The sequence below is a fragment of the Sminthopsis crassicaudata genome, chromosome 6 (assembly GCF_048593235.1).
Source record: "Sminthopsis crassicaudata isolate SCR6 chromosome 6, ASM4859323v1, whole genome shotgun sequence".
NCBI classification, from domain to species: Eukaryota; Metazoa; Chordata; class Mammalia; order Dasyuromorphia; family Dasyuridae; genus Sminthopsis; species Sminthopsis crassicaudata.
In genome coordinates, this window is record NC_133622.1 from 222,187,546 (window position 1) to 222,331,724 (window position 144,179).

The 144,179-nt window shown below is 39.6% G+C and overlaps 2 protein-coding genes across 8 annotated transcripts; one reads left to right on the top strand and one right to left on the bottom strand.

The window, feature by feature from the left end:
- The first annotated feature begins 200 nt into the window (after positions 1-200).
- Positions 201-35,552, top strand: TCP11L1 (t-complex 11 like 1). 7 transcript variants are annotated; one of them, XM_074276753.1, is made up of 11 exons: positions 627-759; positions 1,594-1,761; positions 10,327-10,491; positions 19,126-19,258; positions 22,877-22,997; positions 23,822-24,042; positions 27,349-27,485; positions 28,689-28,885; positions 31,512-31,693; positions 32,379-32,551; positions 35,189-35,552. In XM_074276753.1, the coding sequence occupies exons 3-11, from the start codon at positions 10,350-10,352 to the stop codon at positions 35,413-35,415; spliced, it is 1,533 nt and encodes a 510-aa protein (XP_074132854.1). In that variant the 5' UTR covers positions 627-759; positions 1,594-1,761; positions 10,327-10,349; the 3' UTR covers positions 35,416-35,552. The 7 variants fall into 7 exon arrangements, with proteins under 7 accessions (XP_074132853.1, XP_074132851.1, XP_074132856.1 ...); XM_074276752.1 differs by lacking the exons at positions 627-759; positions 1,594-1,761 and adding an exon at positions 201-319; XM_074276750.1 differs by lacking the exon at positions 1,594-1,761 and having other exon boundaries at positions 523-759.
- Positions 35,553-41,829: 6,277 nt separating this feature from the next.
- Positions 41,830-119,295, bottom strand: CSTF3 (cleavage stimulation factor subunit 3). Its single transcript, XM_074276749.1, has 21 exons — positions 118,932-119,295; positions 101,111-101,212; positions 100,895-100,990; positions 62,100-62,132; positions 61,707-61,804; positions 56,719-56,785; positions 56,597-56,631; positions 56,385-56,511; positions 54,850-54,927; positions 53,728-53,890; positions 53,406-53,515; positions 52,793-52,909; positions 52,342-52,416; positions 51,630-51,773; positions 51,294-51,396; positions 49,115-49,184; positions 47,416-47,611; positions 43,908-44,061; positions 43,146-43,240; positions 42,976-43,036; positions 41,830-42,541 (listed from the first exon to the last, which is right to left on the bottom strand). Exons 1-21 carry the CDS (start codon positions 118,956-118,958, stop codon positions 42,339-42,341), a joined length of 2,154 nt encoding a protein of 717 aa, XP_074132850.1. The 5' UTR covers positions 118,959-119,295; the 3' UTR covers positions 41,830-42,338.
- Positions 119,296-144,179: the final 24,884 nt, after the last annotated feature.

The window sequence follows — 144,179 nt, forward strand, 5'->3', positions numbered from 1 at the left end:
CACACATGTTAAATATGGTAAAGTCTGTTAACTGAAATTCTTAACCATGAAATTGAGGATGTTGGTGTTTGGCTCCGAGGTGCTTCCCAGCACCAAAAGGTCAGCCGACTGCTCTTCTCCACGTCCCCCCCCCCATCCGAGGGGAGACCAAAGGGAGGCTCCGCCGAGAACACGTGGGAGCCCGAAGCTGCCGTCGCGCTACCCGCTCCCGAAGGGACAAAGAGGAGCCCGAGGGCGGGGAGCTCCCAGTGCAGAAGGCTGGGGCAGCCTCCGCTCCGCCTGCGCTGACGTCATGCACATGCGAGCGATGCTAAGCGAGGTTTGTGGTATTCGTGGTCCAGGTTTTAGCTTCAATTAATGACTGTGATTTAAAGGAAGGGCAGTGGCTGCATGGGGGCCGGAGGACTGCCGAGGCCTTAGTCCCCGAGCCGGCTAAAGGGAGCTCGGGGCGGGGCGGGGCGGGGCGGGGCGGGGCGGGGCGGGGCTAGCGGCTTCAGGTTCCTGCGCGTGCGCCTCCCTCCTGCTTCCGTACAACAAGATGGCGGCTCCCTGCGCACTGCCGCCGGCGGCGCCATGCTCCCGCGCTCCCCGCCCCCCCACCCTCCGAGGACCGCTGGGCGGCTTCCCAGCGAGAGGCGCACGGGGTTCGGCTGCTCTAGGCCCGCCCTCTGCCCGCTGCCGCCCCTGCTCCCGCTCCAGCGTCCGCCTGAGTCACGGTGGTGCTTGTTGCTGAGCCTCTGGGCCCCGGCGCGGCTCGCGGTAAGCTGAGGGGACCGGGGGTGGGGGCGGGGAGGCGCCGGTCCCGAGGCGGAGCTCGCGGCCTCCAGAGAGCATCCTTGGGCTGAGGAGCCGCCCGGACATTTTCCTGGCTGTGACCGCGGGGCCGCGCCGAGAGGGCCTACCTTGGGGGGAGAGCGCGGGTGCTAGGGCTGCAAAGACAAAGGGCGACGTCACCCCCGCTCCCGCCGGGCTCTCTGCCAAGCCCTTTTCTTCCGTCCTGTCATTGTGTCCCCACACCTTCCGAGGGAACTGCTGTCTGATCCCCCATTTTACAGACGGGGACACTGAGGCAGGCAGTGACTCAGCCATAGGATATGAACTCGGATTTGAACTCAGCTCTTCCCGTTACTCTGCACTGTGGAGCCCCCTACGGGCCCCTTCATTCCTTACTGGTGTTCTCCCTTTGCCCCCTGGGGTTCCAGCCCATCCCACCAACGCGCCCCCCAGCGCTAACTAGAGCGGAAGTGCCCCCGCCCTCCAGTACTGTTAGCCAGATCTGAAGATGCTAATGAGTGAGAGACCCTGCGGTCAGGGAGCCCCCGGCCAGTTAGGAGAAGAGAGGGTGACTGACCGCCGGGTCCTTTGTCCTTCATTCTCAGAGGACCGTGACATGGGGGGAGGGGCTGGGCATGCTAGTGAATGCACCTAAGTGAGGGGGGCTGGGCAGTCTCCAGCATCGGCTCCCTGCAGGCCTCAGTTTGACCCGGGCAACACCCATCGGCCATCCTGGCCCGGTGAGAACAGGCGGGGAAGGGCTTCTCTTACCTACTCAAAAAACCCGAATAATTGTTATTTACATTCATCTTGAGCCAGTCGGAGCCCGAACAATGGACAACGACTTGGCCCGGCACCTCCTGTGGGTCAGTCCTCGAGAGCCAGCGTGGTTTGTGTTTAAGGCACAGGCCTTAAGCAGGAAATCCAGCCGGTAACCCCCGGGGAGCTCGGAAGTTTCAGCACCTTCTTTCGGGCAGAGACCAACAGGTATCAGTATGATACCCTATGCGGATAGAGGGAAGGAAGGGAAAAAAGAAAGAAAACGGAAAAGTTTTGTTGCCCCACTGGCCGGTTACGGTGGCTCCCCAGTGGGCAGCTCCTGGTACTACTCCCAGAGGTCGCGGTTTATTCTTTGTTCTCGAAGAGGACCATGACATCAGGGAGGGGATGCATGACATGCAAGCGGGGGAGGGCGGGACAAAGGCTCCAGCCTCCCTGTCTCCTGGAGCCTCAGGATGATTCCAGACGGTCCATTGGATGTGGATTTTATAAATGCCAGTAACTAGAACCAATCAGAACTTTAGGAATCCAGAGGGGTGAGGCTCCAAAGAGAGATGGGACTTGAATTTGGGCCACAATCAAATATGAAATTAAAAGCTGGCATCAGATCGGCCACGAATGAAGAAATGAATGGGAAAGGGCATTTATTAAGCTGCTGGGAATACAAATAGAAGAGTCTCTGCTGTCAGAGAGCTCACTCTTTCATTGGAAGAATGGGCACCTCAGGGACAGCCGACCCCCAGAGCTGACTGAGAGTCCGGGAAATTCTAAGGATGGCAAGGTCCCAGCTGTTTGAGTATGGAGCGAAAGGGGACAAAGGGGCTCCTGGGGCCTAGAAATGGGGTAATTGCTGCAAGGATGGGAAAAGTTTAAGGCCCGTGAAAGCATCAGGTGATGATGAGCTAAAAGCCAGACACAGCAGTGTCTATGTTCTATATAGACTTGAGTTCCTCTGCTTGAGTTCTATATGTTGATAATTTTGTATAGCCTGAGAATGAAGTTATAAATATCCAAATGGCCCTTGGCAGAAAAGCTGTCCCCCGTCCTTCTGTACAGGATCTCAGGAGAAGGCAGTGGGCAGATGATAAGGAAACAGCTATCCAGCAGCCCAGGCTCTGAGGGAGGAAGGAGAGGCCTGTGGTGCATCCCAAATAGATGGGGAGGTATGAGATGGTGAACTTTAGGGCCACAGAAACTTTTCACTAAATTAAAAAAAAAAAAACAAACCCAAAACTTTGCAAACTTAATGACTCAGCAAATACAATCTGCTGTACAAAGTAATGAATTAATTTTTTACAAAACTCTTGACATCTAATATAGTAGAACCAAATAAATAACAAATAGACCAAAGAAATTTTTTGTGTATTTAGTGTCCTTTTCTATGCCTGCTAGAAATCCTGCTGCTTCTGATTTTATCTTATTTCTTTTCCTTTCTTCTTCTTTTTTTAAATTATAACTTTTTATTGACAGAACATATGCATGGGTAATTTTTTTACAACATTATTAATCCCTTGCATTCACTTCTGTTCCAACTTTTCCCTTCCCTCCCTCCACTTCCTCCCCTAGATGGCAGGCAGTCTTATACATGTTAAATATGTTACAGTATATCCTAGATACAATATATGTGTTCAGAACCGAACAGTTCTTTTGTTGCATAGGAAGAATTGGATTCAGAAGGCAAAAATAACCTGGGAAGAAAAACAAAAGGCAAACAGTTTACACTCATTTCCCAGTGTTCCTTCTCTGGGTGTAGCTTATTCTGTCCATCATTGATCAATTGGATCAATTAGGTCTTCTCTTTGTTGAAGATAACCACTTCCATCAGAATACATCCTCATATAGTATTGTTGTTGAAGTGTAGAATGATCTCCTGAGTCTGCTCATTTCACTCAGCATCACTTCATGTACCTTCTTTTTTTAAAATCTGGTTGTTAACATATAAATAGTTCTGGGTCTTCTGCTCTCAGTTTTCATTATTTCTTTGTAGGTCTTCTCACATTTTCTTCTTTGCTTCATATTTGTCATTTTATGGTACCACAGTATTCTATTACATTAATATCTTAGGGACACAAAGGGGTATAGTTTTGGACGTAGGATTTCATTAGTGTAAACCAGGGGTTCTCAAAGTATGGCCCAATGCGGCCCTCTGAGGACCTTTATGCGGCCCGCTGGGTTATGGCAAATGGCCTGAGGGGCGGAGACAGAGTTTTTGTTTTTACTATAGGCCTGTCCTCCAACAGTCTGAGGGACAATGAACTGGCCCCTTATTTTAAAAGTTTGAGGACCACTGGTGTAAACTATCTTCATTGATACAGTAACTTAAGATATTGTAGGGTTGCTTGGGGTACTTTATAGGAACGTATATTTAGAACTGGAATGTAGTAATCCAACCCTCGCATTTTACAGATGAGGAAACACACTCAGGATTTTGTCCAAGGTCATACAGGTTTGTTCCTGAGCATGAAGTGGAAATATGTCAGAGTGGGACAACTCTCAGGTCTTCTTAATTCTAAAGTTGGCATTCTGTTCAAAACGTTTTACTATTTCTCATCATTCATTTAGTGAATCCCAAATTGTTGGATGGATAATTTGTTTCAGCTATATGTGTGTATATCTGTATGTATGTATGAATTTACAGAGAAAAGGGAGAGAGAGAGAGAAGGAGGGGCTGACACAGTGTAGCTATGGATATTATTATACAAAAAAAGCTCCTTTCCCCCTCTTTCGTGTTTTACAATAAAGTCCCAACAATAGAATCCCCTGGGTCTAGTGTCAAAACTCTTGAGTGCATATTGCCTTCCCAAAATATTTATGCTAGTCCACCAACAATGTATATAAATGCTTATTTCCCAACAGCCGCACCAATGTGGAGTTTTGTAAACATATGAGAGGCAGTGCTGCAGAAATAGGAAGAGCTGGGTTCATCTCTGACATATACTAATTTAATTTAATTTTTTAATCTTCATGTCTATAAAATGTGGATCTGAATTGCTAGAGGAAGTTTCCTCATCTGAGAGTTCCCTATACCAGTGAAATTACTAGAACTATCCAGACCTTGTCTGTTTATTTTTCTTTCTCCCTTTCTTCCTCTCTCCTTTCCTTCCTTCCTTCCTTCCTTCCTTCCTTCCTTCCTTCCTTCCTTCCTTCCTTCCTTCCTTCCTTCCTTCCTTCCTTCCTTCCTTCCTTCCTTCCTCTTTTGTTCTTTCTTTCTTTCTTTCTTTCTTTCTTTCTTTCTTTCTTTCTTTCTTTCTTTCTTTCTTTCTTTCTTTCTTTCTGGCCTTCATATCTGTGACTTCTGCAAAACTCCCCAAAATTTCCATTTAATTTCTTATGCTGGCCTTCATATCTGTGACTTCTGCAAAACTCCCCAAAATTTCCATTTAATTTCTTATGCTGACTCTGCAATATACTGACACCTTGATGGGGAAAGTTGAAATATGGAAGGGATAATGAATATATAGAATATTATATATGTATATGATGTATATACATACAGATACATATGTAACACTAATATATGTTTACATATACATACAGAAAGAGATATAAAATGTTTTCTAGTTACCACTCTAGTCACTGTCAGATAGACACAGCATCTATTGAATGCCTTCCCCTTAAAGATGATCTTCTATCCTATATGATCTGTATATCTATTTATATATGCATTGTTTCCCCATTAGAATGGAAGTCCCTCAGTTCTCTTGTGATGGAAAGTGTCGTCCACATCTAGAGAGAGAACTATGGAGACTGAATGTGGATTATAGTATTTTCATCTTTTTTGTTTGTTTGCTTTTTCTTTCTCATGTTTTTTTTCCCTTTTGGTCTTATTTTTCTTGCACAATATGACAAATATGGAAATCTGTTTAAAAGGATTGCACAGATTTAACCTATATCAGATTACTTGCTGTCTTGAGGTAAAGGAGAGAGGGAGAAGAATTTGGAACACAAACTCTTTCAAAAATGTATGTTGATGGGTCTGCATCACAAAGAAATCTTTAAAAAAAGGGGAAAAGAGGAAAAAGACATGTGCAAAAAACATTTGTAGCAGTCCCCCTTTTTTAGGAACAGAATTTTTTATCAAAGCTTTTTAATTTTCAAAACACATGCATAGATAATTTTCAACATTCATAATTGCAAAAACTTGTGTTACAAATTGTTTTCTTTCCTTCCCCTCTCCCTTGACGGCAAGTATTCCAACATATGTTTTTTTTCTTTTTGGTCTGATTTTTCTTGTGTAGCATGATAAATGTGGAAAAGTGGAAAAATAGATATTGAAAACTGTATTTGTATTTGGAAAAATTAAATATTATTGAGGGGGAAAAAAGGAAAAAAGAGAAAAGAGAATAAAAGCTCCCTGAGAATAAAGACAATTTGTTTTTGCTTTTTGTATGTGTCTTCAGCTTTTAGTACAGTGCTTAGCACACAGTAATGGCTTAATAAGTATTTATTGGCTGATTGACTATGAGATATTTTCATAGAGTTGTGACTAGCAAAATCACAGATCCTTGAAGCCAAGATCTTAGATGAGAAGAAGAAACCTCTGTTTCTGACTGTGTAGAATAGTGCTGTCAAAGATTGCCAAGGGGGTCCCCTTGTCTTTTGCTGGTGGACAGAGTGCTGGAGTTTGGAATCAGGAGCCACTAAGTACCTCAGTCCCTTGATCTCTACAACCGTCAAATGAGGGTTGCTCTCAGCGATCCCTTAGTCTGGGCTCTGGATGTCTCAATCATCTGTTTTCGTTTTCTCACACCAAACAGCTCGGGAATACCAGCCATCTTCGCCTAGGGTCTGAGAACTGATCTTTTAACTTCAGTGACTGTTTCAACATAATTGCTTTCTTTTGTAATCCTGTGCATTTTGTTTTATGCACCCAAAATCATTTTTAAAAGGGTCCTCCGGCTTCACCAGATCGCAGTAACATTACTTAAAAGGTCCCGGGCACTAAAAAGGTTAAAGATGGATGTAGTGATGGAACCTTGACCAAAACACCAACTGCCAAACGTGGGCATTTCCAGTCCTGTTTAGAGTCGGGCACTGGAGGAGGGAGGAGGCATCCAAGAATCTCAGTACCTTTTTCCCCTCCAAGAGAGAAAGGGGGAAAGATGCAGGTCTGAGAAATTCCAGCTCCATCACCAGCCCCCCATTCCCTTGCCTGGAGTTCCTCTTCCAGATCTCAGACGAATATGATCTGGGCTCCTTCTCTTTGCTCCACCCCCCACCCAGCATGACTGCCAAGGAGCTTCCCCAAAGCACTGGCATATTCTTTGATCATCTTCCAGGTGGGGGGGGATGGAGTCTAATTAGTGTTTATGGAGTTGCTCTTTGTTATTCCCAGACTTCAGACAGTCCAGGTGCTGATTATTTTCAGTGATGGACATCCCTGTTGAAAAATACATGGCGTCCTTTTCCCCACACAGCTCCCTCTCAGTTGTGGTTATTAACATCCCAGGAACACAAAAGATCTGGAGAAAAACCAGACTTCACAAGAACTCTTCCAATCCCCTAGAACTCCTGGGACTCCTTAATCCCAACAAGAGGGCCCTCTCAGGTCAGACTCAGGTCCCCGAGCCCCAGCCATCTCCTATTCCCCCTGAGTCAGTCTCCCACTTCACTCGGGCCCCTCCGGCCCCTTGTCCTAGAGGAGAGACTGGGATTCATCTTTAATGTATTTGTTTCCTGAGCATTATTATTATTAATCATAATCATCCACAAAAACAAAATGATCCCTTGTACAACCGTAAGGACCAAAATAGTGTGTTTTCTGATTATGTGAAGTAACAAAATAAAGTGATATCCTTCTTGCCTCCATGGCTGATGTTTTTTCATTCTGTTGTTTCCCCCTTGGATTTCGTTGTTGCTCATTAATGAGGACGCTGTTTTTACATGGTAGTCAATGTGTGGATGATGGTCATTGATCTGCTGCCTGTCCTCTGCCTGACTTAGGTCTGACTTTCACACGTTAAGACTTAGAAGGCACCTCAGAGGCCTTTTGGTTTAGTCTTCCTATTTTACAGGTGAGGGAACTGAGGTCCAGGCAGAGTGGCTCAGGGAGAAGGTGGCCAAGATGGTAACACAGGCCTCTGACTCTAAATTCATCTCCTTGGCTGGTTCCCCTTACCTGTCTTCTCATGTCCTTGTAAAGACTTACCAGAATTGGGGTTTGCTGCCATTCAGCAGCCGTTTCTCCAGTCACACTTAGGAGGAAGGGCAGCCCTGCCCTCTTGAAGCTCATGGTCTAAGGGGCATTGGAACCAACACACCAGTCACTGGGATTAGAAATCGTGAGGAGGCGAGGGCAGCCAGATAGATTGCTTTCAGGGGGGTGGACCTGCTCTTTGGAAAGGGTTCCAGGTCCTGCTCTTGTTCCACAGGGCTCAGTCAGTGCGCTCACCACTCCTGCTTTGTGTCCATTTCTCTGCAGATCACTCACAGATCTGTTTGCTCAGCCCCAATCTTTCCTCCAACTCTCTTCTCATCTTCCATTGTCTATTAGATATCTCTAATAGGATGTCCCGCAGCCATCCTAAACTTGACATGGCCAAAACTGAGCTTGTCCCCCCCCCCCCAACCCTTCCCTCTTCCTAACTTCCCCATTATTGTCAAGAGTCCTATCATGCTCCCTCTCGCCCCCCCACCATAGCCCATCCACTGTCAAGATTTTTCTGTACCCTTCTCTCCTCCGACATTTCCATCCTTGCATATAGCAGCCGCCCATCCTCCGTTCACCTGCCAAAGTGCTTCTCTTCGAGCACATGTCTGATCATGTCCCTCTCCCCCATTCAACTCCAGTGGCTCCTTATTATCTCTAATAAAGGGCTTTTAGATCCTCTCTTTAGCTTTTAAAGCCCTTCAGAGCCCAGCCTCTTCCTCCCTTTCCTGTCTCCTTACACCTTACTGCCCTTCCCATTCTCTGTGATCCTGGGATGTGGCCCCCGACCCCAAGCTGTTACCCAAAACATCTCCCCCTCCCAGTGTTCCTGCCTTCCTTCAGATCCTAGCCAAGGTCTAGCTTCTTCTACAAGGAGTATCCATTTCTGGCCTTGCCCAGTCTTAGTGCTTTCCCTCTGGGACCCTGCCTAGGTTATTTACCTTTCTTTTATCCCCCATGTCTGGCACATAGTAGGTGCTTAAATAGCGTTAGTGGGTTGACTGATTGGCTGGCTTCATAGAGGAGGCGGCGGCATCTAAATTGGGTCTGCCAGAGAATGATTTCAGTAAGAACTCTGCCCCAGGTTCTGGACTCAGCCCTCTGTACATAGGATCTCATTAAAATCTCTGCTATTAACTGGGGCCATAGGATTCTAGAGCCCAGCGCCCTCACAAGAGGCAGAGGTAAATGGGAAGTAATTCCAAGCATGAGTGATGGTGTGGACAAAGGCACCGAGATGGGAGAAGGCAAGGCCAGAGAAATGGGAACAGTCTATTTGGGCTGAAATGTAGACTGTGTGGAAGAATCAAATGAGTCAGGGCCAGAGGATAAGGGCCCAGGGACCAGAGCACAGCATCTGGAATCAGGAAGACCTGAATTCAAATCCCACCTCAGACACTTCCTAGATATGTAATCTGAGCAAGTCAGCCTCTATCTGCCTTAGTATCCTCATCTGCATAATGGGATAATAACAGCACCTACCTCCCAGGATTGTTGTAATGTAAATTAATAGAGGGTGTCCCAGAAATCTTGTGCCGACTTTTGGGATGCTTTGTATTAATTCATTTATTTGATCCTTAGACACTAAGACTTTTGGGATGACCTATATAATAAAAAAGCACTTTGCAGACCTTCAAATCCCTTCTCCCCCCTCCCCACTTCAATGACATTTTATCATTTTTCCAGTTATATGTAAAGATAGCTTTCAACATTCATTTTTGTAAGATTTGGGGTTCCAAATTTTGCTCTCTCCCCTTCCATGCCCCTTCACCAAGACAGCAAGCAGTCTGATTTAAACCTTGAAACTCTTTAGAAGTATCAGGAGTTGTGATGGAAGGTGGAGCAAGAGCATGGGAGGCCTTGAAGGTCAGCAGTACAGAGTTAGCCAATGCATCGAGGATTTGAGGAGGGAACTGACCCGATTGGAGCCAGGCTTTAAGAAGATTTCTGACCTGTCTCAGCTTAGAATATCTACAGCTGGAAAGAGACTGGGGGTATTGTAGGCCCAGCTTCTTAAATTATGGATCTCGTCACTGAACAGGCCACAGGATGGTGATTGATTATCAGTGTTTGATTTGTATTGCTGTTTTGTACACTGTTTTGTACACCTATATCTGTTTTGTACACCTATATCCGAGGCCACATAAACATTTCTCAGGCAAAAGGGGGTCACGAGTAGAAAAAGTTTAAGAAGCCATGCTCTAGGTGAGAAAGGACAAGGAAGGGCCTACCTTGGGTGGTCCTAAGCCTACTTAAACCTGCAGGGGCATGAAGACCCAGCTTAGTTCTTCCACTGGCTAAGGCTGTTTATTTGACTTGCCCAAGTTTTAATACACAGTCGTGGGCAATTTTGGGATCAGAACTGGGGTCCTTTGGTTCCAACTTCAGATCTTTGCTCTGCCCTTCTGGAGGTTCTTATTCTTTGAGGGTGGCTCAGGGTGTCCCAGCCTGGGGCCTTTTAGAACATTTGCTCACACAGAAGCTGCCGCTGTTTATGGGGAACATCAGGCAATGGCCTGATTTTACCTTGCAGGAAACTGAAGCTTGGAGCAGGAAGGGACTGGCCCTGAGTCCCAGGAACAGAACAGTGACTCCTTTCTTATGGTCCTTTCACCCTTTCCTAGGAAATTGGATAAACCCACTGAGGATGTCCGAGAACCACGACGATAAGCCTCACCCAAGCGATTCAGAGCGAGCCCTAGAAGATGGTATAGAGGGGGCTGACGAGTCCGTCCGGAAGCGAATCCGGCAGAGTACTCCCAGCCCTCAGAGACTGCCCAGACCTCAGTGTAAGTGCCTGGGAGCCCCCCAGTGTCTCATCATCAGCCCCTCTGGGGGGCTGGCCCCCCTCTTTGCTGCATGTGATTTAAGGGTGCATAGGTGGCCAGTAATTAACATCGAAGAAAAGTGCCTTGTCCAGCAGGACTTGGCCCGTTGCCTCAGCAGGGTGAGACCCGCCGGGTTTCGCTTACATAGGAAATGAATATTTTAGAGTGATCAGGTGGGCCTTCCTTCTTGTGTCCTCCTGGGCAGTGCCGCTTCTCTGGGTATCATTAGAACTGGACAAAAATGATAACTTACATTTGTACGCTTCTATGCCCTCCCCAATTGATATCCCATTTATTTTTAAAACATTGAAGCACAGGGTCATAGATTTAGAGCTGCAGAGTTTCTCAGGCCATCAACCCCTTCATGTTATGGAGGAGGACACTGAGGTCCAGAATAGTTAAACTATGTGGCTTGGTACCAAGCTTTAAAAGTAGGGTTTGGGCCCAGATCCTTTGACTCCAAAGCCAAAGCTTTCCCAGCTGGACCTCATTACTTTCTAATGTACTTAATCATATTCCAATGTGTACTTTAATTATTTAGTGTCTTTGTGTTTTTTGGTTTTTTGTTTTTTTAAATCAGTCATGTCTTGATGTACTTTTTCATTTGCTTCCATTGAACTCTCTGCTTTGGTAAATAAGAAATTTAACAAAATCAACACCTAACAACCTGTCTAGCAGTTAGTGCCCATTATTCTTTACCAGTACTGAGGAGAAGACAGTGGACATTTATTTAGTTCTTTAAATACATTATTGTTTGATCCACACAACAGCGTTTCAGTGTAACTCCTACTTGTACTGTTGCCATTTTGTGGGTAGACAAACTGAGACTCGGAGGTTAACTGTCTTGTCTGTGGTTATGTAACAAATAGGTTTCAGAGGTGGGATTTGAACTCGGGTTTCTCCTGGTACCAAGTCGAATGCTCTAATTTTTTTTTTTTTAACTCTTTACATAATGCTTTCCATGTATCATCTTCCTTCATTCTCACAGCAGCTCTTTCAAGGAAGAACCTTGTGTATGATTCTCCCTATTTCACAGAAGAGAAAACTAGATGTGTAAAATGTGCCTTTCTCATTGAGCCAAAAAGGGGATTGAGAGGCCTGACTTTTTTGTTTCCCTCTAGGGCTGAACAGGTGAAAATGGATGTTGGTTTGGGCATGTCTGTGAATTTAGTGCATGCTCACTCCAGTGCCCGAGGGCTCGGTTCCCATGAGTTTGAAAGGACTTTGAATCTCCCAGAATTAGTGCTGAGAATGGGCAGATCAAAGGGTGGTTTCATGTGACCTCCTAGAAGCTGCCCCAACCTGCAGTTTTTGGTGGGTTTTTTGCAGACTGCTAAACCAATTGGCAAATGTTCCAAAATGAAGGTGGTTTGAGGCATTTTTCGGAGCACTGTCATAGCTGAGGAATGTCAGAGCGATGATATCTCTCTAAAGTGGAGTGGCTGGAGAGCTGGAATAAGTACAGACATTTCCGACTCTTGTGATGCTCTTATGAACTGTTCAGAATGCTTCCCAGGCAATTATTTCACTCTTCCTCCAGGCATCCCTTTGGTGAATAGAGGAGGGCCCGCATAATGTGGTTCATCTTTGAATTAATGAAGGTATTCACTCTTTCCTCATTCCTTATTATGACTGATGCTCATATGCCCCCGGGGCACCCAGAGACCAACTTTGGATTTATCTCTTAATCCATTTCTTCTCCCAGGAGAATGAAAGCCTCTGAGGTCAGGGGCCGATTTTTTGTAGCCTTTGTAGGCTCCGGAGCTGGTACAAAAATGGGCTGCTCCAATGCGGGCCTGGTTCTCCTGCGGATCAGAGTGAGTGGCACTGGACATTCCTGTCCTTTTCTAGTCTGCTCACCCTGGGATGGAGGCTCAGAGCATCTAGCCTGGAGAAGGCTGGGGGAACCAGGAGGCTCTGTGTGACTTACTTGGGGTGCTGGGTGAAAGCAGAATCAGACTAACTCCCCCAAGAGGTAAAATGAGGAAGAAGGTGCAGACACGGGATCTCTCTTGACATCAGGAAATCCCCACTAAAAATGAGAATTTTTCCTAGGTAGATGGGGGCGGCCTCTGGAAGAAACAAGTCTCCCTTTCTCCGAGTAGTTGTTGAGCAAAGGTCTGGCCCCCCGTGTTTGGCTTGGGGTGCTGCAACCACAGAGATCCTCCCAGTTTGTGAGTCTGTGACAATTGATTGGTGACTGCAAGCTTTTATTAAAATGGAATGCTTTTCTTGGTGACTGACATTCTTTGGCCTGTTGCTGGCTGCCCTTGGCCTTGCCAGGGAATCCAGACTCCCTTCATCTGTTCCCTTTTCTCTTTGTGGGGTAGTTCATCGTGTGTGTCTAGGGCTGAGAGCTGAAGGGATGCTTTGTTGTGCCACAGTTCTCTTTTAATTATTCTGTTTCCCTAAATTATCCTGACTCAGTTTCCCTAATTGTTCTGCCTCAGTTTATAATTATTCTGCTCAGTTCTGCAAAACCACCCCTCCCTTTTAAGCAGAATATTTGATAAGGATAAAAGATCTTATGTTTTAGAACATCAGAATGCCTCTCTCCATCCCAAGCTATCAGAATATCAGATACTGTCTTATCAAGATGCCTCTCCCCATCTCCAGGGTGCCTCCCCACATTATGTCATCCCCATCTCTGGTGGCTTTCAGCACCCTGACTCAGTCCCTGCCTCAGTCTACCCCCTGAGTCTGTGTCTTTGAGAACTCTCATTGTTTGCTGGATTCTTGGAGATGATAGTTTCATTCCATTTGGTCCCAGTAAATCTCTCCCTTTCAAATAACATATTAAATACTCTCTAATCTCTACCTTGCCTTAGTTTCTCCGGTGTTACAGCTTGAGAGTCCAGCAGGCTCCCCCTTGGCTCTCCTGGCTGCTGGGAGGCACATCGAGGCTGAGCGTCCCGCCTCCCTTCCTTTGCCCAGCCCTGCCTCTCCCTGGTCCCCAAAACTCTCCTTTTGGCTTCCTCAGCTGCACTTGTCTCCTTCCTTCCTAAGTAAACCCCAGGGGTCACATTCCAGCCTTAGTCTGACCACGGAGGTCAGGAAGTAGGAGCTCCCTCTGAGTCAGGGATTACAAAAAGCACAGATGGGATGAGCCATGGCCCGGAACCTTCCCAGAAGGAGCCAGCTTTAGGCTAGAGATTGTAGAAGTCATGCAGCCGAACTTAAGGGACTTGAGGTAGCTGAAGCTCAGGGGAGAGAGGGCCAGTCTGGCATCAAGAATTCCCGAGTTCAAATTTAGCCTGACAACTACTCCCCATGGGACCCCAGCCAAGTTACTGGAGCTGCATTTGCCTCAGTCTCCTTATCTGTAAAATGGGGATCAGAGTGGTACTTACCCCCCAGGACTGATGTGAAGATCAATTGAGATGCTGATGTTAATGTGCTTAGCACATGGCCTGGTTCACAACAGGTGTTTCATATAAATCTCAGGGAGCCTCCAACTCAAAAAGTAACTCCTGAAAGAGAAACCACCACTGGGAGCGTGCAACGTGAGGAAGGGTTGTAGGGACGAGAAGTGACCGACAAGGGGTTTTGAAAACCAGAGTCTCACAGCACTTCCAGCAGCGGTTTCCTAGGCAGAACTCTGCCTGGAATGCTGAAGAGCGGTTTCCCAGAGGCAGCATCTTAGAACAGAGGAAAAGAAGTCTGGATGCGTTCTAATCCTGCTGCTCCCACTGACCCGGCCCAGTGAGCTGGGCCTCTGTGCCCTGGCTTCCTCACCCATAGAATGGGGCAAGCATCCCTGCCCCACAGCAACCACAGAAAGCCCTTTAGGAAGCTCAGCAGGCTTGCTCCGACTCCCCCCTCATGGCGGCCTTTGTTCTTGTTTTGTGCTCTCCAGGCCAACTTTTGGCCTATTATCTGTGTGCCTGGACCTTCCTCAGCAGCAGCCTGGCAGAGGCCTTGGAGGGCCCCGAATCTGCCAGCCCCAACACCTTGGTCTTCCCTACATAGATGACAAGGGATACATCTCTCAGGTGGCTCTCCTGAGGCCAGGTCATAATCCCCATTTTAAAACCAGTCTCTTATTCATTTGGTTAGCAAAGAAGATTGGCCACTGCCCCTCCTTAGGGGCCTTTTATGTGGCCTAGAATATGATAGATGTTGGTGCTGGTCTCCCCAATAACCCAAGCAGTTGATTGGGTTTCCAGCTCCCAGGCTTTGGGGCAGCACACAGCTCACTGATCTCTGTGCAGGGGTGAAGCCCCGGCCTCTGCCTCTGGTTCCAGCTCCGGTTCCCTAAGAAGCTGGAGTGAAATCTTGTGCTGCTGCCTCTGTGAGTTCCAGCATTCTTAGATGGCAGCATCTGGAGGCTGGCCTGTCCCCAGGAAGTCCCCTGGACCCTGCCCAGCCAGCCTTCCCCTGAGAGAGAGAGGGCCTCTGGGACAGCTCCAGGTGCTGAACCAGAGAGGGGCAGGCAGCTTCCTGTCCTGCCTCCCACCCGGCTGGGGATTCATTTAAAACCTCAGCCCTGCTGGAAAGCTCCTTAGGATTAGAAGCTACTAACAGCTGCATTAGGAAAGGATATTTCCTAATCATGTATTTAATTTTTTTTTTTTTTAATTCACTTATTACGGGCAGCTAGATGGTGCATTGGATAGAACATCAACCTGAAGTCAGACGGACCTGAGTTCAAATCTGGCCTCAGACATTTAACACTTCCTTCTGTGGGACCCTGGGTAGATCACTTAACCTCAATTTTCTCAGCAAAAACAAAAACAAAAACAAAAACAAAAACAAAAACAAAAAACAACTTAATAGTTTTCAACATTTACTTTTACAATATTTTGTTTCCATTTTTTCTCTCTCCCTTCCACCCTCTTCACTCTCTTCCCCATGATAGTAATCAATCTGATAAAGGTTATAAAATATATTTTATTTTGTTTGTTTGTTGTAGGGGTTGGTGAGACAATTGGGGTTAAGTGATGTGCCCAGAGTCACCCAGCAATGTTAAAAGTTGGAGATCCCCCTGATCCATTGCGCCACCTAGCTGCCCTATAAAATACATTTTAAATTGAAAAGAACACCCTCACCCCCATTATCCACTGAATAATAAAAGAAAATGAAACTATTCTAGGTGGATTTTTCTCTAGTAAAGAGCCAAACATCAAAAGGAAGCTATATTTGTGGGCTCTGGTTTTCAAAATTTGATAATTATAACAACAATAACCACATGTATATGGTACTTTGGGTTTGTAGAGTGCTTTACGGTTCAGGATCTGATCCTTTGCAAATTCAGTTTTATTAGCTTACCCAGGGCTAATGATTCACTAACCAAATTAACAAGACACTGATTTATAAACCAGAATGAGAATTCTTCCTTTAGAAAGGGAGAGCCATTTAGTAGGCGATATACTTGGGGAATGAATTCTCTCTACAGTGAAATCAGAGGTTTCAGCCTCTCCCCCCCAAAAAAAAAGGAAGAAAATCTATTTGATTAAGAGCCTTGACTCTTAGGGTCAGAGAAAGCACAGTGGGCCTACTCAGGAGATCTGTCCAGGTTCAGGTTCTGGTTCTGACTGACCTCCATTTTCCGGAAGCATGAAGGCTAGCTGGTGAGGGTACTTGACCCAGCCAGCTGCCAGGAGGTGTTATTTCCACCCCCTCGTCCCCACACGCAAGGTCAGCTCCTCCTCTTCCCTCCCCTTCATGGGTGGCCTCCCCAGGAGTAACTTCTAAGTTTCCCACCTGTGCATCCTTCCCCCATCTAATCCCTACAGGGTCACGATCTATGTCCCTTCTGCCATGATGGTTTGAAAGTACATTTGGGATTTCTTTTTTTTTCCACTTTTCATGATTTTCCCATATATGCTTCTCAAAGTGGCCAGCTATAGTACAATCAGTATCCTGTTTCTCTTTGATACAGATAAATTCAATGTTTTGAGACATTTTGCAGACTTATATTATGGCAAAATCTAGACACTCCAATGTTTCTGACCCTTGAGAAATTTTCAAGAATTAACTCCCAAAGAACTTTAGTCATTCCTGCTGTTTGGGGTTGTAGCCATTGCCCCGATAAAGCCTTCCTCCTTATTTCCCTAGTTCTTGAAGTCTGTGCCAGACCTTAGTGGGTCCTGCCAGGCTGGAAAGCCTTTGAGTTTGAGCTGGTTATGGGCAGCACCTTGGCAGCTTCCTTGCGTCCAAGGAGCACTTGCCAGTTTGAAGCATTCACTCCTACATTTGCCATCAAGGAGCAGAATTTTTTTTTCATGCATTAGCATCTCATAAATTAGTTTATTAAACCACAGCTGAACCATAGGTCCTTCAGCATAAACGTAGCTGTTATGGGTGAATCACAACATTTGTGGGACTGAGTCTCCTTGCTGTAATGCAGGAGGCGGGCAGGGTTATCTCGGTCACTGTGTATGGGAGACTTTGATCATTTCCTCCTTGCTGCTACCTGAAAATACCATCCGATGTTTAGTTAATCAAATAAATGTTTAAATCAGACTGGTTCCTTTTGTATGAGTGTAAGGGAGGAGGGAAGGTGAAGGGCAAAAAAAGACTGGGAAATCACCTTTGACCAGAAGAGCCAAACCTTTAAAAATCATTCTAGCCTTGGACAAAATAGCATGCAGGCTAATGGCCTGATTTTTATTACCTGGATTTTATCATTTACCTATGAGATAAGGTTCAGAAACCTCCGGTTTTACAGGACTTTTCCTCCTCTGGACCTGCCATTCTCACCCTCCTCCCTCACTCCCCTTTGTTTTTCTGTTCCTAAGACCTGGGGAGTTACTGACCCAGAGACTTACCTGCTCGGGAAATAGGGAATGAACAAGTTACTGGCATTCTGGAATGTCTGTCCTGGCCCCAGCCCTGAAAGTCCAACCTTCTCCCTCTGCCCCAGTGGCTGCTGGTCTTCTTGCCAGCCCAAGAGGAGGAATGGGTACAGAGACTCAGAAGCTGAGGATTTTAGAGCTGGGAAGGGCTGTGGGCCCAGACGTTCTTGTTCAGACCCTTCGTTTTACAGCTGAGGGAACTGAGGCCCAGAGAAGTTGGAGGCTTGTTCCAGATCCCAGGTCTGTGCCGGTGCTTGGTTCCTGATTGGTTATTTGCTTTGAATGCCAGAGAACATGGAATTTCCCTGAGAAACAAACTTCCCGGAGGAGCCTTCTTTGTGGTGGTGTTTGGATACCGTCCATCTCTGGGCTTCCTGGGGCTCTGTTTCAGGGGCCCTGATTTGTCTAATTGTTCTCTCTGTGTGACTTAGTGTCCTTCTCCCACCTTCCAAATGCGGATGCTCCTCCATCTTCAGACTGTGAGCTCTTCTCTGAATGGTCTGCCCCTGGATTTTTCTGTTTTCAGGCTTTGAGTTATTAAGTATTATTATATATTGGGTTATTATTCTGCCATTCATGTACGGTCTAGCATTAGCCCGGTCTCCAGCCTTATCTCATACTATTCCCCTTCATGAACTCCATGTTCTCCCAGTTCCGGTTCTCATCCTGCCTGCTCTCTGCTCTTGGTTCATGTCATTCCTTGTGCTTTCATCTTTCTGCTAACATCCTTTCTTCAGTGCCCGGCTTAGCTACCAGCTCCCCTTTGAAGTCTTCTCTGACTTGTCCAGGTGAGAGTTATTTACATTTTTCATGACTAACGTGAAAATATTTAGTATGACTTTACATGCATAACAAGTATCATATTGTTAGACTTCTCACTGGGTGAGAAAGGGAGAGAACTCAGAACTGAAAATAGAAAATTTTACAAGTTCCCCACATCGATTTTTTCATTATATATATCTAGACTTTCCTTTTCTCTCACTTGCCCTTATGTTGTACCAACATCCTTCCATCCCCTCCAATTATAATTTCTTCCCAGAAATCTGTGTTATGTGAATCTTTTAGTCTCAGGATCTTGCCATAGGGATCATATTCTTTTTGCATCTTTTTTTTTTTTGGATAATTTTTTGGTGGAGTGGAACAGGTCAGGATTCACCCATCTTTCAGTGAGTTGATCCCTCCTTTATGCATTTATTTGATTCTTCCTGGTACCAAAGACCAATTTGTACTTGGTATTCTGTTTGGTTGTTTATCTGTTATGTCCTGCACTGCATGGGAAGCCTTCCACAGAGGACACTACGGCTCATCTTCTTTGGGTTGTGGACAGCTCTTGACACAAGGCTTTGTCTATGATCAGGAAGAAGCTTTAAATGTGTTTGTGAAGTTGACTTTGGCTCAGGGTTGGAGATGAAGGGGGGAAAAAAGAGGCTCCTCAGTCTGGTGCTGGTGAACACAAAGGAGAAGCCATCTGGAATGGGATTTTCAGATTTGTGAAAGAGAGAAGAATTCTCTGTCTTTGTATTTCAGTTTTGGGACCCAGTTTGTCATAATTGGTGCCTTTTTGGTTTGACTCAGAAGAAACCATCGTTTTGAATAACATACTTTTTTGCTTAGAAGAATAAATAACAATAAAATAGGAGTCTGCTTAAAAGATTAAAGATGAAAAAATGAGTGAGAAATTCAAGGCTATAATTAGTTTTAGATTGTCAGGAAAGATGGTATTCGATTGTGTATAAGGATTATTTTTTTATTATTTTGTAGAAAGGCTGACCTGGCTTACAGTGGATTTTTGTTACAGCTAGTCCTCCTCGATTTGTGTCAGTGGATGAACTCATGGAGACGGTCAAAGGAGTTACTAATATGGCATTGGCCCATGAAATTGTAGTGAATGGGGACTTCCAGATAAAACCAACAGCACTGCCAGAAGACAGGTAAAAAAGTTATGGAATCACGGGTTTGTTTGGTTTTTATTTCTTATCAAAAGCATTTCAGTTTCTTCCATTTCTGGAAAGGCCATTTATATCTAATTAATTAATTTATGTCCATTTGTAACATTAATCAGTATTTTCCTTTTTCTGTTGCCTTTTTGGATTTGTGTGTGAGAGAGAAAGATGATTTGCATTTTTTTCCTGTGCTATTAGAACATTTCTAAATTCGAGTTCATTGGAGTTTGAAAATGGTTCTGGGAAATAGCGAGAGAGAGAGAGAGAGAGAGAGAGAGAGAGAGAGAGAGAGAGAGAAGAGAGAGAGAGAGAGAGAGAGAGAGAGAGAGAGAGAGAGAGAGAGAGAGAGAGAGAGAGAGAGAGAGAGCGCGCAAGGGAGCAGGCTGGCTCAATTACTAACACCATTCATTATCTTTCTCTTTGTTCTTTAGGCAAAGATACTAATTAAGTGCCCACTTGTGCCTTCATTAGAGGGATATTAGTTAATAAAGGAAAATGAGTTTCATAAGTATGTTTGCATTTAACATATCTTGCATTTTTTTTTGCAAGGATCACACCCTAGCCAGGGTAAACAACACAGGCACAGAATATTAATTAACAAATGAACATTTAATTTTTTTCAGTGAAAAGTTGAAAAGGAAAATAAATCATGAACTAGCTCAAAGTCTTTGGACCGAAAGCTATTCTCAGTCCGGGATGTCTTGAGACAGTTTGTGCTCTGGGCCCAAGGGCAGATCCCAGAATGTCTTTGCCCTGCTTATTATGCTGCCGCCTGGATCAGCAGCTGTTGCCAAGCTGTTGGAAGGCTAGTCTTCCCCAGTGTTGTAGGTTTTGATGCCTTGGGGGATCCATGATCTGCCTCTAGCCCACCCATGACCCACACAAGTCCTGAGAACATCAAAATGAACTTAGAAATAGTAGTAAATAAAAACACTGGAAAGCAGAGGTAATGTTATTACATGGCTTTCTAAGTCTACACTAGGAGGCATCCCATTTTGGCTTCATGGTCCTGATTCCAAAGGAATTTGCCCTCCTGGCCTGGAGCGTGGCTCACTACCTCCTTATCCTGGAGGATTCCTGACCATGCCCTCTGGCAAAGGGTCCCCTGATGCCGGAGGATTTCTTCTGGCTGTGCTTGGGCCGACTACCACCTAGAATACTTGGCTGGCTGGCCGGCCGGCCGGCTTCCTGTTTCAGATCTTGCATTTCCCAGGTGGTATCACTAATATTACTTGTGATGTGTTGGATGTCATTCTTAATCCTCTGCAGCTTGTTTAAATTCACTTTGTCTCCCGCCATTTTTCTTTGGATCGCCTTCAGTAGAGATTCATCAAACATTGAGATGTTCTATGATTTGCAATTATGTAGCATCCTTGGAAGAATTTCATTCTTAAAAAATTCATTTTGTGTCCGGGAGCACTTATGATCTTTGAAAGCATTGGTTTCCAGAATGCTGCATGGCTATCCCTCTTTGCCTTATTCCATTCTGAGAACAGTGCATTGTCCATCTATAAATGTCTTTTGCCAGATAGGTAAATAAATAAGGGAATAATCCAATGGACAACTCATCCAGCTGCGTATTCCAGGTAGATTTTATCTTATATTTTGTCTTATAGTTTTTTCTGTGTGGATTTTTAGTTTTGCTAGTTTAAGTATTTTTTGACAGAGGCAATTTCTATTCTCCTAGTATTAATTGTTTTTATAAGAGCTATACTTTGTTAGGTTGGTCTCTTATGAGTGCTTATGGATCTCATCAAGGAGTCCTGTACTCTTCTGAAGTTTACAATCCTCAAAATTTCACCCACAAATACGAATATCTAGAAAATCTTCCCCATCTATAAAAATAGATGCTGAGAGGTCATCTCACAAGGCGGCGGCGGATAGCTGAGCTCACATCCATGATCTTGCTTTATGCCTTGCTCAGTGCAGAGGACATACTTTGTGAGAGGAAATCCTTTAAGGCTGACTTTTCCTCAAAATCTGTGAATCTTTGAACCTACTGAGTCAAGTATCTTTTTTCATAATCAAGAGACATTAAGCACATTGAGCTCTTGTATTGATCCTAAGAATGAAATCTGCCATAGAAACTAAGTTGTGATAGGATGTCTGGGCTCTGCTCACATTTCCATCACGTTTACCCTTGTTGTATATACAATATATAAATATATTGTATATTGTATATAAATTATATTTAAGACCTCCTATATAGAGGAAATAGCCATATGGCTTGGTAGTTCATGATTTTTCCTTTTGGTTGCCTTTTTTTGAATATTCAAATGACTGTCATTTTTTTCAATGACTCTTTATCTTCCCCCTCATTCATAGTTTTCAAATCCTTCAGTGCTTTTCAAAATTGAATCACTCTTGGAATAGAGTTTGTCCATCTACTTGGTCTGATACTGCTGCTATTCGAGTCTCTTCTTTGGGGTCTCATCTCTAATAGTACTTCAGGGACTTTGGTGGTAAGTGCCTAGAGCCACCCACAGGAGTTCAGTAAGTACTTTACTTGACTGTTTCCAGTCTAGACATCGTTGAAGTGATCCATTATTGAAAATAGTCTATTATAGAAATGCTAACAGATATGTTCCATTTTTTGTGTGTGTGTCCTCATTCGAGTTCATTCTATAAATATTCTTTTTGTGTGTGGATTTATTTGGGACTCATTCCAAATTTGTGAGGCCTTATTTACCTTACACTGTGCTTCACTGCTTTGTGGAACAATATTCCTTGTAATCTTACACCTCTATAAACTTTTTAAAAATGAGTCTGATTTTAAGCCAACATTGCCCTGGGCCTCTGCTTGATAAAGAGCTCAAGTTTTTCCTGGCTGAGACTCTTTCTGTCCTCTTTTAGTCTCCTAGTAATTGTTTTGTTTAAACTAAACTTCTGCGAGAATGATATTCGTATCTTTTCCTTTATCCACTTCCCATTTGGGGGCCATCACCAACTTCTTTGAATAGGTCTGGTTGGAAGAGTTGTAATTGAACATTGTGTCCTCCTATCTTAATTTCTTTCTACTAAAGTGTGTTGATTTTGATCTTTCTACTGACATGAGTTGAGAAATGCCCATAATCAGCTGATTCTGAAAGGACTTGTACATTGTTAGCTAGTCATTTCCTATCAAAATAGAGCCAGATTTTTATGGTGGTTGTGCTGTTATATGCTTGCTTTCCATCTGTCTTCTGCAAAATAATAGTCATGATATAGAAGGGTGAAGCTTCTGGGTAGCTCATAAATTTGTAGCCTCTCTTTTCTTATTTTTGAATAATACTTTACAGCATATATTTTACCATTCTCCCCCCATGTTGGTCCCTTTATTTGAAACTTTCCCAACTTGGTCAGACAAGAGTTTAAGGTCACATCCATGATAAAACATCAGAAAAGATTGTTACTGGAGGACAGAGAAAATTATCTCTATCATTGGTCTAGTTATGTCTAGAATTGGCCTATTTTATCCTGAACTTGTCCAGTTTTTCCCACTTTCACATTTGATAAATTATTTAGCTCTCTTAGTTCACTAATTCAGGATTCTTGAAACCCAAATGATTTCTGTTCTTCAATCTCTGATTTACAGTTCAGCTTTTTGCATTTTGTATTTGTTCACAGCTTGGAGAAGAGAGTCAGGGAGATTGTCCACAAAGCCTTTTGGGATTGCTTGAGTGTCCAACTAAGTGAAGATCCACCAACTTATGACCATGCTATCAAGCTTGTTGGGGAAATCAAAGAGGTAAGGAAGAAGTCCATTCACAACTCATCAGTGGTCGAATGTTGTGTTTTCCCATTGGGTTAACCTTCTCTGAAGTCCTAGACCAAAGGTTTTATTTTGCCCATTTTTCAGCTAAAAAGACAAAAGGACCATGTGGAAAATTTACTCTATTGGACTGTGATAGAAACATTTGCGAAGGCCATCACTGTGACAGCAAACTAAGAAAAGCATTAGTGTGAAAGTAACTAAAATGCATTTTTTAAAATTTTATTACAGTTATTTATAATTTGGGTAATTTACAGAGTATCCTAGCAGTAATTCAGCAAGAGTAAACATCCTCAACTCCTGGCTTTGGGATGATTGAAAGAATGGGACTATTTCTTGCTCTACTTTTCACCACAAATACCATGAAGAACATTTTTTATTACAGAATCTCAGTGTAAGAAGAAGCCTCGGTGGTTATTTAGGTCCAATCTTCATAGATTTAAGAGGTGGAGATTTAATCCAATTCCTACATTTTATAAATGTGTAAACTGAGGTTCAGAGAGTTGTGATTTGGTCTAACAAGTAGAGGCAAGATTCAGACTTGAGGCTCCCTGTCCAGTGTCCTTTCTGTATTGGCTGGAGTTTTTAAAGTTGAGCAGATGAAATCTGATCTCATCCATTGCTCCCCAAAGTGCTTTGTCCATTCCTGTGTGGATTTGGGAGTTAAATAGCAAAGCATTTCACAATCTAGCTCTCAGTTAGTCATCATGGGTATCACAGTGCAATTCCTCTGTGGGGCTGTGTCCAGTGTGTTGCCTGAGAAATGCTGATTAAGTCTCCCTCCCTCTGCTTTCTTTTAGACCCTCTTATCTTTCTTGCTGCCTGGTCACAGTAGATTGAGAAACCAGATCAGCGAAGTCCTCGATCTGGACCTGATAAAGCAGGAGGCAGAGAATGGAGCCCTGGACATTTCCAGGCTGGCTGAATTCATCATTGGGATGATGGGAACACTCTGTGCACCAGCTAGAGATGAGGAGATTAAGAAATTGAAGGACATTAAGGAAATAGTTCCCCTTTTCAGGTACAAAAAATTGCCTTAATGGGAAGATGTTGTGAGCTATGGATCCTGTCTTTCAAGCTAAACTTGGAGAAGAGAGAAGAGATTCCTCTTTCCCTTTGCAGAGTGGGTACACCATCCGATTCCCTCCGAGCCCTTTGGGGGAGCGCTCTAAATCTCTTCTTCCATCTTCAAGTGGAACAAAAGCTCCTGTAGCACAGGAAGGATTTTAGCATTTTGTCTGTGTATTTCCAGAGCCTAGCACAGCGTCTTGCTCCTAAGTGCTTAATAATTGCTCATTGAATTAGTTTGATTTGGGCTGAGCAGATGAAATCATCCTGTAAGGCTTTTTGCTCCCCCGACCACTCATTTCTGAACACTAACCTTTGCTCACTTTCTATTTCCTACTTTCTCATCTCTCTGTCTGTCAGGAGAGATAGCAGTCCATGAGTTATCTGTCCCTCCAGCATGTGGGTGGAGATCTCAATCGCCACCTTTTCATCCTGTGTCAGTCCTCCATATTTATATAATACCGTTTTTTAAATTTCAGTTGATAATTAATAATAACTATATAGGTATGATGATGATACCACATTTATGTATACTTTAAAGTTTGTGGAGGCTGTTAACATATATTATTGTATTTCAGTCTCTCAGCAATCCTATAAAAAGGGTCTTAAAAGTCTTATCATGCCCATTTGATGAGGAAACTGAGATTAAGGGGCATTCCCCTAGGTCACACAGCTCACACAACAAATTTATCAGAGTGGGATTTAGAGCCTTTTATCCTTAACTGATGCAGACTTGTTCCTCCTCCTTAAGGAGCTACTTCTCCAAATGGTGAGGTCTCTGGGCAAGGAGGGAATTTCTCAGTGGAGATTCCTCTGGGAAAATGCAGGTCAGCGTCTGGTTCCTTGGAAGGGGGCTGGGGGATGTTCTGGGGGGATGTTCACATTCTGTGGGGCGGTGGGCTTTTCCAGATGACTGTGGGGAGTAGGTGTTACAGCTGTATAGCTGTTATAATTAGCCCCACTTTCTAGTTGAAGAAAAAGAGGTTTAGGGAGGTTAATTGATTTGCCCACCGGGGTCACTCAACTTAAAAGGATCAAGGACGGATTTGGACCCGGGACTCTCCCGATTGCCTGGACGTGAGTTATGGGGATGGTGTATTACAGCACAGGCTGCTGGGTCTGTTTATGTTTTGATGAAAACCTTGAAGTGGTGACCTGCCAGTTACAAAAATAAACAGTTTCTTGGTAGAACATTAAACATTTGTGCCAGTCCCATAGGAAACCCTCCCCCATGTCCCCCCTGAGAGCCAGGCCACAAGGGCACCAAAGGCCTTCCGGGTCCAGAGGTGTTTGGCTCCTTCCTAGTCCGCCAGAGGAATAGTGGACTGGTTTGGGAACCCGGGGTCCCCTGTGCCTGGTGTGGGGAACGAAGCACAGAGGGGGCAGGGAAAGAACAGGATTCCTAAAGCCTTGTATCTCCTGGAGCTCTTTGTAGTGTGGGAGGGAGAATCTGGGCCAGTGACCTCACATCCACAGTCCCAGGACTTGACGGGGCTCTCCTTCCCCCGGGCAGGGCCGTGCTTAGTTAAACCCCTCCTGCTGTTCCCGAGCTCCTCAGGGGTGCTTCAGGGGCTCTAGGCTTGGAGCCGGCGGTGGAGGCTTTCCAGGCCACTATGTTCCTCAGTCATCGGGCTGCCGTCCTTCCCCAAGGCTCAGAAGTGTTCTCAGAGCGGACAGGAACTAGTTGTGGCTAATTGTGGTGGGGGCTTCCTCCCGGGGGCTTAGATCCCAGCCAGAGCTGAGGTTTGGAGGCAGTTGTCTCCATTTCTCTGCGTAGGGCTGTAGACAGGTCTGTCTCAGCCCTCCTGAGAGCCGGTGCCATTCAGCGGGTACTGGGGAGAACCGAGGCCCTACAGAAGACACCTCATCCGGCGCTGTCCCGGGACCGGTGGTCTCCCCTCTGAGAAGGCAGTCGTCCCTCTGAGCGGTTACAGACCTGAAGGGGATGGGGCCCTCAGGCGAGGCTCCAGGAACCTCATTTTTCCAATATGTTGATTACTATATTTCAGGATAATTTTTTTGTTTTCTGTATTCACAAGCCTTATTCTGAGAATGTTCCATGGGCTTTCCCAGACCGTGCAAGGCCCATAGGTGCACCTCTGACCCAGAACAGGTGAAGAATCCCATGTCTGGAGGTCACCTGGTCATTGTGCGCATCCTAGAGAAGGGAGGGGCTGGAACAGGAGCGGGCCCCCAAGCACCAGCTCCGAGCCCCCTTTGCTGCCCTGGCCTGACCTCCCATATGCAAACCCCTGATCAGTGAGCTACCCACCCCCAAGGGGCCGACAGACCGAGGGGCGCCATGTGGTGTGGAACGCATGAATGTAGGGGGGAGGCAGAACAGAGCAACACTCTCAGAACCTGAATGAAAACTCCTCCCAAGGAGGCTGTACTGGGAGCTATCAAAAAGCTTTGGAGGCCCATGGTCACGGGGAGGCCCACAGCCACGGGGAGGCCCACGGCCACGGGGAGGCCCACGGCCACGGGGAGGCCCACGGCCACGGGGAGGTCCATGGTCACGGGGAGGCCCACGGTCACGGGGAGGCCCATGGTTGTGAAGACCAAGTTAGCTCCGTGGATATCTTAGAATCACCCGGAGTCAGGATAAGCAAAAATCCTTGGTCTTTATTCTTGGTCTTTAGGGGTAGAAGTGAAGGGGATGATGCAGGATCTCTGCCACTTCTCCTCTTCATCTTCTGCCCAGAAGAGACTCTGGTTTGTCTTACTCCACCCCTTACTCCCTCCTACAATTCTCTGTATTCACCAAACAATTGAGCCAGCACAGAATAGTGGGAAGGGCCATTTTTCAAGCATAAACTAATAGAATATTGTCCAATGGGTAAATAGCCTTAAGTGCTCAGTTGTTTGACCTCAGTGCATTAACTCAAGAGTTTCAGTCCTTTATACATGGTCCCAGAGAGGCCCATGGCCCGGGGGGTAGTCATGGGAAGGCCCATGGTCACAGGGAGACTCACAGTCACAGGGAGGCCCACAGCCACGGGGAGGACCATAGTTATGGAAAGGCCCACAGTTTCCGTCTCGCTTCAGATGTTTCTTGTCCAATTGTCTCTTTGTTGAAGGAGGTATTTAACCTGGGGCTGGGAGGGGAAAGGTTCCCCCCAGAAACGGCCATGAGGGTCAGGCAGACTCTCCAGAGGAGGGCGTCTCCAGGAAGCCGAGCAGCCAGGGGCCCACGGCCAGCCCGCGCCCTCACTGCTATGGCGTAGCACTAAAATAGTCTTTTCCTTCTGCCTTGCAGGGCACTGTTTTCCGTGCTAGACCTAATGAAGGTAGACATGGCTAACTTTGCTGTCAGTAGCATTAGGCCGCATCTCATGCACCAGTCAGTTGAATATGAAAGGAAGAAGTTTCAAGAATTTTTCGAGAAACAACCAAGTACGTTTCCGCTTTCCGTGGTGTTCTTGCGCTTTCTCGATCTTGGTTGGAGTCCTCTCCCCTCCCCTGTCCCTTTGACCATCTCCTTTTCGCTTGGCCCTCGAGCCCCTCCCAGGCAGGCTGCGGGCCCTCTGTCTCCCGAGTCCCCGGCCTCTTTAGAGGTTCAGCTCATGGAGCCTTATGTGGGAGCAAGCCTTCCCACCCCCCCACCCCAGCCTCCACCCCCCTTCGTGTTCCCTCTGCCGAAGCTCCTCACGGACATGCTGTCTACCTGTAGAGTGTAAGTTCCCCGAGGGCGGGCCTGGCTGTTTTTAGCCTTATATCTATCCTTGGTACCTGAAAGAGACTTTCAGGGGAAAATGTGAACATTTAAAAGAGAATTGTGTCTCTCTTGAGAAGAGGAAATTGTATTTTTTTTCTGCCTTGTGGAGGGCGTTCTGTGCTGCAAGAACCCCACAAACGTCTGGGAAACTAAAATGGAAGAAACTCTGGACATACTAAAAAGGGTCGGACCTGCTCCCCAATGCCAGCCCATTCAGCTTTCCTTTTTTATTATTATTATTCTCAGAATAGTCCATAAGTGCATTTTAAACCTCTGTTTGAATCGTCTCACCCAGGGACAGTTGTAGCAGCCACGGTCATCCGACCCAGCGAACATTTAATAGACGCCTGCCATGAGCAGAGGAATGGGGATAAAAGCAATAATGAAATCGTTCCTGCCCTCAGGGAGCTTATGTTCTGTTTTGGGATATAAAAGCACACCGAGGGATAAATACAAAAATATTTGCAGAGGTGTCCCGTGAGGGAAAGAGCAGAATTAAGATGGGCTTCCTGTAGGAGGCAGCCCCTGAGCTGTGCTTCGAGAGAAGGTAGGGATGCTCAGGAGGTGGATGAGGGCCTGTGTTCTGGCCGGTGCAGAGGCAGGGTGGCAGGGCTGGGGGTGCCGTGGGGCTCCCCCCGGCCAGGAGGCTCAGCCACCCTCCCACAGGCCCAGGATGCCCCGATCCGGCTTTATGGAAATGGGGGAGCTAGAGAGGAGGGACAAGCCAGCATATCAGCCGAGGGGCACGGCCTCCCCCGGAGCTGTGTCTGCTTTCCTTCTGTGGGAGTGCTTTGGCCAGGGAGGCTGTCCTGAGAAGGGGGCCCAAAGGCCCGCCGCAGCCCCCAGAGATGCCCCCACTGACTCTGCCTTCTCCTTCACAGATGCCCTGGACCTGGTCACCCAGTGGCTGCAAGAGGCCTCAGAAGACCTCATTAACCAGAGGAACCGGAACTCCCTGATGGCTGGGGAGGGGGCCGTGGGCTCTGAGGGGACGGCCGCACTGTGCCCGCTGACTGTCCAGAACCACGCCTACATGAAGCTGCTGAAGTGGGAGCACATGCACCGGCCCTTCCCTGAAGTACGTTCGGGGTGGGGGGGCAGCCCTAGGAGGTGGGGGCAGCCTTAGCTGGCCCCTGTCTCTGTCCATAGCCTTGAGCAAGCCTGACGGCTGATTTTCCAGCCACAGCTGTCCCCGTGGTGAGGCCTTTTAGACCACCAGTGTTCTCTCAGAAGCTTCCCTTCCTCACCGCCGTTGCATTTTTCATTAGTTAGGGATCCCCTGTTGGCCAGGCAAATGCCTTGTGGGTGTAGGGGGAACCCCGGCCTCCTTGTCTCCAGCGTCAGCCCGCCAGGACATCTGTGAAAGCTGCGGGAACGAGGCCCCCAGAAGGGCACGGGCTGGAGGGGAGCAGGACCACCGCAGAGCTTGTTTTCTTGTTCTTTAACAATAGCTTTTTATTTTCCAAAAATGCACGCAGGAATAGTCTTCAGCAAAACCCCGTGTTCCAAACCCATCTGCCTCCCCCCCCGCTGCCCCCTCCCCAGACAGTAAGCAATCCAACATAGATCAGATGTGCAGTTCTTCTAAAGATATTTTCACATTATCAGGCTGCACAAGAAAAATCGGATCAGAAAGGAAAAAATGAGAAAGAAATCAAACAACAACAAAGGGTGAAAACCCCATGCTTTGATCCACATTCAGTCCCCATAACCCTCTCTGGGTGCAGACGGCTCTCTCTATCACCATCAGAACTGATGCTCAGACAGTATTGTTGTTGTCGTGTACAATGATCTCCTGGTCCTGCTCACTTCCCTCAGCATCAGTTCCTGTGAGTCTCTCCAGGCCCCTCTGGTTGTTTCTTACAGAACAACAGTATTCCATAGCATCCACGTACCCTCGCTCAGCCGTCCCCGGCTGACGGGCGGCCTCTCAGCTTCCAGTTCTCGTGCAAGGGCTCGCTTACTCCTCTGTGTGGGGTTGTGACAGCTGTGGGGAAGGTGGGGGGCATCTGCTTTGGGGAGGGAGCAATTCCCCCTTCAAAGTCATTGCTACCTAGCTTGAAGATGGTGCCATTTCCAGTTCCCAGAAAAGATGAGGGTTTTGTCCTTCAGTAAGCATAAAATCAAGAGATGAGAAGGAACCCTGCCCCCCAACTTAAACATCTCACTGGGCCCTTCAGGAGCAGGGGCTCCCGCCTCTCTAATGTGCTTCTTGGGGAGGGGTTCCAGCGCCATCTTGGAGCTGCAGGCTTGGCAGAGGCTTTGGGGGTGTTTGGGAACCTCAGAACCAGGAGGAAGCTGTCAGAGCTGGGAGAGGTCCCGGGCCCCCAAAGAAGCAGACCCTCCGAGCTTGGGAGCAGGGTCCAGACCAGCCCCAAGCACTTCTGGCTTTGAGTCTTGCTGGTCCTTGTGCTGTCCCTCCCGATCCAGGGTCCGCTGCTTCTACCTTCATATCCCTTAGGCTTCTTTTCTCCTCCGAGCTGGACAGACCTGCCGGGGTGTCCCCCTGCTCCCCGGGCTCTCTCCCCCTTCAGGCCATCCTTCATTCAGCTGTCAGAGTGATCGGCCTAAAGTACAGCTCCGACCTTATCTCCCCCTCCACCTTCATCGGCTCCATGGCTCCTCATGGTCTCCAGGAGAAATATAAAGTCCGTGGGCTCGTTAAAGCCACTCTCCCTTGCCAGTCTTCTAACACCTTCCCCCACTCCACATGCTCTTCTGCGCCTCGCATGTCTGCAACACTCTCCTTCCTCATCCCTCTCTCCCAGCTCCTCTGGCTGGCTTCAGTTCCCTTGGAAAATCTCATCTTTTCCAGGAAATCTTTCCCAGTCTTCCCCAATCTTAGGAGCTTTTCTCTAGTTTATCCAGTCTGTATCTTCAGAGCTAGCATGGAGCCTGGTACACCAGAGGTACTTAATAAATGCTTGATGCCTTAAGCTCTTACAACCTGGCTCTGAGGTTCAGAGCCTCAAGTGGACCATATGGAGCATCATAAGGAAACTCACTGACCTCTGTATTCAGAATGACCCAGAATATTAATTATGAATCCCCTTTTTTTCCCTTTAGGACTTATATTCATTAAAAAATAAAATGACTAGTATTTATATAGAGACTTGTGGATGTGGTACAAGTGTCATTTGCCCCTTACGATGGTCTTGTTGGGTGGGTGCTAGTCTCATTTTACAAATGAAGCAGAGCTTGTCCAGCCTCACACAGGGAGGCCTTGATCCCGGGCCTCCTGACTCAGGCACCGACTCATCAGGGTTATTGTGCTCCCCCGTTGTGTCCGGGACACTTCAGCAGGTACAAAGGGCAAAGTTAACTGGCTTTTCTCCTGCTTTAAAGCCTGCCAAGCCCTTCCTCCTCGTGCTCCCGGGAGCCAGATCGTGCCGGTCACATCGTTTCCCCTTCACAGATGAAGAAATCGAGCCCTTTCTGGGTGCCGGGGGTGCTTTGCCCAGAATCACACAGCCAGGAGATGGACCTTGGGCTCCTCGGCCTCTCAGGCTTTCTCTCCCCATCTGGGAGTTCCAGCCTCTATCTCTCCCACCCTCTGCTGACCAGCCCCAGGTCGGGGCTGATGGTCGCCATGTTCTGTTGCAGACCGCCCTGATGGACCAGCCCTGGGTCAGAGCATTGATGACCACCTTGTTGGGGAACCAGCTCCAGCCCGGGGTGTTGATGGCTGCCCTGTTGTGTTGCAGACCGTCCTGATGGACCAGCCCCGTTTCCAGGAGATGCAGCAGGAGCTTGAGAGGCTCAGTGTGGTGGGGGCGACCTTGCTGGTCACTTACAGCGCCTCTGCTCCAGGGGTGTCCAGCCTAGCCGGCTTTGCCGAGAAGCTCAAGATGGTCGTCCAGGTCCTGCTGACAGACATGCATCTGCCGTAAGTGACCGGGGAGCTGAGGGTGCACTGGGGACAGCCCAGCCTGCGTAACGAGGTCCTCTGCTTAGGGAGCTGACCCCTGGGAATCGGGGGCACTCATCTGCTTAAGAGTGCGGGTACCTTGGTCTCCCCCTCTCCTTTCCCCCCTCTTCTTCCCACCAGAACATCGGGCACACGACTTAACCCATGTCCGCAAGGAGACCTTCTTCCAGCTTCGTGGTTGGTTGTGTTCCATGGGCTTTGGGCTCTTAGAGAGCCACAGGACTCCTTAAAAGGCTCGTAGCTGCGCGTTTAGCTGCTGCAGGGGATGCAGTGGGGTCTTTGGGGAACAGCTCTTTCCTCTGAACGACCTGCCCTCCCTCCCCAGACCCCCGCTAGCAGAAGCCAGGCTCAGTGTGGAGCTGGACACCTAGAGAGAACAGAGCTTTTAGTCCCACGTGGAAGCAGGCTTAACGGCAGAGATCCCAGGAAGGGCCACTGTGTGGCTGGGGGCCGTCACAGCCAGGCCCTCCCCTCCCTCCTGACTGTGGGAAGAAGAGCAGGACAGTTCCCGGGGCTCCTGGCTTCCTCGGAGAGCACATGCCATGTACATCAGGTGACCCCACGCCTTCAGAGCCACAGGCCGCTTGGCTTGGGCCTGTTCTCTCCCCGCCCCCCACTGATGCTTTCTCACCCGTTTCTTTAGTTCCTTTAATCTGAACGAAGCCCTTGCCACCGTCGGGGAGAAAGTGTGCGTGGAGGTGGCTGGCTGCCTGGCCCAGTGCGGATTCACCCCTCTCAGCGCCGACAAGGAGATCGCCCTCAAAGGACAGATCCAAGCGATTGCCAGCCCCGATGACCCCATCCGCAGGCTTGTGGGTAGGTTGGGAGGGTCCTGACAGCAACTGTGGGTTTGCTGATAGATGGGAGCGTGGTTGTGGTGAATGGGGGGGAAGCACAGGGCTCTCATTCTGTAGTATCGTGGGACTTAGAACTGGCAGACCATCCAGAACAAGGGATTTTATTTTTCCAAATATAAGTAAAAAGTTAGTTTTCAGTTTTCATTTTTGTAAAACTTTGTGTTCTAGATTTTTCTTTCTCGGGGCAGCTAGGTGGCGCAGTGGATAGAGCACCAGCCCTGAATTCAGGAGGACCGAGTTCAAATCCGGTCTCAGACACTTAACACTTCCTAGCTGTGTGACCCTGGGCAAGTCACTTAACCCCAGCCTCAGGAAAAATAAATAAATAAATAAATGATTTAGATTTTTCTTTCTCCCTCCCTTATCTCCTCCTCTCTCCAAGACAGCAAACAATTTGATATAGTTTAAATATGTGCAATTCTTTTAAACATATTTTCATATTTGTCACATTATGTAAGAAAAATCAGTTCAAAAGGCAAAAAACCACAAATAAGGGGGAAAAGCGAGTAAGTAAACAAACAACAACAAAAAGAGAAAATACTCCGCTTTGATCCCCCTGTGGTCTCCATAGTTCTCTCTCTGGACCCAGACGGCATTTTCCATCTCAAGTCCATTGGAATTCAGGCCCAGGAGTCTTTCTCTTTTTTGTGTCATGGCTCCTTCCTACCGGGACGCCTATTCATAGAAGGGACCCTTCCACTCATAATGTTTTTAAAAGAAAGGAATAAAATATAAAGAATTACAAAAGAAACCAATTATATGGAAAATGAGTAGATGCCCATCAATCGAGGAATGGCTAAACAAGTTAGGGTATATGAACGTAATGGAATATTATTTTATTAACAAATGATGAACAAGCTGATTTTAGAAAAGGCCTGGAGAAATTTACATGAACTGATGCTGAGCGAAACCAGTAGAACCAGGAGTACATTGGAGACAGGAACAGCGGGATTGTGCGATGATCCACTCTGACGGACTTGTTCAGCGATCCCAGGCAATCCCCATAAACTCTGGGTGGAAAACGCCATCCGCATCGTGTAAATCCACAACGTGCTGGGTTCACTTGTTTTTCTGGTGGTTTCCCCGGTTTTTGCTTTTTCTCTCCCAACATGTTTCCTATGGGAATATGTAAAAAGTGAATGTACGTGTGTAACCAAAAATAACTCAATACAATTATATTGAAAAACAGCGATCAAATGTTGTTTTAAGTTCGTGGATTCCATGTTAAGGATCCCTACATTAGGCCCAAGCCCCCATTTACTGATGAGGAAACTGAGGGGCCGGGAGGGGCAGTGAGCTGTCTGGGAGGAGCCAGGCTGTGACCCTGGGACCTTGTCCTCTTGGAAGTCAAACTCTTTGTCCTCTTTGCCCTCCACGGGGCTCATTTTCTGGCATCCTGCCCTGAGCCTGGGGGAAGAACAACAAAGGACAAACCCTTTTCCCTGGCGTGGTATTTGGAGGATTTAATCCTCTGGTTAATTGAGAGTTTCCAATTTTCCGAGGATCGTAATCTGACCCAAACATGCTCATCCAGGAAGTTTGATGACTCGGAAGGCCCTTCCTTCAGGACGGAAGGCCTGGGAAAGCCTGTAGGATTCAGAACCTTTATTGGCCTTTGGTGGCCAAGGGCAGCCATGACAGTCCGCCATTTCCAACAATTGGCGGGGCTGCCGGGAGGCTGTTGACCATCCTTATTTTGAATGGTAATCACGGGGTCATTTAGAGTGGGGTCATTCAGTAAACCTGGCCCAAAGCCTGGGCCGATGACAGTGTCTCCTGTTCAAGGTCAAAGAGAACGACCTCAGAAGACCACGAATAAACAGAACATAGGTTACCAAGGGGGCCCTGCGCCTCGGGAGGCTCTTGTCATTGAACTACGAGTTGTGGGTCAGAGGAGCTGAATTCAAATCCTGTTTGTGTGACTTGGGGCGGGTCCCTGAATGTTGTGGGCCTCTAAACCAAGGAGTCTTGGTGACTTTGGCGGCGTCTTCAGTCTAGGAAGGTCATGATGGTGGTCTCGCGGGCCTTCCAGCCTGGCGAGGGGCCACGTCACTGGTCCCAGGACACTGCACAGCCGTGATTTCTCATGGGGCAGTGACCTCCACGGGTCCTTCATATGCCTTGCCTTTCTTCGGGTGTTCGGGGTGTCAGGCTTCCCCACACTGGGCCAGAGGGCGGTGAACCATGGGAGCGCTTTTTTAGCATCCTCCCACTTGCTTGCCATGCAGATCCACCAACAATGTATCAGCGTGCCTGCCCTCCTCCAGTGTCTAACACAGGCCCTTACGTTAATCTCTCATCTGCCCCAAGGTGGAGTCTCAAGAATCCCCGTCCTCCCCATTTCCCTCCTTCTTTGGGTCCTGACCCTTTGGGACATAAGACGAAGCTGTTTCTGTTGGGCTCCTGCCTGGAGGCCCGTTCTCCTTGCCTGTAGGGCAGCATTGAGGGCTGATAGGTCCATAAGAGTGTGTTGCCATGTGACTCTGAGGGGGGCCACCAGGGCGGCACCCAGGAGTGGGTGGGCGCTTGGCCCCTGTGGACGGCAGTTCCTACGGCCTCCGTGTCACGACCTCCTCTCCCTTTTGTTTCTTCTCAGATGCCAGAATCCAGGCCTTCTTGGAGGCTCACCTGGCCTCTGGCCTCCAGAAGTCTCTCCCTGCCATTCCGGGGGGCCTGGGCCCCGTCCAGAAGGAGCTGGAGGAGGTGGCCGTCAAGTTTGTGCGCCTGGTCAACTACAACAGGATGGTTTTCAGCCCCTACTACGACGCCATCCTCAGTAAGATATTGGGGCCGGAGGGTCCCCGGGGGTCGGTGAGCTCGTAGAGGCCCCCCGCCAGCAGCAGCCGCAGCGCAGTGTTCTTTAGTTGGCTACCAACCCCTGTTCTCTCCCGTATTGTTGCTTTGGAAAATGGCTTTCTCTCTAATACATTCCTTTCTCAGCATTGACTCTAAAAGGGAAACCGTGTCACCATAAAACCAAGCTGGATGCACGCTGGATCCTGCTCCGGGGGGCCGTGCGGGTTTACGAGGGGGCATTACAGGCGGAAGGAACTCCCGCTTCCTGCGTTCTCAGGAGAACACGGCTCCAGAGAAGCCGAGCTGACCCTGGGCCTCCGCTCGGGGCCAGGGGGCTCAGCTTCCGGACACTTGGGGGTGTAGGCAGGAAAAGGTCAAGCAAGCTCACCCCAGAGAGCCTGGTGTGGAGCCGGAAAATGACCTCTGGCCTTGCCGCCTCTCTGGCTCTCCCCCGGGTATGGCTCCTGCCAAGCCCAAGAGGCCTCTGGGCGCTCAGAGCAGGCTCGTTTTTCTAGAGGATTTTTTCTGGTTATCGGGAATTCACTCTTTGTTGTTGAATGAACCTGAGCCTGTGTTCAGGGCCTGGAGAAAGAGAGTTCTGACTTTTTTGAGTGTTTGGAATTGGGGGGAATCTGTTTTTTTTGGGGGGAAGATGTCACTTTGAATGCTCAGAAGGTCCCTTGAGGCGTAGATGGAGGAGATCTTGCTTTCTGGTGGTAGACAGGATGGCAGGGAGGAGTTGGGGGGTGAGTGCCCTTCATTCTCACAGGTGAGCTTACGTGGCGCCCATGGTTTCCAAGCCAGCTTCGACCAGGTCCCTCTCTGATTTTGGAGGCTGCCCTTTGAACCTGCCCCCTGGGCAGCGGGGCAGCGGCTGGGCCCTTGCTTGGGATCCTGCCCCTCCTCAGGGTCTCGCCAGTTTGAATACTGGCATTTCATAGCCCAGCACCTCCCACCTCCCTGCTTGAAACCTTGGGCTGCGCCGGCCTCCCTGGCCCTTCTGTGGAGGGTATGATGGTGGAATGGGCACAGTTCTGCAGTTCCTTCTGTGTCTAGGGTTCGCTCAGGCCTTGCCCAAAGCGGGTAACTGCAAGAACAAGGGTAGTACTGGGGCGTCCTGTGAATCCAAACTCCCCTGAACTGCTCAGGTCAGAAGGCAGGCCCCCGAGATCCCATTGGAGGCAACTTTTAGATCCCTTGTGTAATCATCGGGGAAAATAAGTCTGAATAGGATTTGGGGCTCAGTCAGCCCATGGGTAGCGTAGGCTTGCTTTGGAAAGGAGCTCTGGGAAAGACTCAGAAATGGCCTCAGGAAGGTGTGGGTGAGCGGCTGGAGCCAGCCAGAGAGGAGCCAGTTTGGCTCTGGGAGGAGGGAGTACAGGAGGGTGCTGGGAGGGAAGCAGGTCCTCAGGGGCTGACGCTCAAGCCACAGGACCCGCCTAAACCCCAGTCCTCGCATGCGGAGATGTCTGCACAAAGGCCCAGGAGGAAGCGGACAAAGGGAGCGGGAGCTTTAGCACAGGACGCTCCAACGTGGGCATCTTAGACTTGGAGAGTGGGGGGGGGGGGTGAGGGACTGGGAGAGGGCGCTGGATTACCAGTGCAACAAGGCGACCCTTCCTCGCCCTCCCCCAGCCTCGGAGTGCTTGCGGTCCCAGGCACCCTTTCTGGTAGAGCGGGAGACCTTTAGCCGGTGGGGCCCGGGGCCCCAATACCAAAAAGGAAGCTAAGTACAAATGCCACCGAGCCATTTATTTTAAAATCTAGAGCTGAAGGCCCGGGTGGAGCCTCTGGGCCGCCCCACTGGGTGACAGAATGGGAGCCGCCTGCAGGCGGGGGTGGGAGGGGGTCTACAGGGAAAGGGGGTCCTGGGAAATCCTGACTCAGGCCCACCAGACTGCGGAGGCTCGAGGAGAGACAGAACCAGGCCCTGGGTGGGAAGTGATGGGTCCAGGGTCAGAGGGTCATTGGCAGCAGAGCCCGAGGGCCAGCCGAGTGCGGTCATCCCAGATCCAACTTGTTTTCTGGGGAGCTCCCCAGGAGAAATGCCCACGTGATAAAATGGCCCCAGGGCCAGGCGCCCACCTCTGACAGTGTGGCCTGGGGGGCACAGACGGAGGGAGCTGGCAGAAAGAGGGCAGGGGGCTTTTCTGTCCCTGGAGGGGGGCTCCTCCTCCTGATGGATAGGACTCTCCTCTTCCCCCAAAAAAGTCATAGAGCCACCGGGAATGCCAGTGACCTTTCCCCGGAGGTTCCAGTTGAGGTTAAGGGCAAGAAAAATTCTTTACTTTCCTAAAGTATCCTGGGTCCTGGCTCCGGGCCATTGATCTTCCAAGGGAGATGTGGGGTGCTTGGGAGTGTTGATGGGGGAGGTGACAGGAAGGTGGGGGGGCGAGGTGTCAGGCGCGTGGTTGGGGCTTGGAGCGTAGAGCTGAGGCCGACCAGACCGATGGTCACTGGTCCGAGGGCCGCCCCGAGGATCCATGGGTATTCTTGGGGGGGAGGGGAGGTCCCAGGGTTCTGCACCAAGATCTGTAGTTCGTTTTCTCCCATGGAGACCCTGCAGGCCCATCCGAAGAAAAGCCTCGTTTGGAGGTGCTGGGTCATGGCCTGGGGAGGCACTGCCTTAGCAGGGGAGTGGGGGCGGAGGAGGCCGGCCCCCTTCGGCTCGTGACCAGAGCCGGTGGTGCGGAGCCGGGACGCCCCTGCTCTGGGACCTGCGGGCGTGGGCGCGGGGCGGGCCTCGCCGGGGAAGGGCCAGGCAGCCTCAGCCTGGGCCCCCTCGCTGCAGCTCCGCCCGTCCCCGCCGCCCTGCGGCCTCCTGGAGTGGCCGTTCCAGTACTCCTGCCTCCGGGACTCTGCGGAGAAAACGGGCTCAGGAAGGGAGAAATGGCCGGGCCGTGGCCTCCTGCCTCCTGACTCCGCCGGGCTCGCTGTGGACTCGTGCTAGTCGCCTACAATCTCGCTTTGTGTTTATTTTTCATTTTGGGTTTTTCCCCCTTAAATTAACATTTTATTTTTCCCCCCTCCCTTCATCCCAGGAAAGAAAAAGAAAAAACAAAGCCTCCCCTTCCCCCAACAAATGTGCACAGTCAGCAGAGCGCTCTGCACTGGCCACGGCCAAGAACCCTTGCCCCATGGCCCGCTGCCTGTGGGCCCGAGGTGCAGCAGGCTACTGCGGTCCGTGGGCAGGAGCCTTTGTAGAAGTATAAGATCCAAGCGGAAACGTCAGTGTGGACCCGGCTGTGGAAGGAGGGGCATGAGCCCGGCCAAGGTAGTGCCCGGGGGCACTGCAGGAGGCCACAGTGGGGCGTGAGCATCCGTGTCCGGCTCCCAACAAAAGCTCCCCGGCCTTCTGAATGTGTCAAAGCCTGAGCCCCGCTGGGGGGAGGGAGGGGAAAGGTCCCAGCAGTGGGCGGGGAAGTCCCCGTGGGACCTGGCGCTGGTTTACCAGAACCCAGAAAGGCAAAGCGACGTGAGCTCAAGGCCGCCAGAGCAGTGAGGGTCAGCAGGGGACACTACTGGCGGGCCTCCGGGGGAGGCAGGGAGGCCCGGCCTGCTGCTGCTGGCTAGGGGCTAAGCCACGACCCTTCATTGGGAGGCGCCCCAGGCCCCTTGCCTGGAGAATTGGGGGACGTGAGCTTTGTTCCAGCGTGGCCCCAGCCGGTCACTTGGGTTTCTCCACTCATAAAGTGAGGGGACTGGGTGAGGCCCAAGTCTGCTGGCCTGTTGCCGGCTCCGGAGCTGCAGCCGGCCGCTCTCTTCCCTTAGCCTCGGTCGCCCTTTAGCCCCTCCTTGACCCAGCTACCTTTTGTCAACAGAGGGCCTTGTACTGCTCTCCCAAGGGCCTTGGCCAGAAAAGGGAGCCGGCTGGCAGAGGTGGTGCTCGGGCCTGCACAGTGAGGGCCGGGCCGCCCGGCTCAGCTCTTTATTTCAGAGGGTGCCCCCGCTGCCCACAGCAGGAGATGGGGGGGGGGGCTCACCCGGTAGGAATTGTTGCTTGAGTTGTGGTCTTCGCCCAGGAACCAGTTATTCCCGGCAACACATGCGCCCCCAGAGAGCCGCTTATGTCCTCGTGCATTGAACAGTTTCTGCAGAGTTTGCACCAAGTTGTGGGCAAGAATGGCCCAGGGGACCCGCCAGACTTGGGAAAGTTCAATACAGGTTCTTTCCCTATAATCGCTGGCAGTTGGGGGTTCTAAAAAGGCTTTTGGAATATCAGCTGCCCTGATCCACAGAATTTGGACCAAGGCATCTTCTATTAAGGTTTCTAGAAGATGGAGAAACCTAAGTGCCCGTCAGCTGCCTGCATACAAACATTAGATGTCTTAATTCTAAGTTGTTCTTTAAAGTATCCCACAGTGGAATTCAATAAACATTTGGTAAATTAAATTTGTGTTTTACTTTACGAAATATACTTTAGGGTTGGTTTAGAGATTAGCTCCTGGACCTAAGGGCTCGAGCTAATCTGACTATTAGCTTGTTAGAAGCGCATGTACACAAAATGGTGGCTGAACTTGGTTGTCAAGAAGGAAATATGAGTTAATTTAATATTCTGAAATCCCCCAAACTGTAAAATCAGTTCACATATACCAAAAAATTCAGTTATCAAGTATTTATAAAACTCCTTCAGCAATAGCTTCTGAGGTAAAACTTCCTGTGAGAAAGAAACTCCTGTTGGAAAAGTGTCACAGAACCAAAAAAAAAAAAAGCATAGGAGGATTTAGTGAAGATACCGTCATAACTAAGCTCCTAGAAGTCTGCATTGGCCCGATCATCCAGAGCTCAGTCTCCTCTGGCCAGTGGGCATACCTCACTTAAGCCTCACGATGTTCATTTTGGGGGTTGCTTTTGCTTTTTAAAAAAAATTTCTATTTTCTTCCAGTCACATGTAAAAACAATTTTAACTTTTTTTTTTTTTTTGAGTTCCAATTTCTCTAATAATATTTTGAATTTTTATATAGTTTTGCTGATAAGAGTTAGCGCTTCAGAGCAAAGGCACCTAGAAAGCCAGCCAGGCCCACCCCTCATTTTACAGATTAAAAAAGCCAGAGACCTAGGGAGATTACAGTTGTTTTGCTCACAGTAAGAGATGGATGTATGATCTTTACTTGGTGCTCCAGTGATCCTCCCCCAGGGGTCCTGAACCATCAGTTCTGCTCCTCTGAGGTAGGGTCTTGTGAGAGGCTGTGCTCTGGGCTGTCCACTGCCGTTTGTGCCCTTAGGGTTCAAGGCAAGGGCTCCTCCATCTATACTTGGGAGCACCTTGTAGACAGCCTAACAAACCAAAAGGAGAGAAGCCCCCACCCTCCGGATGTGAGCATAGCAAAATATGAATAGCTGTTAGTATTTATCCTGACCACCTTAACTGAACCTGGAGAACATAATGACTCACATGACTAGTGACTGACTTAACATACATAAAGTCGATATAGATTTATAATATTCAATAAATTAGTGTTAAGAATTATGTTTCTGCTTGTCACGCTTAAGCTCAGATGCACTGGTGAGACTTTGCATCTGAAATGTCATCGATAAATGACTATGTAACTGGTGTGGTGCATGCCCCGTGATAATGTGATCAAACCCTCTTTCTGCCTCTGCTTTTTCTTAGCTATGGCCCTTCACTCTGCATTGTCGTGTTCTGTGCTCAGCTGCCAGGCAAATGCAAAACAGATTAATTCACCTCGAATTAGCTCGGAATGCTGCTGTAACAAACAGTTCCTTCAACACTTACTGTTCTCAAAAACCCTTCACGGCTTTTGTTATAACTGAACTTTATAGGTGGAATTAAACTGGGTGAGCATCATTTCCCATCATCACTTGCACTGAATGTACATGATTCATGATTTGAACAGTGATTGTGAGGGGTCTTCCGGAAAGGGGGGCATTAGCAGGGGAAGCAGTGGTTTTACTATCTTTTCTGAGTAATTTTATTTTAAAAACAATAGTGAAACATTGTAATGTGCTAAACAAAAAACCATGGGGAAAGAAAGGTTAAGAAAGATGGCGGAAGGTTGGCATGCGATGCCTTTCAAAAGCTGTTTTCAGGACAGGGCGCAATTAATTAAATTCGAATTCCTTTTGTAGAAGGGAAATAGATCCTATTGCCTTGAGTACAGTCAAGACGGGACATTTGAGTCAAGTGGTGTATTTGCATTTGGCACAGAAACTGCAGGATGACTGACTACTGCAAGTGTTTAAATGGATCCTTGAGGCTAATGTGGAAATACATTTTACATGACTTCATTTGTTTAATGACTATCCTGTTTCTTGCCATCTCAGTTGTTTGTTAGTAGGGAAGGGGAAAGAAAATTTGGAACTGAAAATAAAAATTAAATGAAAAGAGAAGTGGTATTGCTGTTTTTGAAAGGGCTTTAGGGCTACATGACGTGGGTAAGAGAAGTAGAAGTTGCTTCTTAATAAAAGACAGGCAGGGGGTTTTGAAGATCCTTTTATTGTTAAAAGAACTGATGTTTTTTTTTTTTTTTCTTTCCATTTTTAAACTACAAAACAGATTCCATACATTCTGCCATAAATAAAAACAAACAATAAGGCAGGACTTTACATGAGCAAACAGTTAACTTCCAGAACAAGTGAATTAAAATGTTTCACAATCAGAAGCCATCCAGTTTTTAAAATAAAACTGTTGAAAACCAACAAGGCTTCAAGAGAGTCACTAGACACACTTGAAGAGGGAACAAAATGTGTTGAGACATTTTGCACTATTTCCCCATTTTTGAAAACTTAGTTTTGCTCAAAGCACAGATCTGCTCGACAGTGTAAGACCCACCCTTCTAGTTGGCTTGTAAAGTGTTTATTGAGAACCATTGGATAGAAAGAGGCACCGGTGACAGCATCACTTTGTCCCCAAGATACTCGTGACAAAGTGTTGTCTCTGAAACAAAGGGACGCCTGCCCCAGTCTGTCCGCAGCAGTGCTCGGCCGTCTCACCGGATTCTCTTCTGCTGCCGGGCTCGGTAGATGTCGTGGATGGGCGGCACCACGGCGCCCTTCTCCTCATCTTCGTCCGAGTCTTCGTTGGGCCGCTTGACCGCTTTGGTGAGCACAGCGCTGCTCTCCATGGGACCGTTCCCCTCCACGGCCAGGTCTGGGGCCCCCCCAGTGATGATCCTCACAGCTTCATCAACAGCTTTGTGCAGGGGGACAAAAGGCTAGTTTTAGGGCATATCATGCGGAAAATGTCACGGAAAAACAGAACTACAGCTAGGCCCTGAACCAGACCTAGCTGTTTCCTTTCAGCAATCTTCATTTCCTAATCCATTCAGTAATGGGGCCACGTTTTAGAAATCATTCATCTTTGAATTGTTAAAATAACTTTAGTGCCACTTAAAGTAAATGACCATTTAAAAGAATCACTTGCATGGATTCATGTTTACATTAAAATAAGAAAATGCAGTTTGATGGCGCTGTGCTTGGGGTCAGAGGGGAGAAGGCTGACGTCATGTAGCTGTCAGAACCTCATGCCCTGCCTCAATGCCAAGCATATTCCCAGCCCTCCCCTCCCTCTCCCTGCCCCCCCTTCCAGTGACCCAGCTCTGCCCACTTTGTGATAGGGGAACTTACAGCTTGGGATCTTGCATCTTCGGAAAATTTCCATCAATTCATCAACTTGCACAAAAGGACCCTGTATTCAAGAACAGATTTTAACCCACAGCAATGCAAGAAAAACGGCCTTACTCCCCACTTCCCTTTCACAAGGCAAGGCCCAAAACCGGCAGTAAAACTGAACCAACCTGGAAACAGACGGGAGGAGGGAGGAGCTTCATTAGAACTACAGCAGCAGGTGGCACTGGAAACACTCCGCCAGGCACAGGGTGTAAGCCAGGGGCTGAAAAGCAAAGCAGGATGTGAGATGACCAGGAAAAAGGTGGACGCTTTCCATCCTTCTGAGCAAGCGGACTTGGACGGGCCCTGTGGCCGCCCCGGGGGCTTCCAGAAAGTGCCTTCTAACCTTCGATCCTGCACTTAAGTGGTTAGGACCAAGAGCGGGGCTGGTTGCCCTCATACAGATGTGGGACCCCATGAAGGCAGCATTGGAGCCATTTTGACAGCTAAGAGAGGGGCAGGTGGGCCTGTGGGCTGCACTGGCATTTGTGAAATATGTCCTAAGGGAGATGATGGTCCCTGCAATTTGGGCAGACGGACCAGGCCCAGGAGGCGGCAATGAGGAGGGCAGGCGGTTTCCTTCTCTGCCACTAGAGGGAGCAGCCACAGGGCTGATGGTATCCCAGCAGGGGTCAGGCTGGGGCCTTATGCTGGGACACCCAAGAGCCAGCTTCTTTGGCACCATCCCCAAAGCCCCAAGGAGTGGGAGGGGGCTGTGGGCCACGCCGGTGTAGTAAGTTACTCAGCAGCCTTTCTAAGAGGCCCCCACTTCGCTGCCAGAAGACCGGTCTTTGCTTCTGGCTACCTACCCCATCACACCCCATTTCTCCATTCAGTAAATTCTAAACTCTGAAAATAAACCCGCAAGTCCAGGGACGGCCAAAGCTTACGTGCTAAATGTCTTGGCTGAAAGGGAATCATCTGCTGGGTGTCTGGTTTGGGGTATTCGGGTTTTCTGTCCACTTCATCTTTGAGAACGGGCACTATGGAAGGAGCTACCACGGGATCTGGAATGATGGTGGCCAGCTTGGCCCGGGAGACGTCCTGAAAAAAGCATAAGAGGAGAGTCCTGAGCCAGAAGGAAGCCTGAGAACAGGTCGTGCAGTTCTGCAGCTAGGAGTCAGAACATGGGAAGGAGCTGCATTCACATGAATGTGCACTAATCACAAGGTCCTAGGGACCTGGGACTCAAACGCAAGTACCGAAGGCCCAGAAGGTGCTTCTGGAGTGGCCAAGCCCCAGCCACCAAATTTAGGGCAAAGCCCTGCCTGGGGAGGTAACATCTGGCTCCCTTAGAGCATGACTATAATCTTGAGAGTTCAATTCTCATTTCTGCTTTCTCGTATGCACCGATTTTTAAAATACCAGATACTTTGAAATTCGAAACACCCCTGGATTTAAAGAAATGAAAAGAAATGACCAGTGAGGGTGAATTGAATAATATATTATTTTTATAACTCTTTCCTCCCAGGAGAACTACTCAGAATTTCTCACAAATGCTGTCTGAAAAATCAGGAATGGAAATAGACTCCACCAATGCCTTGAAGAAAATGTTTGCACATACCATCACAGGTTTTAGAACGAGAACAGATCATCTATCTCATCTAATTTCATTTCATATATGAAAAATAGCATGCCCATGATATAGGTAATTGGAATTCAAATTCAGGTCTTTTGAGTCCAAAATCCAAAGCTTTTCCCATTACTCCAGGCTGCCTTTACAAAAAGAATTAATCAAGGAGGCACCATTATCAACCCCTGGCAGCAACCTAAAGAATTCTTTTTTCCCCCTCTGGCCAAACAAATAAATCTCTCTCAAAACTGTTCACTAGTAGTCATAACTTTTTCACTTTAAAAAAAATTTTCTTTTTACATTTATTCCTTTTAAATTTTGAAATTTGAATTCTCTCCTTCCCTATGTGCTCTCCTCTACCTACCAAGAGGGCAAGTAAGATGCTATCAATTATATATAGGAAATCATATTTTCATATTAACCATATTACAAAAAAGTTAGATAACAAAAATAATAAAACTGCACTTCAATTTGTGCTCAGTGTTAATCAGGTCTCTTTGGAGGTGGATTACATCTTCATCATGATTTCTTTGGAATTGTCTCGGATCATCCTGTTGATCAGAACAGCTAAGTCTTTCACAATTGGTCATCACACAACATTCCTGTTACTCTATACAATGATCTCTCAGTTCTGTTCACTTTACTTTGTACGAGTTTACATAGGTTTTCCCATGTTTTTCTGAAATCATGTACCTTATCATTTCTTTTTTCCTCCCTTTCCTTCCCCTCTTCCAAGACAGCAAACAATCCCAAACAGATTAAACCTGATCGGTGCAACTTTTAATTAGTTAGGGAAGGGAGCATCTTGGATTTGCCTGACTCCCCACACTGAAGTGATAGTAAAAAATATGACCTACATTTTGCATGTGTGTCCAATATAATGAATTCCTTTGCTTGATATTTGTGAGTTTGAGACGCATATTTGGGTAGGGGGTGAGATGCAATAAATGAATAAATTTAAAGCATCAATAGACATTAAAAATATATAGAGAGAATAATGTTCCAAAGGGCCACATGGTCAACTTCGTTTTGACCATTTCAAATTTAACATTAAAATACATACATTAAAAGATAAACTAACAAGTTCACAATTTCATAGACAATCTTTTTTGTTTTTGGTTTGTGTAAATGTTTATGTTGATGACTGCTAAGATCATATTAAAAAACAAATTTTAAAAAATTTTAAAAATTAAAAAAAAAAAAAAATCCAGTCAAATATTTCCAGATGTCCAAGGAAAACTGTGTGTCATTTGTTTTGAAGCGTCTCATGGCCTAGTGGATAAAGCACTAAACTCAAAGTGAGGAGACAAGTTCTGATCCCACCTCATTCTTATTAATGGTATAAACATGGAGCAAGTCACTCAATCTTAGCCTCAGTTTCCCCATTTGTAGAATAGAGATAATAATATCTGTTTAGAGTTCTTGTGAGAAAAAGAAATTCATGAATATTTTAAGGAAAGATAAATGTTTGAACATTCTTGAATTTTCGTTAAGAGTTGGTTTGGCCAGAAGTGAATATACTACATGGACATACTATATGTAGGCAATAAACTCCTGACTCACTCTGCCTTTCTGACAGGCTACAGCAACTGAAAATTAAAGACAATTAATACCAATCATTGACTGATTTTCTCATCCATTGCACTTCTGAAAAAATGAAATAAAGAAGAGAGCAAAGGAACAGTTGCCTTTTTAACACCCCATCTGTCTCTCCACTGGTCCCAAATGACCCAGTACATAGTTTGTCCTCTGCTTATGAAAGCACAAGGAAAAGAGAAGACAGGTTTTTAAAATATGAGCGACTCCTGAGGCTGCTTAGATGTCCCACTATGGCCCCACTGCTTTGGCTCAGACCAGATCATTCTGCCTGGGGCCCTCAAGGCCTAGGCCTCCAGCTGACACCTCAATGACAGTGAACACTGCAGAGTAAGATAGGGGAGGGTTTCCTTTCTACTGCATCTAACAAACTCTAATATAAGAACTATCTTAATCAGTAAACACTGAGAGATGGATTCATGGCACCATCAGTTCCAACTACTTTAAAGAAAAAAAAAAAAAGAATAGTTTGAAATCTCTGGCAGATGTTATGGGCCAGAACTCTGAACAAGGATTCTCTCAAGGAACTGGTGAGACAATGGTTATCTAGTTTATCCTGGTGCTTAATAGTTCTTTAAGTTCAGCATGATTGACCAACAAATAATGGTTTCCTAGTGATATAATGATTGATTTATACTTAGTGTAGAGCATATAAGCTAGGAACCTCAGCTAGATTCATTCAGAGAGAACTAGAGAAGACAAGCAGACTGGAGGCTGAAGCACAAGTCCTTGGACTCAGATTCATCCATCCCATCTCACACCTGTGGTGTTAGGCTCTCCTCCTTAGCTTCTCCACTGAAACCAAGACTCCGAAGGGCCTTTAAGAAAGCTAACTGGGCCCCAGGAAAGGAGACAAGACTTTGAAAAAAGATAATAAAAGATTTGGACTTTAAACCCTGGCTACTCTTGTTGTGATTACTGAAACAAAGACTGCTCTCAAAGACTTCCAGAGACCCCAAGAAAACCGAACAGAGAACATTACATGGGAGAATTAATAACATTTTGGTTTTCATTTTTAAACCTCCCATTCTATTTGACTTTTGTATTCTTGGATACTGACAAGAGGGAACTGAGTAGATCGGTCAGGGGGCACATATTCAAATGCTAGGGTGCAAATTTGTCTTTGAATTAATTTTCAGTATTTCCCATGACTTAAAGTTCAAGAAAGTGGAGAGTGGAGAGGAGGAATACGACCATCTGCCATGGAACACAGGCCCCTACCCCCCTACCTTGTAGCCGAGAGCCTTCAGTTCACTTGCAGAGCAGGGATACAAGTCCATGAATTTGTATCTATCCACCAGAAGCGCTGTTTCCTTGCCTTCATATTCTTCCTTGAATGCTGTGAATCGTCTTTTCTCCACTTTCAGGATGCTGGCTAGATCACCAATGTTACTTTCAAAAGCGAGGAATCTGGCCCATATTTCTCTGCCCAGGAAAACAGAGGAGAGGAGAGCAAGTGTTAGCCCCTTGGACATGTTCTAGCCCCTCTTTGTCTTTCTCGTTTTGGAAACCCTATTCAGCAGCTGCTCTGCAGGCAGGGAGAGGGACCAGACAGAAACATCATCCAGTGGCCTAATGGAGGACTGATAGCCTGTGGCCTAAAAAACTTGTTTGCATTGGTTTTGAAATTAAGTCTTACAATGGTATTAGATACCAACATCAGACATATCCTTTGATAAAAGAGAATTTTGGATTTGGGGGCAAGGGAAGTAAGGGAAAAGACCATATTATCTCTTCATTAAAGTAGATTGATGAGAACTGCTCTGGGTTGTATAGCAGGAGTACACTGCAAAATATTTAACAATTTTCCCTCTAAAAAAAGTATCTTATGCCCACAACACAATAAGTTAATCTTTGACTTATAGCATTTATTGGTTTCCAGGGTGTAAAGGCTCATGTGGAAAATGTGACAATTTGGCTCCAGGGAGTCAGGATGAGCTGCTTCATGATGTCCAGTTCTATTAACAAAATGGGCAGTCCACTCTCCATGTAACAGAAATGTGACAATCTTCTTCAAACTGACAATGTGGACATTTCCAAAGGGCAGATGATTCATAAAATTGAATTTTCAGCAAGCCCTGCTGCCTGCCTCAGGGGGAAGAAGTGGCATTTGCTGGCTGCTCTCTTAGATGGGCACTTACCCCCTCCAAAATAACACAAGAGTTCGAGACGGCCACAGGGTTTTCCTGAATATGCAGCAGCCAGTTGTTTAAACTTGTCTCTCAAAAGCCCTCACCTCCAGTGACAAAAATCATCACACAGTTGGCTCATAGAGGAATCACATAAAGTCACTATTTAGTGTGCCTCAAAAGTCACTGTTTCATCATGTTAGAGGGGCCCCCAAGAAGGACATTTTGTTAATGTGTTCTCAGAGGATAGCAGAGTCAATTATGTTCTTCAAACTGAATGCATTGAATGCAATGAAATACAAGAATGCCCCAAAGCTACTAACAATTTTCTCTTCTACTTCTTAAGACAGAATGTTGAAGAACTATCTGACTACTTTGATGCTAAAAGAATACACTGGACACCAAAATAAAAGCTGACAAGATTTACTAGTTATTTTATATTATAGTAATAATTTTATATCAATTTCTTTCCTTGAGGAAAGAGCTCAGATAAAAGCAAAAATTTTTTAAATTAGCAAGAACAACTTTATATTGAAAGTAAACAGTTTCTTAGGTATTATAAAGTATGTGATATACAAATGGGCAGAAAAAGGAAACAATTTTTTGACAATTTTTCGAGAGACTGGACCAACGTGGACAAACTATAGGGTTTTTGTTTTGAGTAAAAAAGAAGCATATAAATTCATCTGCAAAAGTATTTCTTTTCCCTAAAACTAGGCTTAAATGGAAATTTTTCACTAAGTCCAAATTTCTAGGTAGATATAGACTTTATGGTCTAACACTTTTGGGCTAGGCTTACCCCGATTTTTCCGGAGGAAGGCTTCCAGAAGTCAATACTCGTTCAAACAAAACTCGGGTATTATTGTCCTCTAGAGGAATTCAAGAAGAAAATGATTGAAATTAGCTCATGACCATTTTTTGTAAAAAAAAAAAATTCATAATCAAATGTAAATTAGGTCTTCTCAGTCTTCTAAGTATACAAATCTAATAAAATTATAAATGGTTAGATTTTATACTTCAATACAAAGTAGGATTTTTGTAGAGTTGGACATTAAATTTTTATGTATGAAGGATTACAGGTTTCAAATTTAATTGTTTTATTTTTATTTTTTGCTGAGGCAATTGGAGTTAAGTGATTTGCCTATGGTCACACATGATTTTTTTCCCCTCCAAATACATTAATATACTAGGAGATTGTGAATGGTGGGCAGAGGGATGTTGTTTCTAAGAATAACTTTCTAGAGGCAGCTGGGTGGTACAGTGAAGAGAGCACCAGCCCTGAAGTCAGGAGGATCTGAGTTCAAATCTGAACTCAGACACTTAACACTTCCTGGCTGTTTGACCCTGGGCAAGTCATTTAACCCCTCAGGGAAAAAAAAAAAAAGGAATTACTAGATAGTCTTACAATTAATTTAGTCAAAACAGCATGTCTGTAATGAAACCTGGCAATTTATGCATGTAGTTACTATAATACTTCTAAAAGTAAATGTCATTTGCTACTCTAACCTTTTAAGTTTCTTAAGTTCAACACAGAATAGTTCTATGAAATTTTTAAAAAAATGAACACATATGTGCAATGGAGATATTTCTGACTTCTCAATGGGTGGAACAGGGGGTAGGGAGAGAAATTCAGAACTGAAAAATAAAAGATGAGGATACTATTAAATTTAGTTGTCAATCAGGATGCAAATAGCAAATGGACCTGCCCTGTTTCCAGTTCATGGGTTTTTCATAATAGCTAATCATTTTAGATTGTTTTGAACACTTTATACATATTAGCTCATTCAATCCTCACAACAGCCCTGTGATATTCTACAAGTTTCATTAACCCCATTTTACAAATGAAGAAACTGAGGTTTAGGAAAGTGGAATGATTTGCCCCACTTGGAGTAGCCTTTGATAAGTGTGAGAGCCAGAATTTCAAACTTGGAGCTGTCCTGATGTTCAGCCCATCATTCTGTGCTACACAGCAGGGACTCTTGGCTCCTTCTTCCACATTAACACCTGAACACTTCTTCTTCCAATGTTATGCTCCACTGCACCTATACACTGCCCTCTCAGCAGGCATCTGGGCTCGCTCATCATCATCTACAATTTCAGCCACTCCCTCCTTGGTCCTGCCTGAGAAAGGAGCCCCCTCTTTGCCTCTTTCCTGAGGGGTTAAATGACTTGCCCAGGGTCAAACAGCCAGGAAGTGTTAAGTGTCTGAGTCCAGATTTGAACTCAGATCCTCCTGACTTCAGGGCTGGTGCTCTATTCACTGTACCACCCAGCTGCCTCTAGAAAGTTATTCCTAGAAACAACATCCCCTGCCCACCATTCACAATCTCCTAGTATATTAATGTATTTGGATGGGAAAAAAATCGTGTGTGACCATAGGCAAATCACTTAACTCCAATTGCCTCAGCAAAAAATAAAGCTGCCCTGTCACTTCACTGTATTTCTGGTTCTTTCTCTGCTTTCCCTGCCGCTCCTTCAGTCTCTGTCTCTCTGCTCTCAGGTTTCCTCTGTCCTTGTGGTCTCCACCAGGAAAGGAAACAAACTCAATTGGATCATTCCCAACAGTTTCCCAGAATGAGTGGAGGCTCCCGATGCTGGCCTGGGCCCCCAGCATGATTTGGTGACCTGGAACAAGTTACTCGACTGCTCTGAGCTTCAGTCTCTTTGTCCACTGAAACCACAAGCAGCTCCGATTTGTTTCAGGTTTCATGGTTTGCCCAGTGCTTCCCTCCAGGATCTCAGCCCATGCTCGCCACAGCTGGGGCCGTGCTGTGAGCATCACCCTTTGGGGCATGGATTCAGGGCAGGAAATTACCTGCTCGAAGTGATGGGTAATCTCAGGTTTGACGCAGGATTTCATCCAGGATCTTCCCGACCCAGACCTCCCCCTGATCCTGGCATTCCCCCTGTGCTCTGCAAACCCCCAAGTGGTAATTAAGATATGTGAATTATCCTCTTGGACTCCAGCATTTACTTACCATTGAGGTGAGACAGGTAGTCAATATAGGCTAATACATATTCTGGAATGTCCCCATATTTTTTTAACCCCAGCTCAAAAATCTTAAAGGCCACTGATTTATCCTAGAGAGAGAGAAACAGAGAGAAAACGTTACTAACTTAAATGAAGAACATCTTCACAAAGTCCCCTTGAAATTTCTTAGAAATATCTTTTGACTATGGGGATCATGAAATATTGAAGAACTAAGCTATATAATTCTACAATGATTTTCAATTCCAGAAACATTCCTAAATGGGAGCAAATGTCATTACTACTTTTTTTACTGTTTTTTTTAAAATGACATTTCAGTATTTACCTTACTACAGTAGTATTCCATTAATGCTGCAGTGACATAAACATGATGGCGTGTTCTAGTGTCCTCTCTTGCTTTTTTAAATATCATTCTTCCAGATTTGATGCCTTCTGCTCGCCTTGCAAACTTCATATACTGGATATATACCTATACAGATTTAAAGAATTTGAAAAAAAAAAAATCACTTCTAAAGTCAGAGAACAAATTTGCACATTATTGACCCAAAGTAAGGCCTGAAAAATCCAAGTCTGAATCATACTTTATTCCCTTCTTAGTTAACTTACTCAGAAGGGAGCAATCTTAATATATCCAGCATGTAAGTATTAACTTAAATCATTTAACTGTTGAAAAGAGGTATTATTCTCCACAAATAACTATAGCATTTATTTAACTACAGTCAATTAATTTTCTTGGTGCTAAAGATACAAGGATTTCCAAGGATTACACATTGAAATCCCACTAATACTGTATTTATTATGGAGCAAAATATAGGTACTAACCCAGATTTTCTTCCAAAGCTACTTATTTTCTGAAGTGCTACCTCTCCTCTTATGGACCCTGGAGACAGTGTTATGGCAGCTGTCTAGGGTGGCTGCATGCCAAGCACTTGCAGAAGTGTGACATGTGACAGATTGCTTATGCTTTGTGTTTCATAAAGAAAAACCACAAGATACTATAAAGGTGGGTAAAAGAAAGCATTAAAGTTACTACTCACCAGAGTCGGATCAATATCCTCAATAGCCAGAAGTCGATTGTATATGCTATGCACCTTTTCATATTTCATTCGACTCTGAGGTAGCAGAAAAGATTTGGAAACAAATGGTAAATGCACACAACACAAATCTAAATCCATATCCAGCCTCTGTATCCATATCAATCAATCAGCATTTATTAAACTCCTACTGTGTGCCAGGTCCTGTGCTTAGCCCTTACATTCTATATAGATTCCTCTCACAAAAATATTATGGCATTGCTTACACATAAGTAAACATAAAAGGCAAGGGTTTATTCTTCATTCAATTTCCTGTCCCCCACCCCCCCACCCCCCCAATCAAGCAAGGATAAATAAGTCAAAGGGGATAGCTGGAAATAGCACTGGAATAATAAATGTAATCATTTTGACACATTTAGGAAAAAATGTCCAAACATTTGTTTCCTCTACTCACCTCTTCATAATCTGCATATGCAAAATAAAGAAGCATATTTTTCTTCAGTAAAGTGCTAATTGCTCTCTCATATATGTTAGCAGCTTCATCACTAAATAATTTAGCATTGTTCATGTCCTGTGGAGGAAGGGCAAGAAATAAAACTCACCTTCAGTTATTTTAACACAACTGAGAATGCAGATAATTAATATACTTTATCCAATTTTTTTATTCATGAATAAATGCATAAGATGTATATTTTGTTAAAAGCTTAAAAAAAAATGTTTTATTGGGGGAAGGAGATGGGAACAAACATTTATGGAACATCTCCTATATGCCAGGCATCGTGCTAATTAAGCATTTAACAAATATTATCTCATTTATTACTAAATAAATGGAAAACATAATCTAGACTCACACAGCAAAAGTATTATATAAAAATGGCTGCTATTTGAATCATCAATAGTTATTCAAAGGCCACTGCTCCATATTTACTTCTGAACCGTGTCTAGCCTGTTGATGCTCAGGCTTCCTCACTGACAAGCATTCTAAATGGGCCACAATTTCTGGTCTTGTTCTCATCTTTGAATGCATGGTCCCACCAATCCCACCAGAAACCCAGAGGCTGACTTACCCCTTTCTCAGCCAGCAGCTTGCTGGACTGCTCCAGGTACTGGGCAGCTTCGTACCAAATATCCGGGTGATGGCCCAGCACCAGCAGGCACTGCTCATATGCAAACATCACTACAAAAAACATTTAAACACAATGAGTCATGCTCTGGCTATGGCTGCTTGGTCTCAACAGACTCTCCACTTTCCCAACAAATGGTTCTCAGGGACTACTTCACCATCTCCCCAGGAGGTACATTCACCACTGTGGAAGGCACTCCAGACCCTGTCCTGTCTCCCGCTTTCTCGATTCTAAGAGTCCCCAAATTGGGAGCTGATTAGGCTACCTCTTTTTGTTATGAGCGTCTGATCTTCTGTTCGGAGAGGATTGCTCTTTTCCCATTGTATGTATTTCTTCCACATGTCAACTTGCTGAGCTTCTTGGGGAGTATTCTGTGGAGGTACTGAAGGTGCATTGCGGTCTAAGCCTTTCATTACTGTTTCATACTCCTAGAAAATAAATATTTAGCACATTTTTTAAAAAGCCTTTTTTTTTTGGCTTAAAAAAATTCAAATTTATTTTCAGAATATGGAAGCCTTCAGGAATTTGCTCATCATTCCCCCTGTGCTGTAGTCATCCAACTCTTCCCTGTATGAATCCCATTTTAGTCAAGTATTGCCAAAATAAACAATATTTGAGCCCATCAGGACAAGTTTGCTTGAAGAAGAGATCAAATGGAAAATACTTATACACATAAACTTTTCAAATACTGTTCATTTGATTATTGCCAAAAAGTATTGGTGGTTTTACATTTCAGTGAAGAAAAAAGGCTGCTGCTGTGGTGATAATGGAAAGCAATATTGTCCTGACCACCCCAAGAAAACAGCTCAGAAACCCCTACTTTGGTCCTCTAAGGGTGATCTAAGAGATCACAGTATCAAATAATGGAGCAACTTAATTATTACTCTTCTTTTAAAAATACCTCTGCTTTTCAATAAAATAGAATACAATAGGAATATTTTCTCCAATCTCCTTCAAAATGAATGTAGAATATAAGATTATATTTGACATACAGAGATATATCCTGAGGCATATTATCTTACCAAGGTAAGTTTAAATCAAATCTAGTTTATCATTCATGTTCTATACCCCTCTTTATTGTTTTGTTCATGCAAAATAATTTTAACTTTTTAATATAGTTACTTGCATTTTATTTATCAAATAAATATATACCTCTAGTGAAGACTGATCTAGGTAGAGAGTAGTGATGGCAGTAGAATATATAATACCTTATATTCACACAGTACCTGACAATGTACAAATAATTTTCACAGGAAGAACCTCAACTTTCAATGATTGGGTGATTTGTCTATTGTTCTAAAATGGAACTAGAACCCAGGGTCTCTGACCTAAGAGCATGTATTCAAAATTAGGTTATTAAACTAAACATATAGATGAAATTCCAAACCTTTGCCACACGTCGTGCATTCATATAATCTCTACTTCTATCTTCAATCATTTTTTTAGCTAGATGTATGTTGATGCCCTAGAATAAAATATGCAGGAAACATGTTACATTATTAACATTTTTAAATTCTAACATTCATTTTAAAACCAAAAAATTCTGAACACAGAGCTTATAGTATGGAAGTACACAAATCATTCTAAGAATGGGTTTATTTTGGAAATACATATTGAAACAGGATGAACAGATGTATTCGCATAAATGGAGTGGAGCAATTCTCAAATGGACTCGATCTCATTTACTACAATACAAGGGATAAATGCTTTGATGGAGCATGTCTCCTGTACATAAATGCTTTCAAGAGCAATGTATTAATATTTGGTGATTTAACATTGAGTACCTAACAAAGAAAAGGAATCATAAATAGTAAGCATTAGTTTATACTTTTAAAAACAAATCTTTTCCTTTAACTAATGACCAGACCTTTATATTATGGCATATTAAGACATGCTATCCTATCCAATCTGACCTTGGCCTCAGACACATTTAGCTAAGGATGATTAAAACAGCTTTAAACATAGGACAGAATTTTTTTTTTAAAGGATATATTACTTAAAATAGAGTTTCTGATAAAATTCTATCATAAAGAATGAGAGGAGCTGAATATTCAACACTAAAAACAAATCATTTAGGTTCATCCCTTACTAATTGCATCTCTATTAACTTTGATTTTTTGAGAATTCAAATAAGAGTACAAAATATACCTATGAGGTCATAATTCCTTCCCTAATTTATAAATTGCTTCCAAATAACCATGGAGATAATAAATAACTTTCTTCTATACACAGGCATTATTATCCCCTGGCTAGACCAGTTAACTCAATTGGTTAAGACATGGTACCATGAGGCCAGAAATTATCAGAGAGCATCCAAACCCATCCTCTCACCTTCCAACGGAGGTCCCTGAAGTCCAAGAGAGAGAGAGAGAGAGAGAAAGAGAGAGAGAAGTCTGCCCAAGATCCCAAAGGGACCATACATCAGGACAGGATGTGAAGCCCAGTCCTCTGACTCCAAATCTGGTGTTCTTTCCACTATGCCTGACTGCCCCATGGTTTTAATTACCTCTCACCAACCAATCCACTATCACTTGAGAAGAGATGATGAATGGCTCAGAGAAAACTGTCACCAGCACTGGATAATTTAAATTGCATACCCTCCTGATAGGTCAGCAACATAACCATATTAGTCAAGGGTAACATTTTTGATTTTCTACTTGATTTTTTTAAAAAACAGTTTATATTCCAGATACAGTCTTATCAAAAATGCCCTTTGTGCTTCATACTATTCAGTCAGAATATACTTATAAGTAACTCTCATCAGCAGTACATAGAAAGTTAAATACTCCTATGAGCTCTGTTGGGAATTCTTTCATCAGGAAGTGATGAATAATGGCACTATCCAGGTTATCTGGCACTAGGAAGGCCAGAACTTTCAATGTCTGAGCTACTTTGTAGCCAACTATTGACTGTCTTATTTACCTCTTCATACTTATTATAGTCCCTCCAAAGTTGCTCAATATTGATCATTGGATTAACACAACCTCGCTGATAAACTCTCCGGACAGCTGTTATTCTTTGATTTTCTGCATAGGACCCAACAGCTTCCCTGTATGATAGATAATGCATGTCATTTTTGCTATCACACTAAAAACAACAGTTCAAGCATAAAATGAAATTTTGAAAATACTTACACGCCTTTCAAGAAATTGATGTAATCCACCCAAATCTGAGAAATAAAATAAAAGATCATTGACTTTCTCCACATATTTATATCCATTAAATTTGGTATAAGTATATTTATAACAAAACTTACCTGGTAAGACATAATTTCCATTCCAATTTTATCCAAAGCAAAGTCATATGCTTGTGCCATTTTTTCTCTGAAATACAGGTAACAAGAAAGATCTCAATTTAATTCATTAATTGAGCACCAGGCCTTGTACTAGGGATTGAAAGCAACAAATAAAATGATCCCTTCCCATGAAGCACATTCTACAGAGAGTGAACAACGTGAGCATAGATTAAAAAAAAGAAAAAGCAAAAAAAAAAAAAAAAAAAGGAAAATATGCAGTCAAAGCAAAATAACTAGGGAAGAGTTCACAATTTCAGAGTTCAGAAGGCTTCTTGTAAGAGGCCATCCCAGAGTTATTCTTTGAGAAGTCAGGAGGGAGAGCATTCCTGGGGCACAACTTAGAAAGATAAGAAACATAACATCACATGGACTGGCCAAGGAAACGTAAAACCACCAGTTTTAGTGCAAAGTAGTGTGTGTGAGAGGGAATAAACAATCAGATTTATAAGCTGTCCTTTTTGTGGTGGCAAGAAGCTGGAAACTGAGTGGATGCCCATCAGTTGGAGATGGCTGAATAAGTTATGGTATATGAATGTTATGGAATATTATTGTTCTATAAAAAATGATCAGGAGGATGATTTTAGAGAGGCCTGGAAAGACTTACATGAACTGATGCTAAGTGAAGTGAGCAGAACCAGGAGATCATTGTACAAGGCAACAAGATTATACAAGGATCAATTCTGATGGACATGGTTCTTTTCAATAAAGAGATGATTCAGGCCTGTTCCAATGATCTTGTGATGAAGAGAGCCATCTACACTCAGTGAGAGGACTGTGGGAACTGAGTGTGGATCACAACATAGTATTTTCACTCTTTTTGTTGTGGTTTGCTTGCATTTAAACTTTTTGATCTTATTTTTCTTGTGCAACATGATAATTATATAAATATGTATGCCTATATTGCATTTAACATATTTTTACCACATTTAATATATATTAGATTACTTGCCATCTAGGGAAGGAAGAGGGGGGGAAGGAGGGGAAAATTGGAACACAAGGTTTTTCAAGGGTCAGTGTTGAAAATATTATCCTTGCTTATGTTTTGAAAATAAAAAAACTTCAATTTTTTAAAAAAAACCTTATAAGCTGTGAAATCTAGAACCTGAATACAGATCTAGAGAGATAAAACTATCTAGATCTAGAGATAAAGATATATCTGTGTTGCTGTTCAGAATTGTCTGCCTCTTTATGACCCCATCTGGAATTGTCTTGGCAAAAATACCAGCTTTTTCCTTCTCCAGTTCATTTGATAGATGAGGAAACTGAGGCAAACAGAGGTAAGTTTAACACCTAGTAAGAACCTAATATTTCATTATCTCTTAGTAAGAACCTAACAAGTGTCTTGCCCAGGGTCACAAAGTTAGTGTGTTTGAGGCTGGTTTTGAGCACAGGAATATAAGTATTCCTAACTCCAGGCCCAATACTCTAGCTACTGCACCACTTTGCTGATAGCCAGAGAGGGAAGGAGGAAGGGAGGGAAGGAGGGAGGGAGGGAGAGAGAGAGGGAGGGAGAGAGAGAGGGAGGGAAGGAAGGAAAGGAAGGAAGGAAAGAAGGAAGGAAAAGAGGGAGGGAGGGAGGGAGGAAGGAAGGGAGGAAGGGAGGAAGGGAGGGAGAGAGGGAAGGAGAGAGGGAAGGAGAGAGAGAGGGAGAGAGGAAGGGAGGGAGAGAGGGAAGGAGAGGGAAGGAAGGAGGGAGGGAAGGAAGGAAGGAAGGAAGGAAGGAAGGAAGGAGGGAGGGAGGGAGGGAGGGAAGGAAAGGAGGGAAGGAAGGAAGGAGGGAGGGAAGGAGGGAGGGAAGGAAAGGAGGGAAGGAAGGAAGGAGGGAGGGAGGGAGGGAGGGAAGGAAAGGAGGGAGGGAGGGAGAGAAAATGTAGGGAAATACATTTTTTTTTTTTCTGCAGAAAAATTATAATGTGCTTAACTCTCCTTTTGGGAGTATGTATCAGAATAAATCTGTTAAAAGCTATGTATTTTGTTGAACTTTGGCTATGTCTATATAATTCACTGGTCTGCTTACATAAAAAGTGTCCAAGGTGCAACTTTATTAATATACCAAAAAAATAAAGATTAAAACAGTTCTGAGGTGCCACCTTACACCCACAAAAATAACTGAAAATAAGAGAACTCGAAGTATTCTGGGAAGATGGTGGAATAGTTCAATAAATTTCAAGCTCTCCAGATTTGAAAGCTGTGACCAAAAAAGAACCTTGACAAAATAATGCAAGAAATAAAACAAGAAAATTGCCCTAGAGTGATAGAACATGAGGGGAAAGTAGAAATAGAAAAAAAAAAAAAATCTATTGATCACCACCTCACTTGTGGAAAGCACAGGAATATTATTGTCAAATTTTGAAATCCCCAGATCAAAAAGAAAGTTTTGCAAGAAACAAGAAAAAACAACTGGCAATTAAGAGAATTAGGCCTGTAGCCAAAAAGATTACATCCAGCAAAATTATTTATAAAACTGAGTGAAAAAAAAAAAAAGGACATTCAACAAACTTGCAGATTTTCAGGACTTTCAATTAAACCTGAACTTAAATAGAAAATTTAACATATAAGAGCCAATACCAAAAATCAATTTTAAGAAACTTAACATGAAAAACTGTTTCTGTTTTGTACATGGAAAGATATACCATATATTTAAGATTGGCATAAGTAATTAGATAGCTCAAATGAAAGATTGGGGCAGAGTTGAGTATGATCTGACTCTAAAAAGCAAAACTGCGTAGGAAAAGTGCATTGTAGTTATGTTATACAAATGAAGTGCAGAGGAAGAATAGACACAGAAGCATTAGAGGGGAAGGAAGGCTTGTAGTTCTGAAAATCTGCTCACATCAGGAATGGGTTAAGTACGCAACACTACATTTATACCATGAAGGGTATAGCATCCTCCAAAATCCATAAAGAAATAAGGGGGTTGGAATGGAGGGGGCACAGGATATGGAAGGGGTATAGAAGGATGTGTAGAGTGATAATAGTGGGACATGGTATGTAGATTAATGGCAAAGGAATAAAAGAGGGAGGAAAGGGTAACATGAGATAAAGTGGGGGTGCTGAAGAATTATTTAGATTCATTAGAGTGGAATAAGATATGGATAATGGGAATGGGATGAAGAGGAAAGGAAAGGGTATGGGAAGAAGACAAAGGAGGGATCTATGGGTGGGAAGTTAAGTAATAGCATAGCAAATTAAAGAGCAGAATTAAAGTAGAAGAAATGCAGGGATAGGAAAGAAGAGACATACAGAAACATTATAACAAGGATCAGGAGTAGAATTTACTAAAAAAAAAAAAAAAAAAAAAAAGTAGGTAATCATTGACCTTAGACAGAGCCAAAAGATTCAATCAAGAGAGAACATTATATGCCAGACATATTATTATTGTTTTAGATGCATGTTTATATAAGGGTAAATATATATGCATGTATATGTGTTTGAATATATGGGGACATGTATGCATGTAGGTCTATGTATATAGATATATGTATATGTGTATGAATCTGTGAGTAGGGGTGAATATGAATATATAAATATATCTGTGCTTAACTGTAGCCTGCTTGGGGAAGGGGGATGAGAGAATGAAAGGGGAGGAAAAAAGAATAAACTAAAAAATGCTCAGCAGAAAAATAACCTACAAGGAACAAAGAAAAGATGGGGATTCATGAATATAATTTCTTCTATTATTATTTATGCTTTCTTGACAAGGAAATATGTTATACATTTTGAATCTTTCCTGATGTTCTGCTGGACACATGACAATGTTTTATTTTGCTTTTTAATTTTCCTTTTCTTTCTTTTTTCTATTCTGTTTTTCTTATTTTGTATTTAGTTCAAGAAGTAAAAAAAAAAAAAGAAAAAAGAAAAAGAGGAAGAAGAGAAAAAAATTCAGCAAAATAAACAAGAGGAAAAATGTGGGTGGGATTTTAAAAAAGGCATACAAGTTCATTGCAGGTGTAAATATCTGTACTGCAAACTAGCAGAATCTTTTTGGAAAACAATTTGGAAATATGCAGTCAAAATTATAAAATAACTATGCTTTTTGAATAAATAATTACATAATGGAGATATAACAGAAAAGAATTATCAAAAAGGTTAAAAAAAAAAAAAAGCCTAGCAAAGGCTACTACTATTTGAAATTACTCCAAACTAGAAGCAACCTAAAGGAACTAAAATAGGTGAATATTTACACAAATTGTTGTATCTTAATATAATGAAATACTATATATAATGGAATTAAATTGGACAGATATAAGCAACATAAAGAAATCCAGGCCTTTAGTAAATACAATAAAGAAAAAGAAAAGCTAATAAGCTGAGTATTTTTACCTTGTTTACATATTTACAAGTAGAAAAATGAATGAAAATGAATAGATAAAGAACATTGATGAAGACTAGAAGTACATAGTAAAAAATTATGTTTTATGTTTTTAAATTCATTTGTTATTTATAAATGTAAAAAGCTAGAGAGTAAATTTGATTATATTGTGATATTTAATGTTAAGCAAGTGATAGATAAAAGATTTTTAAAAATGAAAATTAAATTAAAATTTTAAAAAATCTTTTAAAATTGTACCTAAAGACAAAAGAATGCATTGTTGGCTGAAAATATGGAGATAGGTGAATGGCTTAGACCACACAAAAGATTAAAAAAAAAAAAAAAAACTGCAAAAAAAGTCAAATAAAATTGTTTGAGCACTACCACATCATGCAAACTATCAGAGTTAGTGTAAACTAAGCTGAATTCCACTATGTTTGGTGTTTCAGAAAAAAAAAAATTAAATATGTATTTGTGGGACCACCAAAGGAGCCATTGGCATTCACTGAAACTTGAAGACTATGAATTATTTCCCTAAATTTTTCTTAACTCTTCTTAGTGTCTTAGAGAATAGGAGCAAATGTCCAAATACATGCCAGAGATAATTTGCATCTTTTGATCCCCTAGTTTAACTTACTTGTAGCTGGGTAGTTTTCCCTTGGTTTCTCTGACATAGGAAAGGTAACACTTCCATAAATCAATATGTAAAACCTTCATAAGGCATCTCTGAAATAACTGTTGACACAAGAGAAAATCATTAGCTACTAATAATAAAATTCACTTTTACATTTCTGAGATGAAATTCATGAACTTAAACTGAGCAAAAAGAAAAATAATGCAACTGTATTAGTGAATTTTTGTATTCTCATAAATAAAGGTACATAAATATGAAGAAAGAACTTGTATAGTCTAGGATTTATATAGAGGTTTAAGTAATTAAGTCTATTCTTCTGCTTATGGACCTAAAATATAATTGCACCTACCAGTTCAACTATAGAATAATATTTTGAGTATATTTGAAGGGACTCACCTTTTCAACCTTGTCATAATTTTTAGCTTTAATCTGCAGAGAAATAGAAAAAATAAAGGCTTAATTTTATTTTTTTTTCTTTAGAATAAAAAATAAGTTTCTATACAATTTTAAGTTTCTTTTCTTAGAAATTTGTTCTTCCTTAAAATAGCAAATACTATAGGAGTATGGAAACAAAAAAGGGCTTATAAACTTATTTTACTTAGAAAACTACTGTAGTACAATAATTTTCATAAACTTTTAATGTCAAGACAGATCAGACAACTCAGCATAATTATCAAATAAGGTAAACTAGATACAGCAAAAATGTTCCTAGAACAAACAGCAGGAAAAATGGCCTCAAATGAACTTTTTTTAAAGGAAAATTCTATTATATAAAAGACCTCAATCAGACTTTGGACACAAATCCTATGACGTAGGGAGAGAGAGATCTGGGGATAGGATAGATTGTTGAAGATGTTACCAAGGAAGGAACAAGGATAAGTGCAGCCATCAGTAAGGGAAAGTCCATTGGGTAGCTTTTTATTTTAAGCAATCATACTTGCTAGGCATTAAGCTCAGTTATTTTATCCTGCTGAAGAAGTACAAGTACTGACTGTATACCCTGCATTCTGGTGTGTTGAGACAAAGCACAGTTGCTCCAGGCCTCCAGCTCTGAAGGAACCAAACAAGTTATATAAAATGCTAACTCCACAGCCCCTAAACCAAAAAGGAATCTGTAAGAAGACCACCTGATAAAAGACTATTTGGAATGTGTACTGAAAGGACTACTTGATTTAAGTCTTGTCTTTACCAAGTAGCTGCAAATGGAGTGATAGAACGAAATCATCGAGTAAGGCACTGAGGTTAATTTCAATGAGTTTCTGAATATATGTATGTATTACAGCATATGAATCCAATTATTAGAGTTGGACTGGTGGTTAATGAATATAACTGTCAGGTCTTTATACTTTAATAATGGAGAGTTATAGCTCTTAAAGCTATAGAATTTATCTCTTTTTTAAATTAAAGTTTCTTATTTTCAAAATATATACATGGATAGTTTTCAACATTCACCCTTACAAAACCTTGTGTTCTAATTTTTTTTCCCTCCATTCCCCCTCCCCCCTCCCCTAGATGGCAATTGATCCAATGTATGTCAAACATGTGCAATTCTTCTATAGACATTACAATTGTCTCTGATATTGTGTTTCCAATGCTATAAGCATTGTAGTTAATAAGATAAAGGCATCAAATAGGATTGTGGATAGTTTTCAAATCTAATATTTGTTGTGGTAGTGGCAGACTTGGAATCAGGAAGGCCTCAATTCAAATGTGGCCTCAGACTCTTACCGACTGTGACCTGGGGAGATAAATAGCCCAGTACAACTGAAACAACTGTTAAGCAGTCTGCAAACATCATATTTTGTGACTTCTTACCAAATTTCTGCAGTTATGGTGATAAATGTTTTTCAGCTTCTTCGTATGAAAAAGTCAGAGTTTAAGGTTTAAGTTCTGGGTATAAGTACAATGTTTGGTGACACTATATACACCAATCCCTCTCCCAGCAGTCCTCAGGGATCTCACTGAATCAAGCTGCTTTCTGAGAAAGGCATTCCTAAGCACAGCTCCCACTCTAACAAACCCAACTTACCAGCCTTCTAGAAATGTAAAATACCTCAATCATGACCATTCACAATCATTTAACATGACAACTGATTCTCCCTCTTCCACTTCTCTTCATGGGCTACTGAACAAAGCTGAAGGAAGTCTCCCAGCTGGTCTCCCGTTATAAATTCATGTTATCCACCTTCCACTAGGCTCTCTCTGCAGCACAGTGGTCTTTTTATTCTCTTTAAATGACTCCTTGGCTCATTCTCCATTGACGTTAATTTCAAACTTGCCCTCTGTTCCTTAAATATCCCATGTTTCTCCCTCTTCAAATGAGGACCATACCTCCTACTCTACTGAGCAAGGAGACTATTAAATAAATACTCTAGTACCGTGTTTTCCTAATTTCAAAATCTATTGACATTAAATCCCACACTTTCCCCTAACTTCAACTGATGACAGTTGACCCCATCCTTTCTTCTTTAGTACATTACAACCTCAGTCCCTCTCTCATGTCTTCATCATCTATTGCCTCAAACATACCCAAGTCAACTCTATTCTTAAATGACCTTCACTAGATGGTCACCATCCCTTCGAGTCATTATCCTGCAGCTCTCTACTCTTTCCTAGCTAAATTCTTTGAAAAAAGTGTCTACACTTGTCACCTTCATCTCCTCTTCTTTGACCAAGTCTTAAACCCTTTGCCAACTGATTCCTAGCCTCATCACTCAACAGACACTTTTTTTCATGTTACCCATGATCTTTTAATTGCCAAATCTTAGTCTTTTCTCACTCATTCATTTTGATCTATCTACTGGCCATTTTTTTCTTCCTAGATATTTTGTCCTCTCCTTGACCCTTCCTTTCTCCCAAGTTTCCTCCTATTTATTTGCTAACCATCTTCATCTCCTTTACATCACACAACAGCTTACTCCACAAAGTCTCCTTCCAGGGATGAGGAACCCTCTACATGCTATTTCTTTTTAAGTTATCATCTCTAAGCCAACATCCCTGGCACATAATAAGCACTTAATAAAAGCTCATTCATTCATAACCTAGATCTCTACATCTCTATTTTTATCTATCTATATCTATATTACCAACCCAAGTCTCTCCCCTGAGCTTCAGCCTTGCATCCCCACCTGTCTTTTGAACATTTCACCCTTTAGAAATCCTCACTTCTTCCAAACTTCCCTATCTCTGTAGAGGGTACCACCATTCTTCCCGTGCGGACTCCTCTCTTTTCCTTATGTTATGAATGCAACTGCCAGATCTTGCCATTTCTTTCCTTACATCTTGTGTCTAATCCCTTCTCACAAGCTACTGTCTCTTGTCTAGATAAAATTGCAACAGCTTTGTCTCAAGTCACATCAATCCATCCTAAATTCTATTGTCAAAGTAATTTTTCTTAAGCACAGATCTGATCATTGTCACTTTTAAATTGATCAACCCCATTTGCACCTAATTGTGCTACTCTAGTTAGCTAAGACCCTTCGTGATCTGGTCCCAATCTATCTGCCTCCTCAGATATTACTCTTCCTGCTTTTGAAATCCAGCCAAATTGGTCTGGTCTTCTCTTCCTCACATGACAATTCATCTCCCTTCTCCAATTCCTTTACACAGCCTGTCTCAGATGCCTAAAATGAATTCTTTCCTCAACTCTTCCTCACTGAATTCCTTTCTCCAAAACATAGCTCAAGCATTGCCTTCTGCAAAACGTCATTTCTGATCCCCAAAATTGCTACTGCTCTTTCCCCCAAATTATACTGAATATAAGTTTGTATTTGTTCACTTTATATCTATATCTTTTTAAGTATGCACTTGTTGCCTTCCCTACTAGAATATATTTAACAAATATAAGAATTGCTTTATTCTGTTTTCCCTGTAGCTAGCTAGCAGTGACTGCATATAGTAGATGTTTAATCAATACTTGTAGCTTGACTGATGGTGGTATAATCATGTAATATTGCTTCTACAATTCTTACTATATAAAATGGAAGACTGTCTCATGTCCTCAATAGTTTGTAGCTAGCAGTTGACCTCATCACTCAACCAAGCCTACTTTCTCCAAGGATGCCAATGACATAGCTATGGTGGATTTTTCTCAGTCTTCATTCATTCTAAGATAACTTTACTTTTGAACACTTTCTCCTCTTTCATATTTTTTCTGTTCTGGGTTTTCACTATACCAGACACAGTTAATGGACAAGGCACTAATCTGCAGTAAAGAAAATCTGAGTTCAAATCCAGCCTCAGATTCTTACTAGCTATGAGACTATGGATTAAGTAATTTTGCCTCCTGCCTGTCTCAGTTTCTTCATGGGGTTAATAATAATATCTACCTCTCAATGAGGTAAACTTATTTAAAGTTAAAATAAGGTTTGAATGAAATCATATTTGTAAAGTATTTAGTAAACCCTAAATTATTATATCACAAATCTACCTTTAGCTCTATGCTAAATCTCAATCAATTAATGATTTCCAATAGGAAATGCCATTTAAAAACATTATTGTAAACTTAACAGTGTTTATCATATCTTGAAACATTTCTTATTGATAAAAATGCTAAGTTTGTCTAGAAAATTATTGCAAGGCGGTTAAATAATGCCATTTATACCTTCTAAAAAGAATACTATATTTTTAAAATCACATATGCATATAAAATACTATCTCATTAAACTTATCATTTGCTCTTTTTATAAGTATCTGGGGTGTTCCTAAAGAGAAAAAAGGAGAACAGAAGGCTTAATTTAAGCTCATTTCAGAAATTACGTTTTCAAAAATATCCAAGTTTTAATGCGTTGACCAAAAATCAAGTATTTCATTTTGAGGGGGAAAAAAGTTTAGTTCATTAGTGTTTTTATATCTTAAACAAAAATGTTAAGATTGTGATTAATTTGAAATAAAGTTTATCTTTTTAAGTATAATTTCAAATGAACTCAAATAATGTTCCTCATATTTTAAAAGTGATTCATGACTTGTGGATCAGTTAAAATTCACAATAGTTCCCTAACCCAACTGATGAAAAATTGTCTTTTGCAACTTGAGTTTTCATGTGAACTTAATATATAAAATGCATTTTCTTGCAGATGGTAGAATTTGTACTTTATTTTTGAAAGATAAAAAGTCTATCCCCAACCAAATACTATCTTACTTATTTTAAGTATAGGCTGATGTCTTACTGGAGTTGTCACCCATTACACAGGAACATTTTATTAGAAGTAGTTGTCAAGAATTATTTTATCCTGTGACAGAAGCAGTACAAGAAATACTGCCCCCGTTTTTTTGTTGTTGTTGTTTTCTTTTTGGCTGAGGCAATTGGGGTTGTGACTTGCCCAAAATCACACAGCAAGTTAAGTGTTAAGTGTCTGAGTCAAGATTTGAAATCAGGTTCTCCTGACTTCAAAGTGTTAAGTGTCTGAGTCAAGATTTGAAATCAGGTTCTCCTGACTTCAGGACTGGTGCTCTATCCACTGAGCTACCTAACTGCCCCAAGAATTTTATTTTAAAAAATGAAAAGAATGCTGCATCTTTTTATTTGCTCTACCCTTTGTATGAAAACCTGAGTTATAAGGATCCAGTTCTATGAAAAATAAATCATAATTTCCTGCTAAGATATAGCTATTTATTTCATAGACTTATTATTAATATAAACTCCCATGAAATCATAATTTTCAGTGGAAAAAAAAAGTTTAAACCCTTATATGCCACATTCTAGCATTTTAAGTAATATTTATCATCCTTAAATTTTGAAAGAAAATAGAGCACCAGCCTTGAAGGAGGACTTGAGTTTAAATCTGACCCCAGATGCTTAACATTTACTAGCTGTGTGACCTTGGGCAAGTCATTTAACCCCAATTACCTCATCGAAAGAAAAAAAGAAAAAAAAAAAAAAAAGAAAACTTTTTCAACTCTAAGGTCATGTTAAAAGATAAAAGTTCCCAGAGAACTGAGATTGTTTTGAATTAGCATAATCCAGTGCTTATCACTTAATAATTAAGTGACTAACATACAATATCTAGCAAAGATTTTTTAAATGTCCTTAAACACCCTGCAATATTTAATAAGTGTCTGTGCTTGGACAATTTCTCAGCCTGTTTCTTCATCTATAAAATGATAATACCTTTATCAAAGGGGCCATGGTCAAGATTAATGAGAATTATGTGAAGCATAAAAGTATAGCTAATATAGTGTGGTGCACTGCAAAGAAAAATGTTATTTGTCATCAGGAGAATAGTGTTTCATAGTGTGGCTCAATTAATTCTGTATGAACTTGAGCAAGACACCTAAGGGCCTCAGTCTCATTCTCATCACTAATGAGGAGAAAGTTGTATTGGAGGACAATGAAGGTTATCTCCTATCTGGCATCTGAAGTTAATAAGAACTATCAACTTTTCTCCTCAATTTATTACACTTTACTTTTTTCATTTTCATTATTCTTAAAGATTGCTATTATTGTCTTTATTCAAAATGAGTTAGCTAGCAATTTATATAAATGTGCAACTTTTAAATGTTTATATCTTTAAAAGAATTAAATTATATACCCTAAAAATTTCTAATTCACACAAAGTACAGATAGTTAAATAATCTCCTACAAAAAGAAAGGTAGTTTAAAAAATACAATTTAGAAATTAGATACAGGCCCACACACATGTATCTGTATATAAAATATATGCATATGTGCATGCACACATACATATAAGAAGCTTAGACATATTACTTGAATTACAATTTGAGAAGCTGTACAAAGTAATATTATACAGTACTGAATATTTTACTTATCTAGGCAATGGTGCTCCTTTACTATGTTAAATGGATATATGAAATTAAAATGTCATTGACTTTCTTAATGTTTCTAACAATTTGATCAGTTAATAATTTTTTACTTTAGAAATTACTCAAATGGGATTTTTAGTCAATAATGGGGAGCTTAAAAACACAATTTATGATCCTAACAATTCATTTTCAGATGTTTTCAGATGAATCACTTTGGCTTAAAAACTAGTCCATAAAATTTCACTAACTTTCTATTCATCAATGGCTTCTCTTTTCTTTTTACATTATACTCTCTTGTTGATCTCATCAACTTCTTCTGAACACAGAACTCCTAGATCAATATATCTAGTTCCAATTTTAATGATATCCCATCCCATCAACTGCTTGTTGAATATTTCCAACTGGATGTCATGTAGACATCTCAAATTCAACATGTCCAAAACAGAATTTATCTTTCCCTCAAATCTATCCATTTTCTAAACTTCCATTTGTCTGTAACATTTTAATCTATGTTTTCCCAGTGCCTAGCACACAGCAGACAATGTTTGCTCATTTGAGATGATACATTTCATTTAAGTGAGCATCAATTTACAGACTGTGAGCTATACTGTCAATTGAATTAAGATCAAATTTCACTTTCCTACTACATGACTTTGAATACTTAATTAAATTAACTTATGGAAGTTGAGTAACAGGATCTAGTATTAGGGAGATAAGCAAAAATTTTTATGTACTGTATTTCAGGTGATAATGATACAACAAAATAGAAAATAATTAGAAATTTTAAATATAGGACTGGAGTTCAAGCTATTAAACACTTTAAAAATATCAGTATAATAGACTGAATTAATCAAAGAAGCAGAGTTAAAGATATAAGAAGGAATAAGTTTTGAGGGAAAGTTTTTTTTGTTTTTTTTTAATAAGGTTAAGAACCCATTCTTAATTGTAATAATTGGAATTGAGAAGAAATAAGTCAATCCCAAGAGGGTAATTTCTGTAGAGATTTGCCCCCCCCCCCTCAGATTTAACTGTTCAAATTTTAATTTTAAAGTACTTAAAGACAAAAAAAAAAAAAATCCTAATGCTCTTGACCTTGCATACATAACCAAATGAAATAAAACAACTGCCCTGTACACTTGGTATTGTAAATAAACAAAAATGATTATTTATCTAATAAGGTACACCTTCAACATGAATGACTATGAAGCTTGCCAATACTCCATTTCACTAATTGCCCTGTACTTGGTCTATGTGTTAGTATTATATACAGTAAACACTTTGGGTGGGCATTAATTTCTTTAGATCAATACTATTGTATAAGTATGTAAATTTTCTCATTATTATATAGTGTTTCCAAACAAGGAAAATGTTAACTTTCAAAATAATCTTGAAAATTCTAGTAGGAAAAATTGGGGGAGGATTCCTTTGGTTTGAAATACCTCTATCAATAAATTCTTAAAATTTTTGTAGCTTAACCTTTTGTCATGCTTCAAAATGTTAATATCTGAGGGTATCACAAAAAATATATTTGCAAACCATTAATACGAATACACAAATTTTCTACTTGATAGCTTAAATGATATTCAAGGAAATAGATCATTAATTTACCCAACCCCTCATATGCAAACATACTTTCTGACATAATACAATTGTTTATTCTTAAATTTTCAATGTTTATAAAATTCTCTTTCTTAAATAACAAAGTACTTACCTAAAACATGAAATCAATGAATATATCTTTATTCAATAAATTTCCTTTAATCAGTTTTTTGGGGGGTAATTATCAGCAAATTTGAATGGGAAGTATATTTGCTAAATTAAAAATCTCATTCTATTTTCTGAATATTAGGTAATTAATTGTCCACTATGTTACACATCCTTTATACCTAAATAGAAAGATGGTGGTACTAGTGAATTTGGTAGAGGCAAAATTATCATTCCATATATTATATATTTCTTTATTCTCACAAAATCACAAATATCAGGGGCCATGTAACCTAACCAGTACCTGAATAAGGATCTCTCCCATTACATATCAATAAACTGACCATCCAATTTTTGCTTAATGACCTTGGGTGAGAAAATTCACTATCTTTGAGGCAGTCCATTAATTTTTAAATGGCTCTTGTTGTTAGGAAGTTTTGCCATACAGCTAAATCTTTTCTGTAAATTCCACATTTGTTCCTAACTGTACCTTGTGGAAACTAGCAGGGCAGGGTTGGGAGTATAGAATCTTTAACCACATCAAAGGCCTTCAGATAATGTGTATTATATGTATATATTAATTTATCCTCTATTTGAAAACCTTCATAGAAGGGAACTTGAAATTCATTCCACCTTCTCTTCTCTCATTTTTCAACCTCATGAAGTCTGTTTCCAACCTCATCACTCAACTAAAATTGCTTTCCCCAAGTTATTAATGATTTCTTAATTGATAAATCTTCTCAGTCTTTTTTTATTCAACTTTATTTACGTCTCTTTTGTATTTGACAGTGTTGATCACATTCTCCTCCTAAATATTTTTCCCTAGGTTTTCATGATAATACTCTTGATTGTCCTACTTGTCTATTCTTCAGACTTCTTTGCTGGCTCATTATCCATATGTAGATATTTCCCAAATCTATCCTGGGATCCCTTGGTGGCCTTATCAATTCCCATTGTTCAGTTTTAATTTCTTTGCAGATGACTCACAGATCTATACATACTCAGTTGGCCCTTTTCATGAACTCCAGTCACACATTAGCAACTGTCTTCTGAGGACTTCAAACTGCATGTCTTGTAGTCATCTTGAATGCCCTATCTTAGGCAAGCAGATGTACAGTAGCTGGTACTGGACTTGGTGTTAGAAAAACCTGAGATTTAAAAACTATGTAATACTGGGCAAGTTACTTAACCTCTCTTGGTCTCAGTAGCTCGTAAAATGGGAATAGTAATAGCAACTACCTCCCAAGGTTATTGTGAGGTCCAAATGGGCCTTAAAAAGCATTGTATCGATGCTCACTATTATGGTCCAAAACAGAACATATAATTTCTCCCTTGATCAAACTCATCTCTTTTTATGTACTCCAGTATTTCTGTTGAGGGTACCACTATCCTCTCGTCACCCTCATTTGCACACTTGGTCCTCCTAATTCCTCACATACCTAATCAGGAACCAAATCTTACTGATTCTCCTTCAGCAACCTCTCACATCCATCCTCTTCTCTCCACTCAATACATCACTGGAGTTAATGCTCTCATGCATCACCTGGACAACTGAAATAGTTCAATTGTTCCTGTCCAATATCTCCCTTCTCTGATCCAAATTCAATACCACTGCCAAGAGATACTTCTAAAGCATAGATCTGATCATGTCGCTCAATAAGCTCCAGTGGTTCTCTCTTGCCTCCTTGGCTTAACCCTTAAGGCTCTTCACAATAGCGTGCCAATCTGTCTTTCTGGCTTATCTTTCTCAGGCTCCCTCCCTTCAGGCACTCTACTGTCTACCAGACTAGGCTCCGGTTCTTCATCTGGGACACTCCTTCTTTGCATGGGCCATTCCCCCCCTCTTGGATGTATGCCCCATTTACCTTCTTATAATCTCTAGTTTCCTCCAAGGTGCAGCTCAAATACTATCTCCAATATGAGACCTTATCTGTTTCTCCCTGCTTATTGCCTCTCACCCCACAAAAGACCCCAATTACTTTGCATTTGTCCTAAGGCTACTGGGAACAAATAAAGATTTTTGAGTAAGATAGTGACTTAACTCAAATTGGTTTTAGCAATAATATCTTGGGAGCCATGTAGTATTGAAGAAGGGAGAGGCTGGATGCAGAGAGGGTGAAGTTGTCTAGTCCATATGTGGTAAGTCTTGAATTAGGAAAAGAGGTGATATGAACCCAAATGAAGGCCATGGAAAAGAGTGTCAGACAAAATAAATCTATAAGATCTGGTAACTGATTGGATATTGGGGAATTGAATGTGAAGGTAAAGAAAGTCAGGATTGACTTCATGGTTGTAAAGCTGTATTGTCTGATTCTTAAGGAACTTATCTATTATCAGTGAAGATCATTAACCCTGAGACTTATAAAACTTATCTTGCAAAAACTTGAATACCAAGTTTCTTCTTCTTTAAAATAAAATGTCTCACCAAAACCACCTTACCAACATAGACTGTTACCAGTACAATTTATAAGTGAAAAATAATGTTTGCACCATTCCACCGGACAATTTAAACTCTAATTTTAATTCATTCATATCAAGTTCTTAATCAAGAAAACACAATTCATATTTGTGATTTGACCTCAGTCTTTTTATAATGTTGTATTTTACCACTTCCTAAATGTATTCTATTCTTAAAGAACTACTTTCCCCTGCCATAGATTTGGGGAACATGTGAGAGGAACAGGTTTGTGTTTAAAACTTGAATAAAAATTGATCATAATGTTGATGAATTCTAATTTCATTTATCTAAATTATGCTTCAATTCCAATTCATCAATTTCTTTCAACTTGGTCAAAGCATATCTTTGAAATTAATGTTAGAAATCTGATAAACACTAGATATTCCACATAATGTGAAAACATGTTTGTTGCCTCGGTTACATATTCATTCTAAATTGTTGTAAATCTCTACTTTTTTATTAAGTCTTTTAAGAGTTAATATGTTCACTTTAGCCTCCATTTTTAACCCTCTCCATCTTTTAAATACTGAGATATTGAGTTGTATATAACTCTATTTGAACTTCAATTCAAACCCTGCCTTGACTATACTTATATATTTATGTGACTGTCCTCAGGCAAGTCACTCTGTTGATCTCCTCTCATGTATAGAATAATGTAGAATAGGCTGGAATAGATATTGCTTAACTCCTGGCTCTGAATCTATGATCCAATGATCCTAACTGTCCATAAATATGTGCATACATATACTTGTAAATAGTTCACTTTTGAAATCATCATTCCTTTTAAAATGATAATTTAATCTACTTAGCAAAAACTCTCCTAAATTATTTAGTTTAGGAGTATTACTAGGATTATGACTGCATTCTTCATTATACATATCAGGCAGAAACAAACATCACTAACTGGAAAGAAGGAAATATAGGCTATGGACTAAAACTATTACTTAAGTTGGAATTTCAAGGCTGAGAGATTTTTATAAGTTTATATATATAATTTAACACTTAATTACATGTGCCTCATACCACATATTTGATAAATGCAGTTTTAAGATATTTTACATATGACAATATTGAAGTTAAAAATTTAGTATGAGACATACTTTCAGAATTCTGAGAAGGGTAAACATCCAGAGGATCTAAAAATGTACACTAGCTATACAAGTGTCATATCCTCTTACATCATTGTGGAAAACCAAGCAAATGCTTATAGATGAGAAATTATTTATCGGAGACAAGAAATAGATTTTGAAATTGTTTAGAGAGGAAGTTTTCTTGCTTAATCTTGAAAAATTAAAGTTAATGTGTGCCATACAAACTGAAATTTAATTTTCTCTAATTTTCATGTCATCTAAACATTAGCCAAAATTATTAATCTAAAAGATTAATAATACCACCTACCATTTATTTATATATCTCTTAAAGGTTTGCAAAAGACTATAAATTTTATATCCTTTGATTCTCACAACAATCCTGGGAGGTAGATGTTATTAACCTATTTTGTAGATGAGGTAACAGGCTGAGAAATTAAGTGACTTGCCCAGGATCATATAATCAGTGTCTGAGGCAGAATTTAAACTCGGGTCTTTTTGACTTTAGGTTCAAAGCTTTCTTCAGTGTAATACTTTTATGTTGATGAGGCAACCGATGATCAGTGAGTGATTTGTTCATGTTCAAGAGTCTGTATTTAAATATGTCTCCTGACTCCAATTTCAGGGTTCTTTTCTCTTTATCACCGATTATATTTAGCTTAATATTACACACAAACACACACACACACACATTCAGACTGACACATTGTTAGTGACTTCTGAATTTAAAAGAACTAAGTATGAAAACATTAATTACAACCAAAAGTAAGAAAATACAATTAGATATAGAATATATTTTGATGGCTCAATTAAGTTTATGCAGATATTTTACTATCATGTTAATGCCATAGATACTTTCCCTGTCGCAAGCCTACTAAAGTCTACTAAACATTTCATATAAAGCTAAAGAAATTAATGTGGTTGAGGGTGAGGCTGGGAGGTCCCTGGAGATGGACATCTAGATCAAGTTTCATAAATAGAAATCAATATTCCTTTTCCAGCATTCTTGGGTATTTGTGAGGTAACTAGTTGTTTGTTCAGACTGTAACTTTAAACAACCAAATTTAAGTAAGTTCCACCATGACCTTATCTCTATAATACACTTCCCATAAGCTGTGGTAATGACTAACAAAGACAAGTTTATTCACTTGTATTCCAGTGATTTCCTGACCCTGCTTCTTTTTAATCAACCCAACATATTGGGAATGTTACAAATTTATTCCCTACAACAGGAGTCCTTAACTTATCTTGTTATAAAGTATATTGAAATAAATGTGATTTGTTTCCCATGCAAAGTCATAAGCCACTGAAATCTATTTATGAACTCCCAAATTATGAATTACTGTCTTAGAAAAAAGTAGGAATGAGTTTTAAAATTTATTCAGTGGCCAGGAAGTGCAGACTGTTAAGTCTTCAACAGACAGTTAACATTTGGGATAAGAAAACTTTTTGAAGATGGCACTTGGGTGAGGTACTCTATAAGGAAGAGTTGAAGAGAGAATGTCAGGATCAAATATCCACATGAGGAAAATTACTTTGGCCATATGGCATAGGATAGATTAGAGTGGTGAGACTTGTGACAAGGTGACCATCAAGAGCCTATTGCAATAACGGAGGTGGGAAGCAATGAGGGCTGGAACTAAAGGCTCACCACTAAGGTAATGTGAATGGTGAGAAAGGAGAAAATCCAAGAGATGTTAAGGATATATAAATGACAAGATCTAACAATCACATACATATGTGAGGTAAGGGAAAATAATGAAATCAAGGATGATACCCAAAGTTGTGAACCTGGGAGACTGAAAGATATTAATAGGTGCCTTTGACAGAAGTAGGGAACTTTGGAAGGGAGGAGAATTTTGGGTAAAAATGAAGAATCCAATTTTGTACATGTTTAGTTTAAGATGCCTCAAAAACAGTCAATTTGAAATTTAAATAGGAGGCTCCAGATTAAGAATGACAGTCTGGGGAGAGCTAAGGGCCAGATATATAGATAGGCAAATCAAGTATAAAGAGATAATTACGCCCATGGGAGACAATGAGGTTACCAAGACAAAGAAAGTAGAGGAAAAAGAGGGCCTATGACCTAGCTTTGGGAAATCACAATTGTGATATGGATAAAGCCAGGAAAGGAGAAACAATGTTTAGCAGGTAAGAGGAGAAAAAAGAGAAAATCCAGAAAGGAGAAAATATTTGGAAGAAAGAGATATGCAGCCCTGTTTAAGGCTAAGAAAAGACCATCAGATCCAGCAATTAAGAGAGCATTAGTAACTTTAGAAAAAACAATTTTAATTAAATTAAAAAATCAGAAGCCAGATTTGAGAAGTGGAAAAAATAAGTGTAGACAGCTTTTTAAAGGAATTTAGTTGAGAAAGGGAGGGCTACAGGATGTTAGCACAAGGTACTGTGGCATATAGTGAAGGATTTTTAGGAATGGAGAGATTTGGAAATGTTTGAAGACAATGGGGACCAATAGATAGGGAAAAGTTGTGAAAATGATTGTGGTTGTAATCTGCTGAAAACAAGAAAAGAACAGGAAAGAACAGGATCAAGTACATAAGGAGAAAGACACATTGGCAAGAAATGCCACTCTCTGTCATAGGTAGGGAGGCAAAAGTTGAATATGGTATTACACCGAAAGGCTGTGTCTATTATTATTATTAGATCATAATCACAATTCAGCCTAATGCAAATGAACTTTAGAGCTCCTCAGGATGACTGTTCTTGTTGGTAATCAATTTTAACAAAAAAACATATTTAGGCTAAAAAGGGATTTGGGAGAAGTTCTATCACCTGTGCTTCTTTCCTCATAAGTAAAATGAAGTTAATTCTGACTATCAATATCAAAAACAAAAGAAGGTAATTAAATTATAAATAAGGATTTTCCAAGCCAAAAAAAAAAAAAAATCATTCAGAGGAAGAAACATAAATATAATGTGTTCAGAAAGTATTAAGAATTAGAAGCATCCTGAAGGCTCAGTTCTCACTGGATGTGAGGTCACGATATGAAAGAGATTCAGGGATAGCTTCATGAATGAGAAGATGCCTTAGCTGGACCCTGTTGATTTCAACAGACAAAGATAATGATCCATTTTAGTCACAGAGGGAGGGTACTGACGTGCAAACATAGGGAGATTTTAAAAGGTAGGGTGAGTTAGGAACCTATAAGTAATGATCAACGCTAAGAAGTCAAAGAAAATAACAAACTTTTAGTTTAAATTCATATTAGTTTTATGTACTACTTTAATAGTTGAGACATGCTACAATAACAATGAATAAACTATAAATGTAAAGTCCTATTGACCACTATAAACATCTCCCCACTTTGAAAATGTACTTGAACTACACAGTAGTACTGAATTGAGAGCTAAAATTTTTTAGAATATTTTAGAAATGTTGGCTAAAATTCCTTGATAATTTTATAAACAAGAACTAGCATCTAACTTATTTTCCCAAATAAAATGTCAATTCTTAATTTTATCCTATTGATTAATATTCTCTGGAAATATTCAATTTCAAACCAAAGTATTATAACAACTTGTTTTAAAAACTTACTATCAGATAGATACTTATCATGAAAGTCTTATGTTTTGAAAAAAATGAAGTCATATCAGAGGGAGGAATAATAAACAATATTAAATATTTTATAACATGAATATTACTTGGAAGGAATTTTAGTTTTTCAATATACATGTACCTGTCACTTTTTTTTTCCCTTTGGAATTCAAATAAATAAAAACATCAGAGGTTATGGTCTCATAAATTACATAATGTTATTAAATATCCAATTTGGGTTCATATCTAAGAAGTTTGAGCATACTAGAGGGATTTTAAAAGTGAAAACAAAGAATCTATAGGAAAAAATTAATGACTTTGTCAAGTAAAGTTTCAGTATTTCAATTAGTATTTATTAAATACTTGTTACACTCTAGTTGGCGTAACTAAATTTGTTTAAAAAAAAAAAACTTTCAGCTTGTCTGGAACTTAATTTGTACAAAGTTGTCTAGGATCCTACAAGATTATAATATCCTGAAAGTCATACAACTAATATGTGTAAGAAGCAGGACTTCTAGATATTTTGGCCAGACCTCTATTTACTGTATGATATTGTGTGTCAAGATATATTAATGATAAAAATGAAGATTACAAGCTCTGGAGTCCATGTATAAAACATGTACTGTCTTATATATAAATTTAGTGATCATGTATTTACATGATTTTCATTTTGGGATTTAAAATAATATAAATGCAAAATTATGGATTTGGTTCCTTTTATTTGCATAAATGCATACAAATAATATAAAATCTTGAATAAAAATGCTAAATTTCAAGCCAAGCAATCAATTGTAATGCCTACATGATAGCAAAATGTCTACATGAAAAACTAGACTTTTTAACATCCAACTAAATGACTGGCTTTATGCAAAATATTTTTGCCTAAAATAGGCAGAATAAAGGAAATGAGCTCAAATGACAGACTTTTCAATTAGATATAAGAAAAACTAAAACAACAAAATGTCAACCCTGAGCAATGATATAAAGTTCCCACTCAAAAGCTAAGTGACTTATTATCTATTTATTCATGTTATTTTCTAAGAACTTCAAAAATTTTCTACCTGAAAAGCTAATGCAATTCTAAAGCACATTTTAAGAATTTTTTTCAGTTAATTTTTTTTTCCTAGAAGAGACAAAAAAGAAGTTTTAGTGTTTTCGGTCTTTCTACAATTAAAAATTAATGTCTAGATGAGAATAAATTTTTCTCAAAATTTTTATTACATATAAATATGAGAAGCATAACGGGATTTAAGAGAAAAGCATAAGAATTTTAAAGTAATTTAAACAGTCTCTAGACATTAAAAATGAAAATTTTAATTAAAGTAACTATAAAATTATATAATTATTTTGTATTAGGAAGAAATTTCATTAGAATGATTTGTTCTGATACTTTTATGTATTTATAGAGCTGAAGTTTCTTATATGATTTATCCATCATCATCATCACAATTAATGAAATCCAATTACTTGGAAGTTGTGCCTTTGAGCTTTATTCATAAAAGTAAAAGAAATGAAAACTACAAAGAATTTCAGCTCCTGTTGACATTACAGTCTGTTCATTAGAAAAGATTTAGGTATATACAAATCAATTTTCTAATAGAATTAAGCTTAATATTTGCTCTGCTTAGAAAAGCATTTGTATAGTTCTGAGATAATCAAACTTAAATCTCACAACACTTCAGAAATATTTTCATAAATTTTGCCTAAAAGATATTTTGTAAAAGAATTTCCACAAAATATATTTAATTTTTCCCCAAATATATACTGTACTGCTAATATATTTGTGTTTTGCTTAGATGTCTGATTTCACTAAGGTAGAGATGTCAACATCAAATAAATATGGGACTGTTGAATCAGAAGATCCCTGACAGCTGCATGTGGAGTTAAATTTGTTCACTATGAAAGATAATAGTTTTGTAATGAAACATTTTATGCTTTTTAAAAGTGTGTTAAAGTCAATTTAATGATGATTATTTTAGTGAATAAATTTATTACTATGTCAAAATTAATAGGTATATTTTATGTGGTTTGAGGAACAAAGATGCACATCAGGAAATGAGGAACAATGTCCAAAGAGTTTTTACTGATTTTTTTTTTTTTTTTTGGTTTGTTTTTCATAAATAGGGCTGTTAAAGAAGGCAATTTATTAACTTGTAATTTTACTTAAGAAGATAAAAATAACTGTCAGAATTACTCATGAACTTAAAAGAATCCTAAGAATCTTGTGAAGAAAAATACTAAAAAAAAAAACATGTTTAATGAAAAGGTGACAGCTTCTACTTTTTTTTTAAGTTTAATTTTTTTTTTAATTTTAAAAGTTAAAACTTAAAAAATTTTCAATATGTCTCTCATTTTGTTTAAAAGGGGAGTTCTCAAGTTGAAGTCCATGGGGCTTTTTTTAAAAAACATTTTGCTAACTACATTTCATTTTAATTGGTTTACCTTGTAATTCTATGGATTTTATTTTATGCATTTAAAATTATTTTAAGAAGCATTTATACCCATTAATTTTTAATCAACTGTGCATCCTCAATCAAATTTATTGAATTTTCACTTTTCATAGAGATGTTTGGCATCATATTGATATCAAAAAACAAAACAAACAAAAAAAAAAAACTGAGGCAAAAGTGCTCCCACTTGACTAATCCAGGTGGGCCCAATGCAATTATGCAAGTCAACCAATAAAAAGTTGTCACATAATGACTTTGTTGCATTTCAACTTCTTTAGTTAAAAAAGTCAAAATTTATAAAAACACCAGACAAAAGTAGCTTCTTTTTAAAAGGCATGGGAGAAGAGGAAAAGGGCTAGAGGAAATTGCCTTATGATAAACAAATAGGAAACAAAAAAAAGCTATTGTTTTGGTAATTTTAAGTTCATAGTTTAAAAATTAGGTTGATTCCATATATACTCCAATAGATTTATGAATTCTTTACTTCTTATTTCAACCTATGTCTGCTCATTCTATAAGTGAAAAAAATGTTCACCAAAGAAAATCTCATTCAATGTTCTAGGGACCAACCTCACGACATTCATTCTTGATCATTATTCTCTCACATATGATCAGCCTGCCCTTTTCATTTATCTCTGATGACTTAATTTATACCATTACTCTTATATAATCTCTTGTTGGTAATATATTGCATTCTACTCATAGGTACCATATATCACTTCTCATTTGCCCTTTAGATGATTCCTAATGTCAATGCTTTGGAGATTATACACACATCCAGTAACATAAGATTACTTGTGATAAAATGAACTTTAAAATCTTCCAAAGGCAATCCTGCCTTTTCTTCCCATTTATTCTGGGTCCAACTCAAGTCCTTTTGCAGCTTCTAAGGGACTCCACACACACATACATGCACGAACTCACGCACACACACACACATGCACACACTCAAACCCAATTGTGTGCATATATAAAACTCTATTGGAGGTCCATTCAAATGAGTACTATTGGACAAGAGGCATTTTTCATCCACTTGGCTAAGCCAACCTCTTTTGGGTGATTAAGGATCTTATGTAAGAGACTCTGAAGTATTTTGGGGCTTGATAAAATTATACTATCATTGAACAAAAGAATCTTGTATAATTTTCACATATGCCAAAGAAGTCCCTTCAAGATACCTTCTTGTTCTATTGAATCAAATCCTTTATCATCAACAATATAGTGAGATCTTATACTCTGTATATTTGTGAATTGTTATAAAGATGTGGCCTACTGTGAAAATCTTTCTTATTGAATGCCTTCAATGTATGTCTTCTCAATTGTTAAAAAATCAAGATAGGAAAGCAGGCCTATGGATCAGTAGTTATGGTTACTCTTAATTGCTTTTTTCCCCCAGTACAAGATTTTTTCTCACATCTTATTTTTTCCTTCTTTGGATACCCTAAGAATCAACTCAACACTGTACTGCTTCTGAACACACACAACTCCTCTGTGTGTAATTGGTCTAGTTTACTATCTTTGTTTTCTTAAGTATCATTTCTACTTCTTGAATTCTAACGCTAGTGTTCAAATGTAATGTTAACTGTAGTCTTCTTCACTGTCCTTGTTGTCTTCTTCCTTATAGTTCCATCCTTAATATTTTTTTCAGTGACTGTTTAGTTGGTTTTCTTACCAGCTTTTGTTAAATCTATTTCCCTCCCACTGCTATTTTATTAGATGAGGTTACTCATAAGTGCCTAAACAGGCACTTGCTAACTGAGCCAAAATTTAAGTTGTTTGGGTTTTATTTCAGTAACCATTTACATCACACAAACTTGTTAGAAAAAAAAAAAAAAAAAAACCAAAAAACCCCTTATGAATTGATATCCTTTCCTTCCTTGTTTAAATGGGTGAGATTGTAATTGTCTTTTTCCTGCTGATTTTTTTTTCCACTTTTGAATTAATCTTGATCTCTAAGAAGTCAGTAGTCTACTACATAGTGTTGATTCAGAAATGACTTCTTAAGCAACAAGCTTCTGATGTTATCTACTCTGGGTTATTTTCTTGAGGCAAATATGAATGGATTGGCTTTTATGTAATTTACAATACGTTAGACTCTCATCCCTTACTTCTGAAAATACTTAAACCAATTTTTAAATCATTCTTACTATCCATGAATTAGAAACAAACTTATTTTCAAAAAATGAACTGCTATTTTAAAGCACTGTCTCTAAAGCATATGGATTTATGAATAATTAAGAATGTTACTAAGATCTCTTAGTTGCTGATTTTGACAAGTCTTTTCTCAGACCTCATATTACTTAATTTCTCCAGCTACTGAAAATCTTCAACTATTCCTCCTTCTGCATATACTTTCTCCTTGCTAGGCTTCCATGACACTATTCTCTTCTGGTTTTATTCTATGCCTGGCCATTCTTTTTTTTTTTTTTTTTTTTTTTTTTTTTAATCTCTAATATCCCCTAATACTTTTTGCTGGCCTCTATGCCCTTTTCCCTACATTTTTTTTAGTACTCTCACCAAATCCTATGGTGTAGCTTCCAAATTTAAGTTCCAGTCCCATCTAATCAGCTGCTTGCTAGTCCTCTCTGGGTATTTCATATTTTAAACTTAACAAAACAGAAGTTGTTAATGACAATACTCCTTCAAATATTTCTTTCTGTTGAGAGAATCACCACATCCAAATACTCAACTTTTCAAAAACCTCTGAGGCAGTCAATCCATCTAGTGTCCATTTCACCTCACTATCTTCATCTCAACCCTTCTCTACTCACAGAGCCACAACTCTAAATTATGGCCTTCATCATGTCTTAGTTCTACTAAAGCAATAACTTCTTGGATGACCTTGCTCTAGTATCTCTCCCTCCCCAAACTACCCATCACAAAGTTGACAAAATCATCTTCCTAAAAACGTCTGGTTTTCATTACTACTCTCAAGTCTTTGGTGGCTTCCTTATACTTCTAGGGCAAACATCAGCCCAGTTCTTAAGGTGATTCATAAACTGACTCCAATCTACCTTTAGAAATTGAAGATTTATACTTCTTCAGGCAATCTACATTCCAGCCAAACTAGCCCATTTAGTTAAGCCCATAATTCTATAGTCCTCCTGACTTCCTACCACTTCCCTCCCCCTTCCATGGTACCAACACTTTTCATCTCTTTAAAGATGAATCTTGGGAAATCAAGTATAAAAGACCAGTTTCCTAGAATCCCAAATTGAGCCCCATTGGTGACCTTCCTTCCTCTCAAATGGTTTGTCTGTTTTATACCTAATGCATTCCCCAGAATAAGTTTTTTTATTTTTGTTTTAACAGGTAGGAGCAGCTAGCTTTATCTTCATGCTCACAGGCCTACACATAATTATGGATATAATAGGTGAACTAAAATGGAAGATTTCTGTATCTGGCAAAGTACAGATTATACTACTCATGCAACATGTATTAACTACCTACTCAAGTTATCTTTAGCTGCTGGAATTAGCAAAGACAAAAACAAACTAGCCCTTTACCTTCCAGCTTACATTTTACTGGGGGGTATATAATTTACAGAATAATTTAAGGAGACAGAATGAACAAGGAATGTGTAGAGTGAAGCTTGAAAGATTTCCTTAGAAGGTAATCCCTAAATTAAGCTAAGGATTATAAGGGACAGAGGAGGAAAAAAAAAGAAATGCTGAAGACTTTTGATTCCACTGCTTGTGATTGATGAATGGCTAAAATATTAGGTCAATTATACTGAAAGTAACTTAAATATGTAATAATCTCCACATTTTAGTTGGTGACTTCTTAAGTTGCTGTTGCCCACCCCCCCAAAAAAATCCCAATCATCATCTCCACCCTTCATGAGAGGGCCAAGCCTTCATATGGATAGGCTATTTCTTAAAACAACTATTTGTTCTGGGTCCAAAACTCTTTAGGTCTTTTCATACTGGTAGTTTCCACCCTCCTGGTTTACCATTTAAGGGTCATCCATAAGCCATGATGAGTTAACCACTAGAGCTGAACTTTAGTGAGGATAAGAGAATATAAGCCATCATTGTAGAGAACATTATCAACTTTTAGAAGCAATAATTCCTAAGGACTTAATTCAAACAAATCTTCATACTTCATGGTGAATTACAATTATCTACACTGCAGGTTTTATACTATGTGAATCACTAAAGAAAATGTTTACTCTTATGGCAGGAAGGCAGGCTAGACTCACCGTTTTTGGCCCTCCATATAATATGTGGCCCAAGTACTGCAAACTGATTTCATATTTTGGTGGTGCAAATGAGGAAAACACCCCCCCAAAAAAACCTATCTTCAAATAGAAAAGTATTATTTCTCTATATAACACAGCTAGTTGAGAAATGACTAGTTTAGAAACGTAAGTTAATTTCAATATTTTTATTTGCTTTTCCTAAGTGAACTGCTCTGCATTCATGACAGAAGATAGACATCTTGACTAAACTTTTGACTCCTGTGTTTAACCAGAGGAGTCTTTGGTTTAGTCTAATCTCCTTTAATAGTAAAAGTGACCAACTTGATCAAATATATTTCATTAGTACTGAAATACAATTCTACCTACCCACTTTTCCCACCAAATGCTACAAAAATATTTCTCTACTGATTGGTTAGAAAACTTTTTTTTAAGCTATCACTATTAAATGACCTTAATATATTTTATACTGGCAAGTTATTCTTTATACTTGCTTCAAGTTTCTCATGAATTGAATAATTTTTGCAAGTTATTTAGAGTTAACTGACTTAGCATGGATCACACACTTAGTAAATCTCAAGTATGGGAGGCTTATTTTTAACTAAGGTCCTCCAGACTCCAGGGCTGCTGATGGTCTTATCTAGCTTCCCCAAACTTCATTAAGAACTTTAAAAAAATAAATAAACCTGTGACCTTAGGGTCAAACTAAATATACCACAATTATACAAATATCTATGGATCTTAATATGTCTACCTACTAATTCTGAAAAGCAGCATGATGTATATCAAGAACTAAATTTGGAGTTGGAAACTGACACATACTGGCTGGAGGAGTCACTGTTAAGTCAGTTACTGCTAAGACTGTAAACTACAGCTAAGTTCCTGATCTGAAACAGGGCAAGCAATTTCCACAACAAGAATTCCCAAACTGGTGAAATCATAAAGTCTAAACTTACTTCCCACTCTACACTTCTTCCAATCTAACATTATCAAAATGAAAGTCTAAGAAATATTCAAAAAGATAAATGACAAGCCCTGTCTATTCAAAATTAAAAAATGAATTCTTTTATATTTAATGTAGATAACTTGGTCAACAAGTTATTTATCCCAAAAATTACTTTTTGTTAGGTATGGATTTTCCAACTTCTGTGTATGAATTTAACAGAATTAATAGTTTTGTAAATCAATACAATGTATTTTATTTTATGGGATCAAAATTCTTTTTTTAGGGAGAAAAACTTTCATTCTCCTTTGCATCCCCAAAAGAGAATTCTTAAATTAAGTTTTTTCCTCTGTGCTAACAGCAGATCCAAAGATTCAGAAGCCACTTATGAAAAATGATAGAACAGTTGTGAGACTGGAAGTCAGAAGTAGCAACTCTATTCCAGATCAATCCATGAGTTATTTGTACCCGGTTCTCTATCTATAGTACAGACAGGAACTAATCTCCAAAGGCCTTTCTAGTCCTGAAATTCCATGATTTCATTGAAGTAAAATCTGTGGTTAACAGGAAAAAAATTCAAAATTTTTTATCTCTAATTAAGGTGGACATTTTTAATGTGTACACTTAAGAAAAGATGCTACAACCCTCTGACTCCGCCCCCCCCCCCCAAAAAAAAACACCCTTGTTTCAGTACTTAACACATTCTTAAAACTCATTGTTTAGGGATTTCTGCCATTTAAGAAATCTCACACTAATTAAATCATGGATCTCTTCTGGTCTATCTTCAACTTAGAATTTTGTTGTGGCATTTCAAAAACATTTTCACAACATAAGTTTCAGAAGAGCACTTTTTAACCAAAACAAAAGTCAATGTTGCAAGTTTTTATTAAAAAATAAGTCACTGTTCACAAGATATACAAAGAACAGAGAAATTGAAGGGGAGAAAAAATTACCCCAATGTTCCTTTAAACAGCTATTTTCTTAAAATTGAATCTCAAAAAATACTTTGGCATGACAGCCAATTCACCTTACAGTTAACATAAAATGTAAAAATCTTTAGACTAAGAAAGGATTTTATTCATGATTTTAAGATGAAATAATGTCAAGGGATTTTCTTTGAAAACATTATCAGTTATCTTCCACTAACATGTCCAATCCTTGTTATTCTATCATCCAAATTTACACTGGTACTAAGCATAAAATAAAGCCCAGAATCTAACTCACATATTTTAGCCATTAGCATACTAACACTAAGCTCTTGTGAAGGAAACTAAGGGGTTATCTTAAAAGATTTGCCAGTGTCAAAGAAAATTAGATCTACAGATCTAAAATACAGGAAAGCCTGACACCTACCAGTCTGAGGTCAAAGAGATTCATTATCACTTAGGCCACCCAGGTGATAAAAGTTTTAGCTTCAGCAAAAACTCTTGTGTAATTTATGTAATTTGAGGAAGTTCTTCTGATTCCTTTTCAATATGAAATTTTATTGATGTAGATCTACACCTTGCATTATCAGAGATTACAATGTCTATATAGCCTTTCAAGTTGCATAGTTGAAAAATTTTACTGTTGTGGCCAACCTAGTGAGGAGTTTCTCTGAACTTGGCTGATGTTGAGACAAGACAGAAATCACAACTCAAAATTTTTTCACTTTGATAAGCCCATAGTGCTTGTGTTCCACTAACAAAGCTTGGAGATTTCATGACCACTTGACTGTTCAATCTCCTATCATACTTCCTAACATAAGAATCTCAAACCCAGACTACCACTAGTGGTATGTGCCAATTTCATCTTAGCAGTTCAAACCAATCCCCTAAGTTCCTAAAAGACAAATGCCAAATAACAAAGCTTCATTTAGAATAGTACTCAGCTTCTAGATTACACTATTAACTACTACATCTAGAAGCTTCTTATCTCTTCTTTTACTTAAGAGATTAAAAATGTACTACATGCTTGAAGTACTATATACAATAAAGACAGGATGTTGAGTATATCTTGTACACTTTAAATAAAACTACCTTATGAAAAGCTTCACAGTGAGCTTAAAAAATTATAAGCAACACATGAAGATTAACTATTTTAAGTTTCGTAAAAGAAAATGGAAGATATTTTCTTTTGCTGACCATCAGATGGCTTCTTGGGCATAATCATAAAATGGCAATCAGTAAATCTGGCAAGAAAAAGTGAGAAAAACTTATCTCTCTCACTTCTTTTCACAAGTGGGAGGCTGAGTTTAAAACATCTTATATGTGTAGTATGTGTGCATACACAGACTCTGCTGATACATTAGTTCATGTGTTTTTGTACAAGGCCATGAGCCACTGAGTAGGAGAATAAGATGGATATATTCCTAAATAAAGGTAATATAAAAGATATCAAAAAGATTTTTTATAAAGAAACTGAGTCAATTTCACAACTAGAATTGCAATATCATGGAGTGCTACCTGATCTATTTTTAATAGCCAGGATAAAGTACTAATTTGGTACTTATCACAACCTGCAGATGAAATTTTTATAGTACTTTTAAAATACTTTCAACTTGAACTTGATTGAGTCAGTGTGACAAGTACTGTTATCGTTTTACAGCTGAAGAAAGTTTGGGGGAAGGGAGAGAGAAAAATTTGAAACATTTAAGCTTTACAAAGATGTATGCTAAAAACTATCTTTGCATGTATTTGGAAAAATAAAATGCCACTTAAAAAAAAAAAAAAATTGAGTTTGAAGTTACTTGTCCAAAAGGGTATGAGTAGGTAAAACCTAGATGAAAAGGTTTTCTGCGAATGCAATTCTCTTCTTGCAAAGGAATAACAATGTCTCAAAGGATGACAGTGTCAGTGACTAGCATAATTATGGAAGCTGACTTCTAAAAATCTGGTGTTCCTTGAGCAGTAGTTATAAACTTAAGAAATTTCCCAATAAGTAGTAGTTTTCTGTTTCCCATTCATTTTATATTTCAAGGTATTATTATATTTACAATCCTAGAGGATTCTTAATCACTCAAAATACATCAAACCATGTTTGTATTTTGTCTTAGTAAATTTAATAATTACCAGAAAATTGAATTATGGAAAAATGAAGTCCGCCCCAGGTCAAATGATTAAAACAATAGATTTGAAGGCCAAAGATTTCTTGTAACAAAGTAGGCAATTCATTATGGCATGAGTTCTTCTGGTTTCAATTAAGTTAGTCTTTACAGTACCACACTGTATTTTTTTTTTTAATTAATGGGTAACCTACAACTTATATACCACAATCTAAAATATTTTTTCATACTTCCAATGCTATTATTTGAAACTTCATAATTATTTGAAAATCAACCAAAAAACATTAAAGACCAAATTCTAAAATAGCGGGTGAATTTAGTGGATCAATGAGTTTCCAAAACTGTGAATGTAATTGCAGTTTTGATCAAAAGGCATAATTAACATCCTGAATATGGGAGTTGACAGAAGCACTGTACTCTTCCCAGACAGGTGCATATATGGAGAATTCTAATCTAATCTGGGCACCATTTTTAAGGCAAAAACAGACACTCCACAGAAAGGTAGATAGGATGGTGAGAGATGCCTTTAGATTTTACTAATGGAACAATGGAAGACAATGGGAATGGTAAGAGAAACATGATAGTTGTCTTAAACTATTTCTTAGCATTAAACTTTGTTATGTTTGACCCTATATGCAGAACTGGAAGCAGATAGAAACTGTAGAAAGGCAACTCCAGCTTGATGTAAAGAAAAAAGCTATCCAAAGTAAAAATTACATGTCTTGGGAAGGAGGAAAATCTTCCTAATTTAGGTGTCTTTGAGGAAAGTCTGAATGAATTCTTAGAGATGTTAAAAGGGTATTCATGTACAGGTTGTACTAAATGGCTTCTAGAGTTCCTGTGCAACTCTTGAAATTCTGTGGTTAGTAAATGTGTTTAGTAGAAAATTTAAATGAGATAGATAAGCCAAGTCAAATAATTAGTGAAAATGCTGGAAAATCTTCTGTCTTCTAGTTCTACTACCATCACCACTATTGCTATAACCAAAATTGAAAAACCTGAATTTTTTTCATTGAAAAGAAAAAATATTAAAGACTAGGAAATATGGTTGGGGGGGGGGGAGAGAAGAGATAGACACATCTAATTAAGACTTTTTCCTAAATTCTGAATCAGGACTAATGGAATAAAATAAATTATAAATATATGTCTTGCTTTAAGTTCAAGAATTTAGCCCCATTTTGAAATGAAAAATCCTATTTCCAAATCACAAGTCTTCTAATATGTTAATGTCCAATTCAAACAACTAATATTTCAGGCCAAAAGTATATTCTAACAAATTTCTTTGCCTTTAAATTATTAATACTTACCCAATCCAAGCAAAGAATTTTTCGGAAGAAATGTAACTTGAAAATCTACCCAAACTCTGGTAGACTGGATAGGTCTAAATTGTATGAAAAAAAAAAAAAAAATGTGTATGGAGAACAGCAAAATACTAATAGCTAGTATATGGTGAGAGCTTTAAGGTTTGGAAAATTCTTTACATATATTATTTCATTTAAGCCTCACAACAACCCTGTGAGATAGGAAGTATTATCTTCATTTTAGAGAAAACAAGAGAACTTTAAAAGCAGGAAAATTGTAAGGTGAAAACTATCATTCTGAACTCTATTATGGTTGCTTTAATCTGCAGATTCACAGAAATGTTGAGTGACAGTTTTTTTAAAATGTGCCACTAGGCATTAGTACTTGGATTATTTTAAATTTAGAATTACCTTACTAAATTCAAGTTTTGTAAAGCCAAAACTGAGAATAAGGATTACTGATTGTAAAGGTTAACCTCAAATCAAGTTATACAATTTGGGGAGAGGGAGACAAAAATTGAATTCTACAACAGACTGATATCCTTTGGGTCATTTTTTATGTTGCCTACAGATTAAAAATAATTGATGTGAAATTTAACTCCCCCCCCTAATTTTATTAAAATAAAGTATCTGGGGAGAATTTCTTAAACTTAGTATTATAAAAAGAAAATGTTGGTTGTTCAATCTCTCAATTTCTGTCACTCACAGTAAAATTTACCATCCCTATAAATTATTAAAAGAGTTCAGCAGGGACCAGTGTTCTTGGACAAAGAGGCAGCATGTATGAAAAAATATAGGCCCCAGGTAATTCTCCATCAAAATAAAATTTTACTGTATACATTAAAATGAAAAATAAGTAATATGTAAACCTACATAGTATATACAGTAAAATTATCACCTCTAGAGGTTACATACAAAGCCACTCTAGCTTTTCCCTCCTATAGTATCTTAGGCATTTAATTCTCCAAATATTAAGTACCTAATGAGTGTAAGGCATGAGATATAGAGAATACAAAGATAAAAAGCAGTGTCTTTTCTCAAAAAGCTCACTTAACAGTAGAGAATAAAACATGTAAACAAATGAATGACAAAACAGAACAGATTAAGGGCAAAAAAGGCATCTCTAAAACTGGTTTAAAATTTGAGGGTTTAGAGCAGGAGTTCTCAAACTATGGCCCGCAGGCCAGATACTGCCCGCTGAGGACATTTATGCGGCCGCCGGGTTATGGCAAATGGGCTGAGGGGTGGAGACAGAGTGAGTGTTTGTTTTTACTGTAGTCTGGCCCTCCAACAGTCTGAGGGACAGTGAATTGGCCCTCTATTTAAAAAGTTTGAGGACCACTGGTTTAGAGTGTTCACTTTCAACTAGCAAAACAGGAAATGTAACATGGGGATAAAACATTTGAGTTGGTCCAGGAAGATTTCATTGAAGGCCCAAGTCCATCAGCACAAATACAAGAAGTGTACACTGAAAATAGAAGAACAGCAGTTTAGATCTGATATAATGTATGTCAACAATGTGAATAAAGCTAGAAAGAAAGGTTGGAAACAAATGGCAATGGACCTTTATACTTTTAATAATCCACTGAACTTTTAAAAGCAGGACTGTTATGTCCAGATCCATGATTAGGAAGAGGAATTTTACATTTATGAAAAGATGGGCAGGAAAGGAATTAAGACTGAAGACAGGAAACCAGGTAGACAGCTATTAAATAATAGTCACTAAAAATGACGAGGGGAGCTGGAGAAATGGATCAGTACATGCTTTAAGTTCATGCTCAAATAATTACCATTCCCAGCTACATACATACCTAAGACTTCAGAGGAAAATGGTACCTTATATTATCAAGAGTCCTACTCACCAAAAAACAGAAAATTCAAGTAGTATGCCCAAAGTCATAGAACTACTTGATAATAAAATTCATTCATCTTCAACTACATCATCTATTTCCTTGCATTTCTTTTAAAGAAATGCTTCAAAATATTTTCTACATGCATGTTTAAGCCACATCAACACAGCATACATTTAATCAAGAATAGCCAAGAAAGCAATAAATAGAAATTTATGATGTTATTAATTGAAAAACCATTTATTAAGTATCTACTACGTGCCAAGGAATATGCCAGCAAGTTACAAAAGACAAAAACAATCACTGCCCTCAAAGAGCTTACATTCTATTAACAGCAAGTTTGTGATAACTACATAAAAAGCACTCATTCTCAAACATGTCTATTTTATTATTAGTTTTATAGAAACATTGCTTTGCATTTATGCTAGAAAAGATTCCAAAAGTACATTTGTACTGGAAGTCATTGGCAAGAGGCTTTAACTGGAGTGCGAAAATTCTGTTTAATATACTGTTGAGCCACCCAAATGACCATAAAGCCACTTAAATGTGAGTGCATAGACTTTCAATATATCTGTAGTGTTTTAATGTTTACCAAGTTCTTTCCTAACAGGTAATGTACTACAAGTTATAAATATCACTTTACTGATGAGGTAACAAACTGGGAGGCTAAACTGAATTAAACTTAAAATCTTTGTTTTCAAGAATCCCATAAGTACTAAGTTTAGAAAAAGAAAATTCAACATGAAAAAGCACGCATATCATTTTTTCCTATGAACTATAGCTACTTCCTATAAAAAATACAAAACCCATCATATATTTAAGAATTAAATGAATGGTCCTCTTATTTAATTACTTAACTTTACAGAGGAAGATTAAAATGACATCACCAAATGTGTAGTAGCAGAACTTTGTTTGAATCAAGATTCTTTTGACTCCAAATATAGCACTTCCCATTAGGCCACACTGTTCCTCTCATTTATTTTTAATAATACTCCACAAAGTGCAATGTGCATATGAACAATCAAACTTTTTTCTTCTTTTTAAAGCATAGTGAGAAACAGGAGTGCAACTATTAAATAGTGTTATCCATGCAGGTTTTATTTAAATTAGGTTTATTTAAATACTTAAACATTGCATATTTATTAAATATTTTAAAATTACTAACACTCACTAAAAAACTCTATTTTTACAGGGACAATTCAGATTAAGAGATTTGCCCAGGGTCACACAGCTAGTTCTATAACTTCTTGCAAATCTTTTTTCAATTTTAGCAAGTCTTCATTTTCTCCATTCCCAGATAATGCTGCCTCAACTTGTTGAAGCTGAGCCTTGTAGCTAGCCAGTTGCTTTGCTAGATCTTAAAGTGTCGCAGACCAGATATGACCTCATGGCCCCCTGACTTGAGGGGGAGGGTGCTCTATCTACTATACCAACTACTACTTTAAATTATTTTTATTTTTTTAAACTTACTTAAATTACTAATTGAACTATAACCTCTACAATTTGAAATTTAGTCCAAACGAATTTTTTAACTAGAAATACTAAAGGATATTCCTATGTCATAAAAACGAAAGAACATCATTCCTATAGTTTTAGTATATCTAATACTCAGGATTCTATACATACATAGATTTGTGTGTAAGAGTGAGACAGAGAGAAGAGAGAGAAGAGAGAGAGAGAGAGAGAGAGAGAGAGAGAGAGAGAGAGAGAGAGAGAGAGAAAAAGAGAGAGAGAGAGAAAGAGAAATATTATAAAGCAAACACAGGCTGCTGGATTCAGAGCCAGCCTTGGAACAATGAAAATCTGGCTCTAAGTCCAATAAACCTCTAACATTTAGTGAAACCACTAATTTAAGTGAATGAAGTAATATTTCTGGTGCCTTAAGTTAATTCCAAGACTTTAAAAGTTATAGAAGAAATGTGGATATGCATGAGAAAAAGTAGTTTCCATTCTGGAAGTTTCAATGATGTTTGTAAAATCACAGGTCCCATAAAATATATTCTCATGAATCAGAAAACTAGATTTCCATGCTAAAATGAGAAAATTATGATATAATTATTTTTAGATTTTCCAGTCCTTAAGCAACATTAACTTTCAGGCTGCTGGCCCATTTACTAGATAAAACAAAACTAGAGAGCTAAAAAAAAAAAAAAAAAAAAGGACTTTAATGACTTTTACTTTCATGAAAGTAGAATGTCATTTAACTACATTAAGGTTTAGGACCAACTTAGGAAAAGTTATGAAAAGCAAATATTTTAATGCTTCTGTAATTTTATTTCAAATCCATAATAATATTTGACTAAGACTTAGCTGATTACAAAATAAAATATATCGTAAAATCAGGATTTTAAGAGTACCATTAAAGTGATCTTTTAAAGGAACAGAAATCTACTCAAAAATTTTTATGTAAAAAAGATCACAATCTCCCTGAAGACAGAAACCATCTGTTGAACAGAAAGCAATTATTTGTACTTCATAAAGAGATTTCCTATAATCATTTATTTATTTGTTTAAAGGAGAATAAGCACCAGTACAGAAAAGAAAATCTCCATAGTTCTGAGGTCACAGAGCTCTAAAAGTAGTTTTAACTATGCAGTATAAATGTACCATATATATTAATTTTTTGCAATTATCCTTTATAAATACAATGAGTACAAGTACAGATCTTTATAAGTACAGATCCTAGAACTCAGTAATTTGGGATTCAAAACTTAATAGGGGCTTATTTGCTTCTTCAGAGCTGAAGTGAGTATTATTTCATAGCCTTCTTAGAGGTATGCATCAGATCACCAAATAGCAAAAACAGGCCAAAAAATGTCTTTTGAGTAACTTCAACTGTATAGTGAAAACCGCAGTGCTGAGCATAGTTAAGTACTCAAAAACATGTTTAAAAAAATTGCATTTTTCTAAAATTATATAAATAAAACAATCCAAATGGAAAGACCAAAGTAGAGTAAGGAAAACTAGCATCTAATACTGGCTTCGTAATTTGTTGGTCAATAAATGTATATTGGGTGTTAGAAGAGAGGGCAGAGAAGAAAAATAATTTTATCATAATATTAAGCACAATTAATTGCTTAATAAACTAAAGTAGTAAAAATATATTCATAGTGTAGATTGGTAACCCGTTTCTTATCAAATGATTTAATTGCAAAAGGACTCCACAGATGCTCAACTCAAGTTATGGATCTGCAGGTAACAGATAAATAAGGTATAACTCCTATGATTTTAGTCAGTTATTGACAAAAATTTTTGGGGAAAAAAACATATTTAAAAGTGCGTTCTAAAAGATAAAGCACATATGCAAATGAAAGCAATGAGCTTTGGAAAACACTCCCTTCAGTTCCAAAGGAAATAAAAATTCTTTGATTCAGCATTTAACTGAACTTTGGAAGAACAAAGATCTTTTTTAGAAAAAAAATGTTTTTAAATGAGCTACTTAATACTGAACTACCCTCATGCAACTAACTAAGCAAATTAGAGACATTGTACAGGACAATTTTTATAAACATGTTAAGTGGAACAAGCTATTCTCTAAGGTGCTTTCTATCAAGTTCTATGATCTATAATCTATTTAAACTCCTGTCAATGAATCAAAGTATTTACTGAATTTCCAAACAATTGTATATGGGGAAAAAAATCATAATTCACAAAATTACTTTATAATCTAATTCTGATGAAATTTTCTAAGTGCTCTACTTTAAAAAAATGAAATCTGTACAAATTTATATAAATTATTACTGTACACTAAATCACCTACATAGCCATCTCTAATCGAGTAGGTGCAAGGAATATAAATTGTTTTAAAAAGCTGTTCTTACTAACAGTATCAAAATGTACATTCAAAATTTGGCATTGTAAACAGTTTACATACTGAGTCTAGAGGAGCACATAAAATCAGGATTTATAGCTGAAAGGGACTTTAGACATCATCTGCTCCTTCATTTCAGAGACAAGGAAGAGAAGGCAGAGTGGTGAAAGTGATTTGACCAGTGCTGAGATTTAAAGCCATATCTCTGAATTCTTCCCCCCCCCCCCATTAAAGGTTGATCAAGGTTGGTCATTTAAAAAACAAGTCATTACACATAGAAAGGCAAAGTCCAGTTAATAGATTTAAATCCCCCAAACCTAATCATCTATTAGAAAGCACTTTTGAGGAATTTCAGCTTTTAGAGCTTTATTTTTATGACTTAATAAAAAGAGATGGCCAAAACAGTTCCCATATGGGTAAGAAAATTGTTCTTGGCAAATGTCTCAAGATAGAATTATGTTTTTTTGTCTTTGGGCAAGATTTAATTTGCAAAATACCCTAGATTTCTAAATACCACGTGCTACCATTTTGCTCTGTTGATCTTTTTTCAATATTAATACTTTCTGTTCTGTTCATTCAGAAACTGGATATTGCACAGAAGGAATAGGTGGAAGAATAACTACAGTGACAACTACATACTTTCTGGGGTGGGAGACCCAAAGTATTACAATAAAATAACCATATACATAATAACATAAACTAAAAGCAAGAAAGTAAATTGCCCAGTGTTTAAGAAACATGTAAAAGTTTATTTCCATTCAATAACATATCTTCATAATAATCTGAAGATTATTAATCAATGAATCTAAATTAACCGTCTACCTTGCCCTGAAGTTTTGGGTAGACACACTGTCCCTTATATATCATTTATCTCTCAAATTCTCCTACTTTTTGCTACCATGGTGGCTAAAGATGCACCTTCATATTGCTATATATGAATATTCTATACTGTATGGTAACTAAGTAAAAACCTGTTTATATGTTTAAAAAGGTAAGAGTATATATGTTTCTTCCCATGTCTGTTAATGAAGTGTTTTCACTTAAAATGAACGAGAAATAAAAATAAGTGTATGGTGTAAAGTGATTTGTAATTGAAGAGTACCATTAATATGTTGAAAAACCTTGTACCTCTCAAATACATTGGGCTAAATTTCAAAGAAAAAACAAAAGGCTTTTGTGCTTCCACCAAGATATACAAAGAAACAGAAAATATAAGATTTTATTGTAGGGAAAATGAGCAACTTGTTTAAAAGAATTATCTGAAACAAAATTCCTTTAGTTTAAGACAGTGACTTTCCACAATAAGGTTGAGAAATGCTAAATGAAGAATAATTACCAAGAAGAGAACATACTTCCGTTTGTGGAAATACATAGAACCTGTCCTACAAATAATGTGGTGAGATGTAGGATAAGAAAAAAAGCATCTTAATAAGCACTAAAAGATCTTCAAAGGACTAACATCTATCCATTCTAGGAGTTCCCTTAACAGATATTCCTTTTCTAAATATTAAGTTATTCATCTGTTGAGTTGATTGCCTTCATACAGTTGAGGGACTCTGTGCTAGTACAAAACATGTGTTTGCAAGAAAATGTCACTCTCATTTCCATTCAAAATTATATACTACTCCATTTATACATTGGTATGAGACTAATTTTCAGAAAAGCACATCATACAAACAAAAAAGCACAGTTGATTTCTATGATAAAATCTGTAATAATCACACAGACATGGACCAACATTTATTACAAACAGAAAAAGAGCAAGTCCATCAGGAAAAAGTACAGATGTTTTTAAAGTTTTAGGTTAAGAATAAAACAGAAAAAAAACCTACTGTCTACATGATATACGCAGTATGGAGATATACAGGACAAGCATCATAGAGTTGGCCACTTGTATAAGTCACATGGCTATATTTATACAAATAAAAGTCGAATATACAGTATAATTGAAGACTAGCTCAAAAAATTATTAAAGAGAAATGTTAGCAATGGAGAAGTTTATTTTGATTTCCAGCTCCATCCTGAAGTCACTTCGATTTCCCAAGAAGAAAGCCTATTTTTTAAAAATGGTAGATATAGGTTTTTTTTTAAAATCTATTATATGTAAAATAAAGATAAAACTGAAGAAATAAGGGACAAATTTTTAAAATTCAACATTTTCCAAAAGAAGCAATCAACTCACTGCATATTTTTATTCAGGAATTACAGCTTATATAAACAAAACATTCATCCTAGTAATAGCAGCATTTTAGTCTTCATTATTTATTTAGCTACCAATAAATAACATCCTTCAATAGGAACAAGTATCTTCATAAAATGGTCACAACTCAGAACCTTGAGCTGTACCTAATAAGGGAATGCTGCAAGCAGTTTCTATGTTGTCTTCATTGCCTACACATAAAAGCGTACCAACTACAAAATAATTAAGAACAACAAACAAGATGACAAACACATCATGTATGTTCATAGTCTACAATTCTAGTGTTAAGCATCAAATGTCAAGAAGCGTTGAAATTTTGACAATGATTTTCATTATTTTCTCAACTATTCAAAACAATATAAGATTCAAAAGCTGTTCTTCTCAATGCTGCATTCCATGTGACCCAGGGGAATAGATGAAATGACATTTCTTAGAATACAAACTACTTTCATTTAAATTATATAAATGATTCAAATCCAAGCTATAGCTGTACTCTCAATAAGATTTTGTAAAAAAAAAAAAAAAAAAAAATCTCACAATTTAAAACACCAAAAATAATTTGATCATGTAATAGTCATATTTGGACTCTATTTTGGACTCTGATGTTTATTTGATAAGTTATGTGGCCAGGTATCAAAAATCTCAACATAGAAATAATTTAAACTTAAAAGCATGATGCACTAAAAATATATGAGATATTTAATTCCTTTTCTGAAATTAAAGGTTTAATATAGATAGTTCATATACTTTCAGGCAAAATCATGGTCAAAAGTAACTTGGGGAAAATAAATTTTTCAAACAGTACAATGTATACACAAAAAGGTGGTCATTGCAAACTTTTCATTAAAAAGTTATTTTGAAAATCATAATAGATCAATTGCAGAATAAGAAAAGTAACTCATTTCACTATTACAACAAACAAGTGTTTCTGTAAAATGAGTGATATATTTTATGGTTCATGTTTTTAATCCACATTAAATGGTTATAGCTGCCATTATTTTATTCTATGTGTAAAAAAGAAAAATCTCACTGGCCAAAATTTAAACTAATGAGCAATTTTTTTCTATTACTGTTTCCCTAAATAGATATAATCATTTATTTTAATGGTTTTAACTTTAAAAATAAAAAATTTACCTCATTCTTAGAACTGACAGAAGGAAAGATGAAAATTGTTTCATAATAATTTTGTAAGTAAAAATAATTTCAAGAAATTTGTTTCCCCCCTTTTTTTTTTCTACTGGGAGGTAGAGAAGATAATGTAATAAAAATCACTCGTTTCCCTCTTTTTCGGAACATCACACTAACACTTTGTTGGATTATACTCTCAATTCAGGGGAATATGTTTCTAATATTTTATCGAATGAACTCCTGAATGAAATTAAGAGCCAATATCTGTCTCTCCCTAGGTGAATATGCTAACAAAATTTCATTTTCTTACAGGTACACATAATACATCTTATGATAATTTAAAATAGCTTAACATGTATTATGAATTTTTCCCTTATGTATTTTGCCAGCCATCATGTTACCATATTAAGAAGTTGAAATGTCACATATGCCACTCAAGAATACCAATACCAAATTATGTGGGATGACCAAAGAAAATGTGTTAATTCTGATGTAAGTGTAAAAATTAAATACCAAATCTGAGGGAAAAAATTGAGAGCTAATTATTAGTAGAGAAAAATATCCCAGAAACAATTGTTTCTAGAATAAGAAAACGTACTATATTAATTCCTACCCAAGCAAATGATGCCAAAAATACACAATCTTTATAGTCTTCAACCTTATTTCCTGACAGGAATCATCTTAGCAAATATTTCATAAAACTACTGAGGCAAATAAAAGGATAACCAGTTCTGGACAGTATCATAAAATGAGTATAACCATGTTTTTAAAATCTTAGTAATTCAAATTGGTTGCAAATATTTTGAAAATGCATTATATTCCTTTAGAATGTGACATGTTTAATAGCTGGTTTCAATATCCTTAGTAAGGACCTATGGTATATTTTCCTGATTAATGAGTTAGGGAATTTTCCCCCAATTGTCTCAACATCTAAATAATGTTTTAAAAGTTACTTATTTTCCAAAAAATAAGTTATTAAAAAAGTTATTTTTATCTGTCTCTTTCTTCCACTCCACTCCCCTCTCCTCTGTTGAGGGAAAAAAAAAACCAAAACTGAAAAATAAAGCCCTTGAGATGTAGAGGCATAGTCCAGCAAAAACAAATTCCCACATAGGTCATGTCTGAAAATGTATGTCTTTCCGCATTTTAAATTCATCACTTTTCTGTCAGGAGGTGAGTGGCAAAAATGTAGCATTTCTAATACAAAGAGAACTATCATTTCCATAATTGAAAATATATTACATATGATATACAATCATATCTGATGAGCTTGCATGTAAACTAGTTTCTCTGTAAAGCCAGCACTGCAATGCAGATCAGGTTCAGGTGCTCCAGGTTCTTTCCTTTACTGAGTGACAGAGAGCAGCAAAGATGTCTGCAATTCAGATAGGGCTATTCACTCACCTGTTATATCTGTGGCAGTCTAATCTGATGGTTTAGTTTTAAAAGGGAAGGAATGTTACCAGAGAACGAGCGAGGTATCCTCAAAGATTTGTTCGGAGCATGTGAAGCAGAAGACTAGATGCCGAATAAAGTATGTGTGTAACACACATACATACACACATACATATACATACACACAAACACACACACAATCTTCACACTCTTCTAAACTAATCTCTTCCAAATTTTGCAAAATAATATAATTCAAAAGACCACAAATGAAGTTAGTACACTGGAGCCTCCCTATAACTCTATCCTTAGAGGCCATGTTGTGGAAATTGTGCTATAGTAAAGTCCTTTCAGTACTTCTGATAACTACATTTCCAAGAGAGAACTATGTTGTAGTAGATGTTATAGTATATGGTGAGGTCATGTTATAAAAAGGTTCCAGTGTAGCTAGGAATTTACATTGAGAAGTTTCTATCCAAAATAAAAATGGTTAAAAGATAGACAACTTGTAGCTTAATTTGGACTTTAAACCATTTATAAAAATCAATTTTAAATGACTAAATTCATTAATATTTAACCTACTGCTTTGACTTCACATTTTAAACTGATAAACGAGAAAATTTCAGTCCCAATATTAAATAAATTTTAAACTTTTTCTATGGCTATTATAAAGATTCAAGAATTTCTTCTACAAGTATATTTTGTATAAATTGTGTCTTTAGAAAGATAAATGTGTTTATTTCATCTTAAAATTAACCTTTATGCAAGACACATAAAATTCTTTTTGTATTAGTTAAATGATTACAATACTTTTGATAACCCATACATTTAATACAGAAATTTAAACTGAAAATCATTTGTGCCCAAAGAAATGTTTCACACGATCACTGGAGACACTCAAATATGCTATAAAACTAAGTTTAACATTTCCAGATTTTTCACATAAGCCCATATTTAGTTTGTAAGTAGGAACAAAAAGAAAAAATGAGTTCTAAATAAATGACACAGGAGGCAATAAATTGACACGACAAGTAAATAAAAGGCTAAAGCACTCCAATACCATTGAAACTGTTTTAATGTTGTTGCAATTCCATAATGCAACAATCATCAGCTTGTGAAGGACCCAAATTTCAGAATTCATTTTAATTACTCCTTTATACCTATTTTACAAAATAAAGGCAAGAGACATTTAAATCCTCCTTGTCCTAGTTGTGGTTATGTTCCTAATTTGCTATTTGCTATCACTATTGTGTAAACTTCAATTCCTATTGGGTGTTATATAAGGAAAATAAAATAAAAAATATTAACCTCTGCTTCAATGTACAGTTTCCAGAATCTGCCAGAACTGGGGAACTGGGCAACAAGGCGTTCATATGTCTTCCGTGCTTTGTCTATAGGTTGATTCTAAAAATTAAAAACCAATAAATAGCATTTACAATATTATGATTATGTAAATATTTACTCCAGAACCAAAGAGTGTGATTGGACCCATAGAGAAGGAAATGTAATCCTATATCACTAAACCTGTGCCTCTCGAATGAGAATGCTCCAAGCGTCAAGGTCATATGGATTCTCTTCTAATTTCTTTTCTGCTTTCTTCACTTTTTCTGGGACATATTCAGCAGCCTAAGGGGGAAAAAAACAGATAATGAACAGAAATTACTGTTTTAAGAGCCCAGTGCCAATTATTTAATCTAAGTACAACACAAACCCCAGGATTCAATGTTAAAGCACCAAAAATGTTCCGTTATGTAAAGTAGATACTAAAGATAATCAACAACGATTGATTAAAAGCTTATTATGTGACAAGCATCGTGCTAAGCACTGAGGCAAGTTCTTGCCCTCAAAGAATTCATATTCTAATGGTTGAGTCAAAATGAAGACAGTTGTCTTTGTATAAAAACTATAAATAGAATGTGAATGAGAGGTAATCTCAGAGGGAAAACCACTAGCAGGCAGGGAGACTATGTCTCCTGTAAAAGATAGGATTCTAACAGTCTCAAAGGAAATCAGAGAAGCCAGGAGATGGAGAGCAGAAGGGGAAAACCAGAATTCTGGGATCACAGAGAGAAGAATATTTGTTTAAGTTTAAGGGGAAAAGTAAGGGGACAAGTTGTGAAGGCCCTTAAAAACCAAAGAGAGGTGTTTATATTTGACCCTGAAAGTATTAAGGTGCCACTAGAGTTTACTGAGTGGATGGGGAGAGGAGGGGAAAGGAAAGCAAGAAGGGGAAGGAAAAACTGAGTTCTGTTTTAAAGAGGAGGGTAGAGAAGAAATTAGGATTAGATAAATAAGAATCCTGGCACAGATATAATAATTAAACTCAAGGTACCAAATGAGATTCCAAAGGGACATAGTATATAAAAGGAGAAGAGAGTATAGGAAAGAAACTTGGGTAACAGCCAATGAAAGATTTTAGGACATAATTCTCTTATTGGGAGGAAAAAACTGGTTTCTTTGAAAGAAACATTTGAAACATAAAAACAAAAGAATAAATCTACAGTATGACCAATAGTTGAAAGTCAGATTAACTTTATAAATAATTCACATTTATGCTAAAAAATACCTTCCTCAAAACTGTGAGAGGGCATGTCTCCTCATTTTATAAATGGTGGATCAGAAGTAAATATACAGCTAGCTAACTAATTAAGGATTTGATTTCAGGTAGCCTTGAAAGCCTAGCACTTTTTACCTTATACCAGGCTATATTTCTAATAATTTGAAGACCTGCCCACCAAATAGAGTCCTCATTTGCAAAACAAAAGATCACACACCATAATTTCTAAGATTCTTCCCAGTCAATAAATCTAAGAAATAAACTTGCTCTGGATATTAGTTAGCTACGTAAGGAACACATTAAAATGTTTCTTCCTACGAAACATGAATACAAAACAGCAAGTAGTCCATTTTGGTTAGCTTAGCAGCACAGTTTAATCTCACATAATAGAAACTTTTCATGGTCATACTAAAACGCTACTAAAAAAAACTTGAGATCTTTACCAAACAATTCCTGTTCCCTGGACTTGCCTTCTAACCCCAACCCAACTCATCATATTTATGAAGGAATATATGCTTAATGTAGGGGTTTTAAACCCAAGATCCATGAATTCAATTAAAAAAAATTCTCTTGATAAATTATTTCTATAGCTTTTCTTTGTTTCATGTCAGATGGATTGATGGAAGTGTGCCAAGCTTGAAGTCCGGAAGACTCATCTTCTGAGTTCAAATTTGACCTGAGACATTTACTAAATAATTTCAGAATTGGACACAACTGAAATGACTGAACATGTTATGTCTTTAAAAACATTATCCTGAATGGGGGAGAGGGGGGAGAGAAGAGCCACAGATTTTACTAGACTGTCACAAGGATCCAAAAAAATTAAGAAACCTTCTTATATAGAATATCTTCTGGGGAAAACAAAGATTCCTTATATAGCCAATGGTGTTCAGGAGTTTCAATCATGTCCCACTCTTCATGAACCTATTTGGGGTTTCACGGGCAAAGATTGAGCAGTTAGGTGGTGCAGGGAAGAACACAGTAAAAATTACCTTTATTTTTACCAAGAAAACCCCAAATAGATACATGAAGAGTTATACACAACTGAAAAACAACTGAACTTGAACTGGCAAAGATACTGAAGTACTGGGTGTTCTATTTCCTTTTCCAGGTTATTTTATAGATGAATATAATGAGGCAAACAAGGTTAAGTGTGTGACTCAGAGTGACAAATGTCTGAAGCCAGATTTGAACTTAGGTCTTCCTGACTCCAGGTCTAGCACTTTATCATCTCTAGCTGCCCATATATCCAGTATCAAATAGTTAATATTTCAAAATGAAGCTACAGTTCTATACATGACAAACTGATTGCCAAGTAAGTCTCTTAAAAATGTTCCCCACTACCCCGCTGCTTCCCCCTCCACAATCACTTAGAAGCCCAGTATCAATCCAATTAAGGGTAGGAAAACCTGTCAAAGAGCTCAGGTTGTTCAAAGCCCTAAATCAATTATACTAACTGGGCACTGACTTTACTTAAAAACTTACAAGGGATACTTTCAACTGAAGAAAATAAAAGACCTAAACCCAAAATATATGTAAAGTTAATTGATAAGATGTGTGTGGAAAATAATATTATCAGAAGAACATACTTAAGTAGTTTTTAAGGAACAGCAATAAAACGACCATTCATTTTCCCCTTGTGGCTGGCTAGAAAGAAGAGCTGTCTACCTTCTCTCCTCCCATTCTCCTTGTAGAAAATGGATAATGCCTCAAATGTTGATAAATAAACTTACTAAAAAGTAAACTGGTCCACAATAAAAGAAATTCTCTTTATTGCATTTTAACTACATATTCTTAGTCTAATCATTTTATTACTATTCCTGATACTAGTCACACAAAAAAAGTTCTTGAATGAGAAAATGAAATTAATGGGAAATTAAGGTTTCTTCTCCACTACCAGAGTATTTCATGATTAGAGGATAGCTTGCCTTACTCCTGGAACAGATGAAAAGCAGCATAAGCATGGTAATTCAATACCTTCCTATAATAAAAATCTAATGTGATGCCAAATTTAGATCTCTAATGGAAGATTCTGTCTTTCATTACAGAAAATCTTATGCTAGGTTAAGGACTAACATGTATTATATTTTTAAGCTTTAAGCTAACCTTCTAAATGATCTGTTGTTGTAGAGAAGGCAGATATCACAAAATGAGATGTGGATAACCTAAAGCATTTGGTCGAAAGTGAAATGGCTTAAGAGTTCAAAGAGGGTCATAAAACCTGAGAAACTTGTGCCAGTGATCTGTGTGAATGCTCCAAAATCAAAATCTGGTAATACTACTTTCATAATCACTAAAATCTTTACTTAAAACTTACCATGAAATTAACAAAAACAACATAATTACTACTAGGTTAATACAAAGGTACCACATAAAGAAGAAAGATGATGCTAATTGCAGAGAGACAATGAAAAATACAATTTCTTATCAACAACTATCAGGTGATTTCTTCTACCTTAAAAAGGAGATCTGCAAAGATCCCTCAAGTGAATGCACTAAAAGTTATCAGATAGCATACAGGAAATAGTATAAAGATAAATTTAATTACTAGTATTTATGAAGTGCTTTTAATAACAGAACTTGACAAATATCTGATCTTCACAACAACACTGAGATGAGTGCTCTTGCTATACTTTTTTCTCAGAGAATAAAACTGAGACATAAAGTTGAAGTGAGGCTCCGGATCAAACACCTAGTTTGAATGCATGTCTGTCTTCTTTACTCCAAGTCCAGCATTCTGCCTGCTTTGTTGCCTAATGTTACTCCCAAAAAATAAATATGCAAATGACCTTGAGCCTATTGGCTCAGAATGAGAAATCAGCCTGCTAAATCAACTCTATACTACACATTTTGATACTCCTGTTTTCTACTAAATTTTTCCAATTCGAAATACTACTTACATGCTTAAAGGACTAAAAATTGGAAGTATACTAAGCCTATCTTCTCTTTGAGAGAAAAAGCTATACTGTCTAAAATCCTTGGTTCCACTAGAATAGAAAACCTTTTTCCATACTTCATCACTGTCCTACTCTGAAATCCCTTTAATATCCTTTGAAAGAGAAAAGTAAGGCAAAGTTCAAGAGGAATTCTATTTTTAAAGAATCACTGACTGGACAAAGGAAAAGGGTATTCAGTTAATCTACTTTAATCACTCCCTTTTCCCAAGTCTTAAGACCAAAAGTAAGAAAACATTGATTTTAACAGCATGAAAGCAGCAGCATTATTAAGGGTTAGGAGTGGTTTTAGGGAAATAATTCTAACACTTCAAAAATTAAATGACTACTTGTTCTATTTGATGAAACTAATTTTTAAAATTTTATTGGTGGAACTTTGTCTTTCGTTTGAGAACAGCATAAACTAATAAAAAAATGACTTGTCTAAGAAATTTTCAGAAGCAAAATGGCTAATGGTGACTTTGAGTACTCACTAAACAGATTACTGAATTGGGATAATTTAATTAGTAAATTTATCTATGGCACAGAAGTTTTTCTTCTGCATAACTCACCATCAAAATCTTAGTGAGAACTTCTGTTAACTGAATCCTGAATCAAGGTTATTTTTGTCTGTGTATAAAGTTATTTCACTATCGTTATTTGCCTGGTTTCAAACAGCTGCTGTAGCAATATTATAAAACATGCATACTTAAAAATAAAATTTTTTAAAATTGCTGTGCTATGTAAAGATTAGTTATTCTCAGTTTAAACTATTTAAAATATAGAATTATGGGGTGAAAGAGGTTGGTGGGCAGAGGGACTATAAGAATCTAAGACAAAGTTTTACTTGTAAAAGGAAAATGCTTTGAAAATAAATTCATACTTGCTAACTTTATTCTCAAAACATTTTTTTAATAAGATATTGCTAGCTGAAACACTTTAACTAGTTGTAACTAAGGGCCCTGTTGAGAACAAATAAATCTTACACAATGGAATGCTCTTCCAGATGCCATTTCAAGGATCCTTCTCTTTCTACTCCAATTTTATTTCTACTATGTAGTTCTGACTCCTTGCTACTCCACTCCCACAAGCATTTAGCAAGCACCTATGTACAAAGCATCAAGCTAGACAAACTACTGAACTGTGTTAGTCAATAATGATGTTAAATGGGTAAAAGGGCAATTGTGAAAGAGGATGAAGGCATTAATTAATGAAGGTTAAAGAGTAAGGAGAGGTAAACAAGGAAAGGGAGGGATTTTTGTGCTGTTAAAGTGTTTCAGAGGTTCTCTCCTTGAAGGAAAAAACTGCTTTACTACATAAAATCTTGGTTAACTGGAATGGGGGAGATGGGGATGGGGAAATAGAGAATTTTAAAAAATATCTAATTTAAGATTTCAGTTAATTGAAGGAAAGAGGTGGGAAATCAAAGGAGAAACAAGAAGTATGTAGTAACTTAAAAAAAAAAAAGATGGAAATTACTAGCACTGGGAGTCATCAATCTAAGTTTAGAGCTGGAACTCTCACTATACACTTTTATAGCAAGGAGAAAGATTATGTGAGTGGTACTAATAGAGTGAAGCTTGAGCTATTAAGAGTTGGTTTCTGAAGAACTGAACTCGTTTTTTCTTTGACTAAACCCCGATTCAAACAAAGGTTAAGCATTATTTGCTTGGCATAATTATTTACTTGATATCATATAATATCAAAGCTGTAAAGGATCCCTGATATCCAGGGGTTAAGTTTTTGTATCATGGATCCTTCTGGAAGTTTGACAAATCCTATCAATCCTCCTCAGAATGTTTTTTAAATACATAAAATTATAATGAAAACCAAATATATTGAAATAAAAGTCATTTCTCACCTCCAAGTTCATACATTCTAAGATCTAACTACTCAAATACCTTTGTTCTTTTTTGTTTTACTAGTAAGAAAAACTGAATTCTAAAGGATTGAGTGAGCAGGTGAAGGGAGGCTTATAAATAGCAGAGGAAGAACTGCTTATGCACTAATACATACACAATAAGTAAATATAAAAATACACATAAAAGTAAATACAAGGAAATCTGAGGAGAAGCAACCCTGGGAAGTTATCAGGAAACATTTTTAGAAGAAGGTTGAACCAAATTTATCCGAGTGAGAAAGATTTAAAATATAATCTAATTTTCCAGGGACTGTCATTTATCTTTGTATTTCCCACATACAGAAGCCATTTAAATGTTAAATTTATTTAATCTGAATTTACCAGGGAATGTTTAAATGTGTTGAACTCATTTGACGTTTACTGCAACTTACAAGTAGGGTGTCATCATGTTCTTATCTTTTACAGAAAACTGAAGGTCAGACAGAATGATTTAATAGGAGTCATATGGCTCTTTAATAAGTATCTGAGGCAGGTTTAAAAACCTGTGCACTTTTAAGTTCCCTCTTCTCTTCCTCATCTATCACTCAGATGATTTCTAATTTCTCCTTCACTATTATCACATAAAACATCCTTATTTTTTATCCTTCTACTTGTTCGTCATTCCATTACTTCCTGTGTCCTCCCAAATACTTCGCCCTTTATTACTTATTTTCAATCTTTCCCCATCAATTGGCGCATTCCCAAGTGCCTACAAATATTCCTAGGGAGAGGAAAAATACTTAATCCTTACATTCTTACTAACTTGTTCCATATCTCTTCAGCCTAGGCAAGACTCTTAAAAAAAGGCCATTTACAAAAAGTGCTTGCACTTACTCTCCTCTCACCATTTTCTCAATATCTTACATTATAGCAGCTTCCACTCGTATTCTACCAAAATGTTCTTTCCAAAATTACTAATGATCTCTTTATTGCCAGATGCAATATTATTTTTTTTTCTTCCCTCTGTTCTTACTCTCCTGTATCTCTTTGCAGCCTTGACACTGATAATCACTCCTCCTTGACATTCCTTTATTAAGATTTTAGGACAGCACTCTGACCATTCCTCAGTCCTCCTTTGGAGGATCCTTCTCCACAGAATATTCTTTAACTATAGGTGTCTAATAGGGTTCTACCGTAAGTACTCTTCTTCTTCCATATTACTTCACTTGGAGATTTCATCAACTCCCATGGATTTAATTACTATCTCAAATGCTGATAGTTCTCAAATCTACTAATCTTGCCTCAAAACTCTTCTACAGATCTCCAATTTTGTATCTCCGACTTTCTACATTTCAAACTGGATGTTCAGTAAATATCTTAAACGTGAACACATCCATAACTAAACTCATCTTAACCTCTAATCATCTCTCCCCTACCTTCCCCATTATTGTAGAGGGTGTACCATTCTCCCAGTCCTTCAAGCTTGAAATCTAAACACTACCTTCAAAATACCTCTCATCCAATCTGTTACCAAGAATGGCATTTCCCTTTCTCTCCTTTCCCTCATATCCCTTTCTCTCCTTTGACACAGTCATCACTCTGGTATAGGCACTCATCACACCTCACCCCTCAACTACTGAGATAGCCTGCAAAGTGATTTTCCTAAAGTACAAGTTTACTTCATCACCATTGCACTCAAAAAATCTCTAGTGATTCCCTACTGCCTCAAGTTTTAAACAAAATTCATTGGCATTCAAAGCCCTTCATAACCTAGCCCCCTCCCTTTCCAGTCTTCTACCTTACTCTCAGCATATACTCTCTAATCCAGTGTCATTGTCCTCCTAGTTGTTCTAGAACAAGATGCTCCTTCATCTCTCAGTTCTGGGTATTCCCTCTATTCCCATAACTGGAATTCTTTCTACCTACTGGCTTCCATTAAGCCCCAACTAAAATCCCATCTTCTGAAGTCTTTCCCAACTTCTATTAATTTTACTGCCTTCCCTCTCCTATGTTTTGTTTCTTGTTTCCCCCTTTAGACTGTGATTCTTATAACTAAGATTCCTGTGATTCTTGAGGACAGGAACTATCTTTTGCTTCTTTATGTATTCCTATACTTAGCCCAATGTCTGGACATAAGACATTTAATAAATGTTTATTGATAATAAAATTCTGATTCCAAATCCAGGATCTATGTTGTACGAGTTTTAAAATACAACATGCTATATTCTGTGAATTTGCTTTTTCAGCTGTACAGCGGATAAACCAGGCAATATTTGCAATGAAGAATCAATCAATATATTTATCAATAAATTACCTAATATGTATCTACTAGTGTTACAGGAGGAGCCACCTTCTAGTGGCTGCTGGGGATCTAATTCTGACCAGCAGAATAGATCTTTTCCTGTAAGAGGATGATAAAGATACAAGGAGACTGAGAGGCAGTTGTATTCTCTGGCCTCCCTCCTCTTCCCTCTTGGCTCCAATTTATTTCATTCCCAATTCACAAGCAACATCTGTGTCAGTATTGCAATTTCTTCAAGTATGCTGTGATTCCCAGCTGTGGAGGCTTTTCAGAGAACCAGCTCCTTAAAGGTACAGTCCCCTTCAACCCTTTAGAGGCTGTCAGGATTTCACACTTAGGCACGGTTATTAACAAACTAGTACTAGGTATACAGTTAAGTTTGAAGGGTTAAGAAAAGGAACAGATTCCCTTATCTCAAGTAGCTAACAAAAATTGGAGGGAAGAAAAGGGAAGAGAATAAGCATTTGCATAGCACTTACAATGTGACACTATGATAAGCTAATTATAAATATCCCTTTCACAACAACTTCTTTTCACAACATCTTCACAACAACTGGGTGGAGGCAATACTTTTAGTATATTTAATTTACAATGGAGAATGATAAGTGATTTCCTCAGGGTACCCATCTAATTAAGTATCAGAGGCTGGTTAAACTCAAGTCTACTATCTGACTCCAGGCCCAATGGTCAAAAACCACACTAACTCATAAAGGGGTCTGGGAAGGGGAAAAGCCCTCACTAGTAGGAAACGACAAGTAGATCTGTGAAGGAAGCATGGGTTTAGGCAAAGAAGTAAGACAGGAATGCTTCCCAATAGAATCTGAGTTACTCCAGGGCAGTGACTGGTGTTTTTGTCTTAATATGCCCAGGGTAGTACACACAGGTAAGTGTTGGGACATAATAGACACTAATAACATAAGGCTGTTGAATTTTAGTTTAGTTGCATTTTATATATGGGAGAAGGTGCAAAGGCACAAAGATGGGGGAGTAAATGCCAGTTTGGCAGGAACAAAAAAGAGCAGAATAACACACAATCTGAGAAGGCAAATAGGAGAGTTTCTTTTTCATGCTAGCTGTAAAGGAGGCAATTGAGATATGTGAAACAGGAGTGTTATATTGTCAGAATTATTATTTTGACAGTTGAATAGAGAATGGATTAGAGAAGGAAAGATTAGATGCAGGGAGACCAATTAGGAGACTATTTTAGTAGCCCAAGTCAGGTAGGGTAGTACTGGTATGAAAAAGGAGATGAATGTAATAGATGTTTAGGGAAGAGAGTTCTTTTCTAAGAAATTTGAATGCTTTAGAAAAGCTCTATCATGTGAGCAAATACTGCCTCTTCAGTTGTAGATATTAAAGCACATAAGATAATGAGTCATTCTGAAGTACAAATGGTCTAATTTTGTCGTTCTAAAAATATTGATTTTCATATTAGCAGGTTTCCTTTAACTGTGGTAACTAAAAATACTCTTTGCTAAAGAGGCAAGAAATTATAATCAAATGAAACCTACTTTAATTCAGCTTTTGCTAACTTAATTCTGGAAATCTATTACTAAATTAATTTGTTTTAAGTTACAGCATCAATTGTCATGCCCACAAAATAAAACACTTGATCAAATGGCTCTATCAATGCCACCGAAGCAGACAGCTGTGCCCTGACAGTTGTTTAAAACTGCTCTGTGAAATGTGAGGTTCCAACAAAACACATTTACTAAGGAAAAACAAAAGCAAAACTTATGAAATAACACATCTCATTTTTACAAAAAGGAAAAAAACTGACTTTCAAGCTCTACAAAAGCACAAAAATCTCCTTGCTAAGTTAACAGGCTCAAAGGCTTCACTTTAAATCAGAACAGATACTCAGCTATTTATTTTGTACAAATAATTATTCTAATACTTTTTAACCTTGACAAATCTGTTCATCTACCTAAAAAAAAAAAAAGCCTCTGAAATTAAAAAATAGCTTAAAAAAACAAACAACAACAACAAAAAAAAAAACAACAGGAAAATGCTTTCTCTGGGAATGTGAATTCACAACTGTTTTAATAGGAGAGGAATCATGGCCTAGAACAGATATTTTTAATTTGAGATTACATAATCGGTTTCTTTAAGGTTAAAAATTCCCTTGCCTAGAAGATAGAGCTATCTGAAATAGGAAGGCCTGATTCAAGTCCCACTACAGACAGGCTGTGCAACACTGGGCAAATCCTAACAACCTCTAGCAACATGCTAAAATTAAATTACAGAGAAGTGATGACCAATATAGCTAAAAGGAGGGAGTCACTGGACCAGTTCTTACTCCCTTTAGCTATGAGTAGTTAAAATGTGAAGATACCTTTTGAAAACACCAAACTTATGTATGTATTTACCTTTCAGATCAAGTTTCTTAAAATGAACTCATTAAAAAACATTCTGATGATGCCAAAAGCATGACAAAAAAGTTAATAAGAACCCTGGTTGCTTAGATTCAAACCTGTTTAGAGTTTTCCTTAAAGAACTCACAATTATATTTTTAAATTATCATATTAAAAGGATTAAAAGGGAAAAGAATACAATTAGTTATGCCACATCATAGTTGTCAGAAAATTATGTTTACTCCATACCATTCCCCACTGTAACTATTACAAACTCCTTTCCACTTTTCCTAGACACCTACCAGGGCTTTACCCTAACAACAGCAAATAATCTCATTTCTTTTTTTATTTTCATCTCATTTTTTAAGATAAAAGGTTCTTTTGAACTTCCATCCATTCCTCCTTAAAAATCTACCTTTTCCTTCACTCAGAGCCTTTTAGAGTCAACTGACCATTTGTTTCTGCCATCTCATCCAATGACCCATCTTGCTTGGTCTTTGATGAAATAATTAATCCTAACTTTCTCAGCTTCAATCTTTATAAACAACCACTTAACCTTAGCTAAAGAATCTGATTTATATTATTAAAATAATCTTACTTCATCACTCTAACTCCTCCAATTCATCTTTCCCTCCCAGTGGAATGTAAGCTCCCAGCCACTAGAAGCTACTATAGGAATTATTTGTATCCTCATTGCCTGGCACATAGAAGGCATTTAATAAACACTCAATTGAAATCCTATGGGTGCCTTTCCTCTATTATTTCCAATAATAAAACAGATAGATAGTACAGTAAATAAAATGTTGGACCCGGAGTCAGTAAGACCTGAGTTCAAAATTGTTGTCAAGCACTTAAGAGCTGAGTGATCCTGGCCAAGTTACTTCTCATCCATAAAATGGAGATAACAAAAGCACCTAACATCCAGTTAAAGTGCTAATAAAAATATTACTCATAATTTTTATTGATGTTAACAAATAGAATCTTTAAAATAATCCTAGGACAAGAAATGAGAGAAAAGGAAGGACAAAGGTATGGAAACCTAGACTTTAGTAGATGACTAAGCAACTGTTTAGATATGGGTGATAAGGGAAAGGAAAAGGGCCGAGAATGATTATAAGGTTGACTTGGACGATTATTTTGGACATGGTGAGTTCAGATGTCTACAGAACATCTTGGAGATAGTAATTTGACCCAATATCCTTCTAATCTCAAACTCCTTGGATTTTGCTTCATAAACTTTCCACACCAGACTACTTGCCATTCTACCTGTATATATGTATGTCTCTCCCTTAATGTATGTAAGTCTCTCCCTTTGCGCCTTTCTTCTTACCCTAATACCTCTGTGGATAGAATTCTAATTTATCCATCCTTTGGATCCAGTTCAAAGATGTATCTCCAAGAAGCATTCCTCCTTCTCCTTAATTCGTAATTTCCTTCTTCTCTCAACACTTAAGAGTAACTTGTTTGTACAAATACATGTGCATATCTATATTCTACCTTGTATAACTACTCAACATAAACCCCCTTTTAATTCTAAGTATTTTCTCTAGAGAATGATGAGAAGGAAACAGAAAACAGCACAATAACAGGCCAGGAAAACTTGGTGGTGGTGGGGAGGGTTTCCTGTCTCAATCTTTTGCAGATTGCTAATTTTAGTTCAGATGCCAAAAAATAAACTTGCTCTAATTCCTTACAAAGACCTGAGATTTCTGTGGGCAAAAAGTCACTTCTCCATATGCTGGCAAAAGGAGTGAATATATAGTATTAGATAAGTAACTATGAATTCTTTGATGTTTCATAAAATTTACATAAAGCAGATTTCCCTGTAAAATGCTACTTTATGAAGAGCTGAAAAAAAAATTTTAATTAACTATTTCTTTATCAAAGTATTTAATACTAAAAAAGAGATCAGAAATAAGATAAAAAACATACTCCTAGTTTTAAGTCTCCAGACACTTAGTACCAGAACTCCTCCTAAACCACAGGACCCTCAAACTACCAGTCACAATGCCACTACTCACTTCAAATAATTAATATCCAGATATAAGAAAGTTTATGGCATTTCATTACCAAACACTACCAAATTACTGCATAAAAGTTAACAATTTTTGAGGCAGTTTTTAGCACCAAGTGACTAAAAGCTCCATAAATCTTTCTACCTCTCCTCCACTGTAATCCAAAACACTTTTTTGGGGAAAAAAAATGTACTCTATACACTGAGACAATATAAGTGGGCCTTTAACAACATGTAATCAGAATAGGACCACACTTTATACTATACTTTTTACATAATACCTAGCTAGCACATCTGACACTTGGCCAAGATCAACTGTTTTCTTGTCCAGTTTTTGTTAGGTTCTTACTAAGTACTAATGAGATAATGAAGCTGCTGATCACTCTCTGGGAGGAGATCTGCTGTGTCAACTCAAATCTCAGACAGATTCTTCTTCCTGTAGAGAACCGTTATCTCCAGACAGTTGCCCTTAACTCTTGTCCAGAGAAGTGACTTCCCTTCCCCAGCAAGCCTGATGTAAAGCAGAGACGCCTCCTATTTCTGGAGTGCTGTCCTCTTTTATCCTCCCAGAGAATGGGTGTGGGATAATGCAAGGGCTTCTGGGAAGAACCACTTCAAACCAATGAGCTTGCTCCTCCCAAGCATGCAAGCTCTTCCTTAGGAATTCACAAGTCAAACTACCAGGAAAGGCCGGAACTAGAGAATTGTTAAGTACCGACTTAGCACTTAGTAAAAACCCAATATCTCATTATCTCATTAGTACTTAGTAAGAACCTAACAAGTTTAAAAAAAAAAAAAACAAAAAAATTTACACACATACTTCCCATAATTTCATATTGTTGTTATTTTCTTCACTCCTCTCTTTCCAAGTTAAAATTAATTTAGTTATCTGTAACGTTCTGATCGTCTCTCAGTTGTAATCCTCTGGGAGGAGGTTTCTTTTTTTGTATAATCTTTTCCTCTATGAGCAGGTTTCTTGGGAGGCTTCTGGAGACTCCAGCCAGCCTCTTCTTCTTCCTAAATCCTGGCTCTGAATTTCCTCCAGCACTTGTCCTCCCCCAGTCCAAACTGCTCTCCAGGCTCAAAGTTGCCTCTTTTTATCCTCCCAGAGAATGGGCGTGGGATAATGCAAGGGCTTCTGGGAAGAAGTACTCCAACCAATGAGCTTGCTTCTCCTAGAATTCCTAAGGTGTAAACTCCCTTTAAAGACCTGAACCAAAGGCCAGAGAACTGTCAAGTCAACCTGAATTTCTCACCTTGTCACTGTCCAGACAACCTGAGTTCTCACCTAGTAATCCTAACAGTTATCCATATCTTTCTTTATGCCTGAACCACTTCCAAATTATTTTTTAACTTTGTTAGAATGAATTACATGCAGGGGGCAGCCAGATGGCAAAGTGAATAGAGCACTAGCTTTAGAGTCAGAACAGTCTGAGTTAAAATGCTGCCTCAGACACTGGACAACTAGCTATATGACCCTGGGCAAGTTACTTAACTTGGATTGCCTTGGAAAAAGTAAGTGAATGAATGGATGGATGCAAAGCATTGAAAATAAAAAACAAAAATGGAAGAATGCCCTGAAGGTAACTTACAATTTCCTGAAAAGAATTTGGGAACCTTCCCAATTCTTTTCTTAGCAAAAATGGCTTAAGCATAGAGCTGGTTTTGTCACTCACCTGTGCAAAAAATCTTCTGTCCTTTCTGGTCTATCCTCTCATGTAATTTCCCTTCATAGTTTGTTATAGAAAAATTAGACAAAGCTTGCCATACCCAAATTATAAATTGTGCTTTCACATCTCCTTGATTTTGTTCAGGTTATTTGCTGTAACATCATCCTCTCCCTATGTCTGCCAGCTGCAGAAGTCTTATTTAAACCCGGAAAGATTTAAATATCCTTTTGGAATGAGAACAGTTTTATGAGCCCCAGTTATTTAACTCCCATCACCCTTTTAAACATCTAAGGCTTAGTATCTTCATCTATAAACTGGGACTAATACTTGTTCCAGAGAATTGAGATTCTGTCCTGGGACTTCTTTCTTCCTAATATCCTCAGCTCCCAAAAGTTCAATTATAAATTCTAGACGGGTAACTCCTTAACCAACACTAGAGCTCCATCTAATCTCATGTAACTAAACTGACTACTTTCCTTCATGGAATTTATCTTCTATATTTCTCTACAATCCTGTCCCTTTACCAAGCTAGCCTATTTCCCTTCACCAAACTTGTGTATCGCCATTGAGAACAACTTCATTCTTCCAGTCACCCAGTTAAGCAATCTCAGCAGTAACTTCTCTCTCTTCCTTAACACCACCCTCTATCCAATTAGTGACCTTCACAACATATTCTGTAATTGTTTCCTCCTTTCCACATACACAACCACCTCCCGATTCTCCAGTACTATTGCAAAAGCCTCATTAACCCCCAATTCCAGTCCTTCCTCTCTAAACTTGCAGCAAAAACCATCCTTCTAAATGCAAACATTTAACCCTGTAACTCCTAATGAAACTTCAATGGTTCCATACAGCCTCTAGATTAAAATACACATTTTTTAAACTTGGTACTTAAAGCAATTCAAAATCTGCCTCCAAACTCTGCACACCACAAGATTATGTGATGATCAACTGTGATGGACTTGGCTCTTCTCAACAATCTGGTGATTCAAGGCAGTTCCAATAGACTTGGAATGGAAAATGCCAATCACATCCAGAGATTTTGGAGACAGAATGTTCATGGAAGTACAGTAGTTTCACCTTTTTTGTTTTTCTCATGGTCCGTCCTCCCCATACTTCTGGTCTGATTTTTCTTGCACAACGTGACAAATCGGATATGTTTAAAATGATTGCACATATTTAACCTACATCAAGTAGCTTGCCGTCTTGGGGAGGGGCAAAGGAAGGGGGCAGGGGAAAAGGGAGGGAGAAAAATCTGGAACACAATAGTCTTAGAAAAATGAAATGCTGAAAACTATCTTTACATGCAGATGGAGAAATAAAATGCTATTGAGAAAGAACACTTTTCCGGCCTTCCTATATATTATTCCACTTTGTCCCCATTAAACCCTGTCTGTAACAGTGCCCTCCCACTGCTCCACTCTGCTCCACTTCACATCTGTGTTCGAGGACCACCTTCTTTCCTTCCGACAGCTGCTCGCTGAGGAAATGCCTCCCCGGCTCCCTTGGGTTCTAAAGCTGCAGCGTCCCTATTAGGCGCTTACTGGGTGCCCCGCCTGGAAGCCTCACCAGCACTCCGGGAGAGTCGCCGCCATGACGACCTCCCCGTTAGTGACCGGCGCCCTAACCCTAGGCCCGGACTGCGGACACCTAGTAAGCACCGCCTCCAGGGCGTGATCGTTTACTAGGGTGTCCCAAGCAAATGTCCGCTCTCCGAGCCCTCCTAAGCCACACGAAGTGGCTAAATGCTGCTTAAACTGCAGCGGCATTCAGACCACTAGCTTAAAGGTCCTTGAACTTGAAAATGAGCAGATACGTAAAATTTTTGAAGCGAATTCCATTCAAAAGTTTCCATTTAAAAACCTAACTCTATTATTAAAAAAAAAAAAAAAAAACTGGTTGAAAACTGCTTTACGTTCCAAATCACTATTGATCAGAGAAATGCAAATTAAGACAACTCTGAGGTATCATTACACACCTGTCAGATTGGCTAAGATGACAGGAACAAATAACGATGAATGTTGGAGGGGCTGTGGGAAAACTGGGACACTGATGCATTGTTGGTGGAGTTGTGAAAGAATCCAACCATTCTGGAGAGCAATCTGGAATTATGCCCAAAAAGTTATCAAAATGTGCATACCCTTTGACCCAGCCATACTACTACTGGGCTTATACCCCAAGGAACTACTAGAGAAGGGAAAGGGTCCTGTATGTGCCAAAATGTTTGTGGCAGCCCTTTTCATAGTGGCTAGAAGCTGGAAGATGAATGGATGTCCATCAATTGGAGAATGGTTGGGTAAACTATGGTATATGAATGTTATGGAATATTATTGTTCTATAAGAAATGACCAACAGGAGAAATATAGAGAGGCTTGGAGAGACTTACATCAACTGATGCTGAGTGAAACGAGCAGAACCAGAAGATCATTATACACTTCAACAATGATACTGTACGAGGATGTATGCTGATGGAAGTGGATCTCTTCAACATAGAGAAGAGCTAATCCAATTCCAATTGATTAATGATGGAAAGAACCAGCTACATCCAGAAAAGGAACAATGGGAAATGAATGTAAACTGTTATTTTTACCTTCTGAATCCAATTCTTCCTGTGCAACAAAAAATTCGGTTCTACACACATATATTGTATCTAAATTATACTGTAATATATTTAACATATATAAGACTGCTTACCATCTGGGGGAGGGGCTTGGGGGAGGAAGGGAAAAAATCTGAATAGAAGTAAGTGCAAGGGATAATGTTGTAAAAAATTACCCATGCATATGTACTGTCAAAAAATGTTATAATTATAAAATAAAATAAAAATAAATAAATAAATTTAAAAAAAAAAAAAAAAAAAAAAAAAAAAAAAAAAAAAAAAAAAAAAAAAAGAAAACTGCTTTACGGTGCACTTCAAGTACTGAATCGAGAGTCTCAAGGGGGAAGGAAAACTGACCGTTTATTTCCACGGTAACTTCCTATGGGGCAAACTAGCTCAAAGCTCCACTTCGCACCTCCGAGGCAGGCTCCGGCCATACCCCGGGGGGGAGGGAGGAATGACAACCCCCCAAATAAAAACACGCCGACCATCTCCAGAACTCGGTCTACCGCGGCAAACCCCGGGGCCCGAAAGGGCTTTAACTCTTTTAAAGGGCCGGGGGCTCCGGGCCTAGCCGTCGCCCTCTCTCAGTCCCCGTCCCCCGCAGCCGCCCCCGCTTTATGCGGTCATGTTCCCAAGCCCGAGGGGGGAGGGGAAGGGGTGGAGGCGATGGAATGGGAGGGTGGAACATGGGAGGGTGGAACATGGGAGGCTCCCATCCTCCGGACCCATCAGAGCTGGCTCTAAGAAACTCCCGCCGCCCGCCCACCGCCACCTGCCCCAGGTTTACCCGCCGCTCCTACGGGTCCCCGGAGGAGGACTCGAAGTCGGGGCGGGACTGCTTTTGGGGTGGGCCCCTCCGGCCTGGCCCCGCCCCCTCCGAGCCCACGCGCGGCTCGGTGGGGTGGCAGGACACGGCCTCCTCCCCACCCCCACGCTGCCCCCTAAACACGACCTAGACACGCCCGGTCCCCTTCGCGTCCCCTCGTCCCGTTCTTCCCTAACTCGGGGCCGGCCGGGCCGGGCTCCGGCAGAAGGACGGTGGCCATGAGGCCCTACCGGCCTCCCCTCCTCACCTGCTCGGCGGCTCCGTCGCTAGACATCGCGCCGGGTGGCTGGCGAAAGCGTACGAGCTGGCCCGCGGCACGGGGCTAGAAGGAAAAAAGGAAAAGGAAACTCGAAGTCACCTCCCGAAAAAAAAGCGGGCGAGGTGCCTGTCGCCGGCGGGTGGCTCCGGACCGCCAGCACCCGCCGCCGCCGCCACCCACTCTGAGAGGAGTCAAAATGGCGGCACTCCGACCCTGTCAGGGGCCTGAAGGGAGAACATCCGGGGCACCGAGGGCCGTCGTGACGCCGGCAGCGCCCTCGCGCGGCGCCTAGACGACACAGGGGCCCGGAGAGGGGGCGGTGTGGAGAGCTGGTGTCTGCTTCGAGTGTCCCTGACGTCACCTCGTTCGGCGTCCTCACCCCGCCCTTCCGGTTCCGAGGAGGACAGAAGCAGGAGGCGGGGCTGCTCACTGGAAGGAGGAGGAGATGACTCCGCCCAGATCACTGAGACCGACCTAGAGGGGTGGAGTCCGTCTAACCCTCCCATTTTACAGATGATGACATTGACCCCCAAACCGGCTAAATGAGTAAAGGATTAAGGGCTAGATTTCTCCACAAAGAAACCCGTGCCCTTCACGCTCCCGGGTTTTAATCTTCACCGTATGTTGGGCCCGAGGTGTGGGACACTAAGTTTGTGCTGATGGAGACGCGCCGCTCCCAGACACACACGAGGCCCAGAACTCGCTGAGGGTGCTCCCCGGGGCGGGGCCCCACAATGCGAGAATTGGCTGTTATCTGGGAGGGAGCTTCAGGCTGACTTCAGCACCTCCCATGTTTGGTGTGCAAGGCTGAGGGACAAATGGAGGAATCTGGGGGAGAGAGGCTCTTGCCCTCGCCCACAATGAAGAGCCAGGTTGGAGCGCCTGGCAGCTGGCACCGGGAGGGACTTGAGGGGTATTGGGCAGGAAGGACGGGGACCCTGCAGGGAGGGCGGGAAGACAGGGGGAAGATGGGAAACTCAGTACCCATGATTAAGCCAGAGGAAAATAAGATATGGACCGGGTTTTTTTTTAAGGCCATAAAGAACCAGGGGTTACCCTGCCTTTGAGGGAGCTCCCCATGTTCATTCCAAATATTCAGGCTCTGGCCCAGGGCTGAACGAAGCTAAGCGGAAAATGGCAGGGAGCAGACGACCAGTTATGAGGAAGACCCCCGGGGCGGGAGAATGAGGGCTTCCTAACATTCAGGCTTGGAGGGCCGCATTGGAGGGGCCGGCCCCCCACAGCTTCCGCTCCGAAGTAAAACCGGCTGGGTGAAATAGCCGCAGAGGAGCAGGAGGAGCAGCCACCGCCCAGAGGGGGGACAAGGGAGGAAAAGGGAGGGCCTGTCCTCCCTCACCCCTCCGTTAGCCGATCAGCGAAAGCAGAGTCTGCTAATGCCAAGGGAAACCAGGCTTAGAGAGAGCCATGGAGCAGGCCCGTGCAAGGGCACTCATAGAACCCGGGACCACAAGCGGGGCACGGCGAGAGCACATCCCTGTCCCACGCAAGCACGTGAAAGAGCCAAAAGCCACCGCGCATTTAGGGTTAGCGTTAGGCCCTAACGATGGGGAGACCCGTGTGACCCCTGGCCAGCGGTATGGCGAGCGGGACTCGCGCAGCAGCCAGCAGCCGTGAGACATGGCGCCGCACTCTCGGGACAGGGCAATATGAAACCGCCGATGCCCGGCTTCAGGATTTGCCGCAGAAGACGTAGGGTGGCCCATGGCGCTAGAAGGGCGCAGACTAACCTGAGAGGAGAACAGGAAGGGGGAAAATATGGCCCAGGTAAAAAAATGCGCAAGAGCCTTCTCCCGATTTTGTTGCCCCCCTGCAAGAAGCGGAGGCCCCACGCAGAAGGAGCAGAAAGAGGACTACAAATGACGTTAAGGGAAAATGCCAATCATGATTGTAAGAAGGCGCTGATTGGTTCTCCTGCAAATGCGGGCTAGAAGATATGTTAAATAGATGTGAAAGATCCCATCGGATATTTATCTAGCTGAGCTGCCAGCGGGAGAAATGCACGCTAATAAAAATGAGGACAAGAAATGCCACGGACGGGGCCAGCCAGGGCCCGTCAAAGGGGATTGCAAACAAAAACCACCTGCGGTCACCTGTTTCAAATGGACGTTCTGCCAAACAGTGCAGAACCAATAGGAAACGGGAAACCGGGTGAGGGCCCCCTCCCGGCCGTATCTGCCCAAACAGGGCAAAAGCCTCAGGGGTTTCCAGCCCAGACCCTGGAAGGAGAATACAAGCAATTATGGCGTAAAAACCCCCACAGAACCCACAGACAGCCTAGACAAGCATCGAGTGCCGCCTCATGCTGTGGTAGACGTCCTCATTAACCCGCTTCCTTACTCTGCCTTGATTCTGCGGCGGTCTGATTATGTTCCTGGTATTGTCCACCCTTGGGCTCTCCCAGCGGGGACATCCTCCATAATATTTACCATCCCCCACGATGACCCTGCTTATATAGATCACTGCTACTCTGTTGCGGGAGCGGTCCCTTTATCTGTCCCAGAACAGCCCGTTGTAGCGCTGAGCCAGGTGATTGGACTAGGAAAGGCCTCTGCCCAGTCTTACTGAATGGACGGCCTTTCCGAGGCCTGTCAGACACCCGGCTGATGGAGCAGTGATCACTGCCTCCTGTTCACTGGCCCAGAGCCAGCGTCAGCCCATATACATGGCACAGGAGGCGCGCCAAGTGCCGCGCAGTCCACAAAACCGGTAGAATGGAAGTTGGACCGTAGAGCTGGACCCCCGGTGGTACCTGGTACCTTCCTTCCCCCAGGGATATAAGGAAACATTTGCATTTGAGGCTTACAAATGGGTGTTTTTAGTTGGGCAGCACGCGCCTTCCTGTTTGGAGGGAACAGTGGCCCCTGACTCCTGAGAAGTAGTCCGGGAGCAGCTAGCCTGTGGTCACATCGAGCCGACTTTCTCCCTTGGAACTCCCCTGTGTTATCGGGAAAGCGGAGGATGCTTGCAGATTTGAGAGGGGTGAATGCTGTCCTTGAGCCTATGGGCGCCTTACAACCTGGCCTCCCATCACCTAATGCTATTCCTCAAGGATATGCAACATGATAGTAGAATTCCAAGATTGTTTCTTTAGTATTCCTCTGCATAAACAAGACAGGGAAAAAGTCACTTCCTGCGTGCCACAGGTCAATAATAAAGCACCTGTCTTAAGGGATCAATGGGGACTCCTCCCACAGGGCTTGGCTAACAGTCCAACATTAAGTCAGTGGTGTGTTTCACAGGCCTCACAGGGCCCAAAGTAAATGGCCAGAGGCTTGTAGCTGCCATTATATGGAGGATATCTTAGTAGAGCATCCTTCCCAGCCACCTTGAGAGAAACTAGCAAAACTTTTGTAACAGAATTATAGCAAGTAGGTTTACACATTGCACCTGATAAAGTTCAAACACATCCACCTTGTCATACCTAGGGTTTACGCCGACTGATGTAAAAATAACCCAATAACTGTTGACAATTCAATGGGAAAAAGTAACCACCTTCAATGATTTTCAGAAATGGGTAGGTTCCCTCCAATGGATCCGAGCATGCACCCTATTCCAGTACTTTAATGAAACCCCGCTATGAATTACTGAAGGGGGATTCTTCTCTGACCTCCCCTCAGTATAGATGCCTGAGGCTAAAAAGGAGTGCACCAGCCATTCCCCACACTGGGTAGATCAGAAGGCTCCCAGAGCCCTTAACCTTGATAAAAAATGACACACCTTGTTGCCATACATGGAGGACTTAGAGTCCTCCAATGGGTGTATGGGACCAGAACATCTGAGATCATTGTTGTTGTTTACAGAAAGCAGGCAGAGCTCTCCTTGAGGCAGCAGAGAGAACAGCTTTGGCTTTTGGCCGCCTGCCCATTGCTCATGTGGATCTAACAAAGGAAGAAGTAAAAGAGCTAGCCAGACAGGACTTCACGTGGGCCACGCTCATTCAATGGGTACAGGTGGCACAAGGCGCCTCCCATTAGTAACTAAAACTGTGTGGGAACATGGGGCCGCAACCTCTGAAAGGTAGTCCAGCAGCAACCTGTCCGAGGGCCTAACGTGTTTACAGACTCAACTAAGGAACACAGAGCAGCAGCAGTCCATGGTGAGTCTCAGGAAGTCACCATCCTAAACACCCCCAGGACAGCACGCAAAAAATGAGCTCTGTGCTCAGGCTCTCATCATACCCCCAGGCTATTCATGTCTATGCTGTCCAAGCGCCACACACAACCTGGAGAACACTGGCACTCTAGATCAGAAGGCCACTGCGGCGCTCACTCTTGCATGCTCACGGACCCTCTCTGCACACGCAGGACCGGATTACCTTTTGCATGTGCGCTCTCATACAGGTGGCCTTGGCCCCGTTTGATGGTAACAGGTTAGCTGTAATGCCCTCCCTGCAGACCTTTGTTCTCCAGAAGAACAGGCTAAGGCAGCCCCTCCTCACTACCTCCCTCAGCCCACTCCTTACATGGCCTGTATGGTGTTATTAAAGAAGAGGCTTGGCAAATAGTTAAACAACGCTTGCTGTGTTCCCTTCACACCTTCCCCCAGGGCTGGAGTGAGTCCCCAGGGTCCTCGCCCAAGAAGTGTGGCAAATGGATGTTACACACCTTAATGGCAGCTCCATTCATGTATGCATCGCCACTTGCTCCAAGTTCCTAATGGCGAGCAAGTCCGCCAAGTCAAAAATCACTTATACCAGTGTTTTTCCATATCAGGGACCCCTTTAGAAATTAAAACTGATCATGGTCTGGCTTATACTCCCCATGCATTACAGGACTGGATAAAAGAGCATATTACTGGTATCTCCTATAATCCCACTGGGCAAGCCCTTGTGGAACAGGCTAACCGCACCTTGGAGGCGATCCTCACAAAATAAGAAAGGAAAAGGGGGAGGTTACCTCCCCCTGGACAGGCATTATATGCATGCAGTTTTCCCCAGCTCTCACCTGTCAATGACTTGTCCCCTGCCATGAGACACTTTGTCTCAGTGAAATGTACCCTACATGGGCATCATGCATAAGAATCCTGAAGGGCTTTGCTCAGGCCCATACAGAATACTAATGTTGGGCCCAGGTTTTCTTAGTATCTCTACAGATACTGGAGACTGGCGGGTGCCCACCAGAAAGCAGCTGGACAAGTGGTCAACAACAGGAACGAGAAGATGTGGTCAGTGGGGATGAGGCGGCCCTAGGAAGCCTGACAAGGCTCCTGAGACTGCTGACAACAGCCATGGGGAGTGACCAGCCCTGGGCCTTACTGCACAATCCTCCTGGGCCAAAGCTTATCAACTGGAGTGAAGCCCTCCTGTCCCTCTACATGCAGGGCAGTATGTCTGCATGGCTAAAACCGACTTCTTCATGGCACCACCTGGAGAAATTGGGAAAGCATCAGAACTGAATATCTGCTGGGAGCCCTTTTGTGTCACTAAGGCCCCCGCGATTCGGGGTACTGTGTGCCTCTGTCAACAGCACTCTCAGACCTTGATTTAAATTGGGACGTTCCCCCACTGAGCAAGTTGTTCGATCTTTAAGCCCAAACACTGTGCTGTGCCCGGACTGCCTGCCGACCTGCTTTGCAGAGGAATCTCGGTGTGCCTCGCTGCACCTGGGGACCTATTCCACCCAGGGGACCTCGTCACCAGGACAATCGGACATGGTTTCTGAGTAATAGTAGGAGGACCAATATTTTCAGTCATGGCACATAGAGCCTAGTAACCATGGCCCGATGATACTGCCGGCTTGGACCAGTGCGAGTGGGTACGTTTGGGATGTGAAAAGATATTTTATGCAATGGCTTCTGTAGTGATCACATCACCCTGTTCACAAGGGATATGGGGGAATAACTGTTCTATTGTATCACAAGATGAATGGAGCTCATCAGAAAGGAAATGATTTATAAAGTGCATATCCACCCTTGTTTGGGAGGGGGTAGTGGTGCCTTCATGTGCAGAGACATTCAATACACTAAGACTAACAGCGGCCTTTTTAATGCAACTTGTAGGAATTGTCAAGTCAGGGAATGTATAGGGGAACAGAAAAGCAACAACGCATCCTTTACAATAATTAAGAAAGCCGTGCTGGCAAACACACCCGTAAAATTATAAACACATTCTCCCTCCCTTTCTCAATCCCAGACGATCAACACTAATCAAACCCCGATTTAGAGAAATCAGCGCCAATTTCTAATGTGTAAAGGCTCATGTAAGGGGCCTGCTCAGAGTCCGGAAATAACAAAGTCCAGACCCAGGATTTGACCCCCAGGCTCTTGATTGCCCCTCTTTCTACTGTCTAAAGGCTCTTGTTACCAAAGACTTCACGCTCCCTCACAAGTTCAAAGTCATCTATACTTCGCCCTGCCCCTCCCAAGTCCCTTTTTTTCTTTATTTTATGGGGGTGGAGGATGCCCTTCCTCATTGACTTAAATGGAGAATGTCAGAGCTGGAAGGAAACTTAGAAGCTCCATTCCTCTGTGGTCTGCTGTGGATCAGCTCTGAGACTTCTAATCAAGTCACAACTTCTCATCCAAGGTTTGACCTGGATGGTCATCTTCTCCAAAGAGCTAGGATTGAATTGCTGAGTGTGTGTGTTGGAAATATAGTAGTCTCTCCTGGAAATGGGTACTCATCAACAGATCTGTCAAGGAATGGGGACTTCACTCGTCTAAAAGCATTTGTAACCCATTTATTACCTGGACTCTAGTAATCCAGCCGTAGGAGGAAGGAGAAGGGGGAACGCCTCTAAAGTTTTTTTTTTTATTTGATTTGCATTCTCAAAAGATATGGTATAACTTCTAGGGAAATATAGTCATGGTTTTGGAGTCCCCTGATCTTGGGGGCTTCTGTTTTAACAAGTCAGTAGTCCTAAATCTTCTAGCTTTGGAATCTGCCCAGGAAACCCCCACATCCAGTCTGTCTGACTGCTCCTTACACAACTTCTGGCCTCTGGAAACTCTGGCAGATCAAAACAAAAGTGAATAAGACACTCCTCAACTCATCCCTGACTGGTAATCTTGTCATCCAGAACCAAATTCTGGAGACCTCTCCTTCTAACATAGGAGTCATTAGTATCTCTATGGTAGAACTGGATAAATGTGTTTCCTTGCTTCCCTTTCTCTGCTGAATTCCCTTACAATTCAGCCTGCTTCTGTAATAGCATTCTGTTGCAATAAAGTTTTGCCCCTTACTGCGAGCTGGAATCAAGCCTGCAAATTCTTTTGAAACACTTCACGATACCAGTCTGGGACCCAAACTTTTGGAGTCCCCTCCTTCCCAACCTCAACACAAACAACATGGATTTATCTCTTGGGAACATTAGAATTTTACTCTCTCATGTTTGTATTTGCATCCCCAGCATTTGAGGACATAATACACACTAAACAAATGTTTTCTCTCTCTCTCTCCTAAAGGACTTTCATCTCCCTTGCAAGAACTAGATTAACAAAATATCCCTGATGGGAAAGATTTTAAGACAGTAAAAGTAAAATAGACTTATCCTTAAGCCTTTTGACAATGAGGAAAACTTTTGCTGTTTCTAGAATGACTAGTAACCTTCCTCTCCAAGAGTCCCACTTTCTCTTGGAATATATAGGCCCTAGTGATAAAAAGAGAAATAGTTCCGACACTCAAGAACTTTCTACTAGGGAAAACCGCGTGTACATATGTACAAAACACATAAATACAAGATAATTTTGGGGGGAAAGATACAAGGAACTGGGAGCTATTAGAAAAAGCCTTATGTGAAGCAGCCAGATAGTACATTAGATAAAGCTCTAGAAAGTGAGAGAAATGATTATTAATAGCCTATGATTTGAGAAGATGCAGAGTTTCAATTTTTTTGAAGTCCTCACTTCAAATCTGAAGGACATTACTAATAATGAGATTGGATTAACTCTTCTCCGTCACAATCAGACCCCATCTAATCTTACTAAGAATTTAAAGTAAGGTCGGGAAGCCCATTGTGCTCTACACAGGGTTTTTTTTTTGTTTGTTTGTTTGTTTTTTGTTTTTGTTTTGTTTTTTGTTTTTGTTTTGTTTTTTTGGAGGGAGATTTAAATTTTTTGGTTAGATTGCCCAAGACTGGGCACCCAGCCCTTCATTAAAATAGGTCCATTCTCATTGTATTACTCATTCACTCTAATTGTTAACCAGAGTTCATTCCTTCCCTCAAGGCCAGTGTCACTACCTTATTAATAAAATGCTATCATGATTAGTAAAATTATTAGTTACCCAGAAATTGTCTCTTGAACTTTTTAAACATCACAAGAGGGAAATAAGAAGACCTGAGATCAAATTTAACCTCAGACATGTAACAGCTGTGTGACCTTGAACAAGTCACAAAATCTCTGAGTCAAGTTTTCTCATCTATAAAATGGGAATAATAGCACCTACCACCAGAGTTGTAGGGATAAAAAGAGAAAATATTTGCAAAGCACTTTGCAAAACTTAAAGTGTCCTATAAATGCTAGTTTATTATTATTTTTAGAATAAAACTTGACCTGAGCTTTAAAGGAAAGTAGAAATTCTAGTAATACAAAGATGAGTTTTGGCTGAGAAAGGGAGGACAGATTTAAGATAATGTATCTGGTCAGATAAATCAATATACAAAGATCCTATTGACCTTTGTATAGAGAAGTTTATAGAACTTCAAAGTTTACATTTATACAAAAACACTTAGCTAAATTGTCTGGTCAAAAAGAATGAGGGGAAGGAGGGAGAAGCTCAACCAAAGCTGACAGTAGTCATTGAACTTAATTATATCCAATCCAAGACTGAAGGAGTAGGCAGATGCTACTGATAGTTTTGTTATCCAATTATAGGTCATTAACTGTGTAGGATGTTTAGAGTTATGTGGGTTTAGACTTCAAAAAGTGTGTAAGCACAAATTATCCTGTTTCTCTCTTGCTGCTATTTTAAGGAGCAATGCATCATTGCCTACATGCTACATATATTCGAGGCTCCACAGAATACTTGCTATTCAGATAACGAAGTAGGTTCTGTAGATTACAGGGCTTCTTAAACTTTTCCATTCGGGACCCCTTTTTGCCTGAGAAATTTTCATGTGACTTCCAGATACACGTGTATAAAATGTGTACAAATCAAACACTTACAATTTTGCTACCCCCACATTCAGTTACAAGACCCTATTGAGGTTATGAACCACAGTTTAAACAGCTTTCTATAATATATAATTATGTAGAAATATTATATAACATATAATAATATATGTTATATAATATTATATCTAATATAAATATTATGTTATATAATATATAATTATATATAAATATGTTATATGTAATTATATTATATATTATGTAATATAGAAATATATATAATATAGAAAGACAGAACAATCACTTTGAACACAGAATATACTCTGGGCTAGTCCTCTATTCTCATTTGTTCAAATTTCATTAAAATCTAAGATTCTCCTATTTTTTCATTTCAATAAAATCAGCAAGCATTTATTAAATGCTTCTTGAGTGCAAGGCAAAATCATAGAGTGGCAATTAAGCCTATTGGAGTTGATGAGATTGCCAAGTGAAATAGGGTATATAGAAGAAGTATAAAGAGAAGAGAATCTGGGATAGAACCTGGTGGGAAGGAGTCAATAGTTCAGAAAAGCAAGACAGGAATTTTTAATAGCGAAAACAGTGCTGATTATATCACAAGATATGCGGGGAATAAGTAGGAGGAAAACCAGGAAAAAGCCATCTAAAGAGTAGAGGTTTTCAAGGAGAAGATGATCCATATTTCAAAAGCTTTAGGAGGATCAAGGAGAATGAGGGCTGAGAAAAGACTATTAGTAATTAAGAGATCATTCATTGATACCTTTGGAGAGAATAGTCTTGGTAAAATCTTGAATTTTGTATACATAAGGTGTTAAGAAGAGAGTAAAAGAAGAGAAAGATGCGTTTTTCAAGGAATTTAGATATAAAAGATATAAAAACAAAGATGGTACATTCAAGTGAGGGAAGCACAACAATGTTTATAGGTTATAGGGAATGAGCCAGACAAAAAGAGATTGAAAATCAGTAATAGATTTCAGCCTTAATTTCCTCATCTGCAAAATGGGGGCAATAATAGCATCTACCTCCCAGGACTGCTTGGTGGATCAAATGAGATCAATTACACAAGTGAAGAGTGGGGATGACAGAAGGAGAAATCTGTCACTTTCTTTTGCAAGTTTTTGGGTCATCAGTTTTTCCAGCTCAAGGCTGAGCTAACAACATAACTTCATGATTACTTGTGACAATAAATCTTTATTCCTCATTGCAAGCCCCTCAGTAAGGAAAAGAATCTAAAGCAGACCAGAAGTAGAGAACGTTCTTGAATTCTCTGTACAAACCTACAGGAACCTCTCTACCTCACCTAGAAGGTAAACTCCCAAAGAGCAAGGACTGTCTATTTTTGTTTGCACTCAGCCCACCCGAGCCCTAACCCTATAGAAACCCTTCATCTCTTGCTGACAAGCAGGTTAACATGCTCTGTAACCACACCAAGTGGTTTAAACAGAGCACAGAAAGCAGCCAATAAGGAAGTAGGTCCAGCAGGCTGCAGAGCGTGATTTTGGATTGCAAACTACAGGTGGGACTTTCCTCAGTGTGTTATCTATGCATTTTCTTTGCCTTGCTGGGCTTGGGTGAACTTATGCTAGTTATAATATCATGACCATATATTAATCCCCATCCCCCACTGCGGGCTTTTTTCTATGCATTCTGAATAATCATTTTTGCAGTTCCACCAAAGCTTTGGGACTCCCCATGTTAGTAAACTCCTATAACCTCACAATTTGCATGTCTTGTGACATGATCAGCACCATTTACTCTGTAAAAATTCCTGTTTTGCTTTACTGGGCCTCTGACTCCAGGGAATTGGCCCACCCACTGAGGGTGTAAATCTTGTAAAAATGCCTTTGGGTGCATTGGAGACTGTCTGAGTTTGAATTATTTCAGAGGCAACACCACGACACACCTCGATGACTTCAACATAGGGGCTTCTAAAGGTTTGGGGATTTGATTGCATGGGAAAGAAAAAAGTACAGCTCTCTCTAGAGCATGCTAAACTATAGAGTTTGACCCCTCTCCCACCATTTTTTTTTCCACCAGAGGTTTCCCTATATTATTCAGGAGGAGTTACTCTAGAGCCCAACACAGAATTTGAATATATTTTTTATTCTTATCCATCATTCAATATCTGGAAGGATTCAGGTAAGTCCATTGTATCCTATGAAGTAGGTCACCAACTACCTCAATCACAAAGCTCATTAGAACCACAAGAAGCATTATATATATATTTTTTTTCTTTGTATTCTAAAAGTTTACACAGAGCTTTGAACAGAGTGGGTATTTGCTTTACCTAATTATTGAACTGGATTTTCCCTTAATTTCTAATTTGCTTTAAGCAAACTTAAAGCAAAAATGGCCAAAGTCTTCATTTGGAAGCTGCCTATTCTACTTATTTACTATATTCCAAGGAATATTTTTCATGAATTTTTGAACCTCAAAAAAAAATCTTCTAGGATAGGGACTATCTTTTTTTTTTTCTTTTTTATTTCTTTGGTATCATCATCATATTGTTGCATTAAAAGGCACAAACAGTTTTATAAACCTTTGGGCATGGTTCCAATTTGTTTTCCAGAATGTATTTCTTTCTTTTTGTTTGTTTTAAAATGTTTTTATGTTTAATGAGACTTTTCTTTACATGTAGCATGGGGGTATATCATTATTATTTTTAATTATTAATTTTATAATTATATATTTTTGACAGTACTTATGCATGAGTAATTTTTTTTTTTTACATTATCCCTTGTAATCATTTTTCCAAATTTCCCCCTCCTTCCCTCTATTCCCTCCCCTAGATGACAGGCAATCCCATACATATTAAATGTGTTACAGTATAACTTAGATACAATATATGTGTGTAAATCCAATTTCCAATTGGAATCTAATTCTTACCCTGCAACAAGAAAATTGGATTCCAAAGGTATAAGTAACCTGGGTAGAAAGACAGTAGTGCTAACAATTTACATTCACTTCCCAGTGTTCCTTCTCTGGGTGTAGCTGTTTCTGTTCATCATTGATCAGCTAGAAGTGAATTGGATCTTCTTTATGTTGAAGATACCCACTTCCATCAGAATATGTCTTCATATATATGTCAACATAAGTATTGTTGTTGAAGTGTACAATGATCTCCTGGTTCTGCTCATTTTACTCAGCATCAGTTCATGCAAGTCTCTCCAAACCTCTCTGTATTCATCATGATAGGGACTATCTTTTACCTCTTTTTGTTTCCCTGATCTTTAGTACAGTGCCTGGGACTAGGAGATACTAATAAATATTTATTGAATTGAATTGAAAATTTAATTATGGATAGTATTCAATTTGTGAATTAGTTATAATTAAATGTAACTGGGACATCTCCAACTACTTCCAACTTTTCCATAAAATTGCTTTGAAATTCTGCATTCAATTCAACAAACATTTATTAAAGCCCTATTATATATGATGCTGTGTTGAGTATTAGGAATACAAGAACAAATACAAAAACAAAACCAGTCCTTGTCCATAAGGAATTTATATTGCAGGGGTATGGGAGGGAATATAATACTTATGCAAATAAGTGACATAATATAGTTTGATAAGGAAAATATACTAACAATCAGAAGTCTCAGGAAAAGCTTCCTATAACTTTTTAAAAATGTGTGTGTGTGCGTGTGTGTGTGTGTGTGTGTGTGTGTGTGTGTGTGTGAGACAGACCTTTGGAAATCTGGCAAAACATATGGGCATCTCAGAATAATGTTTTTAGATGAATTTTTTAAAAAAGACAACATTTCAAGGGAAACCAATTATATTGAAATGTACTGAGTCCTTCACCGGGAAAAGTCTACCTTGGTCCCCAGTGACATCGAGAAGCAAGTTCTTCTCCACTGATATTTTTCCTTCACCGGGAAAAGTCTACCTTGGCCCCAGTGACATCGAGAAGCAAGTTCTTCTCCACTGATATTTTTTTTAAGCCCAAAGTCCAGCCTTTCAAAGCTTGGTACACAAGAGAGAAATTTCTCAAGCTTTTCACATTCCCAAAGTGATACCAATATTTGCTTTAGGTTACAAAATATGCTCTCAGATTGTTCAAGCACAAACTCAAGAAAAATGGTATTTGTACTGCATGTTGCCAAAAGCCAGGGAAAGCATTTGTCAAATTTGTAACTTCATTGGGTATATTTTTAAAATATTCACAGGCTTGGGACAGCTAGTTGGTGCAGTGGATAGAGCACAGCCCTGAAATCAGGAGATATGAGTTCAAATCTGACCTCAGACACTTAATACTTCCTCAGCAAAAACAAAACAAAACCAAACAAACAAACAAAAAAACCCATACACACACACACACACACACACACACACACACACACACACACACACACACACACACATATATATTCACAGGCTTTTTGAATTGTTCTTAGTGAAAGCAATCACAATACAACTTTGTAAAATGCAGAATCTTAAATCCAAACATTTACACACCTGTGTAAGATGTAAGTGTGTATATCTGTGTGAGTTGCCCATATAAATTATCTGTGTTCACATGGATCTAGATGTGACTTAGAATAAATATCTCTATAATCTCACTTCATACAAATCTTTCCAGGTTTCTCCAAACCTGAATTTTTATGGCACAATAGTATTTTATTACATTTATTTACCATGATTTAAACAAATTATTATTTTATTATAATGTATTAATTCATAGCATTATTATTGGTACTTATCTCCAACTGATGGATACCCCCTTAGTTCAAAAGAGCTGCTATAAATATTTTTGTTCAAGGGTTCTTTTTCCTCTGCCCCCAGCCCCTCATCTTCTCAGGAGAGATACTAAAACACATTTCCCTTCAAGCCATATCTAAATAGACCCATGCAAACATGCACAAGCTACCTGGACAAAATGTAGCACATGGTCCCTAACAACCTTAAAATATTACTTGGGGGAATGAGGCAAAGGAAAGGGAGAGGAAGTTTTTTATCTTTGCTTTTTGTTAGGGATTTCCATTAAGGAAAGTATTTTAACCAGTGAAGCTTGACAACTTCTTGACAATTATAGAATTTGAGAGCTGCTAGAGTATTGAGAAGTTAGGAATCTGCACAGGGTCCCAGAGCCAGTAAACATCAAAGGGAAGAATTAAGCTAGCCTTCCTCATTTAGAGGCCCAAACCCACACTGCCTTTCAGAATAGAAATAAATGTTAAAAACATGTAAATCCATAAAAGAACAGTAAATCTGCTCTCCACTTGCAAAGCATTACATAAGCCTATTGACTCAAATTGGGCCATGGCCCTAAAATTAGATCTCTTTGAAGGGGAGAAGGAGGCATATGGGTGTATGTGTATGTGAGTGTACAGATATACAAATACATACTGAAAAATCATTACAGAAAATTAAAACAACAAATTTACTGTAAAAGCTTCAATTTAAAAATATTTTATATATATTACATATGTTTACTTCATATATAATATATATTTTATATTTAATTGATGTTAGTATCAATTTCAATTCAAAGGAAGGTATTTTCCTCAATTTTTTTTTTTTATCATCCCTCTTCTTTTTCCTCTTAAAATTTTTTCTTAACAATAGGACAATTATAGTCTACACTTGGGTTTTTTTCAAGTCTAATTTTTTTTTTTATTATAGCTTTTTATTTACCAGATATATGCATGGGTAATTTTTCAGCATTGACAATCGCAAAACCTTTTGTTCCAACTTTTCCCTCCTTTACACTTATGTTTGAAACAAGGCAGACCAATACAGTATTGAAATCAATCATTTGCAGTATGACATCCTCATTAATTCTTCCAGAGATCAATGATTTCCTCAGTGAGCCCGCCCTCCACTCATGGGACTGTAACTTGCCCACCGCTGTTTGTGTCTGTGTCTTTGTGGGGCCTGGCACACGTATGTGTGTCTGACACATTGATAGGAGAGGGCCTTTGTTGAATCTAAGTGCAATCTAAGTGGGCCTTTGTTGTCCTGGGCCCGAGCTGGAATCCCACAACTACCCTCCGAGGCAGGCCGGGAAAGGCACAGACCGGATTGTCTAGTCCTTAAGTGGGCCTTTGTTACAGTCCTTGCCCAGTTCCTGCATCCAGTGGGGACGCCAAGCTATGGATGTCAACCAGGGTGATTTCTCTCCAGTAAAAGAACCTACTTGAACTTCCCTAATTCCTTAAGAACTTAGCCCACCTTATGGAGTCAGGTCATTATTCCCATCTTCCCTCTTGTTCTGGCGTCTGGTCTCTTGTTAATTGTAAACTCCTCCAGGGAAGTTAGCACACATCTTTCCCTCTTATTAACCACTAACTCCCTTTTAGAACTTAGCTTACTTCCAACAACATAATACTACTAAGCATTAGGTTCTAAGTATAAAAAGACATAAAGAAAACAGTTCTTGCTTTCAATAAGCTTTTTTTTTTTTTTTTGGTATCAACATGTATACATAAATAAACAAAATTAATGAAGCATGATTTTTTTGGGGGGAGAACATTAATTAATTACTAAGGGATCAGTAAATATCTTGGGTAAAATGTGGCTCTTGAGATGAACCTGGAAGGGAACAATTCCAAGAGACAGAAGTGATGAGGGAGAGTATTATGGGCCAGGAAGGAATACCTGCACAAAGATAATAAAGAAATGGGACAATTTGCCCATTATTCTCCCTAATTCCCCTGCCAATCTTTGTTCTTTGTTTCTTACCCATATACATAATAAGGTGGACTTTTTATATAATCACAGTCATTTTGTGTTGTATTTTGTACTGTTTACTTTCATATCATTTTGTATGTATTATGTTTCGATGATGGACCACAATTTATTTAGCTTTTAACCTACTTCCAATTTTTTGATCTTATAAATAATGAATCTATAAAGAACTGCAGAGAAAGTTCTTTTCTCCCCCCTTCTTTTCAAAACGTTCTTAGGTGTATTTGCAATAATGGCATCATTAAATCAAAATGTATAATCAATTTTCCTATGTCCTTATTGTAAGCTACCAAATGATTTTCTAATCAGAGGACTTAGTTACACATCCCAGATCTACTACCAAATATATTCTTGACTTCAGGAAAATCATTTACCTCCTTTCAGCCTTAATGTCCATATCTGTAACTGTATTTGAAGAGATTATTTTAGATGATTTATAAATTTCCAGCTCTAAATCTATGTACCTACAAAAACTGTCAAAATGTTTAAATGCCACTAGCAATGTATGAGTATACTTTTACTCATGTGAATTAATTGACTGAATAAGAGATAGTACCTTGAAATTGTTTTAATTTATATTTCTTTGATTATTTCTGAAATCAAACTCTTTCCCAAGGGATTATCTAAAATTTATGTTTCCTTTCTTTTGTGTCATGTGCTCTGGGACTACTATCCTAAATTCCACTCTACTTCCAAGTCTGGTCCTAGAAGAAATTCACTAGTTCTCTTTTCAGGTGAAGGAGTAAGAGTAAGTTTTGGAATCAGAGCTAAAATGATGAAGTAAAAGCATGGACACTCCTGAGCTCTCCCCCAAACTTTTCCAAATATCTTATTTAATATCATTAAATATTTTTATTGATACCATTATTCAAATATTTATTTATTAAGATAAATCTCAAATTAATTAAAATTAATTAATTAAATATTTAAATAATGACTCAAACAAATTCTAGAGTAGCCGAGTCCACAATAAGAGGAAGGGAAATTATTTTCCAATCTAAGATAATTGAGAAGTTCAATAGGAAAGGTCTTTTTCATTAGGGGGAGAGAGCAGACCTGGTCAGCACAGACTAGGAACCAACAAATCAGGAGCAGGGATGGGACCGTAAAGAGATTGGACAAAGAATCAGGAGGAGATTTACAGGGGGCCCTTTGCTGGTACCAAGAGCATTGAACTTGACTTTGATCAGTGCTGGTTGTCAGTGGAGGACTCTGGTCACAGTTCCAGGGGTGGAAAGAGTGCTTGTGGTTGTTCACAAACCAGTGCATAGGAAAGGGAAGTAGAAAATACACCTCTGTTTTGATACCACCTTGAAAGAACTAAAGACTTACAGGTTTCCAGAATTCCTTCTGAAAAAAGCTACACAAAAACCCAAGTGCTGTCTTCACTTAGGAAGTAGAGCCTCACTTTAGCATAGAGTTAAAAGCCAATAAATAGCCTGGAAAATGAGCAAACAGAAAAAAAAATCTGACTTTAAAAAGTTATTGTGACAAGGAAGATCAAAAACACACTCAGAAGTCAAAATTTCTGCATTCACAAGCCTCAAAGAAAAATATGAATTGGTCTCAGGCTAATTTTAAAGATTTAAGAAATCAAATAAGAGAAATAGAGGAAAATATAAGAAGATAAATGAGAGTAGTAAAAGAAAAATCATGAAAAAAGAGTCAACAACTTGAGAAAGAAGGCACAAAAAAATTCTGAAGAAAAGAATACCTTACAACCCAAGTGGTAAAAGAGGCACAAAAATCCAATGAAGAAAAGAATGCCTTGAAAAACAGAACTGGCCAAATGGAAAAAAGATATACAAAAATTCACTAGAGAAGAACTCCTTAAAAAGTAGAAATGGTCAAGTGCAAAAGGAGGCACAAAAGTTCACTGAAGAAAATTAATTCCTTAAATGGAATAAACGGGGAAAATAGGATGGAGGGAAATAGACGGTTAATAATCATTACTGTGGGAAAAAATTTTACAGTGAGTCTCTCTGACAGACTTCATTTCCCAAACATGTAGAAATTTATAGAAATAAGAGCCATTCCTCAGTTGATAAATGATCAAAGGCTATGAATAAGCAGTTTTCAGACAAAGTAATCAAAGCTATCTATAGTCATATGAAAAAAGGGTTCTAAGTCACTCTTGTTAAGAAAATTGTAAATTAAAACATCTATGAGCTACTTACTACCTCATATCTGTCAGATTGGTTAATATGACAGAAAAGGAAAATGACAAATGTTGGAGGGGATATGAGAAAATTAAAACATAACTAACTGTACTTTTGGTGAAATTGTGTTCTGATTTTACCATTTGGAGACCCAAAATACCCAAAGCACACAACAGGATCAGCCTGCTGGTGTTCTGAACTTGCTACTTTATGGAAGATCCACATAGTATAACTGAGTTCCTTCAGTCAATCAAATACTATATAGCATCACTCAGTTTTATCTAATAACTTCAGTAATTCTCATTCTAGACCTTGATTGATTCGTTTGTTTGCTATTGATTTTTGATTGAATCAAAGGAGATGTTCTTCCCTGACAAAGGTAGTTACTTTAAATGATTCAATTAACTCCCACATTTACACTTGTAAATTGTCTATTCCTAGTGACACAAATTCATACACACACTTACATGGGCGCATATATACACAGTCATTTTGAGACTCAAGGTCAGCTTACACAACAGTCTCATCATATTTTCTCCCCATGCAAAGACTACTATAATCTCGGAAGAGGTCAATTAAATATCTACATGTATCACTTCATCATCTTAACAATTATCAACATGTAAACATCATCAATGACATCCTAGGAGATCCTGCTCCTGCCATTGTTTGGTCCAATATGAAACTGATGTTGAGGTCTCTCACTTGGACATCCTTCTGCTTTCCCATCCATTCCTCTATATTCTCTTTTGACCCCAGGACCTGCTCAAACTTAGGTACCTTCAATTTCCTGACTCTCCCACAATTCTATTCTACTTTATTCATTCAATTTGTCTTGTACTTCATCATAAACAAAGGGCAGGATCTTGCCATCATAGCATGCATCAAAATAAAATTTGCTATTTCCTTCTACTGAGGCAGAGAGGAACAATTTTAGGCAGCTACAAATCCCTTTCTTCTTTTACACACAGGTTTGCTTTTCTTGCTTTAATCATTTTATCCTTCGGATGAAAATTGTTAACTTCATAAGTTTATTTCACTTCCTTATAAATTTTGGATATCAGGTGAAAAATATGATATTTTAATAATTTTTTCTCCAATCTGTCTTTTTTAAATGGTTATGCTATTTGGTTATATAGAATTAACAATTTTTATTTATGTAATAGAAGTTTTCCTGGTTTTTTTTCTTTTTTCTTGAGGCAATTGGGGTTAAGTGACTTGCCCAGGGTCACACAGCTAGGAAAAGTTAAGTGTCTGAGATCAATTTTGAACTCAGGTCCTCCTGACTTCAGGGATGGTGCTCTATCCATTGCGCCACCTAGCTGCCACAGAAACTTTACATTTTAAATATCTCCATTCAATCCAATCCAATTGACAAGTATTTATTAAGTATTATATTAAATATTAAGTATTTAGGTACTGTGTTTGGAGTTGAGGAGAATGTGAACAAAGGTTAAAACAGTCCCTGCCCTAGAGGAGCTTCCATTCTAAAAGGAGAGGATAATATAAAATTCATATAGAATAGATAGAAGGCAATTTAAGAGGGAAAAACTAATGGCAGCTTCAAAGGATTAGTTTGCAAATCACTGTGTTAGCCACACAGACAAACTAGGAAAAGCCAGTCCTAGTACTGAAGAGGTTACTCTGGGCACTGCTAGGGAAGTAAATTCTGAGACTCGGGATGGAAAAACCAATCAATTAATCAAAAAACATTTATTAAGTGCCTTCTGTGTTCCAAATATTGTAAAGGGGTAGGGACACAAAAAGAAGAGAAAGTTCTCTCCCCTCAAAGAGTTTACAATCTAATCAGGGAGACAACATGCAATAGATATATAGAAGCAACTATATATATAAAGAATAAGTAGGCAATAATTAGCAGAGGGAAGGCATTAGAATTAAGAGGGATTGGGACAGGTTTCTAACAGAGGTGGGTTTTTTCTTAGGAATTAAAGGAAGCCAGAATGGAGAGGGGAGAGCATTCCAGGGACACCCCGAAGGAATGTCCAGAAGTAAGAAATGGAGTGTCTCTTTCATGGAATGGCTAGAATTGTTCATGTTAAATGTTAAAACGTTAATCAGAAGTATACCAGATTCTGGGAAAAGAGAAACCAGAAATAGATACAGTCAGGATTGTTTTTGTTGGACAGTCATGTTTCAGTCATGTCTGACTCTCGGTGACCCCATTTGGGATTTTCTTGGCAGAGATACCAGAGCTATTTCTTTCTCCAACTCATTTTACAGATGAGGAAACTGAGGCAAATAAAATTAGATGATGTGCCCAAGGTCACACAGCTAGTAATTGTCGGAAGTCAGTTGAACTCAGAGAGATGTCTTCCTGATTCTGAGCTCGTAACCTCCCTTGCCCTTGTGGTCAAGGTCTTTGCTTTTAAATGTTTCTGGCCTCCAGAATATGCCCTGAAGGTAGAGATAGACCTCTACATTGCATCAGTAGGACCCTCTCAGGTCAAGTAGGACCCTCTCAGGTCGAGATTTTTAGCACTTGCTCTAGGCTCTGAAGAATGTTTTGCTAATAATAAATGACTAAAATAATTTTCTAAAATGTTCTTTGCTTTAAATATTGCAGTGACTTTTCCCTTTAGGGAATCCACCCTCCTGGTATTTACATTTGTTTCATATATAGGGATGAGTCACTTTAGTATTTAGTAAAAAAAGAAAGGAAAAGAAAGATGAAAAAGGATTCCATAGAATATGGCTTACATATCAACAAACTATTCAGAGGAGTTCCAAATAAGAGGAATAATTTTCCACTAGTGCATCTCCAATTACCTTTTTATTATTTTTAAAGCAACTGTAGAATGCTATGGAAAACTTTAAATATTCTCTGGGTACAAATGAATCTTAATGTGAGTTTTATTTAAGATTTAAATATATTTGGTGTCAGTGAAAAGCCTTCACCACCTGTTTTGCTATGGTTCCTAGAGGATCATGGAATTTTCCCATCTGAATGGTAGCTGAAACTTCCATATATATTTTTTATCTCACATTAGGATTTGAGCTCTTGGATGCCCATCAGTTGGAGAATGGCTGAATAAGTTATGGTACATGAATATCATGGAATATTATTCTGTAAGAAACAACCAGCAGAATGATTTCAGAGAGACCTGGAGAGACAGACATGAACTGATGCTGAGTGAAGTGAGCAGAACTAGGAGAATATTGTACATGGCAACAACAAGATTATACAATGATCAATTCTGATGGATATGGCCATCTTCAACAATGAGACGATTTAGGCCAGTTCCAATGGTCTTGTGATGAAGAGAACCATCTATGCCCAAGGGAGGACCATGGGAACAGAGTGTGGAACATAATATAGGATTTCTCCTTTTTCTTTTTTTTCTTTCTCATTTTTTTTCCTTTTTCATCTGATTTTTCTTGTGCAGCATGATAATTGTAGAAATATGTATAGAAGAATGGCATATATTTAACATAACATTGGATTACTTGCCATCTAAGGGAAGAGTTGGGGAAAAGGGAGGCAAAAATTTGGGTCACAAGGTTTTGCAAGGGTAAATGTTGAAAATTAACCAAGCATATGTTTTGAAAATAAAAAGCTTAAAAAAAAAAAAAAAAAAGATTGTGAGCTCCCTGAGAGCAAGGGCTGGCTTACTTTTTGACTTGTATCTCCAGTCGTTAGCCATAGTTCTTTGTATATAGTAAGCACCTAATAAATAAAGTTTTTTTTTAAAAAAAACATTTGTTCAAATGTTTGATTATAAATATTTGTAACCAGATGAATTGCATAATTCAGTTGAGGAAACGTTTATTAAGTGCCTACAACTAGCAGCGTACTGTTGCTAAGCTCTAGAATACAAAACACACACATATATACCCACATACACAAACAACCAAAAAGCAAAACAGTATAATCAAACAATATATATCTTAACTGGCATAAAGGATAGAATACCAGACTTAAGGTCAAGAAGACCTGATTTCAAATGTGATCTCAGAGACCTAAGCTACATGATCCTAGGCAAGTAACTTAACCTTTATTTGCCTCAGTTTCCTCATTTATAAAATGGGGACAATACTATCTCTTGAGGTCATTATGGTGATCAAATGAAATAATAATTGTAAAGTATTTGATATAGTACCATATCGTAAGCTCCATTCAAAGGGGCAGCTAGTTGGCACTGTGGATAGGGCACCGGCCTGAATTCAAGAAAATCTGAATTCAAATGCAGCCTCAGATGCTTAATAGCTGTGTGATCCTGGGTGAGGCACTTACTCCAATTGCTTCCTCCGAAATACAAACAAATAAAAAAAAAGTAAGCTCTATTCAAATGTCATTAATTATTATAGGAGATAGATTTGTCAATCAGTTTATAAATAGAAGATAATTGCCATCTCCAGATTTACAAATCCTTATTCATTTCAATCTCAGGAATCTGAGCTTGACTATTATTATGCTAACTAATCACAAAATGAATGACCTTGTTAGATATTTCTAGGTTGTACCAAGGTTACTTTAACTTTTGGCTATACTCATGACTTGCATTGGGCTTTCCAGACTCAATCTCTAATTCTTGTCCCAAATTGGAAACTAAGGGACCTCAGTGGATAGAGTGACATTAGGAGGACTAAATTTTTTTTAATCAATTTTTCATCAATGGGTAAGTCCACTAATTTTGAGCCTCAGTTTCTTCATGAACAAAATGGGGAGAAATTATGCTATCTCCTAGTATTGTTGTGAGGAAAGTGTGCGAACCTTAAAGGGCTATATAAGTGTGAGTTGCTTATTATTATTATTATTTTGTTCAAGGTCCTCACTTTTTTTTTTTGATGAACATTCAATCTGAGAAAGATAGGATGACTTTCCAGAGCTAGACAAGAGTCCTACTATCCCTTCAGCATTGCAAAGATTGGGGGTACAATGCCCCCCACTCTCCTTGACATGAGAAATCAGAACAAAATATTTTTGGTCCTTCTTTTGCATTGTTGGGTACCAGGGCATGTGTTTCAGTGTCATCTCCAAAAGAATTCAGACTCAAACTGTTTCCAAATCTCTGCAAAGACATTTATTTGGCCATTTACTTGGGACAAGGAGTGACCCAGCTTGTGGGCCTCCTCTTTAAGGGAGAGGGACAAGCCAGCAAAGTAAGGCAAGGGATTGTTTTGAGAAAGTAGAGTAAGAAAAAACAGGAAAATCAGGCAATCTCAGATAAAAATGGGCAAGGGAAAAAATCCCTGTGATTAGGTATATCTCAGATAATACATACATAGAAAAACTCCTTTTGTTCTAGAGAGAAAGATTCAGGATTTTGTAGCTAGATATGCAAGGTAAAAGGCCCCTTTGTAGAATCAGAATAAGGGCCTGGGGCAGCAGTTAAAATTCCATCAGTACTAGAAAAGTTTAAATTATTATTAAATTATAAATTATATTAAAAGATAAAATATGTTGATAATATGTAATACCATACATATATATTATGTATTCCTGAGTTTCTAAACTTTTTCAGTGCCCTCTATGGCTTCCACAAAACTCCCCCCAAATTCTCCTTTACTTTTTTATGCTGACCCTCAATATGTGAAAACCGTGACAGGGAAAGGGATAACTGTACTGGACCTGCTTTTGTTCACACAGTGCCGCTGGAGTATAGAATGAATTCAGGGGAAGAATACAAAAATCAATAAGCTTTTAATAAACATTTATTATGTGTCAGGAATACAAAGACAGAAACTCTCTGGGAAGATTCCCAGGTGGTGCCGTTGATCAATTAAATGAAAAATGAATGAAAAAATTAAATGAAAAAAAAAATGAAAAAATTAAATGAAAACGGGTTCTTTTAACTCTTAGTTCCATGCTCATTTCTTTATATCTTGGCTTAGCAGTAGATAATCTATTTTATTCCTCTGACGCTTTATCATAGCGGAGGCGACACTGCGCTTTGTAAAATGCTTTTATAAACTGTGGTAGCTCTTGGTCAGGGACAAACTGAGGGTCTGTTACCTGGGCAACAACCCAGGTGAGCTGGGAGAGGGTCATCATCATATTTGCTTCAGGTTGATGAATTTTTCAAGCCACAGGAAGTCTTGATCATTTTGCTGATTTGAAGAGGGAATAAAATCTGAAAGAATTTAAGTTAATGAAACCCAAGATCTTTGGGGCATAGATATTGAAGTCATTATCTAATCTCCAATTCTTTTTTTTTTCCTTTTTTTTATTTTAATAGTTTTTATTTACCAGATATATGTATGGGTAATTTTAAACCAATTCTATTCAATTCTTAAGGAACTTCTGGGGGGAATACGAAATATAGATGGAAATCATAGGGATTGTAAATTAAGAGAGAATAACAACTCTTTTTAAATGGGTTTCCTATTGCTACTGGATGAGTTTTTTCAACCAGTCACTATTTACAACTCATAGATTATGACTTTTCTTCAAATTTCTTCACAATTTTAAGAAATTTGCCTCTTGTAATGTTTCCAGTATTCCTCCAGGTGGCAGACTAACATAGCCTCCTCCAAAGACCTAAGCAAGCCAGGTTGGTTCAAGAAAAAAAAAAAAATCCAATAAAAAATAACTTGTTCAAAATGGTAGAACTCGGTCTGAATCTATTATCAAGTGGTTTAAGACAACTTCCCTTTTCAAAATCCAAGGGGGAATTTTGCTATTCTATCTAATTCCGTTTGATTCCATTAAAAAAAATTTATTAAATGCTTATTGTGTTCCAGGCAGTTTTGTGGCTCTACAGACAAACAAACAAACAAATAAATAAAAAAATGAAAGTTTCTACCCTTTAGATACTTACATTCTCTTAGGGTAGGAGAAAGGGAAATGGGTATATAAATAAACAAATTCATAATATGTGCAAATTAATGGGGAGGAAAGCACTAATGACTGGGGCTAAATCCTGAAGGAAACTAGGGATTCCTAGACATAGAAAAGACTATTGTTGTATTATTAGCTCCTGAGTATAAATCGCTTAATTTGAATTTGCACTATTTGCATTATATTTTTCGATTAAGATGATATCAATTATCATATCTTACATAATTATAGTTTTAAAAAAATATAAATTAGAATACAAGTCACTATTTCAGGGGATTAGTTATTCATATGAAATGGGGCTGATTTGTATAGTCAGAGTAGGAAGAAAGAAAATGGCATTTATTAAGCACCTTCTATGTGCCAGTTGATATACTATGCACTTTAGAACTATTATCTCATTTGATGTTCACAACCACCTTGGGGGGTGGGTGCTATTATTGCCCTAATTAACAGTTTCAGGAAACTAAGGCAAATGAAGGATAAGGGACATGTTTAGGGGCT

Bases quoted from the DNA above. Each gene is read 5' to 3' on its own strand.
- CSTF3 (XM_074276749.1), bottom strand. From the start codon at position 118,958: ATGTCTAGCGACGGAGCCGCCGAGCAG. The intron at 61,805-62,099 runs GTGAGTCCCTTC...TTGTGTCAACAG, and splicing joins ATTATGACAAGGTTGAAAAG to TTATTTCAGAGATGCCTTAT. The intron at 56,512-56,596 runs GTAAGTATTTTC...TCTATCATACAG, and splicing joins ATCAATTTCTTGAAAGGCGT to GGAAGCTGTTGGGTCCTATG.
- TCP11L1 (XM_074276752.1), top strand. From the start codon at position 10,350: ATGTCCGAGAACCACGACGATAAGCCTCACCCAAGCGATTCAGAGCGA. The intron at 10,492-19,125 runs GTAAGTGCCTGG...TTTTTGTTACAG, and splicing joins GAGACTGCCCAGACCTCAGT to CTAGTCCTCCTCGATTTGTG. The intron at 28,886-31,511 runs GTACGTTCGGGG...GTTGTGTTGCAG, and splicing joins TGCACCGGCCCTTCCCTGAA to ACCGTCCTGATGGACCAGCC.